The sequence below is a fragment of the Ochotona princeps genome, chromosome 4, assembly GCF_030435755.1.
Source record: "Ochotona princeps isolate mOchPri1 chromosome 4, mOchPri1.hap1, whole genome shotgun sequence".
Lineage (NCBI taxonomy): Eukaryota > Metazoa > Chordata > Mammalia > Lagomorpha > Ochotonidae > Ochotona > Ochotona princeps.
Window position 1 is genome coordinate 35,678,072 of NC_080835.1, and position 144,179 is coordinate 35,822,250.

Sequence of the window (144,179 nt, forward strand, 5' to 3'; positions counted from 1 at the left end):
CCATGCCTCATATGTAAACTCACCATGGAATTCTCTCCTTGGAGCCCACCTTTCTGAGGAGGCAAGTTTTTAAGAAACACTTAGGTTTTGTCACAACAAAAGAATGGATCCCAAAGGGGATGTTTTTTGATTTTTTTTTGTTACAAAGAGATGCAACAATTCAAAATTTTCAAAGCCTTAGACAAAGAAATTCTCCAAGGATAGATGACTTCTCTTAGAGCAACCTGCTCCAGAAGAAAACTATATTAGAATTTACCTCTGAGTTTTATTCTTCAGAAAATTCTCTAGTAGAAATGTATGAGGAGTAGCGAATAGCTTTATAGTTGAAGAGAAGTCTCTTGAATTTCTGAATTCAAATTTTGCTTCTGGCATTTTTAGGAAGATGAATTATTTCATCTTTGTGGCTCGTTAGTTTAATGGGATAATAATAATACACAATTTACAGAAATATAGAGAATAAGATAGCAGAATAGGGTGAGGACACATTGAAAATGGATGGAGAAGCATTAGTAAAGGAGAAGCAGAGAAGGCACAATCCCAGGAAGTAAGGGAGGCAGGGCAATGGCAGAGAGACACCTGAAGACCCATGGACACAGAGAAGCAGCAGAATGGTGGTGCTCTAGCAAACAAATAGCCCAGCAGTGATCGAAACTCTAACATGGCCAGGTGGGAAGGGTAGGCCACCAGAAACTCAGGAGGTGAATCCAGCCACAGAACTGTGGATACCACTGATTTTTGATCCGATCAGGAACATGATCAGAGTGGTGGAGACCTGGCAGACAGGTGTGGAAACGGTATATTTCACAGTCCAGATCCCCAACCAGAGCCACTTTTGGTGCTATTATACTTTTGTGGTGAAAGTTATTGGTGAGGGGAAGAAAAACAATGATCTAAGCATATGCTAAGCTAGAGGAAAACTCACTTCTGGCTCAGTGCATTGCACCAATCTCAACAGGAAAACAATACCAACTCAGTCTATCACAGGTTCCACCCAAAATACATCCAGGTTGCCTCCAGGTCTAACTGCACACAGGTTCCAGCAGGAAGAGGGAAAAAAAATCCAAGAAGTAGATATGACTAACAGCCCTCTAATCGAGTGGTGCCCATTACACAGAATTTTTCTTTCTTTTTCTTGCTGGAACCTGCTGGCAATTAGGTCCAGCAGTAACACAGATGTATTTGGGCTGGAAACTGTAGGATACTGGGTCAGTATTATTTTCCTGGTAGGACCAGTGCAACGCATTGAACCAGAAGTGAGTTCTTTACTGGATAAACATGTGCAGTTCATTGTTCTTTTTCTTAGTCCAACAGTCTGCCTCGGTACACAAAATGATGCCTAACTGGCCCTGGTGGGGGGTCTAGGCTGTGAAATCTACTCTTTTCCTGCACCCAACTTCTTGGACTCTAATTCTGCTTCTTCTCTAGTAGGGTTAAGCAATAATCAGAATGAGCATTTGTGTTGTTGGGTTTACCTCCTGTGTTCCTGGTGAACTCCCATTCCTACCTGGCAACTGGTGGAGTTTCAATTCCTGCTGGATTATCTGATCAACACAGCACGACTCTACTGTCTCTCCTGCTTCTCCATGCCCATGTGTCTCCAGATGTTCCTCTGCAATTGGCCTGTCTTCTACTTCCTGGGATTGTGACCTCTCTGCTTCACCTAAACTCATCCTTTTGAGTCTGTTTAAACTTGTCCTCAATTCCACAATCTTGAAAATCCTACCATTTTTTTCTATGAAACCAGTATCACCTTAATATCGAAGTCAAGTGAATTCACAACAGAAAAAGGGAACTACTGACCGATATCCCTAATAAACCTAGTCACAAAATCCTCCACAATATACTTGCCAGTAGAAACCAATAATACATCTGACAGATCATTCACTCAGACTAAGTGGGATTTATCCCTGGTATGTAGGGATAATTAACATGTACAAATAAAGAAATCAACAAAAAGAATAGAAACAATATGAACATCTTAATAGATGCAGAGAAGGCATTTGATAAAATCCAACAGAAAGATAATCGTAGAAGGAACATTCTGCAATATAATTGAAGTAATTTATGAAAAGCCCACTGCCAGCATCAAACTGAATGGGGAAAGACAGGAATCTTTTCCACTCAGATATGAAACTAGACAAGGATGTCCACTCTCACCACAGCAATTCAGCATAGCATTGGAAGCCCTCAATAGAAGTATCAGGCAAGAAAAATTAAAAAGAACTCAAATTGGAAACAAAGAATTAAAACCATCTCTGTTTGCAGATAGCGTGGCTAAATACATAGAATAACCAGAAGATTCCATGAAGAGACTATCGGGACTTACAAGAATGTTTGGCGGGATAGCAGAATACAAAATCAATGAACATAAATTATTGACATTAGTATACTCAAATAACTCCACAACTTAGAAAGAAATTGTAAGAACAGTCCTTGTTAAAATAGCAGAAAAGACTCTTAAATACCTTGAAATAAATAAAACCAAAGTTGCAGAAAGCCTCTATGATGGAAAATACAAAACACTGAAAAAACAAAAGACATTAAAACATGGAGAAATTCACCATGTTCCTAGATTGGCAGTATTAATATCAGTAGAATGTTTGCAAAATTCGTTGTGATCCCAGTCAAAATACCAACAGCATTCTTCTCAGAAATAGAAAAGATGATACAAAAAGCTCATTTGAAAACACAAAAAAAACATGAATAGTCAAAACTATCCTGATCAGTAAAAATCAAGCTGGAAGAATCACAATTTCAAACCTTAAGACTGTCGGGCATTGGTCATCAGAACACTTGATACTAGAACAGAAATAGAGATCAATGAAACAGAATATAAACCCCAGAAGGGAGCCCACACATGTACAGTCAACTGATCTTCAACAAGGGAACTAGAAATAATCCAGGGAAAGTCTAGTCTCCTCAACAAATGCTGTTGGACAACTGGATGTAAGAAGCAAGAACCCCACCTGTCACCTTAAATAAAAATCAAATGAATCGAAATGGATCAAGGGCCTAAATCTGCTCCCCAAAACTATCAAACTATTAGAGGAAAACATAGGAAATACTCTGCAAGATATAGGCATCAATAAAGATTTAGAAAATATACCATAAAAATGGGCAGGCAAAGTAAAAAAAAAAAAAAAAAAAAAGAAAGAAAATTGAACTACATGAAACTAAGAAGCTTGTACAGCAAATAAAATGACCAACAAAGTGAAGAGTATCCAACAGAATGGGAGAAAATCTTGGCACAAGACACAATTGACAGGGCATCAATATCCAGCATCTGCAAAGAGCTTCAGCAACTCAGTGACAGCAAAACAAACAACATTGTGAAGAAAAAGGCAATGGAAGTGTACAGACATTTTTCAAAAGAATCAATTCAAATGGTTAATAGACATATAAAAAATGCTCAGGCTTCCTAGCTATCAGGGAAATGCAAATACAAAACACATTGAAGATCCACCTAACTCCAGTAAGATTGTCCTGCATTTGGAAATCCACTGACAACACCTGCTGGCATGAATGTGGGGGAAAAGGTAATTTCTTTCATTGTTGGTGGGACTGTGGATTAGCCCAGACACAATGGAAGTCAGTCTGGAGAGTGCTAAGAAAACTGAAAATTGATCTACCATATGACCCAGAAATCCTGCTTCTGGGAATATAGCGAAAGGAAGTGAAATCTGCAAAAGAAAATGTGACCTGCAACCCTGTATTTTAGCAGCACAAGCCAAATGGTGTAGATATGAAAACAACTCAGACCTCCTTTGAAAGAGGGATGGATAAACTCTGGTCCATTTACTTCATAGAATACCATTCAAATCATTAAAATGATGAAATTTTACCATTTGCAACAAAATGGTCTGAACTAGAGAACAATATGCACAGTGGAATAAGCCAATTACAAAAGGACAAATATCCTATGTTCTCTCTGATATAAGGCAACCTTCATGAAAAATACAAATTTAGTACATGTAAAAGTGTATATACATATATTTTCATTGATGAACTATACAATGGAGGCTAGCATACCAGGATATAGGGATACTTTGCAGTATGCATCTCTACTCCCCCTCCCCCCAAAAGAGAGGACTCTCAATGAAGCTGTTGAGTATCCCTTGACAATAGGATACTAGATATTCTACCACTGCCTATATCTACAATGCCATGATACACTTAAACAGCCACATGTTGAATTTGTGACTGATGCTGAATGATTTTATTATTGTAATAATTGGTTGAAAATACTGAGGGAGGAGATCAATAGGAGGGAGGAAGAAGAGAAGGATGGGGGAATTCCTATATGTATAAAACCACATCATGGAAAACTTAAAGTAAAATGTTTAACATAAACATTAATATAATTTTATGAATTATAAAAATACAAAATGGACTACTGTTAATGAGATACCAATGAATAGTAATTATTTCCTTCAGTTAGGCAAGAATTATTGTTACTCTTAAGAAATGCTAATGTTTGGGGCAATTATTGTGACATAGTTTGTTAACTGGTTTCCTCTGATTCTGGCATCCCATCTGAGTGTGAGGTGGTGTACCAGTTGCTCCACTGCCAATCCAGCATCCAAATGATGATATGGGAAAAGTTATGGAGGATGGCCCAGGTGTTCAGACATCTTGCACATACATAGGAGGATTTCTGGATCCTGACTCTAATATGTCCCAGTGCTGGCTATATAATCCTCTGGGCCATGAACTAGCAGTTGGGATATTCTTTCTCTTTTCTCTTCTGTAATTCCTTCAAAATAAATAAATCTCTAAACAAGAAATTTTGATAAATAAAGGCATAATAGAGATATGTGTTCTGATAAGATGAGGGATATAACAAATGTCACTAAGTTGCCATCCATTGTCTCTTTCTTACCTGAGGCTTACCTGAAGTTTAAATATAAGATTTCCATAAAGAGCAATGCCATTTGGTCTCAATAATCACATCTCTCCACCTTTGTGGATTTTTTTCTGTATGCAGCTAGAGCAGTTGAGAAATTATCTTTCTTAATACCGACCCTCATTTAATGACAGGTGAATATGGGTAAATAAATCCATAATCTTGTTAATCTCTTGTAGTGATAGTTGTTATATTTTTTCTTTAATAGTCCCCCAGAGGGCTTCTCATAGGACTGACCTGCAGTTTTCCGTAATGATGACCTACTGATGAATATATGTTTTATTTCCTATCTAATTTTGGCTTTAGAGATGAGATGCAGTAAATCATCTACATCATTTGCACAGCTTCTGTAACTTGCTTCAGAGCTGATACTTTCCCACATTCAGCTTGCAAAGCTAATGGGCAAGTAGGCAGTGGTACAGATCCTGTTTTTATAATAGCAAGGAGGAAATGGTGCTGTGATCAGGTCAAACATCTAGTTATGCTCTTCAAATTCACTTCTTGTTTTTGCCCCTTGTGAGTCCAAGCCTGCCACCTGTGAAACTGAATTGAGAAACCATGGAATATCTATGCTGATATTTCACAGAGCCTGGGAAGAGAGCTTATGTGGAGGCACAACAAGCCTGGGGACTTTCAGCCAGTAAAATCTAAAGTCGAGTAGAGCAGACAGGGGAGAGAGCTCTTTCTTCCAAGCGGTGTTATTCTTTTTAAACAAATGTAATAGAAAATCACTTGCAATGAAATATCAGCAGTCTTTCATTGTTCCTACATACAATGTTGATTTTGCCAAAATGTCTTGAACTGCATCTGACACAGGCTTGAACATCACACACCAGTGGCCCGTCTCGCAGGTCGCAGTTATTTCCACTAGTAGATGGGGCCATTATATCTCTGCAACAGAAAAAGGGGAGGACTGAAGCTGTCCAAGACTAAATCTAGTTAGCCAGGTTTTACTGAAATTCACATGAAACTGCTGTTTATTTTGTATCTATTTAAGTTATAAATATAGAAATGTTTATAAAATTTACTTCTTCTAGATCATCAACAAGTGGAGATCAAGATGAGCACACTGTTACAAAAATTTTTTATCTTAGTTTCTAGAATGAGTTGACTTGGGATCTTGACTGTGTAAAAATGAGATTATGTACTACTTTTGATTTTACACATTTTTTAAAAATTCATTTTATTGGAAAGGCAGAGTTACATAGAGGAGAGACACAGAAAGATCTTTTATCCACTAGTTTACTCCCCATGTGGCCTCAACAGCCAGAGGTGAAACCATCTGAAATCAGGAGCAAGGAGCCAGGAGCTTCTTTCAGGTCTCCAACACGGGTGCAACATCCAGGACTTTCAATCATCCTCCACTGCTTTCCTATGCCAAAACCAGGAAGTTGTATTGGAAGTAAGAGATGTGGGGCTGGCTCCGGGGATGAACAAGGCAAGGCTGGACAAAAGTCAAAGCACACGTCTCATAATATTCGACAAGTAAAATAGGAAAAGCACAGTTCCACAGGAGTATTAGCTAAAAGCAGCAATTACAACCCAAAGTGAGCATTTCATGCCACTACACATTTTTGTATTCTGTATTAGTTGTCACATACATAGCAAAGAAGAAAATTTATTTATCCTTTTCAGATTGCATATTTTGCTAAGAACAATGGTGTTCACTTTTTAAAAACACATGACTTCATTTTTTATCTGCCTTTCAAATTAAAAAAAATTCTTAAGAAAGACTGAATGTTTGACAACTAGTTCAGCCTGCTATATTAATAGAGGTAAAGAAAGTATTTGATAAAATATATCAGTTCATGCTAAAAAATTTAAGCAAGTTGGATATAAAAGGAACATTTTTTAACACAATGGGAACAATATATGGCCTTGTAAGCCAATATCTCTTTCTTCACTTTTAGGAACTCCTAAGATATATATTTTTGGCCATTTAATATCTTTTTATAAAAAACCTATTCACAATTTTTCTAAAATTTTTGTCTATTTCTAAGGTTTTGTATTCTCACTGAAATATTCTTTCTTCTGTCTTATTCAGTCTGTTGTTGAGACTTTCCATTCTATATTCTATGTGACACATTAAGTGCTTCATTTGTAATATTTCAATTTGATTTCTGTTTTATATCTTAATATTAACAAAATTTTTCATCCATGACATATAGGCATATTTTTCATGATTTTGTTTCTCTACATTTCTGACTGACCACAATCATTCTTATGTCTCTGCCTTCACATTCTTTTTATTTATTTATTTTTAATACAGCAGGCTGAACGAATTGTCAAACATTCAGTCTTTCTTAATTTTTTTTTTATTAGAAAGGCAGATTTACAGAGTGAAAAGGAGAGGTAGTGAGAGGGAAAACTTCCATCAACTGGTTCACTCCTCAAATGGGTACAGTGGCTGAAGCTGGGTTGATCTAAAGCCAGGATCCAGGAGCATCTTTAGGGGTCCCCAAGTGCTTAGGCACCTTCATCTAATGTCCCGGACCATTTTCAGGGAGCTGGATTGCAAGTGGAGCAGCCAGGATTCAAATCAGTGCCCATATGTGATGCTGGCATCATAAGTAGAGGCTTAGCCTGTTATACCATGATGGCAGACCCCTTATCTTTATATTATAATATTGAACTATTATGTTCTTTTTAGGGAGTCATATTGCCTTCCTTATTTTTATTTCTCCGATTTCTGCAGTTAATTCTGGGCATTTTTCTACTTTCGTGGCTTTTACCTTTGCTCTATGTGTCTGTAGTTTGGTGGAATGACGGCTCCTGCAGTGGATCTAAAGAGGTGTGTGCAGGATGGCGACAGAGAACTCTGGTCAGTGTTCAGGGATAGTGTGATAATTCAGGATGACACTCGAGCTGGCATGATAAATCTCCACATTGTCAGCGTGGGTTGGAAGGGACAGTAAGATCACACTTGTTGGGCTTATTGCAGCCTTGCTTGCAATCTTCTAGGATGAGCAGTGTCTGATTTAGTCCACAGTGAGTACAACTCCAACCTATGCAGGTGCATAAATCCCACAAAGAATCTGTCATCAGTGCACAGGCTCCTGAAGTCTGCTTTCATCTTGTTCTCAGAAACTGGCTGCTCTCCTGGGTGTGCACACAGTGTTGACTCTGTATTTTCCATGCAACTCCACTGCATCTCTCTGCTCTCTGCATATTTACATTGCAAACTTCTTTCCAACTCTCCCCTGGAAATGAACTTCACCACTTACATTATTTTTCCTTGTACGTAGCCTCTCCTCCCTTTTATTTATAAATGCTCCTCCATCACCACCTTTATCTCTGCTCTTCTCATTTATTCCCTCCTCCTCTGCCTCTTTCTCCTCCATTCCCTTCTTCTCTTCCTTCTTTTCTCCAATTTTCTTCTAACCAGAATCTAAAGAATCTACACAAGTAAGTGATAAGTTTCTTACAGTTGTTTTAATACATGGATTCCTTTCCATCTGTCTCTTCTATTCACTGGTAAATCATTTGAAACAAATGCTAGTTATTATGCCCATAATTGTCTTATAGTCCAAATTTTAGTGTTTCCATGTTTAGTATGACCCCATGATATCTGCTTTTCCTGCAAAATGATAGGCTTAAGAGCAAGTAACTATATATTGATTTATGAATATTATAGACTTTCTATATTTTGCCTGTATTTTTCCAAGTATACACATTGATTAGAACAAGTAGTTGTGGGTTTTTTGAAACCAATATTTCACAATGATTTTTACATATACAAAACTGAAAATATTATAATGAAATGACTAGTATACCATTTCAAAAGATTTAACCATTTTAAACCATTTTAAAAGATTTTATTTGTTTTTATTGGAAAGGCAGATATACAGAGAGGAGGAGAAACAGAGAGGAAGACCTTGCATCCAATGATTCACTCCCCAAGTGGCTGCAATGGCTGCAGCTGAGCCAATCCAAAACCAGGAGCCCAGAGCCTCTTCCAGGGATCCTCCCATGCAGGTTCAGGATCCCACGGCTCTGGGCTGTCCTCGACTGCTTTCCCAGGCCACAAGCTGGTACCTGGATGGGAAGTTGGGTAGCCAGGATTAGAACTGGTGCCCATATAGGACTGCAGCTGCTAGGCTACCCCACCAGACCTTGTTAAACATAAGGACTTGTGGCATCTGCTCTTACATATGAGCTCTGATGTAAATGTCTGGTGAGCTACTTAAGATCTAGTGTGGACATTACTTCCCTTTATCTCTAATTACTTCAATGTGCATCTTTTAAGAATAAAGACATTCTTCCTATTTAAAGTTAAAATTAATGAATATCATCTGATGTTTAACCTACACATCTTTACAATTGTCCACAGAATGCTATAGTTATACTTTTTATTCTAAAATAGCTTTGGATTTACAGAAAAGTCATAAACACAGCATAGAGTTTCATACAGTTATTACTCACTTCCTGAGAATTGGCCTGTTAGAGAAATGCAGCCCAATTTTAAAAGCAGAGTTAGCATAGATACGGTACTAGCAACTAAACTACAAAACTTACTTTTCTTTCTCCACTTCCCAACAATGTCCTGCTTAAAGTCTTGGAATCAGTCCATCACCTAATATTTTGTTTATTCAGTCTCTTTACTCTCCTCCAATCTGTGTTACTTTTTCATTCTTAATTTTCAATTATTTTGACAGATGAAAAAAATGTTCCTTGATTATAAATTAGATGCCTTTTCTAGAAAGGAAATAGTTACACATTTCTAACAAGATCAAGCACACTTGTGCCCTCTGATTACTTACTGTTGGGGCACATGACATCCAGATATGCTCCTACTGGCAATGTAAACTCCACTTACCTGGCTAAGGCATTTCATGCCAAATTTCACCATTTCAACAGTATAATTTTTCCCTTGCAAACACACTAAGATCTTATTGATGGGGATTCTCTGAGTCTTGGCAAATCTCGAAATTTCCACGTTTTCCTGTTAGTGTTAACCTGTAACAATTACTAGTAAGGTTTTTGTTTTTTAGTGTTTTTGTATTTTATTTTTTCCAAATTTATTGGAGTTCTTCAATAAATTTCATTTGCTTATCCATGCAATTATTTATCCTTATCAATTTGGACTTCTGGATGTTGTTGTATTTCTCCAGTCTCACATTGTTCCAAGTTTGGCCATTTGAAATCCTTTAAATTGATGTTTCTTTGATCTGCCTCATTATTGCCTGAGCACTCTGATTTTATTCTCACAAAATGATGAGCAATCCTTTTGTGTTCTCCCTGCTGTAAACCTTCAGCCAATAGAATCAAGTATATCGCCCCCCAACCTCCCCAATTAATGGAGGCTACTTTGTAGTTCTATCAGAGTGCAATTATTTCTATGCTGTCTCAGGGAACAGAAACACATACTTATTTACAGAAACTCAAACTTCTTTCTCTCTTACCCTCTTCCCCTACCCCTCGACTTCTCCTTATCTTCCCATGCTATCTTCTTTCCTGTAATTCCACTCTGATATCAGTTTTACTTCTCTGATAGTGAGAAATATTTTCAGTGTCCAAGTTATATGTTTTTCTATTCTAAGACACATCAGTATTTTCAGAATGATGAACTTAAATCTCTGTGAGAAGCACATTTACTGTCCACAGTACAGCATACAAGCATATTTACTTCTGCATTTCATATTAGAGCACATAGTTCAAATTGTAGCATTCCAAACTTGCTTACCCTGTCTCTTCCTTACACACTTCAGGGGTAATTGTTACTCATGTTCATACAGCTATTTGAAAATTCATTTTACATTTTGGGATTCCATATGACACCCTGGATGAGTCTAATTATCTTTTATTTCATGGTTTGTGAAATATTATCATAACTATCACCATCATGGCTATCAAACAATATGTGCTTTATAGCAGAATTATTCCCCCAGTCCCCTTTCATCCTGTCTTTACTGTATCATCTTTCATCACCTGTTTGTGACAATATGATTGGCTTATATCTATCCCTCTCTTAGCAAAGAAACAGACAGATCTGGAGGTTTTTGTGTAAGTATCTTTATTTGAGGTATAGACCATTTGCATTTTGCATTTCCACATAAATATGTATATATAAAATCATCCCATACATTCTTAGATGAATTTTTCTTATTAATTCTATATACCTGCACAATACTCCATCATATAGGCATACTAATGTTTATTTCATGATTCTTCTATATGACTTTATACTGTTTCTGATATTCTGAAGTTATTTATTGTTGCAAAAATAACTTACTGCATATGTATTTTTGCTTCATTGGATGTGGATGTTTAGGGTAGATTCTTATACAAAGAATAACTAGGTAAAGAAATAAGTACATATGTAGTTTGCTTCAGGTATTGTCAAATCATCTGGTGATCTGTACAAATCATATTTCCACTAGGAATGTACCAATACCTGTTTCCATACAGTCTCATCAGAAAAATCTGTCATCACATTTAAAATTTTGTCTGCCTGATAGGTGAAAACTTTAACCTCACCATTATCTGGATTTGCATTGTTCTTATTTTAAGTTGAATACTTTTTAATAGGTTAGGTTTCAAGGTCATTTTGGTGTATTTTCCATTAATTATCTGTTTGTTTCATGTCCTATTTTTTTTAATTACATCTTTGGTCTCCTGTACCAAAGATTTTTTTTGAAGATTTACCAGCTTGAAAGAGTATAGTGTGAGAGAAGAGATAGATGCGTTATATTTAGTCAGAGTGAATTATATAATTATATTATGTAATATGCATTATATGTAAATATTTATTATAAATATAAACAGAATTGTATATATACTTACATATAAATGTGTATATATATATACACACACACACACACATATATATATAATAGAGAGAGAGAGAGAGCGAATTGTATATAGTTAGATACAGATACAAAGAGAGAATTTTCCATCATGTTAATCCCTTACAGTGGTTGGGGATGGGCCAGGTTGAAGCCAGGGTCCAGGAGCTTCATCTGAGTCTCCTAGGTGGCTGGCTTGACCTGATCTTCAGCTGTTTAACTCTTGTCATTAACAGAGAAGAAGTGGAACAGCTGGTACCGCAACTGGTGCACACGTGAGATACTTACATCACAGACAGCAGATTTCTTCAGTATGCTAAAATGTTGGCCCCGATTTTAAATGTTTTTTATAAAGTAGAAACAATGATTACCTATTTGCAAATGTTTTCCCACTGTATTATTTGTATTTTGACTTGAAGAATTATTATGTACTCAAGTCTACCAATCTGATGGCATGATTTCAAGTCATGATCATAAAATTTGTATGTTACATATGAACAGTAATTATCTTCCCCAGGGAAGAAAACATAGGTGAGTACCAATGCTCTACAAAGAAACCTGAGGTTGACATAGCAGAAACTTGTGTGCCACTACGGGTCTTTTGTCCAACGACATTACAATACATGCTACATCTCTCCCAGTGTAGATACGTGAGAAAACCCTTTCCCAGGAACCAGGCCAGTATCCCCATAATCCTAACCACCATGGACTGAGAGTTGGCACGCTCACAACTCTACAATCTGCCCCATGACCCATGGCCAATCACAGCCATCTGGGGAGTGAACTAGTGAATGAAAGATCTCTCTCGCTCTCTCTCTAATGTTGAATATCAAAGTAAATAACTAAAAGACACACAAAATGGTATCCAGTGGGTCCTGGATTTTCCTTATTCTATTCTATTCCATGTCCAATTCAACTGACCAACAGTCCAAAGTTCATCAGTGAAACTTGTTTCAGATTCACAGAAGTAGTAGCTACACAAAAATAACATCTTTTCAAAGGCTTCTTCACTAGTTTTGTTTTATAACACTTTAACACATGTATGTTCCTGTCACATCTAGTCCTACCACTCAGGTAAGCTTTTCAGAAGGGGGCAAATGATACCCTTTCTCTAATCCACCAAATAATCCTTTCAGATAATTACTTCTCAGTTCCTTTTACATGTCAAATGGCCTGCCAGTTTCATGTAACAGACTCTTGTCTCCATAATTTTCACAGCAGTTGTACCTTCAGGATTAAATCCAGTTAGATAATCTATTTCTTCCAACTTATACTTAATGTGATGTATTCACACTATCATATCTGGGCAGTCTGCACATTTCTTCCATATGGAAGCAAAATAGAAATATACAATCTAATAATTGTTCTGTTTATTTATTATAAGTTAAAATTCTCTAGCTTTTAGGCTATGGGGATTCAGTTTCAGTTAACACATGATTAGTACATTCCTACAAATTCAGAAAAATCAACTAACCATGTCCTGACATACTTCTCTAGAATGAGAGTAAATCAATACCCAAGATACCACAAAAAAGGTTTAGTTCAGGAACTGAGACATTTTATTGAATCTTATCAGTATAGTCTACTACAAACTGTCTCTAGGACTCTACGAGGGTGAAGAATATGTTTTTTAAAAAAGCAATCTTGACAATTCTGACAAAACTAGTTTTACACTTTCCAGAAAATGGGGATAGACAAAAGAGCCTGACGTGATAGCTCAGTGACTAAAATGCTCACCTTGCTTGAACCACCAGGATCCCATAGGGGTGCCGGTTCATGTCCCAGATGCTCCACTTCCCATCCAGCTCCCTGCTAGTGTCCTGAAAAAGCAGTCAAGGATGGCCCTGCACTCACATGGGAGACCTGCACCCACATGGGGGACCCAGAAGCTCCTGGCTCCTGGCTTCAGATCGGCTCAGCATTGGCTGTTGCAGCAACTTGGGGAATGAACCAGCAGACAGAAGATCTTTCTGTGTCTCCTTTTCTCTGAAAATATTTTCAAATAAAAATAAATAAGTCTTAAAGCATTTGGAACCTATTTCAGCATGATGTTTGTCTTTTTGGATCTGGTCTTCACCATTATCATCTTCCAATATGGAAGAAATAAGAGACAAAGCAAAAACTACCAACTTTTCCAGTTGTCTATACTACTGTTTCCTAATTAAAGAGTTTTGCATCCCTAAATGTGCTAAGTATGTAATTTCATGAGTTCTGTAGTGTATACATGCACATCTTAGTGTTTCTAAATAACAAAAAGCACCCAAAAACTTCTTTTAAGAGCATTCCAACTCATAAAAAGTACGCTAATATTTTACTGTAAGAAGAAATCAAGTTTGTGTCAAAGTTAATTTAAAATTAAGCATCATTTTATTCATTTAGTGATGTTTTTTAAGTTTTTATTTTTGATGATGATTGCATGGTTGATCAGTGAGGGAAGGATCGAGGATTAAGAAAAAAATGGGTGAAATCATTGTTTCCAAATTGGCTATTTCTTCTTCTTGCTTCTGGGGGAAGGGGAAAGATAAAGGAGGAAGTCACACCCAGCCTTCCAAATGTGCTAGGACCCAGAGATGGGGAACGAACATCCCAATATCAAACTAAAATCCTGATGTGGTGCATGTTCCAAGGCTTTTGCCCAAGTGGTTTGTATAGTTCTGAGATGCTTTCGATTTCACCGATCCAACGTTGATGATGCTCCCAGGCGACCCAAACCCCTCTAGATACCCTGCTCCTGGGGTTCACAAACATGGTATTCTCCTCACAGGCAGGCCCAAGGACTCAGGCCAAGCAACCTGAATCCTGCCTGACCCCAACCCCTAAGGCTCTCAAACCCAGCACTTAACTCATGGACTGGCCAAAGGGCCTAGGCCAGGTGACTCAAACCCTACTGTATCCTCTGTCACAAGAGTTCGTGAACACAACACCCTCCTTGCAGGCAAACCCAAGGACCTGAACCCAACCAGATCCCCCATTCCCCAGGATCACATACCTGGCACCCACTAACCCCAAGCTGGCCTGGCTCACCTGAACTCAACATCCACTATCATGTTGTGTAGCCTAGATCAGTCCAGCCTGATTTCGGTTTCAGCTCCTGCTGGCGGGTGCTGTAGTCTAGCCCAGCCCAACATGATCCCTGTCGTGGCCCTAATGTGAACTGGATAGTGTTGAGGTCTGACCTTCCCCCTCCTGCACCTTGTCCTGGTTCTCAGATCTGCCAGCAGATATTATGAACTGGACTAACCCGGTTTGTTCCCATATGTATGCTGATCCATATGTATGCTGTCCTGTACTATAACCTGATGGGCTGGGCTGCTCGTTGCCTCACCTGCAGAGACTGTGTCCCATGAAGGAGTTTCCAAAGCTCCTCTATTGGGTCTCCTCCCAGTGGTAACTCTCCCACACACCATGGGTCCTTGGCTCAGGTTAACTTTGTTCACTTCTTGTCCTGGCAGAAACAGTGGCCTTGCTCAACCAGCCCACATCCAATCTGTTTCTTACTGTTGGGTTTTGCAGCCCAGTCACACCTTCTCAACACCCAGACATAGCTTTTGTATTGTTCAGCAGGAGTCAAGACCTGGCACAGCCCATTCTGTACCCACCCTGCCTTGCACAAGTAACAGTGGGTGCTGGAGTCTAGTCCAGTCTGTCACTCCCCAGACCCAGTCCACACCCGCACCAAGGGAGGCTGTAGCTATGTCCAGCCCAGTCCACTGCCCCCACTCAGGCTCTCGTCCTCTCAGCAGGAGCCTCAACCCAGTTGGGACATCCTCTTAGCCTTCCAGCTAGGCCTGTTCCAATCCACAGTTCTTAGGGGTGCCAGGGGAGATTGCAGTTCCACAGGGGTAGCCCACATCCCCACCCCCCACGATTCTGCCACCAGACCGATTCTGTCATGTTCTAGCTATTGTCATGGTCTATCCTAACTTCACCCATCCCCTGTTCTGACTATCCATGGTAGACCCCAGTCTTAGCTTTAATGTGTGCCAGTGAGTGGTGTTTATTGATAGTTTATGCTAACTATCCCAGCTCAGGTCTCCATGTGCTGGTACTTTGGCCTGACCCATAAAGGCCCTCATGTTCCTCCCTCCACAAACCATTTGGTTTCAGTCTTGCTTATCTACACGGATGGTGGCCTTATCTGTGGAAGTCCCTCAGCAGTAATTCCTCACCTGGGCATGAACCCACATGTCATTACTCACCCCACCTGTGTGATCCCCCAGTCCGTTTGCAAATGCATATCCCCAAGTCCCTAGAGTGCCCTGCCAGAGTGCATTGCCAGGTGACCCGAGGGCTTCACCCAGTATCATTGGTTTCCCAGGGGGCCCTAGCAGCCACTCGACCCTGGAGGGTGAAGGTCTCTGCCTACCTAGCATGGTGGTCAGAGACTGCCCGAGCAACCACCTGACCTGGGTGGGGGATATACCGGCATGGCGGCTGGGGACCACTGAAACAGCCACCTCTCATTTAGTGATTTGAATCTTGAGGTATATTAGCACACTAATTAAGACAGCTTTTGCTATCCACCCACGTGTATCCTTTCCCTCAGGGAAAAAGAAATTTGTATAAAAAGGAACCTGTATTTTATTTTCTAAGTTGAAACTCAACCAGGGCACATAATCTCATGCAAAGGATATACCTAGTCAAAAGATTTTAGGAAGACATGAAGCTATTTCACACAAATTAAATCATACTATTCTTTTTAATATTTTCATTAATTTATATATTTTACATTTTATATCTCATTTATTTTACATTGCTGAAATAACTGACACACTCAAAGTGTTACAACAGCTGAAGACTAAAAATTTGCTCAGAAGATGAATAACGTAATAGCTATAGTGATTCATTGTAGCAAAATTCTAAGCCTAATCAATGGTACTTCTTCTTCTGCTGTTTCCTAGTAGTATTCTCCATTTTCACAATTTACTATTACCAGTATAAAGCAAATGAGATGTGTTACCGAGTAGATTCTCTTTGTGAATGGGTAGTACAAATGTTTTCACAAGCAGAGGCAATCAACAGACTTCCATGTCTACTGACAGCAACTGAGACTAGAAAATCTCATTGAAATAAAAAATTCTTTTGACACATAATGGACAGTAAACCGATATTTCTTTAGCTCTTCGCCCCCTCACCCTTATCATGGAACTTGGAGAAGAAAGGTGCTTTTTCATTATCCAGCAGCACCCAAAATTTTCTTAGCAAATTTCTCCCAAAGAATAATAATAAGGAATGAGCTCTCTTTTTTGTTTTCTCCATGTTCAATTTTTGTTTTTCGTGCTCTCCATCTTCTCTTTGTTAACTTGCTTAAAGCATTAGTTGAAAGGAGAGTGTCAAAATCAGAAGGAGTTATGATACAATGAAAATGAAACAGCATTTCATTTAACTAAGTCACTTGGTCATTCAATGCAAAAACACAGGAGTCTTCTGAAATAAACATTTTGAAGTGAATTTTGCTTATGGTGTACAAAGAAAAAGTGATGAAGGCTATGATTGAGAGAGAACTTTGAAGAGTTACAAGTTTTCTGGATTTAGCACTCAGAAAATTCTATTTCCCCTAAGATGTGAAATCTTCTCTGGAACATTTAGAGAAAGAAATAACTGAGTTTGACTGCAGAATAAAAACTTCTGTGTGGCCAATACTGACTTACACTTGGTTGTCAAGTGCTTTTAATTCAGCACTCCCATAATAACCAAAGGGTTTAATCAAATGAAAAAAAATTATCTGAATTGGTTTGGCTTCCAATCTTGGTGACTGAGCTTTCAGGAAAGTGATATCTGTATTTTATTATAACATCCATGAAACAAAGTGAAATTGTTCGCAGGAAACTGAAAGGTCAATGTCTCCAAAAGAAAACATTCATCTGTCACAAGAATTATTTGTCTTAAAAACGATTTCCTCCATTGTTTGCTTCTTCCACACACTCTAGAAGGGCAACATTTGGATGTTTTGCAAACTGCAGAGTAAAAATAAGTTAAATTTGTCTTTATTGTATAACATAGCATTATAAATAAATAAGGCTTATCTCAAATAAACTAATTTCCATACTCTTATCCATATATATTTTTATCAGCACCATGGAGTAAACAATTTGAGCTGTGTACCATGTACAACACCACAATAATGTACAGTTTGATTTGAAAAGTCAAAGATATTGTCTGGCTTGAAATGCTGACATATCTGTCTCATAGTTTTTAAAAAATCCATAATCCCTAGTTCTAAATGTGTAATAAAGATTATGCTAATGGTATAATGCTGATTTGCCATGCTTTTATTATTAAAATATCATAAAATTTTACAAGCATTAGATAATCAAATATCACTTTTAAGATAAAGCTTCTTCTTATGTGTATGATTAAAAAACAATTTTGGTTTGAGAGTGACATGTAATTTGAAACCAGAGACTCAACCACTCTATTATTGGACGTTATCACTATTGTAATAGTAATTCAGGTAGATAGATAGATAAGATAGATACATTAATACATACAGTTGTTAAGAAAAAGGACATGGCATTTATACATTTACACAAGAATAAATTTGAGAGTAATTTTTAAACACTTTTTAATGTAGCTGTAAGTCCTTCAGCTAATTCTTAATTGGTTCATACTCATTTGATATTAAATTCTATGGATTTTGATACACCAATAATTGCTCTAAAAGAAGCTTTCATTTGAAATGTTATATAACATCAAATCAACAGTCAACAATATGACTTCAAATGTGTTTGGTATAGAAAGAAGGCACCAAGTAATGCATGAAGTAATACATTAATATAAAACACTGTAAATTCATTAAAAGATTTGGTATTGCTTTAAGACAAAGTAATCACATTTATAAACAAATTAAATCTAAGATATACAAATATGTAGCTTTCAAAGAGATTTCATGATAAAAACAGGCATTTGAGATGACAAGTTATTTGAAAAATAATTCAATTTTCTAAATGAAGGTCAGTAAATTAATACATACATATTGTATTAAACTCTGTAACTTCTAAGGAAATATATTTACTTCTCTAAAATATCATTTGTTTACTTGAAGATTTAAAGTAGCCTAACACTTCAGTAACATTTTTTCCAGGTAAGATAATAAGTAGTCTTTAAACCATTGTTGACAAAATGTCATCTTTAGTACTATTTTGTCTTTTCCTGAGAAAGAAAGAGAGAGAAAGAGAGAGAGAGAGAGAGAGAGAGAGAGAGAGAGAGAGAGAGAGAGAGAAAGAAAGAAAGAAAGAAAGAAAGAAAGAAAGAAAGAAAGAAAGAAAGAAAGAAAGAAAGAAATTTCACATTTACCTGGAAGGCTATCTGGGATTCTGATGGAACTTTAACAGGACAGTTTCAGGAACAAGCCCCTGCTATGATATTTATCCAATATTCTTCAATATATGAACTCTGTCATGTCATCTGATTTTGTTTCTTTATTTTCATATTTTAAAATGGCAGGATATGAATGGCTCAGTAGGTCTCTTTGTTCCTTTTCTTTTTGTCCCAACACTTCTTTATGGGAAAGAGATGTAAAGCTACACAGGAGAAGACCATAAAAAGGTGCGGAGGACTGGAAAGTTGATGGAACAGCCCAAGTCCAGTGCTTCATTCTAACCTGCAACACTTCATGATTTCCAATATTCTGATTCCACATGAACTTTCATTAATCACTTAAATGACCTTAGAAAGTAATACCCAGGGAGGACAGTGATACTCTGCAGACATCACCAAGAAGGCCTCTAAAAAAGTATATAAAAACTTGGAGTGAAAAAAAAATAATAAAGGGCTCCTGGACTCTAGCCCTCATCCCAGGTGAAAAGCGTGAAGTGAGACAGACACCCAGTTTTTTGTTCATTTGATCAGACGATTCTCTTAGCCTGTTCTGTTTTGTTCGACTCAGTCTCGCTTTGTTTCGGAAATTCAGGATGGACTCCCAAATCTTCTCTTAATTTATTGAGCTCAAATTCATGGAGAATCTTGACAGTCATTAACTTTTCTCGCTTGATTCTATCCACAACATCTTTTGGAACATCAGGTATCATCCAGGCCAATAGAAACTTAACCAAAAACACAATATGCTAGAGACAACGTAAAAAACAAATCCAAGACACAATTAGAACTGTCAATATCAGTAATTCCTCATAAATCATTACAGTTATTAAATACTGTGCTGAACATAGAAGTTACATTGGCAAAAACAAGGGATTCTATGAAAGTTCAAAATAGTTAATAATTTGTCAAATAGTAAGGAACTACCCTATGAAGTTCCATTAGAGGGAAAGAATCCTCAAGGCATACTGATACTTTAAAACAACATAATAAACAAAGACATTATAAACAAAAGCTCAGAATGGTATAGCATTTCTACAACAATATTAGAAAGATAAAGAAAATGAAGCAATGCTTTACAAACTGTCAGAAACATCTCAATAAAGTTAACAGGAAAATTTTCCAGGAAAATCGATTTCAATCCGAATTCTATACCAAATAATTACAAATAGGTAAAAAGGCATTTTTAATACGTAATACCTCAAAATTTAATTAGCTATACTTGTTTGCTCAATTACTAAGATATATGCTTCATCAAAATAAGCTATTCAAGAAAATATGAAAAACATAAATAAAAGGACAGTATTCAACCAGGAAAGTTGTAGGAGCTTAGGATGATCAAAAATTAAAAAGGAACAATAAAATGAATAAAGATGAACAGATTTTGATACAAAGTACTAAACTGAAAGAAGTAAACTGATTGACAACGTGTGAATGCAAGCTGTAAAAGAATGGCAGGGATAGAAATTATAAAAAAGATGTGTATTCACAGTATGATACATGGCATAGAGGTGATCAATATTTATAAAGCTATAATTTATAAAGCTATAAACTCCAAAATCACTACTTATCTATAATCTCTTACTCAAAATTCTGACAAAAATATTTCAGATCTGTGGGTGAGTAAATGTTTGTAGGGTAGATGTATCAAGATGTCTATAGTGGCACTCGTTGCCAAACACTTAAATATTTCTTCAACAAAATCAATCAATTGTGGGAAGTGCGGTAACCCAAAGTGAGACTGTTTCCCCCTATTGTTTATACCAAGAAGAATGAGTTTAAGAATTGAAATGCTTGCCTTTGGAGATTAGCATGAAATTGTATCTTTTACAGCCATATGGAATTCATTTTTTAAGCTGAGTTTTTTTTTTAATGACAAGACATGCTTCCTCCAAAACAACTTGTTGAGATAGTGCTAAACTTCTCATGAGCAAATACCTACAGAAATTGGAGAGTACAGAGTAACTGCAATGAATAAGAACAGCTTACTTCCATAACTATGATGAAGGTCATCTTGGCAGCAAGGACATGCCAGAATTGTATATTGTGCAGATACTTATTTGGATGATCAGGAGGATTTCTGTAATCTCTATACCTGAAAAATTTTAAAAAAAAAGCAAAGGAAAAAAATTAGTAGTGATAGCATCAACTTGTGAGACCTAGTTACAATGAATGTGCAAACAGGTTCATATATTCAGTTTCACACACTATACAACAGAAACCCCTTAATGGAGTGGCTGATCAGCTAATCACACTACTGCACTTTTTTCTCTATACCTCTGTCTATTTTCTAAGGATACAGAATTAAATCTAAGAAAGATAAATGCACATTTATTATGATCATTCCATGTAATCACAATAACAGTACTTTAAAACAAGGGACAGTTGTTGGCAAGAATTCTTGACATGACTGACATGATTTTCGAAGGCATTACCTCTTAATTTTGGCTGTTCTACCTTTCCCAGGATGACAGTTGACCTTTACCTTGCCAAATAAAAACCATACACTGCGTAAACTCTGGAATTGATATACTTCATTCATTGGGATTTTTATTTTAAATTTCAAGAATATCCTGTATTTTAGAAGACATTAAGGTAATGGACAATTTTAAACATACCTTGATGGGCAAACTAAATATCTATACAAAGAAAATGAAACCTGCAAGTGTCGAAGTCCCGTTTACCCACAGGTATAGTGTCATTTGGGAAATCAGCTATCAGGAACACGGACAAGCTATTGTTGACATATCCTTCCAAAGCATAAGTGCCATTTGCGTAAGCATAATAGTAGACTAAACGGGGAATGATGTCCGATGTAAATGCAACAATGAAAGCCTGAAGAACAAAGCAAAAAGAAGACCATCAGCTGCCAATCTCATTTAATGGGCTTACTCGTGTATTCCAGTTATTCATGTAAAACTATTATAAATTATACTTGTGAGTCTTTAGTCTAAAACATGAAATAGTTCATTTGTATTGTGTGACCAATATTCCCAAGTTTCATATCTGCAAAGTGACTAAGTTGAGAATGGAACCTAAGTGTATTTGCCTCCAAGAATCATGCTCTTTCCAACATACTTTGTTACTCTCTCATATTCTTTATGGTTTCATTCCTTAGTCAAATACAGCTGCAACAAATTCATAAGCTAGTGCTGTGTGTATGTTGTGTGTGTATGTGTGAGAAATTGATAGAGAAGAAACAGAGATAGAAAACCATGTGCTAGTAAACTAACCACAACTCAGCACAATTAATTTCAGTATTTGAGTTAATAATAATGACCTAGTTTCATCCTTTACTAAAATTTGGTATTACAAACAGCATGCTTCCTTTATGTTAGATAAGACCATTTAAATGCAACTCACCCTAACATTTACATTTTAGAACAAATTTAAGGTAGAAACTCCAATATAATACTGTTGAAATATATTTATCTGTTTCATTGATAGTCTTCTCTTTATTCAGGAGTAGAAATGCATATTGTAATGCAATTTCATTCCTGATATGATAGCCTCCATCATATAGTTCATGTACGTGAATATATGGATATACTAGTTCAACCTATATTTATCAATTTGTTTGGTATTTTGCATGAAGGTTGCCTTACATTAGAAAGAATATATGGTATTTTTCTTTTTAGGACTAGTTAACTCTGCATGATACACTTAAATAACACAACATTAAACTTGTAACTGTAATAAAGGACTATACTACCGTGCTAATGCGGAATGGGAGGTGGGAAGGGAAAATTGAGGCTAAAGGCAGACTTTTTGAAAAGATTTATTTATTTATTATTGGAAAGGAAGATATACAGAGAGAAGGAGAGACAGAGAGAAAGATCTTCTGTCCAATGGTTCACTCCCCAAACAATCTCAATGGCTGGAGCTGAGCCAATCTGAAGCCAGGAGTCAGGAGTCAGGAGTCACCACATGGGTGCAGGATCCCAAGGCTTTGGACCATCCTTGACTGCTTTCCCAGGCCACAAGCAGGGAACTGGATGGGAAGCAGGGACGCTGGGATTAGAACTAGTGATATACGGGATACCAGTGCCTTCAAGGCAAGGACTTTAGCCATTACGCTATTGCACTGGGCCCTCGGAGGGAAAAATTGGGAAGAAGTTTTGTATATAATAGAAAATAATAATAACAATAAAAAGTTAAGATAATGTTTACTTATGTCCCTGACTTTGGGTCTATTAATGCTTTTTATCATTCACCAAAAGAACTTGGATTTTTTTTTCCAAAAAAGTGACTTCCAAATAAAATTTTAAAAATTATTACAATAAATAGGAATATTATGGTGTCATAATTTCTTCCAAGGATTTCCTTGTTTGTTTTTTAACACATCAATTATTGACTTACTTAACAATTATATTATTTTGTTTTCTAATTATTACTTATATCTTATTTGTTGCTATTTTTATATTTTGTCTTACAAATGAAAACATTTATTTTTGTGGATTTTTCTGTAATTGTAATTTTAATTAATACTAACAGATTTTCATTTTAATTTAGCTGCCTAATAATTACAAATCTGTTTCCTATTTCCTGTTAGAAGTTTACTTAGAAATGTTAAGTAGTCACATTTTCTTTTTAATTGTGAAATATCTGCTTTAATTTGTAAAGCACATTTGAAGGTTAATGTGTACTTTAAAAATTTCTATTTTGTGGAATTTAGCTTCATAAGTGATCCAAACATAAAGTTCAAGGTAAAGCAAAAAAAAAAAAAACAGATTTTAATTTTATTTTGGTACAAAGAGATTGAAATCTATATGTACATGCCATCTTTAGAAAGTTAACAGAAATTACATTTATCAAAAATTACTCAGAATTTCAGTTCATTCCATATTCCCAGGCTGGATTCACTACTAATCATTTTGTTCAATAAGTAAAAAACAGGAGGACAACAGTTTCACTGGTATAAACATGGGTTAAAAATGACAGTCGTGGCCGGGAGTAACAGCTTAGTGACTTACATCCCTGCTATGCACGCACTGGGATTCCATTTGGGCACGAGTTCTTATTCCGACTTGCTTCACCTGTCCAGCTCCATGTTTCTGGCCTGGAAAAGCAGTAGAAGACAGCCCAAAGCCTTGGGACCCTGCACCCAAATGGGAGACCTGGTAAAAGCACCTGGCTTCTGGTTTCAGATTGGCTCAGCACTGGACTTTGCAGCCACTTTTAGGAGTGAACCAGCAGATGGAAGATCTTTCTGTCTCTCCTTCTGTCTATAAATCTGCTTTCCCAAGAAAAATAAATAAATCTTAAAAAACTGTGTCATGAAACTTTAATAGCAGTGACTTCAGAATGTGTGTATTTCTAAGATTTTGCATACAATAATTTTATCTATTGCTTAGTGCTTAAATTATTTAGGAATGTTTTGTACTTCCACCATGATGAAATCAATGCAGATAAAAACTGAGTTAACTGTCATTCATAATTCCCAATTCCTAAGGAAAAAAAAGATATAAAAATTACCCAACTCTAATAGGTTCACTTACATTAGTTGCAACAGAAAGAACAGCTATTGCTTGCAGAATATCTTCCCAAACACCTATGCTGTGAGCCTTAGCAGCTACAGGTCTCCTGTACTGAGTAGTAAGTTTCCAAGCATCCACTCGGATTGCTATAATATTATTCATGAGAGCAAGAAGAGGAGCCAAAGGAAAAGAGGCCACAAATAATGTGACAAATCCAAACTGAATAACTGGAGAGAGAGAATGGGGAGAGAGACAAAGTCATGACAAACTCATCACAGTGGAGAGCAAAGGGAACACTGGGTAATTCCTGCCACTTTCTCCATTTTGGAGTGACCACACAGGTAAAGCAATTGAAACCTCTTCCCATCCAACCACTTCTGTCTCCTCAGAGAAGGCATGCTGTCGTAGCTGCCTTCTAGAAATAAAAGGAGAAACTGGACATGCACAATTAAATCTATTTCTTCCTTGCTAGTCCTTTTGATCTACTTACCTGAAAAAGAAGCCATTCTCCTTAAGTGTTGTGTTTAGGCCTTATACTGATCTAATGTTTGGCATATGCTAATCCATGTCTCACAAAACTATATATTGTTTGAGATCAGGGAAAATCCATTTGTATGATTCCAGTAGCTGGCAAGAAAGTGTGTACATACATTATATATGGGCAAAACAATATAGATGTTCTGGAATCAGGTACTTGTTAAGGTCCTGACCTTCAATGGCGTCTTGACCTGTGTCCAAATACACTTAGCTGTTTCTGCTCATTAACACATGGGGGAGGGAGGGTTACAGAAATGTCAGCTGGCTTTTCTCCTGTTTTGTTTTGTAGTTTCTAGCAATGCTTGTTAAAAGAACTCAGAGATTGGGCTCGGCAGCATGGCCTAGCGGCTAAAGTCCTCGCCTTGAAAGCCCCAGGATCCCAAATGGGCGCCGGTTCTAATTCCGGCAGCTCCACTTTCCATCCAGCTCCCTGCTTGTGGCCTGGGTAAGCAGTGGAGGACGGCCCAATGCATTGGGACACTGCACCCGCATGGGAGACCCGGAAGAGGTTCCAGGTTCCTGGCTTCGGATCGGCGTGCATCGGCCCGTTGCAGTCACTTGGGGAGTGAATCATCGGACGGAAGATCTTCCTCTCTGTCTCGCCTCCGCTGTGTATATCTGGCTGTAATAAAATGAATAAATCTTAAAAAAAAAAAAAAGAACTCAGAGATTGACAGTTAGGCGTCTCACTGAATAAGAAAAACAACATATGAATGGGTTTTCATTAATGAAAGAAATAAAACAGTGTTCACTAATCCTCTATTTCAAAATCAATTCTGGATGTTTCAGAACTTCAATATGTTTTATTTTCTCATAAGACTATTCATTGTCTTCAATGATAAAGTTTGTAGCAATTCTATTCTTCCTTACTCTGTGTGCTGAACAAACAGAATATTGAGAGACTATTTTGTGGAAACTAAATGAATTTTACACATTCAGTTTTAATATACCTACTTAAAATCTCTGTGGGAAATGGAAAATTAACTAATCTATTTGAATTTCCAATAAAATGTCAAATAATGATAACTGCTGAAATGTTTCAATATTAGAAATAGTACATGCAAAATTTCAAGAATCAGTTGACACATTGTTGAGTCTTTCTAAACAGTAATCATTTTATAAGGCCTTAATTTTGATCTTCGAATTTTAGTAATAACTCTCAATACATGTATATATAAACTTGAAGTTTCACAAAAATTTTTTGTCTTATTATCTTATAAAGCAAAGAGTATCTGATTTTGTAACCAATTACTAAACACAAAAATTTTTCTTTAATTTAGGTAGGCAAATGTATGTATTAAACTAAATAATTATTAATGCTTTTTGCTCATCTCATTAATTTTATCATGACTTTATGCACCTTGAGAGATTAAACCAAGGAAACTCTACTCCTTAGTTTTACTAAAAAGTAGAGAAAGTTGCTTATGAGGAAATATTGAGCAAATATATGAGCAACTCCCAGCATTAACTCTTCAAATTTTGACTCAAAGTTTCTTCTCTGTTAAACCACTTGAATATTTTATGTATTTCCTGTGTTAAGTTTTGGTTTCCCTTCTTCTGGGTACTTTGAGAAGTTCATGAGAGAGGATTTAAATTTTGCTAAAAGATAATTGAAACCCATGCTATGCAATGACTATCTAAAAAAGTACATAGGGAAATTATATCACAAAAAAACTGCATGAACTTTTGTTTTTCTGTGCCAAAATAATCCACTGTCATTTTTCCATTTTAAAATTTGAGAGGCAGAAATGCACTGAGAAAAAGTGAGAGAAAACAGTTGCATCCATCTATTTACTGCCTACAATACAAGGGAATAGAGAACAAGAAGGCAAAAGTCAGGACTCATGATCCCCCATGTGAGTGCAGGGCCACAGCCATTTTATCCACCATTGCTGTCTTCCCAGGTGTAAGTTAGCAACAGTAATTTCACACTACAGATTTAAAATGCTCTGAATTGTTAGGCCAGCCACCTCCTAGTGCGTGAACATTTAGGAGTACCATTGCATTATTGGCTTCAGTCATTCTGGAATGAAAGATGCACACTTATTGCATCTAAGACATTGAAAATGTTTTTCAACCTACTCTTTTAGCTATTACTGAGATAAGCAAAAAAGAAAAAAAAACACAACCATTTGCATTAATTTGAAGAAAATGTTGAGAAGTCATTAATACTTGATTTGGTTCTACAACACTCAAATTATAGGAAAAAATATTTCAAAGATTGTCACACTGGGATAAATTTTATCCTGTATTCTAATTTGTAAAACAGAGAAATTCTGAGGCAGTCACCATAGCCGTGTAACCATTTTGTCATATCCATGTATGACAAAATAGTTTTCAAAATATTTCTCCCAGATTCATCTGACTCATCTCTATGTAACCCTTTCCAATGTTAATAAAATAAATCCTTACTTTATTCTGATTTAATCAATATTTAAACACTGGTTAAAAATTACCTGTTTCTAGGTATTCATAGAATAACCCAAGATGCCCAAAACTTTCAAGGTCATGATCCTGTTCCCATCGACTGTATAGTTTTTCAGAGTTGGTGCGAGTTCTTCGTCGTCTCCACCAATTCAGTACCAAGCTGTTGAAAGGATCAAAGAAAATACATGTAATAAAGCAAAAGAGAGATAGCTAGCTTCATGCTACATCTTACATACAAATTCCAAAGGTAAATTCTACTATGTTTTAATAATTTTGTGTACATCAGTTCATCAGAATGTAGTTGTAACTCTCTCAGAGTTACCCACCCTCGTTCCCGATTCTATGGACCAATAATCAATCATTTTGTTACATTTATTCACATGTAAGGATTAACAATTAGAATGTGTTGCATCATTAATGCGGTGAAAAAATGCTGTACTCAGAGTCACTTACCTGTATGGTAGCAACACTAGGATCTCTGTAAACAATAGCATCAATAAGAGCTGACTCTGTCACTACCTACGTTAAAGTGTCATGAATAAAATGTTACTGCCTACTGCATTTATTTGTTTATTTATTTAAGATGAAATATCAGAAGCAGCTGAGGGGTCAGAAGGTGGGTGATCTATGGAGAGAATATGTTCTGTAGGGCAACTTTTCAAAATATTTCTCCCAGATTCATCTGACTCATCTCTATGTTTTGTGTCTTACAAGTCTTTGGTGTTCAATAAATGGTATGATTTCTTATTGTTACAAATGTACACTGCTATAATCATGTGATAAGCACATCACATATTGTGTAGGCATTGTTTCTGTAGTGTTGACATCATCTTCATTATCATATGTCACAATCACCTGGATTCAGAATCATTTTGGCAATTTTACTGCTTGTCAAAGAATGAACAACTGGAATCATAATGTCCAAGTTAAAGATTTCCTTGATGTCTAGTTCTTCCTGCTTACAGTGACACTGAAGATATATTTTTGCCTGTGTACGGAAGTCAGGCATCATTTATTGTTTTCCACTGGAAATGTGAAGTGCTTCAAAATCACCCCCTTGTTAATCATTATCACTGAACAGTCTTGTGCCAATGGCTGTGCTGAACACACATAACAATGTCTTCAGTTATTGTGGTTGTTAAACACACAAACACACACACACACAAACTATTGCAGTTTGATGATGTATGATTATTTTTAAATTAACTGTAAATAAATGAAATGGACATCTTTTCATTTGATTAATTGTGTCCCTTACCTATATTCCTACTGAACCACAGTCTTTTTACTTGTGGAACCTCTTAGTTACTGGAGCATTAAGCATGTAAGTGAAGGAAAGAAGCAAGGAAGGAAGGAGAAATGGAAGGAAAGAAGGAAGCAAAGAAAAAGAAGGAAGGAAGGAAGGAAAGAAAGAGAGGAAGGAAGGAAGAAAATAAATAACTAAATAAATAGTGGAAGGAAGGTAAACAACATTGTATTCTTAAAATTATATTTGTGACTCACATTGAATCTATTCTCTTTGTATTAATATCACATTAACATGAGACTTAATTTTAAAATGATTTGAGATTTTGAAAAACATAAATGGTCAGAGTCTTACGGAATAAATTATCCTGTGTTAGTACCAGAAGACGCTAAATTCTGGCACTGTCATTAGCAGATCAAGGTTTTAGGATTCCATGATTCTTTGTCTTTATACTGAGGAAGAAAAATTTTATTTTATATTAGAAATCAACTGTTATTTAAGTTTTGATCAATTCTCTTTTGATAATAGATTGTTTAATGAATGCTATGTTTTTGGATTAGAGAGGTGTCCTTTCACACACCTGAAAGCTCTCCACTATTTCATTTATTACCATTTTTATGTTTAGATGACTTGACAATAGTTTCTCAAAATATAATTTTCAGTAATTTTCAGAAATCATATGAAACATGTATTATAATCTATAGAAGATATAACATTTACAGTTTCCAGTGGAATAATCACAAGGATTGGGAATGATTAATTGTCCAACTTATCTCACTCAATAGAGATGCATATATAAAAGCATATATTAAAGATATCAAATTGTACTATATAAGCATATACAGTTATGTCAATTATAATATTTTTTAAAATTTACTAGCCATGGAATTTAATTAATTAATAAAAGGCATTATTATTGTCTTTTAAAGATTTATTTTACTTCTATTGGAAAAGAGAAGAGACAAAGAGAAAGATCTATCTGCTGGTTCACTCCCCAAGTACATGCAACAGCCAGAGCTGAGCCAATCTGAAATCATGAGTCAGTGGCTTCTTCGGGGTCTCCCACCTGGGTGTGAGTTCCCAAGGCTTTGGACTGTCCTCAACTGCTTTCTCAAGCCACAAGCAGGCAGCTGGATGGAAGTGGAGCAGCCGGGACACGAACTGGCACCCATATGGGATGCCGGCACATGCAAGGCAAAGATTTAGCCACTATGTGATTGTACTAGCCCTATGTTTAAAAATTTTTAAAGATTTATTTATTTTTTGGGCACGGTTCAGTGGCCTAGCAGCTAAAATCCTCGCCTTGAAAGCCCCGGGATCTCATATGGGTGCCGGTTCTAATCCCGGCAGCTCCACTTCCCATCCAGCTCCCTGCTTGTGGCCTGGGAAAGCAGTGGAGGACGGCCCAATGCATTGGGACACTGCACCCGCGTGGGAGACCTGGAAGAGGTTCCAGGTTCCTGGCTTCGGATCAGCGCGCATCGGCCCGTTGCGGCTCACTTGGGGAGTGAATCATCGGACGGAAGATCTTCCTCTCTGTCTCGCCTCCGCTGTGTATATCTGGCTGCAATAAAATGAATATATCTTTAAAAAAAAGATTTATTTATTTTCATTGGAAAGTCAGATTTACAGAGAGAAAGATATTAGGTCTGCTGGTTAAATGGCTAGAGCTGAGCTGATCAGAAGCAAGAAGCTTCCTCTGGGTCGCCCAAGTGACTGCAGCGTCTCAAGGCCTTGGGTCATTCTCTGCTACTTTCCTGGGCCATAACAGGAAGCTCGATGAGAAGTAGAACAGCTTGGACATGACCTGATGCCCATACTGGATCCTGGCTCATGCAAGGCCAGGATTTTAGCCAATGAGCCATCGTGCCAGGCCCAAGGCAGTAAGGCAGTATTATCTTAATGACTCCTTTACTGTGTACTAAAAAGTCAGTGTTCTTAACGGACTTAATCATTTTCCAATGAAGATACTACAATCATAAAAATAATTCTATCATCTTAGAGGAAATATCTCATGATTACTTAGACAAAAATGTGTAAGTTATACATACGGGAAAATCGCTTCTTTAATGTTTCCAAAAATTTGTCTCCCAGTCATTATGATGGTCAACTGTGTGGTCAATTCTATCAGACAGCCTGCAGGATCACACTATTAGCAAGAAAAAGGACAGCAAAAGCAAATAAAAAGAAGACATTAATGAAGACAAAAATGTGATTTTGCAACAAATAGAGACATTCCAAACCAAATGGCTAAAATTTCAAGTTTATGCTTAGAATAGACATTATGGAGATGAAAGAGATACTTACACCAGCATTTCCAAGTTGAACCATAAACCAGTCAGAATATCTGTATTAGATTCACTTCTGCACTTTACTACAAACACAGATTTCTGGCTCTCTCAATAAATTATCAGTTTTGCATCTGTGTTAGGGTTAGGGCTTGGCATGCTTTCCATGTAATCTGTATTTGCAGCCACATTTGGAAACAGCTAATTAGTCTAACTCTTCACCTCACAGTGGAACCTTTCATCTGCAAGGTAATTGTTGCTTCTTTGCAGGAGACCTTCAGTAATAAAAAAAGCAGTTCATATTTCATAGCTGACAGCAAAATTCTGGGAACTGTAACGTTTATCACGTGGCAGGCTTTATGTGTGCACAGTGTTAGTGCCAGGGCTTCTTCAGTTTTTAAAGTTTGATGTATTTATTTGAAAGCCAAAATGAACAGAGAGAAATCATCTTCTTTCTGCCGGTTCATTCTCCAAATGGCCTCAACCGCCAGAGATGGCCTGGTCTTAAGTCAGTGGTCAGGAAATTCCTCTGGGTCTCCCATGTGGGTGGCAGGGGGTCCAAGGACTTGAGTCATGTGTCCTTTGCTTTCCCAGGACCATTAGCAGAGAGATGGTCCAGAAGGGGAGCAGCTAGAATTTGAACCAGTTTCCATGTCAGATGTCAGCGTCACAGCAAGTGACTGCCTGCTACCCAACAACACAAGCCCCTAGACCTCTCTTGCAACTAGGTGGCACATCTGAGCGTGGTCTTAGGCACCCACAAAGCATTTAGTGATTACTGAATTATTGATGTCACATACCTTCCTTCTCAAAAAATCCTTACCTCTTCACTTCTCCAAGTATTGAACAAGTATATGTATTCTCCAGGATAGCCCACAAACTTTCCTTTAAAGAAAGCTACGTAGAAGCAGGAAGAGTAATAATTCACAAACTGAAACAGGAACATCTTCAAGGTCAGACTGCTCTCATATTCCTGGTAAGTTCGAGGAATTTCTGGCAATTTAAAAACACCAAGACTTAAGTACTATCCTGTTTTCCTTGAAATTTTAAAATGTTTGATTTTACTTATTTAAGAAATTTTGAGAATCAGAGAGACACGGAATGTTCCCATCTGTTGGTTCACTCCAAAAAATGCCAGGAAAGGCAAAGGCAGGACCAGGCCAGATCCAGGAGCTTATAACTCAATCCAGGTCTCCCAGGGGAAAGGCAAGAACCTAACCACACTCTTCACATGGTGCCTTCTGGGAAGTGTATTAGCAAGAAGCTGGAATCAGGACCAGAGCAAGGACTCAATCTCATGCACTCCAGTATGAGACATGGGCATCTCAGCTGACATAACTGTGAGGCCAAACACCCACTCTTCATGTACATACTACTGCTTTCTTTTTTACTTATTTTTGCTTTTTTCTTGAATTTTCTACGTCCTGGGACAAGTAAACATCTAGTCACAGTATTCTGAGATTGTACAGAAATATGCCTCACTCTGGTCAAAGCAGATTAAGGATTTGTGCTTTTTATCAAGACTTTTGGATTAATTCAACTACTGGAATGGCTTAGAAAACAGTCAATATTGGGCCTGACACAATGGCCTGGCAGCTGAAGTCCTCAACTTGAACGTGCCAGGATCCCAAATGGGCCCTGGCTCTAATCCCAGTGGCCCTACTTCCCTTCCAGCTCCCTGCTTGCAACCTGGAAAAGCATTCAAGGACGGCCTGAAGCCTTTGGACCTGCATCCACATTGAAGATCCGGAAGTGGCTTCAGGTTCCTGGCTTTGGATTGGCGCAGCTCCGGCCGTTTTGGTCACTTGGAGAGTGAATCATTGGATGGAAGATCTTCCCCTCTGTCTCTCCTCCTCTCTATAGATATCTGACTTTATAATAAAAAAATAAATCTTAAAAAAGCAGTGAGTACCCCATTCAGAGGAGTATTAAACTTCTCAGGGATTTTTCCCAGTTATAATATAGAATGCAAATCTATTTAAGTCAGAAGAAATTTGTGCAAACATCAAAACACTATATGGTATGTCTAAATATGTCAGCTCTCTTTATTCGTACTGATTTCAGTCATGTTTGTCAAGGGAAATGATTTCTAACTAAGCTGTGTTTTCCTCTTATGAATTAAATGGCCACTTCGAGTTTGAAACTAGCGTGATGCTAAATGGTGGGAGAAGTACAACCTATCTTCCATTTCTACTTATGATGGATTTTAAAGACAACAAAATATTAAATTCCAGTCACATCACACTAGATCATCATAAAGCCGGGAAGAGTAAGGTAACATTTTTTTGAGCTTACTCTCTCCCAACAGCATGAGTTAATACGCATCCACGGAAGCACCCAAAAATTAACAAATTATTCCAGGGGCACAAACAATTCCTTCATTTTGAGGAAGTTGTAGTATACTCCTACACAGTCTCTGATGTGAATTTGAGTGATTCTTCTCATTGAATAAACCTGGGACTGTTGAGGTACTTTCAAAAGCAGTTCATCTGCTGTACCTTTTTTTTTTTTTGACTGATGACAGCAGAGGAAAAAAGATATAAAATAAAATAAAAATTCTAAATAGTATATAATGGAGTCGAATCAACAACATGTCTGTTTTTGTGTTTCAGTGAGCATGACATCACTGCACAGTGTTGAAGGAGCGACATGGGCTCCTATGGTAGGATGCTCGGAGAAGAGGCTGAGCCTCGAGTTGCACAGCTCTTGTCCTTTGTCTAGGTTGCCTGTGGAAAGACCGAAAGCACTTGTGCACTAGGCTCTCCGGGATTGCATCCTTCTCTTCACCTGTGACTTCCGTTCACCATCCCACTGAACCTTAACAAGAATTTCAATATCATGACAAAATCATCCAGGTGCTTGAAGATAGCAACTGAGACAATAAAATCACTGTTTTTGAGTTTTGAATTTTTCAGGATTTCTTTTGTTCTATTTTTCTCATCATTTCTTCCGAAGTCAAATACATTTTAAGAACCATACATATGATACACAAATTATCTATGTTTAGAGAAAATTGAGGATTATACATAGAATTTAGACCAACCCACCAGAGGATGTTAAAACAAGAATACTCAAAAAAGGCCAATAGAGTAAAAATTTTCTTCTCTTTTTTGGGGGGGGCTTTCATTATAATGGCCTATATATGGCTTTTAGGGGACCCTGGAATATCAGTCTATAGGTCTACCCACACAGAATACTCCCTGGAAATGTACACACAGAAAATGAACACCCCAGAAGACGATTCAGAAAATGAAAATATAGCATGACTAGGAACCCATTTTCAGGGACATATTAGTGATTTGGCTAGCTTACCCATTTTTGTAATCCAGGCAGATATCTTTTCATAAAAGAAATTCAAGATCAAGATGACTACAAAGTTCAAGCATGATCCTGTAAGTGCTGTGGTTAACTGGGGAGTAAGGAACCTTCTGACAGGCTCCAAGGTCGCCTCGCTCTGAATAAAACTGGCAAATATACCAAACACTGACAGGCGGTACACAATTACAGCTACCATGCAGGCGACGACAAGAGTCATCTATGGAAGGGAAACAAAGAATTGGTCACCTTTGTCTCTGCATTTCCTTGAGGTATTTGTGTGTGTGTGTGTGTGTGTGTGTGTGTGTTTGTGTGTATGTGCGTATCTGAAACACACTATTTTCTTCATCTCATTGTACTAAGCTTATCAGCTCACATAGGCAAAGCAAATTAAGACATTCTCTCTTACTACAGATGACACAAAATGAAAACTAGCAAGTTAAAATGTTTTCGTTATCCTCTAGACTAAGCCTCTACAGGGATTGGCAAGTTACAGTCGGAAGGCCACATCCTATCACAGCCTCCCCTCCTCTTCTATAGATGGTCTTTAAGCTTAAATTTTATTTCTGTGTTGATAAGTGTCATAAATAAAATTTGATACAATTATTTGCCCTCTGATCATTTACAGAAAAATTAGCTGGTCAAATTTTGCTTACAATTAAACAGAATGGATGTACTTACTTTTCAAAGAAAAATTTATTTAAGGATTTAATTTTCCTTGGAATGTTGTCTTTAGTATTATTTTAAGATTAATTTATTTTTATTGGGAGGCAGATATACATAGAAAAGAGATATGTTGCTGATTCACTCCCCAAATGGCTGAAATGGCTGGAGTTGAACTGGTGCAAATGCAGGAGCCAGGATATTCTTCCAGATCTCCCATGCAGGTGCTCTACTGCTTTCCCAGGCCACAAGTAGGGAGCTGGATGGGAAGTGGAGCAGCCAGGATACAAATCGGTATTCGTATGAGATGCCAGTGCATGTAAGGCGAGCATTTAAGCCATTAGGCTATTGCACTGGACCCTGTATGTTTAGTAATTCAAGTATTTATATAGAGTCTGTATAAATTTAGTGTAGTTCCTACATTACAAAACTATACAAATAAATTTTATATAAATGTTTGGAAGGTTTTATTCTAAAAATTGAGGAATGTGAAACAAATAGGAAAGAGCAAGACACAAAAAAGCAGATTATTCATTCTGGTACCATATTAAAGCTTTCTCTCAAAAAACATCCCAAATTGATTCTTGTCTCTCTTTTTATACTATCTCATCTGTTCAATGTTTGCTAAGCAATCTTAGAAAACATGCTTCTACTAAAGCCAAGATAAGAACATTAATAGCTTTAACAAGAATTGTTCAAGATGAAAAATAAAGGAAAAATGTACTGTTTACACTAAACTATTATTTGCAACATTTAATGAATTATACTTCTCATGTTAAGACTTCAGAGGGTAACACCACCCAATTGCCACATTTAAAGCCAAGAGTGAAGAGAACACCAAGATGCAAAATTTGTGTGTTGGGCATGGCGGGGTGTAGGATAGCAGAGGACAGGAGACGCTTATAGATTAAAATCATAGAGAACTCTTACAGCTAAGTGGCATAGATAAAAATTCCTCCTAAAAGGCATGTACTAATTAAATTGTCCACCTAGTATAACAATCGTCTTTTGCATATTTCATTGAGGAGCAAATTTAATTTTATGAATTGATTATTCATTTTTGGTAGATTTTTATAGTGAAGATAAACTAAACTAATGGTCTTCCTGAAACTAACCAGAGATTACAATGAAAGTAGATTTGTTACTCTATTTTGCTTACAATTTACTAATTAATGAAGTGTTGCATGCACTTTTTTTTCTTCTTAACAGGTCTGTTCTTAATGTTTAATTATAGAAAGTCTATGTAAGTTACCATTTATTTTAGATAAGAAGTGTTATCAAGATAAAAAAAACACAAGAAAGGGTAGGACAGGGGATAGCTTAAGAGTCATTGGCTTTTGGATTTTTACATATCAATTCCATAAAATTGGTTCTTTCTATTTTAGTAAACAGATAAAACTGTTGAGGTAATCCTGTAGAACAGCTTTTTAGGAAGAGGGCAATGTTGAACAGAGAACTCACCCATAATGTCACCGTGGCTCCTGATAAAACATACCATGGTATACGACTCCATAGAGGCATGTGAGGTTCCATTTCCTGTAAGGGTAAAAACAGTCAGAGACAAACTGGACATCTGTTCTCAAAGCTGGAGCTCCAAACAGCAGTCAAAAGTCATACAGCCAAGCTGAAGGACACCCACAAGTAAGAAATTTCAGGACTCAGATTACCACACACATTATAAGAGACATAATGGACCCACATTATTTCTCCAGTTTTAGCGGATGGTTTTATAGATAAAAGCAACTACATCAAAACCTGATGGCTGCTGTTTGCAGGAGGATAATCTTAATGGCACAGCTTAATTGCCAATCAGATGAAGAACATTGCTCTACAGGATGTTAAACTGGATGTTCTCTTCATAAATTTTCTTATAGATTCATTTACTTATTTATTTGAAAGGCAGTGTGATGGAGGGCAGCCAGGGCTGGGTCAGGCCAAGGTCAGGAGTCTGCAACCCTAGCTAAGTATTTCAGATCACTTCTACTACTTTCCTAGACACAAAAAAAGGAATATAGATTGGAAATGAAGCAGCCAGGAATCCAACTGACACTCTGACATGAGATGCCAACATTGTGAGCAATGGCTTAACTCCCTGCCCGGCTTGCTTTCATGTCTTTGTATAGCTGTGTATTCCCACATAGTTCAGGAGCCTCAACTTCTCAACATTTGGGTTTTAATACCACTAATGGAAAATGAAGTTACAACAGCTGAGAATCATAACACATCAAGACACAATTTATTTACCCCAGGGAAGACTGACACACAGTAAATGAGTTGTCAGGAACAATTTGAAATCATGTAATTTTAGAGATTTTCAGGAGGACTGAATGCAAAGAGAACTCTCAAAAGAGAAAACAGAGCCTCCAAGACCTCCATAGAACTTCAGAATTGTATTGTGTATATTCATGTCTACAGATTCAACGCATGTATGTCCTCATGTCAAGGTAGGCTTGTTTGTGGATGTGTGTGTGGTGTGAGTCCCTGTAGGTGTGTTCTCTTAATGCAGAACCAAATGTGAAAATTCTGACTAAGCACCACAGAATTGTTGCAATTAGAAATAAATCTATGTATTTAAAAAGCATTAAGTTTACATGAAGTAGATGATTGACAATGAACCATTACATAATTATTTTCAAGTAGTTTCACATGTAAACATTCAACATAGGTCTATATGTTTCCTGTTAAATTTTGGAAAGCCAACTGACATTTTTTAATCTCAAAATAAGAATAAATGAATATTGTTGTTATTGTGTCAATATTTTAAAAATATATCTCATATACCACCCAAACTGTTGCTGCATTTTTTTCTGGAGATGTTTTTCTTTATTCATTAATTGTGTGTGTGTGTGTGTGTGTGGTTTTGACACAGTAGTTACAACACATCTTGGGATGTAAGGCATACTATACAGGAGTAGCAGTGTGAGCACCAGCTTTAACTCCAGTTCCACCTTCTTGGTACATTACCCTGGAATGGCTTGTATCCTGGGATGGCTTGTGCCCAGGAATGGCTTGTACCCTGGGATGGCTTGTACCCTGGGATGGCTAAGTGGTTGAGTCATTGGTATCCTTATGGTGAACCTGGATTCAGTTTCAGCTTCTTGACTTTGGCTAAAGACAGCCTGGATTACTGTGATATTTGGGGACTAAACCAGTAGATGGAAGATATTTCTCTGTTTTTCTACCTTTCAAATAAAATGCAAATATTAAATAAGAATATTTACAGTGAATTCCTAAACTATGAAAAGAATTTTAATGTCACACCAAAAATAGTGTCCTTAACAGAGCAGAGTTGTACTAAAAAACAGTGTTTGAGCCATGCTACATTTTGTTTTTTAATAGCAGTGAGTAACACAGTGATAACAGATCATGAAAAAATTGGGTCTTCATAATGTATGCCCAAGATTTGGATCTTTAAAGACAAAATCCTTTCCAATCTCATATGGTAAATTGAGGAACCAAGAAATCAAATAAATGTCTCAAAAACATATGGCCATTTTTGCAGGTAAGCATTCTGAATTCTGGATTTATCTGCCATCAGCATATAGCAAGAAATGAATTTCCTACTATAATAAATCATAAAGGATTATGTGAAGAAAATTGCATCTAATAAAATAATCACGAATCCACTATCTTAATCCAACTATTTTGATTTTGCATATTAACTTAGTATCATTTCCATGTCTATTTATTAATGTACACAGCTTGCCATATACACAGTATTAAAATTACATAGGCCATGTTACGATGTCTTCAATTTGCTTTAAAATATACTACTGGCATAAATAAGAGGGGGTATAAAAGAAACAAGTGTCCATGAACTAAAAATGATTTAGAGCTGAATAACAGATCCATTTATAGATTTCATTATACTACTCTTTGTAAGTGAAGAAATTTGTATGGTTTGTGTGTTGGGCAATATTTTCTAGGAAACTAAAATATGTATTGTCATTTAAAAGACAACCTATAGCAAGCGTCTATTAAAATAAGCTTCTCCTTTCTCTGTTTATGAATTTACCCTAGTAACCGTATTCATTTTCCTCTGTTTACACATAGCTTCAAACTCGGGTCTCAGTTGAAGCTGCTGCTGTTCCTCCTCAAAGTCCACTAAGTCCCATTGGTACTCCAGTGTGGCTTGTCGCTGTTTCCAAAACTCCAGCACTAGTGTGACTACAGCAGAGATATACACAAAGACAGACACAATCAAAAGATGGAGAATAAAAGTTAATAATATCCAAAATACTTCTTCCACTTCTCCAACTACTTTGGCTGTGTGACAGTTCATATTTTTCAGGTGGCTTTTCTGTCACTGTTAATGCTTTTAAGACAATTACCAATTACTACTGTTGGAATGATACGATATAGTTAACACTGAAATAATTCATGTGAAAATTTAAGTTCAATTCTTGGTGATTGAGGAAGGATTTTTCGTTTCAGCTTTATTTCTGTTTGATAATCTGCTTATTAAGCAATAAGAATTTTTACATGTGTCTCTCACTAAAATTACTCTAGGCATTAATTTCAATTTCACAAGGTATACTAAAGGAAAGCAAAATTCCCCAGCACAATTTGTCACTCTGTCCTCTTCCTTTCCATCCACTGCTCTTCTTTCCCCTTCATTCCTCTCTGATCTCCCTTTCATCTTTCCTTCAATCCTTATCCTTCCATATTTTCTTTTACTTTCTTCCCTCCTTCTCTTATTGCATACATAAGTTCAACTCTTAAGACAATCGCATATTTACAGAAACTACATAAAGTAGAAAGTATAGAATTTTAAAAAAAATTTGACAAAACCAACACATTCATGCAATTCAGCATCAATATCAATACCAGGACACGATTAACACCCCACAAATCTCCTGTATAATACTTCTAAGACAAACAAGTAATTAGTAGCCCAGCTTCCAATATCATAGTTTTTTTCCTGTCTGAGCTTACACAAGTGGTATCATGCAACCAGTACCTATTTGTATGAACTGTTCTCAACCAGTTTTGCACGCAATTGTTCTTATATGTACCAAAAGTTCATTTATGTTCACTACTGTATGCTATCACATTGTTTCATTAAATCATGTATTTTTTTCTCCCTTCCTTACTTGATGTACATTTAAGGGCTTTCTTTTTTTTTTTTTTTTTTCTTTTTTCAGCCACTTTGGGAGTGAACCAGTGGGCAGAAGATCTTTCTCTCCTTTTCTCTATAAATTTGTCTTTCCAACAACAAAAAAAATTAGTTGGAAGATTTCTTCTTCTCTTTTCTGGATTTGAATTTAAACTTCTCTTCAGGTCTTAACTGCCAAGCAGAAATGACAATAACACCCCTCTAATTTTGATGTTTTTTCACACGGATCAAACAATTCCTCCCTAATTTTGAAATGCACATATTTGTGTTTATTACATATTCTTTTCCATTTTATTTCGGAGACACACACACACATGCACAAATAAATGAGAGGTCTTCCTTTAGCTCATTTATTCACTCAATGCTTGCAATACTTGGGGCCAATCTAGTCTGTAACTAGAAGCTAGGAACTGAATCTAGGCTTCTCATGTAAGTAGCAGGGACCCAAATCACTGAACAATCACTTGCTGTCTTCTTGGATGTGTATTAACATAAACATGGTTGGAGTCAGAATCAGGACTTGAACCAATATGAGACAGATTGTCTCTAGTTATATTTGGAAAGGAAAAGGCCCATTTTCCTTTGAGTTTCCAAGTGTGTGTGTATAATATATATATATGTATAATATATATAATATATATGTGTGTATATATATTATATGCACATAATATGTGTGTATATATAATATATGTGTATATATATATATATATATATACATTTTGCTGAGTTATTCTTAAAAATATAGTAAAAATCTACTTTCCTTCCTGACAGAAGTAAGAATTATAAGACATTCAACTTCCCACTAAACAGAAAAACAAAGAAGTACCAGGTTCAACATTTATAAAATTAAGATGAACTCTACTTTCTACATGGGATTTTAAATAAACAGAGGTAGAATATAGAATGAGAAATAGAACCATATACGGTGGATTTAAACTAAAATACTACTTGGTAGTTCTCAATAGTTTATCTTTTTATTATAAAAAGATTTGATAATTTGAAAGAGTTACAGTCAGGAAGGGAGTGAGAGAGATGATAGAGGGGGAGAAGGAGAGAGAGAGAGAGTTGGAGAAAGCATGATGGAGAGAGATGGAAAAAGAGAGAGAAAAATCTTCCATTGCTAATTCAGTTTCCCAAATGGCCACAAAGTTCAGAACTGAGCCAGGAGCCTGGGTCTTCCATGTGACTGCAGGGGCAGAAACACTTGAGTCATTATCTTGCTGCTTTTTTTAATATATATTTTTATTAATTATTTTGCATTATGTGACAGTTTCATAGGCTCTGGGAATCCCCCCACCCCAGGATGCTGGAAAGGAAGTGGAACAACCAGGCCTCAAACAGGTACCCACAAGTGATGCCAAACATTGTGGTTAGCATTCTAGCTGTTTTTCAATCTCATTTCAGTTTATATCAATGACTCATTATCATTCATTCACCAAATATTTATGTTAGTCTTTCCTGAGTAAAGTACTTTCTGAGTTTATCCTGTGGCACTGGAAGAGAGCGGGAGTGTAACAGATTTGATGCTACAAAATTGTACCACCTCTTAAAAAACACAGCAGGTTTCTTTCAGACACATTTGTGGAATAAAGACCAAGGGTTTCTCCATCATGTGAACTCAGATTATAATAGACAAGGCAATGAACTGTGTACTTACCCCAAACTCCCATGAATATTGCAAAGAACACTGTTGACTCGTTATCAAATAAATGGGAAAACTGCAAATATAATAACAACGCCACAGACAACTTAATGATATCAAATATAGTACAAAAGGAAGCAAATTGTAAGTTTTTCCAGCATAGCTCAAGGTTCACATACCTTTGAAGCTAAACATGTTGAATTTAGTCTCCAAAAATCACATACCACGTCACAGAGAGGGCACATAATCAGCTTACCTCCAATTTCAGGGTCACAGATTTCAATGCTGCAAGAGGAACAGTGAAGCTGTTTGAAAAGGGACTTTCTTTGGTAGAATATATAAGCTTTCTCCAAGCAACAACTTATATAACCTCTTATATGGACAGCAGTTTCAATAAGGGTCAAGTCATACTTGCAGTAGTTGTTGACTCTTAACGGGCCATCATTAAAGACATTTTCAATAAAGCACATATCAATGAATTAGCAGCAGTCACACTTAAGACAAAATACTTTTTTCCCCTCCTACTTGGACAATTCAATGGTACTTACCTACTTTGGCTACCATGCATTGATAATAAACCATAAATAAAACAAGATAAGCCAACCACAGCTGCAATGAATAGCATTTCTGTGTAAAATCCAAGAAAGGCAAAATAAATTCCAATCTTTTCTCCAAAATAATGCCTGGGAAAGAAAATAAAATAGGTTCAGAAGGAGAAAGAATGTTATCATCCAGGGAGCCTCTGTTTCCTATTCAGACAGGCTCCAATGCTTTGAGAAATGTAATTTTGGTAAAATTATTAAAATCTCCTAAAATGAATTTCCACCTCATGAAACATGCGATAAGCCTTCTATGTGTATTCCATAAGCATCTGGGGTAATGGAGGAAGGAATAAAAGAAATAGCACATAGAATTTGGAGGCCACATACAAGAGTTTTATTTAAAAAATACCTTGAATATATATTAGTGTGATTGACATCTTATGAACTGCTTATTGTGTATCAGCCTTGTCTGTATTGCTATGCATCAGTAGCCTTTCTGATTCGTATTTGTGAAGCTATCTAATTGAACATTCAGCTGTAATTGTAATGGAAATGGAAAATATATTATAAAAGTCAAAAGAAAAAAATGGAAGGCTGGCCAACGAAGGGAGAGAAATATTATGATTTTAGAATTATGTCAAAGACAGGAAACCTATTCTCTTTGTTGTAAATAAGAATCTAAGATAAAAAATTTAATTTAAAAAATAGGCTGTTTAATGGAAATTTTATGTGGCAAGGCATTTGGAGTAACTCCTATATTTTTTAAAGAGTTTGAATGTTTTTAATTAAGCTACAGAATATTCTCTAATGAAACCCCTTAGCAATTAAAAGTTTAAATTCATACTTTACATAGATTTTCTTTATATTGTTTCTAAATTATATATATATAATGTACATATACACACTCATATATGTAAACGTGTTTATATTATGTGTTTAAATTTTTTTCATGATAGGGTTCCATAGGCATATGGATTCCTTTTTCCTCCAACCTCCCACCCCCACTGTTTGCCCCATATTATTACAATAGTGTTATAGTCCTTCCTCAACAGTCACATGTCCAACATTCGGCTATTTAAGTGTATCATGAAATTGTAGGTATATGCAATGGAACAGTCTAGTACCCTATTGCGAAGATATATTTAATAGCTTTAATGGGGGGTCCTCCTTTTATTTGGGAGTAGAGATGCATACTGCAATGTATCTCAACTTCCTCGTATGTTACCCTGCATTATACAATTGATCTATGAAAGTATATGTATTTACATATTTACCTGTATATTTACTAAACTTTTATTTGGCATGGAGGTTGCCTTATATCAGAAAGAACATATGTTTGTCCTTTGGGGATTGGCTTATTTCACTTGGTATAATGGACTCGAGCTGGGATCATTTGTTTGCAAGTGGTAGAATCTCATTCTTTTTAATGGCTGAATAGGATTCCATGGAGTAGATACTTGTACCACAGTTTTTTTATCTGTCTGTATTTTGATGGGCACCTGGGTTTTTTGCATGTTTTCACTCTTGCAGCTTGTGACCACATCACAATTTCCATCATCTTTCACATTTTTATCACTTACATATTCTTACAGAATTGTGGTCATAGGACAGCACTCCAGTGATTTAATTAAAATTCCCATAAAAATATATATCTTCAGCTTTGGCTTTTGCTATATTTTTAACAGGCTATATCTCCTAATTTTATTGATAGATGTAAGTTGCCCAAATCTGCAAACCTTGTCAAGATTTTTGAGAAATGCAGAATCCTCGTAGGTTCTTTCTTTTGTAGCAGTTCCTTATTTTTTCATCTGCATATATATATATATTTACTTTTTATTATTTTATTTACTTAAGGTGAATGTGTTTACAGCAGAAATTAGCAACATAATGATAAATCCTACCCTATACTCCATCCTTTTCATGTTCCCACATTCCCTCCCTCTTATTTATTTACTTATTTTAAATGTTTTACAATGACATACTTTTTTTCTAAAAAAAACTTTTAAATTTATTTTTTAATTGAAAGTCAGATTTACAGAAAGAGTGAAAGGAACAGAGAGAAGGAAATTGTTCATCCACTGGTTCACTCCCCAAATGGCCACAATGGCCAGAACTGGGCTGTTTCAAAGCCAGGAGACTAGAGCTTCTTCCAAGTCTCCTACATGAGTCTATGGGCTCAAGGACTTGGACCACACTGACAAAAATCTGGATTGAAAGTGGGACATCTGAGACTCAAAACAGAACCCATATGGGATGCTAGCACTGCAGACTTAAGCTTAATACAATATGCTACAGCCCTGATCCCAGGCATGCTTACACTGCACTTCATAATCACTCTGCATTAGGCAAAGGAAAAAAAAAAAACTTGCTACTTAAGAATATAAACAAAGACTGTAAATAACAATCAAATCTCAAAATGTCAATTTCTCCCATATAGATTACATTCTCTGTATTCTGTATAATAGTTGCAACAGATCAAAGAAAATATATGAAAAAATACAGACACCATACACAAATTTGTGTGTCATCCTTGGGCAGGAGCCATGCTAATCTCTATGTCATGCTGGTTCCATTATGTGTGCTGCCAACGTGAGGACTTCTAGAATCTAACAGCATGTAACATAATTCCAAGAATGCATTTAATATTAAATTGAAACTTCCATGAATGCTTAAAAGTAAGGCAAATTTGTTACAAGTGTTTTAAAAAGCTATAAGCTTCATTTCCCAATTAGATTTCTGAGTATATTTACAGCATGCAATATTAGCTTATTGAACCTTTTATCCTTCAGTTTCCAAGTTTTTCCTAATTAAATAAGCATCTTTCTGCTTCTATCTTGTCCTTCCATTCTTTTCATTGATAATAAGAACTTTTATGTTGTTTTATTTTGATTTCTAAGAAATTATGAACCAAAACATGCTATTATATTAACCTGTCATTCATCACTTCTCCAGAATTTATTCTTGGAATAAATGAACTTGTTTTTTTCCAGTTTTTTTAACACAAAATATACCAAATACTTCAATATAGCATAAAGGTCAGAAATACATAAAACTTTTTTATCTTGGGTAATATTCCATTCAACTTGTATACTTTCTATCGGGCAATGTGGACAGCTTTTTTTCTTTCTTCTTTGCTTTCTATAAAGACTTTTGTGTAAAAAAAAAGTGGGGTTTCTGAAACCAAGCTGAATAGTGTTTTTTTTTTTTCTTTCTTCCTTATCCTTTTCCTTTATGATTCTTTTCCCTGGCAAATACTCTCAGGTTACTTGCTACCACAATGACATAAAAATGATAAAATGCATTTAGCTTAATAATCTATGCTTTTTCTCTTTGTGTGGGATATTCTTAATTAACTTTTTACCTTGGATCCTGGAACTTACCTTTCAAGACATAGTTCAAGATTTAGAACCACAGTGCAACCCTTCAGTTACTTCTGTGTGCAATGAATTCCTGAGAGACGCATCCTGGTCTAGTCATGGCATTTCCCCCCAAAGAAGTTCTTTAAAGGACCTGGACTGTCATCTCCAGCCACTCTCAGCCATAGCATGAGAGAAGTTTGCAGTATACAAGTTCCCCACACACAAAGGAAACTGCAGGGAGTCTTGCTGACTGGCACTATCGGGTTAGGAACAGCAACACTGATCATGGTTCGGATTCAGATTTAGACCTGAAGTCCCATGTCAGCTGTGGTTTCTGGAGCAATTCTACGCACCAGGCTCTACTGGGAGATGTTCAAATTTTTAGTTTGAGTTAATTTAATTTTCTGTTCCAGATAAGGTCAAGATTTATGGCTTAATATGGAAATCCACATGTTTCACATCATTTAAGGGATTTTGCTTTATCTTTTGAATTTCCAGGCAAATTTGTTAAAAATTGGTTGGGAATGTATGGATCTGCTTCTTTTTATTATTTCACTTAGAGAGTCAGATTCACCAAAACATTACAAGAATAATTCAAAAGACTTTCACCTGTCCTTTAACTCTGGGAACATTTGGGCCCATTTGCATTTTGTCTCTCTCTATATATTTCCTATGTTTGTATGAATGTGTGTGCACATGCACACACACAAACAACATACAATACTTTTTTCTGAACTGCTTGGAAATAAATAGAATATATTGTGTTCCCCTATCCTTCAGTACTTCATTGTTTACTCTTATGACCTGAAATATTATAATTATTTAATATAAGGATAATAATTCTTTTATGAAATTGATACTTTTGTGACAATGTTTACTTTTCTATGTTTTTAGATACCTCGCTAAAATGTATATCAGTATCAATTATTTATATTAAACATTCTTTTTAAGAAAAATTTAAGTTAAAAATTCATATTTTAAGAAATAAATTCATTTTAAAGATGATGTCACTATTGAAAAGGAAAAAATAATACAAGGTGTCCATATGATTGGGTTACAATAAGAGGATGAACCTATTTTAAAAGCTGTTAAATCTATGATCTGAAAATAGCTGCACTTCTGTTTTGAGGAAAAAGGAAATCAGCAAGTGTTAACAAAAATTTACAGATAACCAGCACTGATCTAAACCATCATGTGTTTGTGTATATTCAGTTATGAAAATAACAAACTTTAGAGAATACTTATGGCACAAACATCTCTAGACAGTTAATGCTAAGTTAACATTCCTTTTAGCGAATAAGTAACTTATACAAATCAATATTGCTTTTAAAAAGAAGAACGTGGATTTGAACGCTTAGTTAAATGCCCAAATATACCCTCCCAAGCACTACTACACTATAGTATCTCTCATAGATTTGGGAAAAAACATTCTGCTCCCAAATAAGTTATAAATGAACAAACATAGAAAACCAAGAAGTAGCAAAATTCACTGGGTAAAAAAAAAACAATAGTAGTGTAAAAGAAAAAAGAATGTATTTCCATTGTGAATTAAACTCACATCATCAAGTTGAGGAACTTACCTTATCAGTTCTAAAGGTTGTTCCTTGTAAAAAACGGAAAACTGTGCCCAGTTCCGATGAAGTATGTACCTTTCATTTACAGGATTGGGAGGTTCTGATGCCTTCCAATATTGGCCCTATAAATGTTCAAGGAGATGGTTCACAAAGGGAAGAGAAAACAAACAGACAGACAAGAGTGGAAGAAAGGAACACTGCTTTTTCCATAGTTCAGGAAATAGGACAAATGTTCAGTTTCACTTTTAGCTTTAGCTTTAATTTCTGCTTATGTAAAAGAATTTTCTAAAATTTTTAGATGCTCTTACTTGAATACCTAAAAAAGTACAAGTTGAAGTTTTAGACTCTAGTTTTATTCAAGTTGTTCCTTTCACTTCATATGCCCTTTCCTTTTGACTCAAATCCAAATATGTTCACAGCTCGGAAATATCATTGTATAACTGGTTAGGATATTAGGAATATATATATATATATTTTTTTTTTCTAATATCCAAGAAAGTAAGTTGTTGATCCAAAGTCATATTACTGTTTCAGGAGGAGGTCTTTCTACTGCCCCCCATATGCTGTTACTCATATTCCAAACAAAGTTTAAATACCATAACAAACTTTAGCACTAAGAACTTGCTACTGTTTCATACATGAGTTCTTCCCCACTCCTAATGCACTGAGCAGCTTTAGGATCCTTTCAGAGCCTGACAAGCAAAGCACTACATACATAGGAGTGCTTTAACACATTCTTTCTTCACTGTTTTTGTAGACATGTGAGCTGCTGAAGACAATGTTGAATGTAAAAATCCTCATACAGTAAGCCAAAAGACTTTGCATTATCCAAATTCTAACAAATTTTCCTCCTTGGAAGCTGAGCTTACTAAATAATGAGATATAAATTTTAAGAAAATGTGGTCTACTTACATATGTTGTAAAAATGATTTTGTCAAGCAATAAGAAAAAGTCTCATACATGAACTTGTATCAAGAAGAAAAAAGTGAAATAAACACTAAACTATAGCGTTATTTATTAACTTTAAATTTCCAGTCACTACGCATGATTTTAATGAAAAGCTATTATTTTGACTATGGAAAGGTCACACCAAGAAATGAAATGATAAGAAGAGAATCTCTGTACTTAAATAAATAAAAAAAATCTTTAATTTCTTCAAAGACAAACGAGATGGTCTCTTTTGTGGAGTAAGATTGGCAAAGATATGTTGTGAAGTGTAATTAACCTACTTTTGATCTCTCCACTTTGATTAAAAGCAACTACTTAATCATAAGCCCCCCAAAGTTCTTTAACTCAGGTGAAAATTGTGTATGTGTTTTAGGGGTGGAAATAGAGGACAGAAGACAATGGTTGATTTCACTAACACTCAAGTTAAATGAACCTGAATTTAACTTCTTTTGAAAACACTCATTTAGTTTTGAAAATCTTACTCTGTTATCATAGAAAACATTTCAAAAGCAATAAACTAATCAATATTAAGTAGACCTAGTCATCTCTGTACTATCAAAAGAGGAAAGCTGAACCAATAGCTTAAGTATTTTAAGACTTTGTCTTTGAAGTTTTGTAAAGTATTGCAACAACACTACATTCCGAAATTGTGGACGGTGATTCGGCTGCCATTTGTTTCAATGAAAATGTTTTCTTTCTTCTCTATTTCTGGGAAGAGCTGTTTGAAGAGAATGAATTATCCAAAAATCCTTGTGTAGGTAAAAGAAAGAAAAGATCCAAGAAAATATCTTCAAGTGATTCAGTTACATTACTTCAACAACCAAGATTTGGTGAAATTTAACCACTAATTATCCAAATTGAAATGCTTTCCTAAAATTAGGTAGAATCTTGGATGTAAGGCAATGTTTTTAAGTTTGGCTCAAGGAGCATGTCATGAGAAATAATGCTTCTTTGATCTTATAAAGCTTGGCACTTTGTAAAATATCTCATTTTAAAGATTTATTTACTTTTATTGGAAAGTCAGATATACAAAGAGGAAGCTCTTCTATCAGCTGATTCCCTCCCCAAGTGGCCGCAGGGGCCAGAATTGAATTGATCAGAAGCCAGGGGCAAGGAGCTTTCTCCACACTGCCCGTCTTAATCATTCTTATTGTTTGAACTCTTTAGCTTGTTTTTCAATTGTACACATTTTTTTTCTAAGAAATTTGTAGTCTGGAGCTCAGATTTATTGTTATGTTCCAACATTAACAAACAGAATGTTTTACATAATGTTAAAGCCAATTAGGTATTTGGTGAATACATTTAATTTATTTCCTTTACAGATTCAGAATTTTGTGAGGAAATATCGGATCGGTACAGAGAGAAATTTACAAATAGTATGTGCTAAGGTGTCCCTTTTATGTAACTCTAACTTTCAAAGTGGTTTCTTAAGAAAAATCATGTGCAAATGTAATGTTTTTGAACAAATTCCCACTTGATGTAGATCAATGGCAAATGCCATTCTCTGTGTGTTTCAATATTGCTGATAAACTGCTCACTTCAGAAGTAAGGAGTCTTCAGAAATTTTCCCACCATGAGAGAGAATTAAGATATTTCAAATTAAAGGGGGAAGCAAAGGGATAATTCTTTCAATAAAGTAACCTACAAATGTGGGAATGGAAAATGAGTTTAATGTTTAAAATCTATACTTACATCATGGAGAGGGTAGGCAGCTAAGTAAGTGTTAGAACTTAGTAGTCTTTCAATCCCAAACCTTTTCTTCCCATCTTCCATGCCAAAAGGACACCGTGAAAGAATGTAGTATACCTACCAAGTAAATGCAAAGAAATCATACTATATTTTACAACATCACATTTTCGATTTTCATTCAATCAAAATTTTAGCAACACCCACTTTGTGGTTTACAGGGTCTGTAGTTTGGGCGAAAATGTAGAGTGCATGTTAGGCAAGAATTTTCAGATCTTTCAGCATTTGTTTCTATCAAATCATCGCCTTTTGGTGACTAGGAGTCACAAGTTTATTTGCTTCCTTTTCCTCTGGAAATCCTTTTTTTCAGAATTTCTGCAGTAGCCTGAGGTTCATTTTTAATATCACTACTAACAGTTCAGTTGGGGGAATGAGGAGTGGAATTGAACTTAGCCTGTATACTTAGTGTCTTAAATAACTTTTCAATTAATAACACTGATAATTTAGACAGATCCCTTATTTGAATTCTTGAGTGTGATTTACTAACTCAAGGTGGCCATATTGTTATAACCACTTTGTAATAATTTACAACTGTTTAATATATTTATGTATTTGAAAGCAGGCTTACAGAGAGGGAGAGAGAGAGAAAGGGAGAGAGAAGAAGGAGGAGGAGGAGAAGAAGAAAAAGAATGATCTTTTATCTGCTGACTTACACTCTCAGTGCCTGCAATGGTCAGGGCTGGCACAGGTTGAAACCAAGACAGGCACTTTGTCTGGATATCCCCACTCTGGCGGCTGTGGCCCAAGAAATTTGCCCATCTTCCACTGCTTTTCTATGTGCATTAATGAGGGAATTGGATTAGAAACTGAGCAACTTGGATTTGAACTGGTGCTCTATAGAACATGAACATGACAGGATGTGTCTCCAACACCAGCCACACTTATCAGTTTTCTTCTGGGTACCATTGGATCACTGATACCTTTTGCTTTCATATGTCTGTCAGGTCAATCTCATCTGTATTTTGTCTTCTAGCAACTTTAATACATGTTTGGTTGCTGAATCTAGCCTTTTAAATATTGATTTCCCTCTCTTATATATCATCATTTCAGGATTGCTGAGTAAGACGGATGTTTTCTTGAATCATTATTTAATCTGATCAACCATTTTAAGCAAAACAATATTCTACCTTCATAAATCGATCATAACTTCTGCAGTCAAATTTTGATAAACTGTGTGATTCAAATAATTATTTTACTTAGAATGATTTCTTTAGAAAAAGTTTACCAAAATAAGAACTCTGTGTCAACAAAGAGGAAAATTTTACTTTAGTAGATATTAAAATGTATCATAAAGCCATGGTAATAACAAGGTATAGTATTGTCAAATAAAAACAGAACTGGCCTCACTGAGGAGAGAAATCATTAAAGAAATCATTAAAAAGAAATTGTAGTACAGGACATAGTATTAGTGGGATAGAATGGGTGCTCTTACAAAGTCTGCAGACTTTTTAAAGGTCACACAAACAAGGGTGTTTGTTTTGCTTTTTAAGGAAACAGTTATTTGTTTCAAAGCACAGGAGCAGAGAAAAGACAAACTCTCTGTTTATCTGCTGGTTTACTCTGCAAATGGGCATAAAAGCCAACATCAAGCCAGGCCAAATCTTGGAGCTAGGACACTATTTTAGTCTCCCACAAGGGTGACAGGAAGCCAAGTAGTTGGACCATGATTTGCTACCTTCCCAGGCATATTAACAGGAAATAGGGCCAGAAAAAGAGCAGCTGAGACTTGAACTGCTACTTAGATATGAGAAGTCAGGTATCCAAAGTAGCAGCTTACCTCACTATGCCACAGTGCCAGCTTAATGGCTCCTTTTTTATGGAAAGGAGAGAACAAGGTTCAGGGAATATATGTATGTATGTATGTATGTATGTATGTGTACATATATATGTATGTGTACATATATGTATGTATGTATACATATATGTGTGTATGTGTACATATATATGTATGTGTGTGTGTGTACGTATGTATATAGTATCACATCTTTTGTTGGGAAAAGTAAGCACAGTCAAGGAGCAACTATTCTAAATGCCATTGCTGGCTCTGGTTGAGACTGCATCAAAGATCCTGTTGATGTTGGGAGGAGGAGAAGACAAGTTAACAAATGTGTGATTCTGGTGGACCTATGTAGACCAACAGTTCATCTAATAACGTTGAAGAATGCAAATTCGGAAGGAATGTGTCTGGCTTTTGTTACAATTAACTAATAACTAATAACAAAATAGATGGACTGTAAGGATAAGTGCAGGAAGAGATATCCCCTACTTCTCTTTTCTTAAAGGATTTACATTAGAAAAACTGTAATTATATATTTTATTTTTGTCCCATTGAGATGCATACCAATGTGCATGTATATACATATATAATAAGTATACAGTTACAAAATCCTATTTAAAATTTGTATAGGATTCTTGGCAGTTTTAAACACCAGGAAAGCTTTTCTAAATTTCTCTTGGAGTCATCTCTTCTGTAGGTAAGCATGACAAAAGCACTCCAAATCTGAGGGCGTGTGAGAACTTTGCCTGGATACCTGGCCAAAACTACTACTTGATATAGAGATATGAGAAGGTTTTTGCTTTTGTTTTGTCTTTGATAAACATAATTGATAATTGATCAAAAATATTTGATCAACAAAATAACTTATCAACAATAATTGATCAACAAAAATGAGCACTACAATCACTGAGTGCATTTAGGATGAACTGTGAGGCTAATGGTAGTATCAAATCATCAAGGCAGATACAATGGAAGGCATTGGGGGAAAATGGCTCTTTGCAATATGCTGTTTCTGAGAAGCAGAAGCATGTAGTATCCCTCTGTCCCAATACTCTGGGCTACAGAACTCAAGTAATGTTCAGTATTGTCAGTTCTGACACAAAATTTGACAAAGAAATCAAATCAGCAGAGTATTTGGCAAAGAAATCAAATCAACAGAGTATAGTCCAGAAGTAGAACTATGCATATGTACATACTAGGGTTGTGATAGGGGTGGCATGAATCTGAATGTTTGAATGTTTTCAATAATTGGTTTCTGCTGACCAACTACATATATGGAAAAACAATCGACTTCTATTTTGTACCTTGCACAAAAATTAATTCAACATAGATAGTAGTTTCTCCATGTGAAAAGCAAAATAGTATAACTTTTGTAAAGTAATACAAGAAATTAACTGTAGAACTTTGATGATACGTAAAGCAGAATATTATAATCAAAGCACAGGTTTGAGAGGGTGAATTCCGTAAAAATTAGAAACCTGCTAATCAAAATCTGTGCCAAAGGAAATGATTAAGAGATATAAAGAAGGTAAAAAGTAAGAAAAATATTTAAGTGAGTAAAATATATAATAGATAAATAACTCCCATAAAGAATATGACACGTTGCCTGAGTCCCTGGGCCTGTCTGAGCAGTGAGTGCTGGGTCTGTCAGCCCCGGGGGTTGGGGAACGTGAGCCAGTGGGGCTGGTTCACCTGGCCTGGGTCTCTGGGCCCACCTGCGAGAACTGGTCCCCCTTAGTGGAAAAGATGAAATAGTGGATGGCAGACCCTGACACACATGGGGAATAAGGCATCTCATTAAGAACAGCAGAGAGCATCTGGTACCACAGAAAAAAAAAAAAGGCAAATACCCCAGTCAAAAGATGTCAGCAAACATCTGGACATATTGAGACACTCAAATTGACTATGTCAGGCAATGGACATTGGAAGGGGTTCCTCATCCTAGGATCGGTGAGATCGACAGCATTTCAGAATTATTGGAACCACCTGGGCAGAACTCTTGGAGCATGTGCCACATTATGGACCCTGGATTGATAACAGGTGTCTGCTCCCCATCCCCAGGTGCTGGGCTGGTGGGGAGGCTAGGTGTGGCTTCTCTTCTTGTCTTTCCCCTTTCCCCAGATACAAGAACAAGAGACAGAGAGTTTGGAACATTTTTCCCTGGCCCTTGGTCCTGCCAATCCTGATCAACTGTGTAAACATGATAAAAAAAATTAAAAACAAATTAAAACAGGGGAATATGACAGCAAGTAAAGGAAAAATTTAAAGTGACAACAGAAGAGTCTTAGCAGATATTTTGCAAAATTGCATATCCATATGATCAATTAGCATATGTACATGGAGATAAATATCATTAATCAGGAAAATGCAAATTTAAACATAGCAAATATATGCAAAGAAATTTCCAAAATAATGACCAAAAGTTATATGATAGCCAAACTATCACATGCATAAATATTGATCATACTTCAGTGTGTAAGATTCAATTACTACAAACTTTTAGACCAATGGACCAATTGGATCTCTGCTGTTTAAGATAGTCCTTTTATGCTGAGAAAGAAGGGATTAGCAAGTTACAAACTGCACCAGGGCTGATGGGCAGCTAGGAATGCTTTCTCTTTTGATCTGGAATGTGGATGCAAACTTGATTTGCGGATCTAGCTATAATTATCTATGGACTACAAAGTCTGATAATTGTTACTATTGGGAAAGACGTGGAAGATCAACTTTTTAAAGATGTTGCTAATTAGCACATCTTTTTGTAAATGATAACTGTGTTATACATATGTTATATGCTTTATATGTATTATATATATACATATAATATACATAACACATATATAGAGTGTATATGCCCTTAGATTCAGAAATCTTACACATACTATCTATTTTTAAGTTTTGTTTTATTTATTTTAAAGATAAAGTTGTAAAGAGAGTGTAAGAGATGGGATAATGGGGTTGGATAGGGAGAGAGACAGAGAGAGAGAGAGAGGGAGAAACAATTTTGCATATGCTGGTTCACTCTGCAAATGGCAGTCATAGCCAGGGCCATGACTAACTGAACCTAGGAGTCAAGAATTTCTTCCAAGTCTCCCACATAGGTGCTGGGTCCCAAGCACTAAACTATTTTAAAATTTGGAAGGTGCTTCGTATCAGCTGTTTTATTTGAGTTTAATAATAATATTAACATGCCATCTTCTTTATTTTGATAAGAGTTATCAAAACTTATCAAAAGTCATAATTATGTCCTGAAACAAGTTCTCTGGTTCCTTATTATGTGCTCTTTCCCTAAAGTTGCCCTGTAGGATTTTTGCTTTTGCTTTTCAATCCTCGAAATAAATGGGCCAATATTTTTCATTCCACATTCTGGGAATTAAATTTTTTTAATACTACTCTAAGTGAATTTTTGAAGTATTTATAGAAGATATAGGGAATAGTATTAAGCTTTATTACCAGAGAGTGGAATGGAGAGGGAGATGCCTTCCATGACTTTTAGAACCCTGGTGGCTACATTAATGAACAATGGATAGAACATTTATAAGCAATACAGAATCTAAAATTCTCCTCTAAAGTCAGAGCAGTCATACTGATAGGATCTAATGCTTACTGAACACTTGGCATGTGCCAAACACAGTTTAATACTTTTAACAACTTATTTAATGCTCAGGATAATAACAAAGGAGATATTATCCCTAAACATAAAGAAATGGTCACACAAGAACCATGGTTCTTCAGAGGGTAGGTTTTGTAATGATAGGTGGTAGATTTTGGAATGGGAATCTTGAACATTCTAGAACTACAATTTGAGAGGAAATAATTATTCTAAGCTGAAAATGGTTTTAAATGAAAGAGAAGAGTTCTGAGGCTCCACACATTCTATACATGTTTAAAAAATTAAGACATTCCCATTTTATTTGAAATAATTGATACTGCTCCTACTATGCTCTGAAATCTTTAAGCTAAATCTTGAAGCTCTGTGATTATAGAATCATTGCATTAAAATAAAAAATATCCTGCTTCCTAATTAAATGCTTTCCAATTATTACATTAACCTTTTTTACCTTACTGTTAGCCATACTGTCAACCACTCATTTTTAAATAACAATTTGAAGGGTACAGATGATAATATGTTTTGGAGGCCAAGCATATGTTCTAAGTCATCCAGTACCACTAATGGCTCATATTCTAAACAGGAACACCTTGCAGAAAATGTATCATGCACACACATGTATAACAGGACACACATAATATTTGAAAAAATGTGCCCAAATGTTTCTCTACCTACAATTCTGTTTCTTGTTGAGGACGGAAAAAATGTTGATGTATCTTCAATGAGGAAGAGCTCTTGTCGATGTCTGCTGAATTGGGCAGTGAAATATTCAGGACGAGGGTACTTCACCCTTGTTGGAAGCTTCACAGCTCCAAGCATATAGCTCAATGCATTGTGCTCATTTCGGGGAATATCACTCTCCTTCACAGGCATTTTGATTCCCAATACTTCAGCGTAGGTGACTAACACCTCCCAAGGAGCATGGATCTTGACAAAGTAAGTTCTTCCATCTTCAGAGTCCTGCATTATAAAAAGAGCCAAAAGAACAGAAATCTCACTTATCTTTTTTTTTAAATTGAGCTGGTAATGGAAAAGAAAAAAAATGTGAAATCTCAAATATTTCAGGAAGTATTTTGATGCACTGAATTTTTTAAGCAAAACTTTTAGAAAACTAAATTCATATATATATATATCTATGTGTATATATATATATATATACATGTATATGTATATATATACATATACATGAGTAGATGGATCCATATTCAATAGAAACATGTGGTTCTGGGCATTCTCTTATTTTTTTAAAGTCTAGGTATGAGCTCAGAGCTATTCTAAGATTACATGTAAACTACATAAACAATCTAAGACATGTTCATCTTTCTTACCACAGTTTCTGTAAATATAGCCTACACTAAAAGCATGGCTTTTGGTTGTTAAAAAGTTCATTACATAGAACAATAATTCAATTATTTATTGTATGCTATAAAACATATATATTGGTTCAATAACAATGGAAGAGATAAGAATTGGAAATTACTGATAACAGAATTTAGCAAGTTTCACAGATAAGGTGAGAACTTGCATTTTTTTTAAGTGAAGTCTCGAAGAACCATAAAAATAAAAGGTTGAAAAATAAAAGAATTCATGAACAGAGTGATATTATTTAAATACTAGGTTATAAAGGAAAATAGCCAATTTAAGATCTCAATTTATAAGCAACCTTCTAACTTCAAAAATCATGTCTTCATTTTCAAACTATTTATGTCCATTTTTAAGATGTTCCACTCACAGTCTCATATCCAGAACTCTGATCTACTTACCTACTAAATCCATAGGCTTTATTGTACTTCATGAACATATCTGTAACCAAAAGGACTATTGTAATGTCCAGAGATGCCAAGTTTATTACACAAAGTCTCCAGGCTAAGAGAGAACATATGTTAAAAACTAAGATCCTGTCTTGCGGGCATTTGGCACAGCAACTAAGAAGCCTTTTGTATACACACAGATGACATCAGAGTATGGGGTTCAAGTGTTTGAGTCCTTGGCATTTACGTGGAAGATCTGGATCTCTTCCTCTTTATCTCTCACTTTCTCAAATACTAATTAGATTCTATTAAAAAAAAAAAAAGCCAAGACTATGTAGGCTGTACCCATATTGTAGGTCTGGGATTGAGCAGGGCAAGGGCCTCATGGGTCCTGCGCAGGCTGCATCTGTGGCATGACAGCATGTGGGTGTGGGGGTAGCATGATCGGGTAGCTGATGCTGTGGTCCCAGACACGCCACACCTGTTGCATACCCAGCCTGTCTGGCCAGTGGCTTGAGGTTGGAGTCCTGGGAGAGAGGTAAGAACAGACGGCCTTTGGCAGACTAAGTGCCTTATGGGTTCTAGATGGTCGCACATGCAGTGTATAACTGGACTAGGCCATAAATCTGATGCCAGGTCCTTGGGGACATGGGGCAGAGGGGTGGGAGGGAGGGTACTGATGGCCCAGATGTTGCAGAATCTCCTTTCTCAGGAACAAGATACTGGTGTATGTGTCCTGGTATTGGAACACACAGTTCATGTTGTGCTGCTTCCTATGTTGATCACTGTACAGGGAAGAGAGTCGAGTCCAGGTGTACACAAATGATGGTTCAGTCTACTACTATTAACGAACTGAGACCTCCTTGGATTCTACTTCAAAGACAAAAGAGTTTAGCAACTTCTTGGAGTGGTGATTACAACGTGCTGGACATAGCCACTGACTACACATTCTGTGACTTGTGAGATGGATCCATTTGATGAGGTATGGAAAGATTTACAAATTTGGGACAAGCAAGGTATAGCAACTATAGAAGATGGGCTGAGTCCACATCCTTCAGCAACCTATAGGAACAGAGGTCAGAAATCTCAGGAGGGAATGAAATAGTACAGGCAGGTAGCAAGCTTTGAGCCACAAACTGGAAGTCATACCTCCCCATCCTGTATAATATGGACTGCCTACTTGTCAACCAAATGATACTTTCCCCAGGATGTGCTCCTCCTGGGACCTGGAGGAGCCATGCAACTGTTCCCTGTCCAGCTTTATGGGAAACCAGGCCACAAGAAGGAGCAGTCTCTTTCCCCTGGTGGACCAGACAAGAAAGTAGCAGCATCTCTCCAATCTGCCCCTTTTCTACCTACTCTACCCCTAAATGTGCATGAGTGTCAGTGTGTGTGTGTGTGTGTGTGTGTGTGTGTGTGTGTGTATGTGTGTGTCCCTAACCTTTTAAATACATTCAACAATAATAAAAAAAAAAACCAGTGCATGAAGAAAAAAGGCTTTGGTATAAACAATAGTACTTACCCTTTTGTCTTCAATTTCCAATTCAAGACCAGATTTTCTGAGATTGCGTTCAAATTCTTTTCTTCTTTCCTATAGCAAAACATATAGAACTGTGTAAAGCACTTTTGTTCTACTTGTTCAGTTATATTCAGTACATAATGACTTAATTGTTCTTTGAGGCTGTCTTCCCTACATTATTTGAAAGTGGCCTCTTATATCAACTTTAACGCCATGTACTGCTTTCCATCCGTAGAATAAATTCCAATAATTATAAAAATCCAATATATCTTATAATCTGAAAAACATACAGCACAACATTTATTGGAATAAATATTGAAAAAACCCTTTTCTGAATAGCATATACTTTTTAAAATAAAAGCTTTATCAACAGATATGTCACGTTGTTATTTGGAGAAATTCAGTGTTTACAAAGATCAATACTCTTCAAATATATATTCAATGCAACATTAAGTCAAAAATCAGCATGATATTTTAGCATTGAAGGTAGAATGGTATAACATGGGGAAAAGTGAAATTACAGTACAATATTAATGCACATAACCCACACTTATGAGGTTTAAAAACAATGCACTGGGACCTGGTGCAATAGCATAGTGGTTAAGGTCCTCGCCTTGCACGTGCCGGAATCCCATATGGGCGCAAGTTCTAATCCCGGCAGCCCTGCTTCCCATCCAGCTCCCTGCTTGTGGCCTGGGAAAGCAGTGGAGGACGGCCCAAAACTTTGGGACCCTGCACCCGCATGGGAGATCTGGAAGAGCTTGTGGCTCCAGGCTTCAGATTGGCACAGCACCGGCTGTTGCGGTCACTTGGGGAGTTAACCATCAGATGGAAGATCTTCCTCTCTGGCTCTCCTCCTCTCTGTGTATCTGCCTTGCCAATAAAAATAAAAACAAATCTTAAAAAAACACAATGTACTGATGGTCAAACAATACTTCTATTTTGTGATTAAAGTATAATAAAAGTATGATTACTAGAAAATTGAAAGCCTTAATTATAATATTTTCAAACAATAGTCTTCACGGAGGTGTATCTGAAAGCCGTATTTTTTTTATAAAGTCAGAAAAAAGATTCTGAATATTGTCACCAAAGTGAGGGTAAACATTTGAAGAGACAGCTCTACTGTATAGTGAATGTTTTGCAATGTACACCTCTGCTGGGGCTGTGCACAGGAACTCACTAACATGTCATTCCAGGGACAAAACTGTAAAGAGTGTAAGACAATCACATCATCAAATAAATCAAAATTAAGAAAAGTTTAAGGACTCGACCCTGGAGCATCACATTAATAAAGAATCTGGGAGAAGAAAGATTGGGAAGCAACTAGTGAAAGGAGAAAATGTGGAACCCTACAAGGCAAGAGAGAAATAGATACATCAGAAAAGGGAGGAGTCAACTAGGTCAGATTTTTGAATAATTAGGATGAGAGCTGAGACTTGAATACTGGGTTCACACATGTAAGGTAACATAGTGGTTAAAGTAAGAGCCTAACAGGGAGAAATTTAAGAAAGAATTGGAAACAAATGAATTTCAGAGAATAAATGTGGACAGTAAGATGGTAGAGATAATCTTATCAAGAGAACACACTTATTCTTGCATTATTTTAATGTGAAAAAACTACCAGCATACCTGTTTGATGAGGAAAGAATAAACACAATTTAGGAGTAAGAGGAACCAATTATAGATTGATGGCTCTAAGCAGGTACAGAGAAAAGATATCAGGTATGAAACTGTTTTTCTGACATGTTCTTGTCATTCCCAGATCTAATAAAAGTGACTTAATTCTTTATATAAATATTGTATGAACTGTGTCACCTACACGATATACTTGCTTTTATTTTGGGTGCATGAACTCTGGGTGTGTAGCAGGCAAAAAGTGACATAAAAAACAAAAACATAAAACATTGATTCTCAGATGAACTGGCCAGTATAAAACATCTTGCATGTGTTTTTATACATTATTGATGGAGAAAATAAGCATATTCTGTGTGATTTGACAGAGACAAGACTCCTTGCAAACTGCTCATGGTTTCTTCTGGAACCTTTGCTGTGTTTCATGTGCCATTTCACTGTCATAAAGCCCCATGGGACCGACAATGTGCCGAGTCCTATGAACTTTTCTAATGAAGAGAGTCTTGGGGATTCCTAAACGGAAGAGAAACACAAAATGGTAGATGAGAGGATTTCAAAAAAAATGATTGATTGAAAATGGGAATTAAAATATATGCTTATTTTAACATAATTTTTTTTCAAAAGCATAATTTTAATAGTAAAAATTTTTCACAAACTTTTTGTCTCAAATGTTTGTATTTCAAAAACTTTTGCACAAAATAAACTTGCAGGGTTTTTTAATGTTATTTTTGGTTGTTATTTAAGAGGTAGACAGAGTGACTGAACTGGTTCAGTCTTCCAATGCCTACAGTGATCAGGAATGCATGAGGTCAACCTGGGTAGTTGGGAACTCAATCCAGATTTCCAACGTTAGGTGCTGGAAACTCAGCCACTGCACTGTGGGATACGGACATTCTAAATTGCATCTTAAGGAGTGGGCCAAATGTCCATCCTATAAACGTATTTTAATTGCATTTACCTCTAATATTCCCATTGGTCTACACCCTGAAGGTGCCTGATCTTTCCTGAAGTACCCTCACTGGACTCACAGCATCTATGGAACAGCTGACCTGAAAAGGATATAATTCATATATGATATCAGGAATGAAAAATTCTACATGCTAATAAATGGAAATGTATAGTGGTGGAAATTTATAGAATGTTTCTTCTTTTGCTTCAGCGTTCTCAGTTAAATAGAAAAGTGTAGGCACCTAACCTTGAAGATGGAGAGGAGATAACAGAGGTATGAGAAGTAATAATAAGTTGTAAAATACCTATCCAAGAAAACTGAAGCTATATGGAAGGGAAGTGTGAATGTCAGATATTACTAAGAACCCGGCTGGGGTACCCGGGCACAAATATAAGGTAAAAATCAATGATTGTATGTTTTTCTCTCTGCAAGGTTACTAGCTTGTAATAGGTTAATAGATGGGTTCAAAGTTGTTCTTTTTGCCAGTAATTCTATTGAGAAAGGAGCAAGAAATGTGATGGCATTTGTAACAGAGTGATTACAACTGCTGATCAAGACACATAAGCTGGTTTAACATAGGAAAGCAAAGAATGAGTAATAACAATGCAGTAAGATAGTTGTATCCTTCCTGGTCCTAGTAAGATTAAAAGTAGGGTATGGATCAAAAAGACATGAGGAGTTGGTTAGACAAATTTTGAGACATGGATGAAGATTATAAAGAATTGTATTTTAGCAGTAACTGTGACACATGGTATGCGAGTAAATGATGCAAATTGCAGGTTTTAAAAACAGAAAAACCAGAGCAACAAAATAATCATGCATGTATGTACTGATGTTATCAAAGAGTATAAGTGGAGTAATGATGGAAAGATTAACTATGGATCAAGAAGCAACGTTGTTGAAAAATTTAAAAAAAAAGGAATGAACAAAATAATAATAAAACTCGTTAGATTTACAGCTCAAAAATTTCAGGGACAAACAGAGAACTGAGTAAAATTAAAGGTTAAAATTGGTTTAGCAGCTTTTACCCCTTCCCCATGAAATGGTTGTGTGAAGAGAAGCAATCACCATTTAAGAGGACTGTTAGGGAAACAACCTTAAGTAAAACTCCATGTTTGAGAAGTACTTTCAAAGAGCAGACAAATGATAGCGCTGTGAAAACTTCAGGGGCTGGGTGCAGGGTTTCTAGGGAAAGCATTTAACAAAGGCGCAACACTTGGTGTGTATAGGGTCCTGTGGCAATAATACCTGCATTTTAAATTTATTCATATTTTGTATAATATTTACTTTATAAGTACATGTGTAAATATGTTTGTGCATATATGCTCACATGCGCAATCAGTTTACTTGGTATTTCACATATCACTACTCTAGACATTTGGGTATGCAATGAGCAAGAGAAAATTTCCTTGACCTCATGAACAAAATTTATGGAATCAGAAGGTAAACATTAGAAAGAACTGAACTTATGCCTTACTAGGTGGGACACAAAGATTAGTTACTCCTCACTAGGGTATTGAGGATTTCTCTGCACACCCCTCCTAAAACTGTTCTGCATCTAAACTGCTGACATATGTCTTGTTAGAGTTATAAGCCAGTCTAGGCCACCCGAAAAAAAGTCAGGTTCAACAAAATTATGCTTCAATGCTGTAAAATGCTAAATATTACAATGAAAATAGACACGAGCTGAACAGTAATCTATCGCCATTTTAAGATGTATAGAACCCGGTTGTATATAAACTAAAATTGAAATGTCAATGAAGTAGTCACAGGATGTGGTTAAGAACTTGCCTTTTTTTTTAACATGTTGGTTACTCAATACTATGTCAATTAATTCCATAACATTATAGATTGTTGCTGCTGTTATGTTGGGGCTTTTAATTGATCGGGACGATACTCTGCCTGCTCTACCTTTAGACCAGAGAAGGTCTCCCCAACAAGCCGTTGAACTTATCTGGAAATAAAATGCTGGACTCTATGTTTGGTATATGCTTGCAATGGGGGAATCTCAACTGAACTTGAACTATGGTTATGCAACAAGGTGGAGGAATCCACCATGGGGGGGGGGGGAATGTTAGGGGAGGGGTAGGGGGAATCCCAGTACCTATAAAACTGTGCCACATAATGCAATGTAATTAATAATAAAAAAAGAGGTGAACAAATAATATCATAGAAGTGATGACTGCTACAATGAAAATAAAATAAAATAAGAAATAAAATAAAACCGCTACAATGAAAATTAAAAAAGAAAATAGGAGAACTAGACTATAATACGAAGTCCATTTCAGACTGGGTAAATTCATCATACATCTTCAAAATGGTAACTACATATAAAAGACTAATATACAGAAACTTTGGAAGCCATACTTGATATCTAATTTGAACTAACATACATCAGCTTCTTGGAAGAAATAAAGCAGACCATCTTAAAAATATCTCATAAATAAAATAGGCATCACCACTCCTCAGTTGCCAATTCACTCAGTTCATTAACACTTTGAAAGTCTGACTTCTCACAACATGATTCAAAGAAAATATCCATATCAAATGATAAAATGTGCTTCTTTTTCATTATTCCTGTTTTTCTCACTTAAGCACTTACCGCTTTTAATTCTGAATCTTTCCTTACGTCATCAACATAGGAAAGTACAAAATCAATTTGTCTAATTCCATCTCGGAAGAAGATAGAATCTTTGCTTTGCTCATGTTTTTGAAACTGCAGGAGATATAAATGATATGATTATAAGTTGTATTTATACTCAAGTGTCAAGATATATAGAGTTACCGTTTTTCTCTTGAAATTTTTTTTCATTTATTTGGAAAGCAGAGTGACAAGCAGAGAGAGTGTCAGAACAGACCAAGATCTTCCAATCACTGCCATATGATTCCAACAGCCCAGGCTGCGTCAGGCCAAAGCTAAGAGCCTGGACCTCCGTCTAAGTACCTTAGGTAGGTGGAATAGGCCCAAAGTATTTGGGATGTGCTTCCACTGTGAAGTCAAATCCCACAAAGGGTTTTCAACAACAGCAATTCAGCAGGAAAGCCAGCAAACTGACTATGTACCCGTACAACAAAAATGTTGCAGTTATACCAAGTTAGAAAATAAATACATGTATATACTGATTCCAAAATGGATGTCCACAGAAACTTGCTATATTCATTAAACATACGAATTGGCACATTTAGTTATTCATAGTTACACACTATTTCAGCAGTTATAATTAATTACAGAGCAATTGGTAGAACCTCTCCAAAAATAAGCTAACAATTAATGCTGATAGCATACAAGTCTTCAATATTCTATTTCTATTTTTGAGGTATTAAAATAAAATCAATATGAAGCTAAAGATTAGAAAGCTGTCTAGTCTCACTAAAAGCAAGCAAATAAGCACCCATGCAAATTTCCATTTAATATAATGCCTTGTGTGAATCAAAATCAATTATTTTTTAGATTGAAAAGTTCTCTGTGTTAACAACTAAACTTACAAGTAAAGTTTATATGCTGCACTGCTTGTTAATTATTTACCCTTCAAAATAGCAAAAAACATTAGAGATCTTTTGAAAGAATTGCATTTGTGATGTGTTTACTTTTTCACAGTTAATATATAATATGTAATAGTTAATTCTATCAATACTCTACCTGTGGCACTTAGAATTACGGAAACAGATGATTTACTGGATGTCAGTGAGGAACTTTTCCAATTACTTTAGCTAATTTGTGAATAGGGAACTAGATGACCATAATTTTCACTACTAGTATTGCTAGTAGCTTACGAATTTCCTTTTACAGTATTCTACGCCATTTTTCAACCAAGTCAGGCCACACGAGTCTTCCATAAAAGACACTAGATGTTCATCAATCATGTATGAATAAGACAAAAAGCTCATGTTCAATTTGTGGTTTATGACCATAGTAGCTGTATTCTACATCTGTCTACATAGTTCTTATGTCTGAAAGCACCAGTTCTCACTACACAGAAGGAAATGGGAATGGAATGAAGAGACAAAGCATGAGCGCAGAGAACAAATGTCAAAATGCAATGTAACCCAAACATTATGTGTGCTTTCTGCACTCTAGCCAAAGAATGCACAATAATCTCCATTTTCTTAGAAGACTCTGGAAGAAAAAAGTCAAAATCCAAACCACTTGCATGTAACAGTTTGACTGAAAATCACTTTGGGAGAAAAAAAAAGCACATAAACTCAAAATCACTCTTTCAGGTATTATCATACTGTGTTACTCAACTCAGCAAAAATTTTGGAAGCCAACTGGGGCGAAGCAAATTTCTAATAGGAGTAGACATAATCAAAGACAAAACTAGTAGGAAAAAACAGTTGTTCTCTTGCTCAAAATCTGTGACAGCCATATTTGTATCCAGGAGTTATGTTTTAAAACAACTACTAATCACATCTGTGACATTTTAAAACTATGCCAAGAAAATAACTATGAATTTGTAGATCATTATGATTGCTTGTCTTAGGACAATTAGCAAAAACAAGTTAACTGGGCAGAAAGATGTAGCAATTCCGCTACATAGGTCATTAAAATACAGCATGTCCTATTGTCTCCACACATGACATTTGTATCTTTAATTCATGTTTTTTACCACATATATTTGTGTTAATATTTCCATATAAATAGGTTTATACCGATTTATAATGAACTAAACATCGGAGGGGCATCTCTGAGTGATGTTGTTATTTTTACGTAAATAAATCTATAGTGCTAATGGTTTGGTAAACCTCTGAATTTTTGTAAATTATGTGCACCTACATTTTTAAGAAAGAGGATAGTAGATTTCATCGTATCTAAAACAGTAAAAATTTTTATTCCAAAACCTTAATTCCCTGGGGACTAGGATTAGTGACCATCCGCATTCCCAAACCCCAAATTGTTAGTATTGATTGTGAGAAAAGTGCCTCAAGCTATTGTTGCAGTGATCCAGAGCAAAAGCAACATCACTCAGCACTGGCTTTTACCATAAGACGCCTCCTCAGGAACAAATTATATCGTGTTGCTGGCTGTGAAGTAACCAAGAAAGAGTTAGCATTTCCTGCCCAGAATTAACGCTTCCAAGAAACATACACACAAATAAACTTCAGTATGATCATTCTCCATGACTGCTTAACTGTGTTTTGATATCCAAAGCTAGAGGGTATACATTTGGCTAGGGGGAAATAGGAAAAACACTAAACAAAAAGTAAAAAAAGTAAAAAAAGCTAGAAGTCAGTCCTAAAATAATAATTTCTGTACAATCACATTAAAAAAAGAACAGTAATTTCCTATAGTGGAATAGAAGTAAAACAGCCAAAAAGAACATTTTAGGGTATTCGAAATATTCAACATCTTAATTTTGCTGCAAATTTTCAAGACCCATCTAAGTATACATTTAAAATGGTTCCATTCATTGTATTTTACCTATGAGCAATAAAGATGACTTTGTTTTCATAGTTTTTGGTTTGAGTAGCTAGAAGTATGGATTATATGTATCAGAGATGTGAACAGCTAAACTATAACAAAGCAAAAAATTTTTGTAGAAGATCAAGAATCATTTTTTAGACACATCGTACTCCATATTCTGGAACCCACTTAGGTATTTTAAGTATGAAGTTCAGGAAACATGATCTCACTGGAAAAGTTTGAGAATTAAGAGCATTTCAAGCAAATTTAAAGCCAACTTAAAATCATGAAACTCAATGGGATTATTCAGAGATAACTTAAAGATATCGAAGTCCTGAAGTAACATCGAACTAATTACATATGCTATGAAGTACTCCGCTTATATTCACGCAGCGTCAGCTCCTTTCCTATTTCCAATTACCTGCTATTGTGGAACCTGGGAAGCAGTAGCTCAAGCAGTTGTGTGCCTGTCAACAACCAGGACCAATTCCTAAACTGATTTTACAATTTCTGGTTTCATTCTGATTCAACTCCAGACACTGAAAGCATTTTGGGGAAATAACCACAGGGTACAGAACTCACCTTCTTCTTCCTCTCTTTAAATAAATACAAGCCCATTAGTAACATTCCTATTATTTGACATACCACCAATGTGCCTTTTCAATTCTCAGTTTTCATTCATTACACTCCAAGTATTACTATATTAAAAAATTGTTCCTTCAGAACTCATGGTTCTCACTCTTTTTTTTTTTTTTACTCTGAGACACTCTTTAAGTATTATTTGTTTGACATTTCCTTACTTCGTTTAATGGTCTTAGTGCCTCTTCTACACTGGAAACCAAATACTCAATGAAATCCCTTGTTCATATTTCATTTCCAATAAAATGCTAAATTATATCAATTGTTTTATATGAATACAATCATAAATACTGAGTTCTACCATAATAACAATGATATGAACCATAATTCTCTACTTTTCTCCAAAAAACAAAGTACACTCAATGAAACTTGACAGAATATACTTCATTTGGCACAGTAGATCTTTTCTATGATATCAATAGAAAATTCTTCTTGAGATTAGTTGATTCTACCAATAAGACAGGAAACAAAAAAGCAATTTAGATTAATTTGATCAGAATTTAATATCAGAATGGAAGGACATATTAAAAGGAAAACAATAGCAATAATTTGGATATGCCAAAAGGAATATAGAAGTTAATCAAAAAGTTCCCAATAATCATAGTAGGGTTATTTGCAATGTCACTGAAAAAAATTTTTTAAAAGAAGAAATAGAGGAAAAAGAAGAAACTTTTATCTGCAACAGCTTTTCTTTGTCACTTCAGCTTATGTATTTACCTTCAAGTGAATAAAGGACGAAGACACAATTTTGAACAAACAACAACACTGCTAGATTCAATGCAATAGTGTAGGGGAGGGAGGAGATTATTTATGTTTCAATAATAAATTGAGAGTGTCCCTATGAAAGTTATAAAAAGATGATTCTAAATGGAGATGGAAACCACTGGGAAGAACTGTGGCAGACTGCAAGTCTCTAATTACATATGTGCTCCAAATCCCATTTCATATATATGTGATGCTACATAAAGTGGACCCTCCAAGGATTTGGAAAGGAATCTAGCAATGTATTCTCACAGAAGAATCTTCCTGTGAAATTCTTAAGATAAAATAGTTACCTATTACTTTCCTTAAAATATGGCAAGAAAGTTGCATACAGTTTAGGTTTCTCCAAACCTTGTTCAGATGACAGTTTCCAAGAATGGAATAAATAAAAATAAAGGTAAAAAATAATAAAAGTAAATAAAACAAGTCAATAAAATTTCACTTCAGTTTGGTCAATCCTCATCACAGCAGTGTAGACTGGTTACTAAAAAAAGAATCATCACCTATGCCAAAATGGTTGTTACAGAAATATTTGTACAATGAAACTCTATGCCAGCATCTTGCCAAACACCATTTTCATACACTTCACAACTAAGAAAAAAATCAAGACCCTTATTAACTTCATGAATGGCAGTTAAATTTTATTTTTAGGAAATCACAATTCCTCACGGTTATTCTTAGACATGTACTTTCAAAGAATACTGTTAAAGAGGAAGGATATTGAACCAGGCTTCAGAAACTCAAGTTCTAGTCCAGCAAATACAGTGATAATTGTGATCAAGTGATTCGACCTTTAAAACTCGGCATTTTCTCCATTGCAAAATTGAGAATTATTAAAGTGCAAGTAAAATGCTATGCCTAATACATAATTCAGATGAATACATTTGGTGTCATTTTCCCCCTAAATAAACTGACACCACCTTACAATGTAAGTTTCCAAATACCACATATGAGGGCCTGAAAAACAAGTGAACCGAGAAAGAAACACCAGTATAGACTATAAACACATGTTCCATCTATTTCTACCCAAGAAAAAAATAGTATTGATGGTTGCTTACCATTGATTTTTCTCTGATGAGTAAAATGGTGTCTCTGCTGCTCATGCTCTGTTAACAGCACGAAGGGAAGACACAGAGCTGTTAAGTATAGGAGGGGCAGCAGGAGCATTTGTTTCAATAGTAATAACAATTAAACAAAAAACTGAACAACTTAAATTTCTCTGTAGATTTTCTATGAAGAAATACTAATACTAGGTCCCAAGGCAGCTATGAAACATCTGGAAAGGTATTCAAAAGTATGTATGCATGTAAACATGTGCACGTGTGTCTGTGTACACAGGGGTGTACTTATATGTTTGTCTCTGAGTGTATCTTTGTGTGAGTAAAGAGAGCAAGCTTGAGACAGAACCAGAATTTGTGATATAAGATTATTAAACAATGAAAATAGAAGTCAGTGATGAGATGTTATCCATAAGTACCATATTACAGAGAAATAGCAATGATGCTGGGTCTTGAAGAGGACCAAAGGGAAGGGTGGAATTAATGACTGTTTTTATGCCTTTCAACATAAAACATTTTATTATATTGGAAAATGCGCCATTAGAATTCTTCAGCACTTGTAACTCCGGGGGAAAACAAAGTACACAATTTGCACATAAATCCTCATGTGACATTTTGGTCCACACATCACAAGATAGGCTACTACAGTCACTCCAGTCACTGCTAAGTAGTCTGATGATATGATAGAATGCCATAGACAGGCAGCAGCTACCAAAAATCACCCAAAATCACATCTAGAGTGTGAATTTATTTAAACCTATTCTTGGATAAATACAAACAACATTCCATTTTCCCCAGGTAATGTTTTTTTTTTTTCCAAATAAATCAGATTGTTTTATTTTGGATTGTCTCCAGAAAGTTGTGAGCTACATAAACTTTTTTGGTTTATATATTTTTCAGTCTCATGTGTTTTATTGTGGCAACACAGAAAATGCACTTGTATAATTCCATTCATACCACATTCTCAAAATGATAAATTATTCAATAAGATTTCAAGTTAATGGAAATATAATTACAAGGTTAATAAGTTCATTTTGCAAAGACTTTTTAAAACTCACACAAACAAGACACGTATAGAAAAGTTCATGAAAAATGTTATGAAAAAACTTTGTATGTATTTCAAAAAAATTTCTGTACAAGAATACTATCTTTTAAATCTATTCTCCACATAAAGAGAGAACAAATCAATGGTTTCCAGAATTAAAGAGAAGAGTGACTTCAAGGGGATAGTCAAGGATTTCTTTTTTTTATTATTAATTATTTTGCATTATGTGACAGTTTCATAGGCTCTGGGAATCGCCCCACCCCTCCCCACGCCCCTCCCCCCTGGTGGATTCCTCCACCTTGATGCAGTATTACAGTTCAAATTCAATCAAGATTCTTTCTTTGCAAACATATACCAAGCATAAAGTCCAGCTACTTATTGTCCAGATGGGTTGAACAGTTTCTTGGGGAGACTATTTCTGGTCTGAAGTTAGCGCTGGTAGAATATCATCACAGTCAATTAAGAGTCCCAATATAACATCAACAGCAATTTGCAACATTATGGAATTGACATGGTTTTGAGTAACCAGTATGTTAAAAAACTGCAAGTTCCCCAGGTAATGTTAGGAGATACATTTTTGGACTTATTTTTTTTTTATTTCGCATGATAATTTTGTAGGTACTGGGTTATTCCTCCCCTCCTCTACTTCTGTCATCATTCTCCCCTCCCACCATAATCTCCCATATTATTACAGTAGTCTAGTTTTTAGTAACAGTTACAAGTTTAGCATTCTGCTGTTCAAGTGTATCATGACATTTGAGTTACAGGCAACGGTAGAAAATCTAGTATCAAATTGTCAAGATGTATTTGACATTTTCTTTGGGAATCCTGCTTTTATTCAGGAATAGAGATACATACTGAAAGTGTCTTGACTTCTGATATGCTAGTCTCAATTATACAGTTCATTTATGAGAATATATCTAAATACTTTTTCACCTGTATATATCTATTTGTTTTGTATTTTGCATAGAGTTTGCCTTATATCAGAGACAATATGATATTTGTCCCATTGGGAATGACTTATTTCACTGCATACAGTGGTTTCCAGTTGAGGCCGTTTTGTTACAAATGGTAGAAATCCATTTTTTTTAAAAGGTTGTGCAGCCTTCCATGGAGTAGATGTATCAGGGTTTGTGTATTCTTCCAACAGGCTTCTGGATTGTCTCCATGGCTTTTCTATTGTTGGGTTGTGCTGTGATAAATACAGGGATGTAGGTTGCTCTTTCATGTGCAGATTTCAGCTCATCTGGAGATATTCCCAGGAGTGGGATAGTTGAGCCATAAGGTAAATCAATTTTCAGTTGTTTGCGCACTCTCCATACTGACATCCACATGGCTGCACTCTCTTACATCCCTTGCAACAATGAAATAAGCTACCTTTCTCCTCCCCCACATGCTCACCAACAGGCATTAGTAGCAGACTTCTGTATGTAGGCCATTTCCCTGAGTTAGAGGGAACCTTGATGTATTTTTTATTAGAATTCCCTAATAGCTAAGGAACTTGAGCAGTTTTTCTTGTGTCTAAAAGGACAGCTTTCAAAATAACACACTGAAAGCACTATGGATACATTTTAAAAACATGAAAAGATGTGTTGATCATACACTCAATGCTACAAAAGTTATGAAGTGAGTGATAAAGAAACAGTAATTGATCTTTCTTAGGAAAAACGAAGATGTAATTTTGAACACACATCAGTTTTTGCGTTGTTGCATTCAATAGAATAATGCAGGTGAGGCTAAGGGATATTTAAATTTCAAAAATAAAAACTTGAGGTCGCTGCCAGAATGTAGCAACCTAAGCTTCGGAACTGGTACCGCATATGTGTGCCAGTTCGAGTCTCAGTTGATCCGCTGCTGATCCAACTCCCTATTAATGGCCTGGAATGGCAGAAGACTAGACTCCAATGCCTTGGGATCCTGCATGCACATGGGAGACTTGTAGGGGCTCCTGGCTTAGAATTCACTCAGTTACAACCATTGCAGCTGTTTGAGCAATAAGCCAGCAGATGGAAGATCTTTCTCTCTGCATCCTTCTCTCTGTAACTCTGAGTTAAAATAAAAATGAATGTCTTTTAAAAATCCTTAAGGAACTATTTGAAGAAATGCAAAAAAAAAGCCCACCTCATTTAAAAATCTTCACTTTTTTATCCGTATTAAATATATGTGAGGTATATATATATATACATATATATATATATATATATATATATATATATATATATATATATATATTTGTACGTTTCCATTTAGAAATAAGGTCATCATGCAATGGACGGCTTTTTCAGTTGGCATAAATCCCTCAAAGTCTATCAATGTTAAGGCAAATGATCCTGTTTTAAGACTCAATAATACTGCATCATGTGTAATATATACATATATAGTTAGGGGAGGGGTGGGGGGAATCCCAGTACCTATAAAACTGTGTCACATAGTACAATGTAATTAATAAATAAATTAAAATATATATACATAATATTTTCTTTATTCAAGCATTTTGGATGGGAATATAGATTATTTCCATACCTTTGTTCTTCTGAATAAAATCACAAGTATAGATTTTTTTTGAGCATAGAGATTTTTACAAGTTGATGATTTTATTTTCTTTGTATATGCTCAGAAGAGGAAATCCTGGGTTAAGCTATAGTTCTGCTTCTTCCCAATTTATTTTCCACAAAGACTACACAAATATGCACTGTTATCTCATCTTTTTTATCATAGCCATGATTATAGGTGAAGTGCTATTGCATAGTGGTTTTAACTTGCATTTTCCAAGGATTAATGATGTTGAGTACTTCTTCACATAACTGTTGAAATCTTTCATGCCTCAATCAGAGAAATATTTGGGTAATATTTTGCCCACGTTTCAGTTCAGTTTTTTTTCTCTGTTTTTGAGTGGTAATAAATGCATAAACTTTGGGTACTCACCTGTAATTAGTTTTATTGTTTACAACTATTTTTCCCCATCTTAGCCTACCATTTAATTGTGTTTCCTTTACAATGAAGAAGGTTTAGCTTAATTTTTACTATATATCTTCATTTTGATGGCCCGGACATTTGATATTAAAAAATCTTGACCAAATCCTATGTCTAGGAAAACTTACTGCATCAACATTTTTATAGCACCAAGTCTTGCATTTACGACTTTTCTCTATTTTGATTTTGAGTTAATTTTTGTACGTATGTGTATACAGTTTAAGGGTCCAATTTCATTCTTTTGTGTGGAAATTCAGTTTTCCCAACACCAGTTATTGTTCTCGACATCCTCTTGAGGTCTTTGTCAAAAATAAGTTAAGCATGCATGTTTGAATGTATTACTAGGTTCTCCTGATTTCTTTCTCTCTCTTTTTTTGCCCCAGACTGTGGTTTGTTGTTTTTTAGGAATTAATTGATTTAAAAGGCAGAGATGCAGAGTGAGAAAGGGAAATAGAGACAGAGAGGTCTTACAATCATTCTATTACTCTCCAAGTGGCTACAAAGTCTGGGGCTGCACCATACTGTAACCAGGAGTCAGGAGCTTCATTTGGATCTCCCAGGAGAATTCAGGGAGCCCAAGCACTTGTGCTGTGTTCTACTGTTTTTCCAGACCACTAACAGAGCATTGTATCAAAAATAGAGCGTGTGAAATATGGTGACCATATTGGATTCTAATACTGCAGCCAGCAGCTTAACCTATGTGTCACAACACAGGCCCCGTTTTAGGCTTTCAATTACTTCTGCAATCTCTTTGTTTTTAAACTGTGAAAGCTTTCCATATTTATTTCTAATTTAATTTGAAAATCATAGAGTACTTAAGTAGTAAAAAGAAATGCAATAATAGTAGACAATTTTCATATCCCTCATTCAATTAGACAAAAACAAGGAAGTCCTGAATTTGCTCTGCTTTTTAGACCATGTGCACCTAACGAGCATATACAGAAACTCTCCTCCAGAGGAGCAGGGCATACATTCCTTTCTAATACACCTGGAACATTCTGCACAATAGACCACGTATTAGATAGCAAGACAAATCTTTAATTTTTAAAAGATTTGTTCTATTTATTTTAAAAGCAGAGTCACAGAGAAAGAAATCTTGGATTTTCTGGTTCATGCCTCAAATGGCTTCAACAGTAGAGATAGGGCCAGGTCAAAGCCAGAATCCTGGAATGTCATTTGGGTCTCTTCTACAGGAGGCAGAGACCCAAGCAACTGAGGCATTGTCATTTGCCTTCCCAGTCCTATTGGTAGGGAGCTGGATAGAAAGTGCAACAGACGTAGGCCAGGCTGCTGTGTAGTAGGTACAGCTACCACCTGTAGTGCCAGCATCCTATATGGGGACCAGCTGCTCCACTTATGATCCAGCTCCTGGCTAATGTGCCTGGGAAAGCAGTGGAAGATGGACCAAGTTTTTGGGTCCCTGCACCCATTTAGGAGACCTGCAAAAGCTCCTAGTTCCTGGTTCAGATTGGCCCAGCCCTGGACACTGTAGTCATTTGGGGAGTGAACAAGTGATGGAAAATCTCTCTGTTTCTTCTTCTCACTGTAAATAAAACTGGTTCTGTGATATGTACAGAATGCTGACATCTCAGGTGGCAGTTTAACAATATTGCTACAACATCAGCCACCCCACATTAAAAAAAAAATCATAATGAATTCAAAACATTGTATCTTACCTTGTAATTTTACCACTACACTATAAAATTAGAAGTCAATAACAAAAAGAATTTTGAGAGACTCACAAATCATTAGAAATTAAAAAACGTGCTCCTGAACAATCAATAGATCAAAAAAAATCAAAAGAGAAATTAAAAACTATCTTCAATAAATGGCAAAATAAAAACAACTTATACAAACTTATGTGGCTCAGTAGGCTAGTCCTACACCTGAAAGTGCCAGCATCCCATGTGAGTATTGATTCATATCCTGCTGCTCCACTTCTGCCCCAGCTCCCTGCTTACAACTTGGGAAAGTAGTGGAGGATGGCCAAACACCTTAGACACAAGTACTCATGAAGGAGGACAAGAAGAAGCTCTTGGCTCTGAGCTTCAGGTTAGCTCAGCTCTGGCCCTTGTGGAAATCTGTGGAGAGAACCAGTGGATGGAAGCGTGGTCTATCCATCCTCCTCTCTCTGTAAACCTGACTTTCCAATAAAATAATAAATCTTTTAAAATAATGAGTACAGCCAAAGCAGTTCCATGTGGGAAGTTTATAACAATGAATGTCTATAATAAAAAGGAAGAATTATTTCATGTCAATAGCCTAACATATGCTTCAAGAAGCAAGAAAACAAAAAATTCACCCAGTTTCATCCGGGTCTCCCAGATCATTAGCAGGGACTTAGATGCCAGTGTGTAAAGGCCAGGACAAAAAGTGGTGCCCAGATGGGACGACTGGCATCACAGGCAATGGCTTTACCACAACACCAACCCCTAAACCAGTATTCTTTCTTTTGTTTAAGATGTATTTTATTTATTTATTTGAAAGGCAGAGTTACACATACAGACAAGAGAGGGAGAGAGACAGAGAGAAATCTGCCATCTGTTAGATCACTCCCACAAATGGCCATGATGGATGGAGTTGGACCCGACCAAAGGCAAGAGCCAAGAGCTAGCTGACTGGAGACTACACATATTCAGAATCTCAGTTCCAAATCTAAGAGGGGGCTATAAACACAGTTTACAAAACTTCACTTTATAAACTCCCCATAACTTTTTACTTAAGTGTGTAACATTAAATACATATCTATATCTACATCAAGATAAACAGATAGATGATAGACGGATAGATAGAGGATACCTATACACCATTTCTTCAAAAGATCTTCTGTGCTTTCTAATGCTTATAAGGGGCAAACTCCACAGTGGCACCCTCTCATTTCAAATAATGTAGGTCATAATTGAACATTGTTACAATCTTTTATGGAAATCCAGGCACACTTGAAATAAAAATATGTCACATAATAAATTTAGTATATTTATGGTGTGAACACTAAGAAATAAGCAAAAATTAATTTTTTAAAGCTAACACATATGGAAAATCCTCCATATATTGTTTAATGTTACTGCATGGAAGTTGAAATATAGAGAAGTTAACTCGTGCAAGTGTGTTGATAATTAGTATTACAAGGTACACAGACCCTTACGTCAAATTTAGTCATGAAGCCATCGCATTATTCATAACCTCTTCATCTTTATTCCCAAAGGCATCAGGTAGTATCTAACTTGGATCCCTTCTCGGCCTTTTGGATAACATCAAGTGTAGTATCTAACTTGGGTACAGGGGTCTGCAATCTTCAGAAATATATTTCTTCATATAATTTTTTTTCTCTAAACTATACTGTAAAATCATGATATGTGTGATCTTTAGTTTATGTTTCTCATCTTCTGGCTTCTCTAAATATTCTGGTCACTATACATTTAAAGGGAACTAGAACTTGTGGGACTCTCATGTCAACCAGTTTATGTAGCTAGCTTATCCATTCAACTAGTGCACCACACTTAACCTATTCTGAAAAAATTTGTTTTCCCAAGTTGAGACATTATTTGTATCTAACTGGACATCCTTGTATGTAAGAGCCGCTTACATAATACTGGACCACCTATAGCCTTAAAAAAATACTTTATTGAAAGATGATTAGAAAATCTATGCTTTGCATAAAAGCAATCTAATTGGTAGTATGTCTTGAAGACGCATATAAATAAAGTCTTTGTATGAAATAATTCTGCATCTTCACAAGTTGTAATGTCACCCTTAGTTACCTATGGGGACTGGTTCCACAACCTCCACCAAGGATACCAATACTTATGAATACCCTTATGCACAATGATGTGGGTTTTCATATAGCTTCCATCTTCCCATCTACTTTAGATAACCTCTAGATAACTTGTAATACATAAGACAATACCAGTAGGCATTATATAGTATTGCTTATAGGAAAATAACAAGAAAAATTATACACATGCACATTATGCAAAACAATATTTAGATTCTCAATTTGTTGAATCTATAGATAGGCAACTTGCAAATAAAAATGGTTGAATTTACTTAATTTTATGATTTCTTATTTCATTTAATATACTTAGTAAATTCAGTTTGGATTGCCTGAATCCTTACTTATTGAGAAAGCACTAACCATTCAGTGATACTATAATATAATAAGCTGTTTAAACTACAGCACAGTATTAAATCCAATACAATTTTATTTTTAATTAAAGCCCCACATATGAGTTTATTTGATGGACAGCTTCAAAGCATATTCAAGTTTATGTCTGGTCCTTAAAACATCTAGAAGTAGACTACATTTAACACATGCTGAATAAAAAGTTTCTTTTTTCCTTACTAAAGAATAGGTTACAGAATTTAAAACAAGGTATTACAAATAAACAATTGAAGTATGAAGACTTAATTATTCTCACAAAGCACACTTGTAACATTGCCTTGTTTGCTCTTATTTATAGAAAAATTAATACATAAATATATTTAACTTACCTCACTCATTTGTATAGAGGTATCTATTTCTCCACTCGCTATTCTCCCTACATGAAATAAGAAAAAGAAAAACATGTCACACTGGTCAATTGATCGGAATATGCAGAAAATTTTGCAGGAGATGAAAATCAGAATTGAAAAAAACTAATCCTCAAAGAAAAATGCTGGAATAAAACGTGTGTTTTTGGAGTTTAGCTATTCCAAACAGTCTCCAAAATTAGTCTCATTACAAACTTTTTATAATTTAGATGAAATGCAACAAATAATGATGTGTGGAGAATATCTGTAAGATATTAACTCTACTCTGATTGGGCCTGTTCTCATCCATACCTGCAAAAATGTCCAAACAGGGCCCGGCGGCGTGGCCTAGCGGCTAAAGTCCTCGCCTTGAACGCGCCGGGATCCCATATGGGTGCCGGTTCTAGTCCCGGCAGCTCCACTTCCCATCCAGCTCCCTGCTTGTGGCCTGGGAAAGCATTTGAGGACGGCTCAAAGCCTTGGAACCCTGCACCCGCATGGGAGACCTGGAAGAGGTTCCTGGTTCCTGGCTTCAGATCGGTGCAGCATCAGCCGTTGTGGCTCACTTGGGGAGTGAATCATTGGACGGAAGATCTTCCTCTCTGTCTCTCCTCTCTGTATATCCGACTTTGTAATGAAAATAAATAAATCTTAAAAAAAATGTCCAAACAAAAAAATCCAGTAGAAATGTTTGATGATATCTCATATCACTATATGAGTTCAAGGAAAATCTTGACTGTTTTCCTGGAATTGAACCAGACTGCTTGCAAGTCAAATAGTGCCAGAGCTCTACCACTTTGTAGGCAGAGCAAATTACTCATTCCTACCAACCTAGCCAAAATAGATTCATAATAGTTAGGTGTTTAACCATTCAGAGTAAGATGTAAAAATAAGTTTCTGCTTGTAGAAAAATGGTAACTCAGAATTCATATTCTTATCTCTAAGTGATTCCAAACTTAGGAAAATACTGAAATAATAAAAGTCAACAACTCTGCATAAAGTGTTCTTAAGGAGCCGAAACTCTAATGTAGCACACTAAGCTTCTGTCTGCAGTGACGGCATTTCATACCTATACTGGTTCAAATCCTGGCAGCTCCACTTCCACTGCAGTGCCTTAAAAACGGTCTGGGAAAGCACAGGAGGAAGGCTCAAGGTCTTGGACCCCTGCACCCATGTGGGAGACTAGGAAGAAGCTCCTGCCTCCTGGCTTTACCTAACCCCACTCCAGTCACTACAGCCATTTTGGGAGTAAATAAGCAGATGGAAGATTTCTCTGTGTGTGTCTCCTTCTCTCTCTGCAATGCCATCTTTCAAAAAAAAAAAAAAATGAACAAATCTTTGAAAAAATTTCATAAAGAAATCATCATATTGGAAATCAGATATTGCTATTACTTATAACTCATTCCAAAACAACTATAATTTTGTAATAGTTAATATATATTCTGAAAATACAGAACATAGAAATTTATCATTTGCACAGCTCTTCTGCAATGCAAAAAGACACAACTCATTTCACGAAACAATATTTAATGTATGCTAAATTAAATTAATTGTACCTGGTTCAATAGAACAGTATTCTTTTTCACAGATGATGTAAATCACTCAGCTATTCTTCCTAATCACTAAGCCCATTACATAAATGAAGTTATTTATGATTCAGGTAAACCACTGGGAGTCAGCTGGGAGTAAGGTCCAAAACCTGCCATCAAACTGCATGGTCATTATCTACTCATTTGTTAAAATAAGGCTATATGTGAAAATAGATACTGGCTTGCAAGAATAGTTACTTCATGTAATTTTTGCATTATTTTTTAAAGTAGTTGCATGATCCAGATTGATAACAAAAGACAAGATCTTAAATGATATAGTCTTTACCAATGGCAGATTTCTTTAAAATTGACTAAGAGCAGTCTTACTCTCCAGCTTCATTTTCTTGCTCTGTGAAATCCAAGCAGTTTTCCTGTGTCTCTTATACTTTCCTTCAGCCTCCTTTCTGTGGTGCCTTAACTCAGTTACTCCTTTAGAAGAAATGGTATTTATTTGCTCCCACTCACAACCTTACTTGGGTAACAATTCACATCCTTGAACTATAATCTTAAAAGTCTCTTTCTCTCTAGGAAAGCCTTTTCTCACCTATCTAACTTCTTCAAATCACCTAATACATGTCTAATTGATGCACTAATCACATTTTCAATTCTAAATGATTATGTTACTTTTGATTTATATGCTAATTTTACCCCCCAAACACTAACTTCTGAAAGATGGCACACTGTCTTATTTTTCTCCAGATAGCACAGTGATTGGCTAGTGAAAACTTCTTGACAAACATATTTTTAGGGTAAAAAATGAATGAGCAGGCCAGCAAGGAAGCTGATTCTTTTATTATTACTGACATAAATGATAAGACAAAAATATGTAGAGAACTTGCCATATGCCAGGCTCTTCATTCATGGCCTAACTGAGCTTGTTAGGGCTCCCAAGAGACAATTTGTTTTCTTCTTTCTACAGCTTAACACAATAAACACAGATTTTTGATACTCCTTATGATTTTCCAGCGATACTCCACGGAAACTCCTTAAAGCTTTGAGTGACTGCCGTATATTTCCCTGCAGAAGGGGAGAGGTCCTTATGATAGGGAGATAGAGAACTGCATGACCCAGGCAACAAGCAGTAAGATGAGTCTTTTCCTGTTAGTACCACACTTTCTGGGTTGATTGTCCTTCGTTTGCTAAGCACTACACCATCATATTTACTAAAGAAAAAGCATGGGTTGACTGATAGTTTTTTCTATGTTTGTCTGATAGGACACACTTAACTTCTATCATCATTCCATTACTCTAGATGTAGAGCAGATCACTGTGACAAAATAAAGCTAAGACGTTGGACACCACTGTATAAAACTTACCATATTAGACAAGGTTCTTTTAAAAAATGTCCTCTCTTTCTCCAAGTATCACATTAATTTGGGAGTTGTTATGGACTGGGTGTAGTTTCTCACCCAGGAGTGTACTGTGATTGATGGCTTGGCCCTCAGAATAAAATTGTAGGAAGCTGATGAAACCCATGAGAGGAGAGAGCTAGTGGGAAGGCCTTTGGTCACAGGGGACCTGAGACAGCTTTTGGTGACCACATTGACTTCCTGCGAGACGAATGTCAACATTGTTTTTAAAGGAGAATGTAGGAAGGAAGAGGAGGAGGGATGGCAGCAGGAAGGAAGTGCTTTGTGTTGTAAAGTTAAATACCTGAGTCCATCCTACACAAATCTAATTCAAAGCATGGGAAAATATTCAAAATTTATACAGAAAAAAATATAAATAGCAGACATATTCTTATTCAATCTTAAATATGTAATAGTTACTTTTTCAAAAATTCATGGCATGATTTTTCATAGAAAATAAATGTCAGAGTTTACTGTCAGGGAAGCAACCTGAATTTCAAACAAAATTTCCAATTAAAAATTTTAAAAAAATTCTTTAAACCACCATGACATTTTTCTAAGACTTTCTGGATGACAGTAGTGATGTTAACACAGTTTTTTGATATTTTAGAATGAAATATGTCGTCAATTGGCAGATCTGTTTAACTAAGTGAACTAATACTTTCCAAGAAATTAGCACATGAGGTTATAGAGCTTGAATTGGTGAAATACATAAAGTATAAGACAATTCAAGTGGTTTCGATGTAGCAGAGAATGGAAAATTCATTTTGGTGTCTTAAATTCCTCATAACATCTGCTTTTATGAACCTATGATTAGGGTTTGGTGCAGTAGCCTAGCTGCTAAAATCCTCAACTTTCAAGCTTGAGTTCTAATCCTGGAGGCCCCACCTCCCATCCAGGATCCTGCTTGTGGCCTGGGCAAGCAGTGGAAGATGGCTCAAAGCCTTGGGATGCTGCACCCACGTGGGAGACCCAGAAGAAGTCCCTGGCTCCTGGCTTTGGATCTGCTCAGCCTCAGCTGCTGCAGAGACTTGGGGAGTGAATCTAGCACATGGAAGATTTCCCTCTCTGTCTCTCCTCCTCTATATATATCTGGCTTTCCAAAATAAATAAATAATTTTTAAGAAGGTATGGTTAGTTTTTTTTTTTTTCTTTTTTTAGTGTGAAAGCCAGACATACACAGAGAAGGAGAGAACGATCTACTGTCCGCTGGAATCACTCCAGTTGCAGTGGCCGCAATAGCCAGAACTGCACCGAACTGAAGCCAGGAACCTGCAGCCTCTTCCGGGTCTCCCACACATGGGTTCAAGGTCCCAAGGCTTTGGGCCATACTCCACTACTTTCCTAGGCCACAAGCAGGGAGCTGGATGGAAAGTGGGACCATGGGGATTAGAACCAGCATTCATATGGGATCCCGGCACGTGCAAGGCAAGGACGTAATAGCCACTAGGTTACAGTGCCAGCTCTATTGTTGAATTTTAGTATAACATCAAAGAATACCTGTAATTGCTTTAAAACCCTTAAAATAATATTTGCTTTTTGAGTTATCTATCTGCAAGCAGGCAGATTTTCTTTACAGTTAACCAAAACAATATGCTATGCCAGTTTAAAAGTAATTATGAAAAGCTACTATTCCATAGGCCAGAGATTATAGACCTTTTAAAAATATTTATGTTTTTATTGCAAAGTCAGATATAAGGAGAGGAGGAAGGACAGAGAGAAAGATCTTCCGTCTGCTGATTCACTCCCCAAGTGGCTGCAGTGATCGAAGCTGAGCCAATCCAAAGCCAGGAGCCAGGAACTTCCTCCAGGTCTCCCACATAGGTACAGGGTCCCAAGGCCTTAGGCCATCCTCAATGGCTTTCCCAGGCCACAGGCAGGGAGCTGGGTGGGAAGCAGGGCTGACAGAGTTAACATCAAATTTCAGATTTAGAAGCTAAGTGACAAGCCAGACTGATCACCCGTGCCTTGATTCATTTCAGAAGATGCCATTTAATAAAATGGAAATCATTAGTGGTGGATGATTAAGACAGAAGAGGATTCCAGCTGCCCAGAAATAGCCTGTCTCCTTCTTTATTAATAGGACTCTAATAAAACATGGTTCAGGTGTGTGCTCTATAAACTAAACAAAGTGAAGCACTCCCTAGCTTTCCCTGGACAATAAGTCAAAGCTCTTAAATATCCTGTAAACGGTATAATGATCATCTCACCCTTGATCTTTGCCAAAAGGCTGAGAGTGATATATAATTCTGTCTCACAAAGATTTGCACAAGTAACAAATGAGCAAAAGCCCTTGGTCCACAAGTGATCAATAAATATCAACACTTGTTGATACTATCTCTGCCATTACTAATTCACAAAACTGGTATGAGTTCTTTGGGCTAAGATCAGTGTCAGAACAAAGTTCAAAAATTATTTTCAGTCTCAGGTTTTTCAATTGCAGTATCTGCTTTAAAAATAGTAATAGTTATTTTAAGAAAAGCATGAAGACTACTCAACTGCAGCTATGTAACCTAACTTGCCTAAGTGTGGACTTTCTCACAGAAAACAGCATATATAAAAATGCTTTTAAAAGCATAAAACATTACTCACAGCTGTTATTCAGGAATTTTTCCATTAATATTGGATAGATGTGCAACTCGAACTCCATAATGCCCTAACCAACTCTCACTGAATTTGTGAATGGTAGCCATGTCAACCTAACAGACCCCTGCACAAAGAGATAAAGAACAATATTCTAGAAAAAGGAATATTTTGTCTATAAATGTGTGATACTTGAGCATTAGCTCAGGTCGACTGCTATTGTCTTGAAGAAAATAATTATTGTTATTACAAGGAACAACCATTCACCAAATAAAAAACAGTTACATGACAGAGTCACCAAATAGCAACAAGACTAATCTAGGTTTACAAAGCATTTTATGATTCTATTTCTGCTTCCTCCTTCCTTTGATAATTTTTGCTTCACCTAAAACTAGGTGAAAAATATTTTCAAATTGCTGTCAGAAACACATGTGATGTATTACTCAAGATCATGGAAAACAGACAACATATACACTTGACAACATATACACTTTTATCACTACTCTTCCCATCACAGTTCAAATTTACTTCTTCCTTTCCCTAATATAAACATATGTTTTTCTTCATAGTAACTTTTGCTTATATTATTATTATTATCATTATTATCATTTACACATAAACCTAGATATCCTTTCTTCAGATTTTGCCAGAAACCTCCTCCTCCTCCTGGTTTGGCCTCTTACCAGCTCCAATACCGCCCTGCCTATAATCTTCTCCTCTGGACATCTAGCCAAATCATACCTCCCTCTACCACAGTCCCCCTCGGAGCCAGCAAGAACAAGCTTTGAAAACTGTAACCTTTTCTGAGAAGCAGGGTTAAGAGGATATATTTATTTCCTCACACCCTATGACCATTCAAACACACATAGGAATTATCAGTCCTCTTCCACACACACGCAGGCACACACACAAACGGTGCCACATGCCACAGGTTTAGACACACTCAGTTACAGAACATAATAATGCAATAATTGTGTATATTACCAAACCTCTGTCAAAACCGCCAAAGAAGCAGGATTTGAAGCCAACAACTCTAAGTCAACTTCTTACTATTCTTCCAGCTTCTTCTAAAATGAATGGAAGGAGCATAATCTTTCTGTGGACCAAACACCAGAGACATGAAGGTTTTGGTATCAATCCACCCTGAGAAACATCAAATATTTGCTAAAAAGGAAGGCCAGCGCAATCACTGAGAGGGCACACTGCTAAGAATACACACTCAAGCAACCACAGAACCCAAAAATAGAATTTGCATTCACAACATGATCTTCTCAGCTTACATTCTTACCGCAAGCATAAAATTAACTCTGAGTACAGTCATGTCCCATATCATGACATTTCCATCAATGATACATAACAGCAGTCTCCTAAGATTATAATGTAGTGTGTTATACAGAAGGCTATACCTCTTGGTTTGTTAAGCGCACTCTGTAATGTTCATATGACGAAAGACTAGCGATGCATTTCTCAGCACAGATTTCCATCATTAACTCATCTGTGATTTTATATGGAGGTAAACACACACGTTTCTAAACAGCAGGTAGTTTTGGTCAAACACAGTGCTTAATGTAGCTGTAACGTTGCAGACAACTTTGCATGCAGCATTGAAGCTGCCTTTTCCAATGCTAAAATCCTAAAGCTTCTTTTCCAATGTTAACTGTATCATAAATTATCTGAAGAATGAATATTTCAAATCAAATTTTCTTTACAATATTAACTAGTCAACAATTCAATTTTAGCAACACTGACATTTTACTGGTAATGATTATTTAGGTTGGTATTTAAGTGTTCTATTGTATTTTACTCTTAAAATTTCCATTTTAAAATGAGTAGAGTAGGAAAAATGATACATTGGAAGTCACTACTTATTTTATGTTCAAATGTGAAGAAAACGTGTTTCAACATTGTATTAAAACCTGAAAGCAGGGCCTCAGTGCCACAGCCTAGTGGCTAAATCCTTGCCTTGCACCCACTGGGATCCCATATGGGTGCTGGTTAATGTCCCAGTTGCTTCACTTCCCTTCCAGCTCCTTGTTTGTAGCCTGGAAAAGCAGTAAAGGATGGTCCCAAGCCTTGGGACTTTACACCTGGGAAACCCAGAAGACTCTCCTGGCTCCTGGTTTTTCATCTGCTCAGCTGTGACCAACGTGGCCACTTGGGGAGTGAACCAGTGGATGGAAGATCTTGTCTCCTTTAACCCTCTCTATATTTGACTTTCTAATAAAATAACTAATACATCTTTTAAAAAATAAAAACAATTCATTAATCTGTCAAAAAGGCAAAATATCTCAGGTTTAAAAAGTTAATTATATGTAAACAAATTGTTTAGCCATCATTTTAATCTTTAAATGTGACTTAGGAAACAAAAGAAGATACTTCAAAAGTCCATGGGAAATTGAATTAAAAGATTAGTTTATTTTGGTGCGTAAGAGTACTTGCAGAGAACATTTGATATTACACATTTCCCTTTCCATTTATCCTTCAGTGAAAAGTATGTATCTGTATGACTTACAGCTCTACCAAAGAATTACTACAAATTGCCAAGTGCTTTAAATGAATAATGAATACATTTAGACATTAGGTTACTGAAATTTTAAGATAGTAATTGTCACCAAAGGAAGAAACCACAAAAAAAAAAAGAGTTTAAAAAGGAAGCATTAAATGTGTATCTGAAGAAATTCCAGGGGCTAGCCTTATGCAGACTTTAGGCTGCTGTGTGCAAGACTTAGCAGCTTAAGTCCTGGCCAGGATCCCATATGGGCTCTGGTTCTAATCCCAGTGATCCTGCTTCCCATCCAGCTCCCTGCTTGTGGCCTGGGAAAGTAGTCAAGGATGGCCCAAAGCCATGGGAACCTGCGCATCATTGGAGACTTTGAAGAGGCTCCAGGCTCCTGGCTTTAGATCTGCTCAGCTATGGCCGTTGCGGCAACTTGTGGGGGAAGTGAATCTGGCAGACAGAAGCTCTTCCTCTCTTCATCTCCTGCTCTCTGAATATCTGACTTTCTGTATACATCTGTGTATCTGAATCCTCCTCTCTGTATATCTGACTCTTTATATCTCTTATTACAGGTGTCGAGGCAATGAACAAGCAGATGAAAGATACCTACCTTTATCTATCTATCTATCTATCTATCTATCTATCTATCTATCTATCTATATCACTCTGGCTTTCAAATAAATATTTTTAAATGAAGGAAATTCTAACTCTATGCTTTTGAAAATCACTTGGAGGTTTGCATCTTTGAACACCAAGCCTATTTCCTAATACAGCAGTCATCCAGGTTCTGGCCTAAGATTTCACTTTCCATGATTCCAGCTATCCAGAACTGTTTGTAACCTGAAAATATTACATGGAAAATTCTAGGTATAAACAATTTGAATAGCTAGTTGTTTAAACAGAAAGTGATGAAGGAGGGTGAGGAGGAAGAGGCAGAGATCTTCAGTTCACTAACTCACTCCTTAGTAGGCTACAACAGTTGGGCCTGGTCTAAGCCAAAGCCAGGAGCCCAGACCTCCATCCAGGTCTCTCATTTGCCAAGTACTTGGGCCAGATTTTGCTGCTTTCCCAGGCACGTTAGCAGGGAGCTACAGAACAAGTAGAGCAGCCAGGATTCAAATTAATGCTCCATTATGAGATGCACTATAAAGGGTTGCTTAGCTTACTATGCCACGATACTTCTGCCTGAATACCTAATTTATATATTAAATTTTAGCATAGGTATGAATTCATAGGAAAAAAGGGTGCATCAGGGTTCTATACTATTCATGAGTTTAGGCTTCCTGTAGAGGGCTTGGAATGCATATCTGGTGATTATGAAGGCACTGATAGTCATTTACTGCATCAATCATCATTAGTTTTTGATTTTACAAAAGATAGCGTGTATCAAGTCATGCCATGAAGAACAAGGAGAGAAAAACCCACAGAATAGGTCAAAGTATTTGCAAACCTATATTGGACTTGAATATAAAGAGCTGTTATAAGTCAATATTTAAAAATATTTTGAAAACAACATGTTTTATTAGATGTTTCTCTAAGTCGCAAATAATGTATGAAGATACTTAGTAAATTATTCACTGAGGAAATGCAGACGAAAGTGCCAAAGAGACACCCGTTTCTCAAGCACTAGGATGGCTATACTGAAAACAACAAATGAAACTGCTGGAAGTGCAGATCCATTGTTCACGGAAACGGAAAAGCATCTAGATACTTCGTGACTTTCTCAAAATGTGTAATAGAGTGCCGCCACATAATTGAGCAGTTTCATTTTTGATCATAATTCGAGAAAATGAAAATATATGTTGACACCAAAAATTTGCAATGTTCTCTGCAGGATCAAAAATGTGGAATAACCCAAATGCACACCATCTGATAAACGGATAAGCTGATGTATGCTCCACTGTGGAACATTAGTTGGCAACTGAAAGATGCACTAATACAAACCCCAAGTAATGAAATTTAAAAACATTAGGCTAAGAGAAGTGGCTACTATAAGCCATAATGTATGATCCTATTTATTCCAAGTGTCTAGAATCAGCCAGTCTATAGAAACAGTGACAGATTAGGAACTTGGAGCTAAGGGTAGCGGAGATAAAGAATGGCTGCCTAAGAGCTTTCCATTTGGGGAGACAAAATTGTTCCAAAATTGCTTTATGATGATTGCTGCAAAAACTCAAATATGCTGAAACATGGAACTGTACAATGTCAAAGGGTGGATCTTAGGACAGGAAGATTGTATCCCAATGACACTTCCAGCAAAGGAGGAGAGAGATGCAATGTCACATTACATTTCTCAGTGCCTTTGGAAACTGAAAAGTAAAACTACTCTGAGACCGTTTATGCCTTTAAAAAAATTTCTAGGTTTAAATCTAATATCAAATATTTCCCAGTAAAATAGAAAACCATTGAGGTGACTGAATTCCTGGGAATGGCCACACAAAACATGTGTATTTTTGGGAAAAACATGTCTACCAAAATAGATCCAACAGACTACAGGCATGAGCAAATACCTTAGCAAGCACTGGACACATGCTTGTTAACACCGCTATAGGTCCAACTGAAGCTGATCTGTAATTGTGGCAGCGATTCCAAGCGTATAACATCTTAAACTGACAGGCGTTAAGATCTACCCTCCTGGGCAGATGGCTCCATTGGCTAATCCTCCCCGTTCAAGCATTGGGATCCCATAAGTGCACGGTGTCCCAAGTGCTGCATTTCCCATCCAGTTCCCTGCTTGCGGCCTGAGAAAGCAAGGATAGCCCAAAACCTTGGGACCCTGCACCCTCGTGGGAAACCTGGAAGAATCTATGGGTTCCTGACTTTGGAGAGGCTCAGCTCTGGCCATTGCAGCCACTTGCGGAGTGAACCAGCGGGCAGAGGATCTTTCTGTCTTTCCTTCTTTGTAAATATTTCTTCCAAATCAATCAATAAATATAGATAGATCGATCGATCGATCGATAGATAGATAGATAAAATACATCTTAAAAAATCCCTCTGCCCTTCCATGAGTCACAAGCATCTCAAAGCACGAATAGTAACTTGCAGAGCCAGGCTAAAGAAGTCCAGGGCCAGTAACGTGCACGTGAGATCCCAACCCTATGATCTACTCTGTTACTTCCCTTGGAAGACCCTTCCCACCCTTTGATTGTTTCAGACGCAGCAGCATCGCAGCATATGAGCCTGGCGCGCTATTGTGCCCTCTCCAAATTGCTTAGCTCCCCCATAGTACACAAAGGAGCAAAGAAGGGGTCCAGGCGTCATAGAACGCAGGTGCCAGGTCCTCAGAAGCTGCAAAGGAAATCGTGGCAGCGAATTACGCTCGAAGCACAGGCTGGGCAAGGGGCGCCCTTCGCTGGCAAGCCAAGCGAACATCCCCAGGACTCCTCACGCAGTCCACCAACGTCCCCTCATCCCGGGGTCCCTGTGCTGCGGCTAGAGGGGTCCACGCACGCAGCCCCGCCCTCCTACCTTCCTCCAGCACCATCTCCAGGAGGTTCGGGTCTCCCATCTTGGCTAGCTCGTTCATGACACTGAGCCCAGAGAGGCACTTGGTAACTCGCCGCTGGGACAGACTGGGAGGAGCCCGATGACTGATACTGAATCTAATTTCGGGCTTCCTGAATTGCAGGACTGTCAAGCTGTCGATGCTCTCCTTGCTGGCCTTCTCCTCCGGCTTGTCTTCATCCTCCTCTCTGTCCTCCAACTTCTCCGCCTCCTCAGCCTCCTCAGCCTCCTCACCATCCTCCTCAGATTCCAAGATTGCCGGTTTCTTCAGCCAGCTGGCCTTCCTCTCCAGCCTGTACTTCCAGTTGCTCTTGGCCCTGCGCCTTACTTTCTTCTCCCGGTAGCGCTGTTTGCCTCCTTCCCAGTACGACTCCCAGTACTTGTCCCGTTGCCTAGGTTTTCTGTCCTCCCGGGTGGGCTTGTCCGGACTTTTTCTGCTCTTGCCCTCCCACTGCTGCTGCTCTCTCCGGGGCGCAGCTCCCCTCTCTCCCCGACTCCGGCCCTCTGGGGCCGCCGGGGCCGCGGGCGCCCCACTCTCGGGGACCGCCATCTCCCCGCCCTTCGGCCACACTGGCTCTTCGCCGGCCGCCTCCTCTGGGATGGCCCTGTCCGAGTTCCCCGGCCCAGCAGCCGCTGCCTCCCGGGCCATGCCGGAGCTCGACTCCTGTGGCTCCTCTGGGGCGTCCTCCCCGGGACCCGTCACTTTTCGGCTGTCTTGACCAGCAACCTCCGTTCCCAACAGGCTCGACCACTCTGACTCCTGGTCGACCCATGGCCCGGACTCTGTCTTCTCTAGGGCTTTCGCCTCCCTCTGCTCCGAAGTCTCTTCTTCCTCTTCTTCCTCAGATCCCTGGCCAGGAAAGAGCTTATCCATCGCCTTGGCCCTCTGCCCACCGGGGAGTTTCCTTCAGCGAGAACCCCACCCACTTCAAAAGTTAACTTTTTGTCGGGGAAGGAAAAGTTCCTTTCCCTTAAAGAACCCCCACGCCCTTTAAGGCTGGCACGTGGCTAGGATCTCCGAGGGCCCAGCGGTAGCTCTCCTCGGGGCCCCTTGACACTAAAAACCTACTTCCTTGTGAGGGACAAGATCTCTTCCACAGGTGAGGAAACGACACACCTGTAGCCTGATTTCGAAGTCGGCCCCTGTTACTTAAAAGCTGAAGAGTGTTCAGGAAGTTTCTATCAGCTTCACTTTGCGCATCTTCAAATGAGAACGCTACTCACCCCCCACCCCCGAAGGATACTGTGAGGAGCACTATACAGGCTTTCGTTAGAACGTGTTAACGTCTTCTGCTGCCGGTAAAGTTAAGTCCTGTTATTGCAGGTCTCCACAAACTTCCGCCTCAAGCAAGGTGCTGTCGTCTCACTCGTTCTAGACAACCTGCATAGATTCTGTGGTTTTCATGCCAGCTCCACAATACTTGGGACATGAAAAAAAAAAATACTGCCTGATGGAGGAAAACAGATGAGAGGTGATGAACCAAGTTGGGTTTGGTACATACCCGAGCCAAGAGCCTTGAGTGTGCTAAGCAGGGTGTGAGTTTGGGGTGCTGGCAAAAAGACATCGCTTGTCTTCATTGCCCTGCTTTTGTTGATTTATTTTCTATTCTACTTAACTTTTTGTAACTGAAATCAGCTTTTATAGGCGACTAAAAAGGCTTGCAGAGAAGTAGCTTGGGAAGTCATGGTTAGCAGAGGAACTGCAAGCTATTATTATTTTTTTCTTTTCTGTACAATGCTATCTCTTTCATTAAACATTTAGAAATTTACCAGTTCTGGCCAAGTGTAGGCAATTCCATGATGTAGTTTGGAATCATTTTTGAAAGGTGTGATTTCATGTTACAGCCGATATGCAGCTGATTGTATATAACTATAATAAACTGCTAACTGTAATAAAATTGTTATGCTTTCACCTCTTAATAATTATCCCTGTTTGCTGCTAATAAAAATTTTACAACATGAATGTTTTTGAATGTTCTTTCTGTATGCCAGCTATTTTACTATGTGCTGTCGATATTGTGACCAAACTCATGGGTAGCATCTTTGTTTTTCATGGAGTAACTTAAAAGTATCCTCATTCATTGTATATGATTTTCTATTTCCTGTGTCTTCATCCTACACTGTAGGTAGGTCCACATATCACTGGGCACAACTCAAATATTCTTAGTGCCAGAAAGAATTTAAGCATGATGCAGTAACTGTGCTAGCCAAGTTCATTGAAGAGGGCAGACCTGACCAGATCGGCTTGTCACTAAAGAGCTGAGAGACCAGCCTATATTCAGATGCGTTCCTACCGACATGGACATGCCCTCCTCTGGTTTCTCCTTCTCTCCTTCTCTCCTCTCTCCTGAGAAATTGGGTGGATATAAAGCTCTTGAAAAACACTTCCAGGACTTTATCATAGTCTCAGCAGATCTAATATGTCCCTTGACACTAATAACCTTTTATGCTGCCCCCTGGAGAGAGGCATAAAACCAGGATTACTGAACAAGAGCATTTATTTTAGATGTAATCTTGTGTCTGCCTTCAGGGTTTGTTTCCTCATTGATTCACACAAGAAAATTCACTTTTAAAACGTTTTGTTTTGTTTTGTTTTGGGTTTTTGTTTTTGTTTTTTACATTTTCCTTAGCCTTTCTCACTCACAAAGGTTACTGTTTACCTAACTGCCTCAACAGGAAAACACTACATGTTATTTTTGCTCAAAATTCAGTGACACATGTTAATGCTAATATTTTTTCAGCTTCTTCTTCACTTTCTTTTAAAAAGTGGAAAGCAAGTCATAGTCTTCGGCTAGCCGTTTTACTTCTCAAGGGGTATTTTCTGTGTTTGTATCATTAAAGTAGTTTATGCTACTTTCCATCCATTATGGTGGGATGGACCCGTTTTCCTCATTGTTATGTCATGCCACTTTGCACAAAATCTTCATTTCCAGAATTATGTTCTGAGTAGTGAATACTTGTCTTTCAACTAATAAGTAGATACTGATTTGTGGCCATAAAGCTGTCTTTTTATTTTCAGCCTTCTAAGTTATCTGAGCCATTTTTTGAATTATTAGAAGCGTCTGACAGCACCTTTTTTTTCTTTGTCTTTTTATGCCCTTACACTAAGCATAGGATACAGAAGTATTTAAATAATCACACACACATTTTTTAAAGTAAAAATGAAAATACTTTCGAAATTATGAACTGACAGCTTGACGTACTTGCAACTGTATAAAAGTATGAGTTTGCTACAGGAAAGGCAACTTAGGGGCATCAGTACACAGCATGTGGGAAAAGTCTGAACCATATGATAGTTAAATATATTCACTTGAACAACACCAGCAGCTGAGAGGTAAGTTTATTCTTCCTTCCTTCCTTCTTCCTCTCTCTCTCTCTCTCCCTCTCTCTATCATTCTAGTAACCCAGTATAATTCTGTGGTCTGCATCAGTTTGTCAACTTGTCTTCATATCAAACCTTTATTTCTAGGATAAGATTTGTGCCTGTATTTGCTGTTTGTTTTACTCATCAATTAGCCTGTGTGTTTTTCAAAATCACTGCATTCCACACTGTTAAATTGTACTGCTAAAGTGTGGATTTTGTACTTGGGTCATGGACCTACCTTCTGTTGTTGCCTCTGCCGCTTATTAAGGTGCGCAGCACAATATCCATGGATAGGTAACTCGGCTACTTTGAAACGCAGATCTCTTCTATGTGGATTTCACATTATATTTCTGATATCTTCTAGTCATGTCTTCAAGTTGTAAAATTCAAATAAGTCATATACATGGGCACCAGCAGCCTGGCACAGTGAGGTAAGCCATCACATGCAACCTTGGCATGCTGTATGAGCACTGGTGCCAGTCCTGGCTCCTCTATTTACAATCCAATCAATTCCCTGCCAATGCTCTTGGAAAGCATCAGAAGAAGGCCCATGTACCTGGATCTCTACCAGCCACCTGGAAGTCTCAGACGGAGTTCCAGGCCCTAACTTCAGCCTAGCTCAGCACTGGCCTTTAGTTTAGGGAGAAAGCCAGTAGACGGAAGATCTCCATCTTGCCCTCTCTCTAATACTGTGACTTTCAAATAAATGAGTGCCTTTAAAAAAAAAAAAAAAAAACTACATATATGGAAGGATTTTTGTAATCCATAAAAATGTAACAAACATCACAGTTTTATTGACAGACCAGGGTAAAATAACAGATTAATCGGCAAATAAAGTAAAATAACAGATTAATCAGCAAACAAGAAACTCTAATTGTGGTGTTGTTTGCTGTTTGAACCATTCCTTTGGTATTTGTAGGCTTTCTGACTGTATACATTCCTGTACCTTGGTTTGCAGAGAAGAAGAAGTCAAATCTGTTTATTGGCAAAGTCAATCAAACAATCCAGAGTCTAGGATCCCTGGACCTTCACAATAAACCCTAGTTTATATCTTACACTCTTTCCTCAGCTAAAAATACCTCTCTTTATAGACTGATGTCTGAAATCCCAGTTGTCATCACAAAAGCTGCATTAATACGTAGCACTCACATGGATGCTTGAGATTCATCAACGTAAATGCCTCAGACAGCTTGTCCCACTCCATGAAACAAGCAAAGTCACTGGTTCCTGGACTAATTATAGGGAACCACCTCAACAAATGTACAAAAGAGGGAAGGAATATTTTCTTGTGTGTCTTCTTGGAATTTTAAAATGTACTCCCATGATTTCAGTTTCCCTGTGTCTTTCTATGCCAGCAAAATGCAGACATTTCTAGTGAATAAATTGTTAACGCTATATTTACATGATCTAGGCCTTGTTAAGTGTCTACTATTATTTTCTACCTTTATTTCCCTGACCCACCAGAATCCAATCTGGTTGCTACTCCCCAAACACAAGTATTTTCTCATCACAGATATTTTTGCACTTGCTGTTCTCTTCCTTGTAAGAATCTTCACTCAGATGCTTGATGGTCATTTTATTTTACAGCTTTCCATACAACTATTACTTCCTTGAAAAAACTCAACTAACCCTCCGGAGGAAACTATTCTGTATCACAACATGTTTAACCTGTGTTATTTGAGTTATCACTCTCTGACATGGTATATTTGCTTGTAAATATGTATTCTATTTGTAAATACACCACATGAAGGGCAATGTTTTTTAGGTTCCCTTTACTACTAACAGGACAGGTTGGCCAAAATCTGTTAACAAATTTCCTATTATTTGAGTGTGATAAGTAGCAGACTTTTCCAAATGCTCCCTATTTCCAGCCAGCTAGTAAAGCTCTCATATTACACAGTTATAGAGGCTGATAACTTGCCAGGTGTGGAATATCCTTCTAAAAACTAATTTCCCAATTCAAAAATACTGTAAATTTTACCAAAAGAAATGAGTAGTCAGAAGAGCTGGGGACAATCATTTAGGAATGCTCACTCTCTGAACAACCGAATTACTTCCTTCTGAAGTCAGATGTTGGATCTTTGGCAAGAACCTGCAGCAAATAAGTGGTGAGCTAAGACCTCTGTTTGCCCCAGCACTATGAAATTCTTGAAGCAACACATGTTCTGTAGCATAATCACATTCTCTTGTTTAAATTGCTAATGGCTGCAATTGTTATTTTTCCTTTAGAGACACAGACTAGGGGCTCAGAGAATGAACCCATGCTCTACTTTGGCTACATCAAAAGTAACCCTCTGGAATGTAGTTCTGAATGTATACACTTGTATTTCTGTCTTACTTTATCTTCATCCTCCTCTTCTTTCCTCTTCTTCTTCTCCTCCTCTTCCTCTCCCTCCTGCTGCTCTTCCTCCTTCCTCTAATGTTACAAAAATAAATCTCCATCAAGTCATCTATACCCACTGAGTCTGCATTCTCCTTACCAATAATAGTTGGGACAAGTAGTGTGACCCAGCAGGTTAAGCAAATGCTTGAAATGGCCACATCCTATTTTGGAGTACTGATTTGGATCTAGGCACTACACTTCTAATCCAACCTTCTACTGGGCATCAGATGATGGCTCAAGTACTTGGGTCTCTATAAACTACATTTGAAACCTGACTGGAATTCCAAACTCCTGGCTTTAATTTTGCCCACCTCTGGCTAATGCAGACATTTAGATTCAACCAGCAGCTAGAAAAACTCTGTTTTCCCCTCTAACTGCATTGAATTAAACTACATTGAGTATTTGTTGGGATATGTAGTGGTGACAGGATTTTCCTGTTTAAAATACAGCAACTTTAGAGGCTGCCATTCTAGTGCAGTGGATTACACTACCACTTGTGATGCCAGCATCTGCTATTGAAATACCAGTTTGAATCCTTGATGCTGTGCTGCCTATAGAGCTCCCTGCTAAGTCACCTGGGGAGGAATCAGATAATAGTCGAGATACTTCAGCTGTGGAGACCCAGGTAGAGTTTTAGGTGACTAACATTAGCTTGGACCCAGCCCCAGCTTTTGTAGCAATTTTAGGGAGCGAATAAGTGACTAGAAAGTCACTCACTCTCTGTCTCTTCCTCCCCTACTCTTGTCACTTTGTCTTTCAAATAAATAAACAAATCTAATTTAAAAAAACTTCAGTGAAGTACAACTTTTACTGATAATTTTAAATATGTTACCAATTAATTCACCAATTACAAATGTGCAATGAAATACATTTTAGGACAGGTATACACTTATGTAATCATCATTTTATTCAGTTTTGAGAAAATTCTTTCCTATCACATGATTTTTGCCAACCCTTTCCTCATATTTCTAGGGAATGTTTCCTCAAACAATCTCTCTCTATATAAGTCTTATCTTAATCCAATCAGCATTATCATTTCTGTATTTATTTAAAATATGATTTTGTAATCGAAGAAACAAAGTGATAAAATAACTTTCCAAAACCATATTGCTGTTGAAAGACAGAACAAGAGTTTAGATCAAAAAATAAAATAAAATAACATAAAATTATTTTAAAAAAACTTTGGATGCAGGCATGGCACAATGATTTAATTGGCCAATCCTCCCCGTGAGAGTGCCAATATTCCATATGGAAATCACTTCACCTCCCTGCCGCTCCACTTTCCATCCAGTTCCCTGTTTGAGACCTCAGAAAGCAGCAGAAGTTAGCCCAAAACCTTGGAACTCTACGCCCACGTGGGAGACCAGGAGAAAGCTCCTGGCTCCTGGCTTCCGATCTGTCCAGTTACGGACATTTCAGCTATTTGGAGAGTGAACCTGTGGATGGAAAATCTTTCTCTCTGTCTTTCCTCTCTGTAAATCTGCCTTTCCTACAAAAACAAATAAATAGTAATAATTTAAAAAGGAGTTTGGATCCAGGATAGCTTACCTCCAGAGTTCATGTTCATTACGGTAATAATGCTTTTCAAGGTAGAAACAAATTAAAGTTGATTTTGAGCAATATTTTAGTAAATTTTATCTAGTCTGCAAGATGCATTGATTTTTTTTTCTTTAAAATATCTCAGTCACCAATTACAGAAGATAACCATGGAATGATTTGGGAGAAGCATCTAAGAATAATTGTTCCCTCTTTTTTTCCCACTTCTATTGTTTCACTGCAAGACTCTGTTAATTGTCTTCCTTTCATATGGATTGGGAACCATTTTTTTTCTCTGCCAAAGGTCATTTGAATATGTGTAACTTTATCCATAAATTACACAAATGTATGAATTCAAAAGTTGGCCTACTGCAAATATATTGAGTTTCAAGTCACACCTATGGTTGACTTAAAAGGTCCAGATAAAAAATTTTGCTGATTTTGTACAACACAAAGGCTACACTTTTACCACATGTGCAAGGAAAGTATAACGAAAGTATAGTCATTGTGTGGTTAATAGAATGTATTTCAAATCCTAGCATTCTCTCATTTTAACTGTGTGATATTTGTTGAATGTATGAATTTCTTCCATCCTCAGTTTATTTATCTGTAATAGCTGATAATATAATTTCTGCCTCAGATTGTCTGGTGGATTAAGTGTGATGACATGTACTTTCACTTCTCTATGGGATACTGTTTTTATTGCAATTGTTATTATTGTTGATGTTTGCTTTAGTTTAACTGGTTTTTGGAGAACCTGGAGCTCTCTCTGTTAAATGGATATTAGTTTTTGTAATCTAAAAGGCTTTATTTTTATTAGTGTATGTATCATTTAGAATGCACTCAAAACTCCTTGGACTTTAAACTGAAGTACCTGATGCAGAAGAATGTCAGTACTGTGATCAGTATTATGGCACAGGGGATTAAGCAGCGCAGGCATCTCATATGAGCTTTATTTCAAGCCCTAGTTGTTACATTTCCAATTTGGCTCCCTGCGAATGCACCTGGGAAAGTGGTGGAAGCTGGCTCAAGCAACAGTGTTCCTGCCATCTATAGGGGAGACACAGACACATCTTCTGGTTCCTGTTTCAGCCTGACCCAGTCTGACCCAGCCTGTCCCAGCCCTGTGACCATTTGGAAAATAAAGCAGCACATGAAAGATTGTTTTCTCTTTGTTCCTTTCTCTAAGTCTGCCCTTCAAATAAATAAAAAAAAAGTCAATGAAAATATTGTTTAAAGCAACTAAAGTAGGTTATAAGATCAAATAAATTCACAAATCAATTAACATTCTCCATGAAACTATATTCAGGTGATTTTTAATGCTGTGGCAATGAGATACAAGCTCCTAAGGCATGGTAGGTCACAATTACCAGATGATTTAATGCCCTTGTTTAAATATACTGCTGGATAGTTAATATCTCCTAAAATGTAAAAGAGTTTCCTGTCTTTTCTCCAAGGGTTTATGCTTTAGAGCTTGGTCTGTATGGTGGTATTACAGTGGTAGAATGTTACAAGGTATGGCCTAGTGAGAGGTGATTCGATCATCACCGGGGATTAATGTAGTAATCTTTCAGCTGGGTTCCTTGAGAGTAAGTTATAAGAAAAGCTTGACCCACTCTCCTCTCTGTGGCTTTGATTCCTCCCACAGATGTTCCCACCATGATGCCATTTTGATGAAGCTCTCACCAGAGGTTAAACAATTTTGGATGTTCACTCGCCAAACTACAGCTAAAGAAGCTTTTCCCCCTATGTTTCCTAAACAGCCTAAGGTATTGTGTTATAGCAAATTTCTCTAAATTATCAAATGATATTTCTGATCAGTATTGGGAAGATCAAGTTTAATCAATCACTGTACCCAGATTTATGACAGTTTGGCCATGGTAAGCACCACAATATCCAACTTTACTGGAATGGGAAGATTCAGGCTGAAAGCAGATGGGGAATAGAAGGACATCAGTGCGTTTGTGACCTCGTGGATGGTTTGAGTGGCCAGCTCAAAGTGACAAGTAGTGCTTCTTTTTGCTTCGCGCCAGGTAGAATTAAGTCAAATGACCACACCCATTTGCAGGAGAAACCAGAGAGTATACTCTAGAAGGTGTCCAGGAGAATAGGGAAGTAGTTTCATTCTTCAATGCCTATATGGTGAGTTGTATAAAGCTGGTAGAAAATTGTGCAGTTAAGAATAAATGACACAAATTTTGAGGCTGTCTTTTGACGACAGATGAAATGTAAAAAAAAAAAGAAAGCACATTTGGGAAAACAAAATTTGAGTAAACATCATGTTCTAGCAAGTAAAAAAACACTAAAATTTTTGTAACAACCAACTTGAAAAATAAAGTTGGGTAAAATTATATAGCTGATTTATATGGACAGAAAATACACTTACTCTTAACGGAAGAAACATTTACACATGAAGGTAAATTGAGATGAACAATGCTCTCCTCTAAACAGATATGCCTAAACCCTGAACCATGCTATCATTAATGTGATCTTATTTGGAAATATGGTATGGTTGGGGGGCTCGGCAGCGTGGCCTAGTGGCTGGGGTCCTCGCCTTGATCCCATATGGCCGCTGGTTCTAATCCCGGCAGCTCCACTTCCTCTCTGTCTCTCCTCCTCTCAGTATATCTGACTTTGTAATAAAAATAAAATAAATCTAAAAAAAAAAAAAAAAAAAAAAAACTTTAAAAATAAAAAAAAAAAAGAAATATGGTATGGTTATTTACAGATAAAACTAAATTATAGTTATAACTACATTACTCAATAGATTACATTTTGGATAAAAATGTATTTATTTGAAAGTCTTAGTTACACACACACACAGGGAGGGGGAGAGATTTTGTTCATATCGACTGGTTCACTCCTCAAATGGCTGCAACAGGCAGGGCTGGCTGGCATTAGAGGCAGCAGCTTAACCCCACTGTGCTGCAACTCTATCCCCAAGTAGTTCCTGTGTAATCCCATAGCCTTTCTTCCCACGTCTGGTGATTCTCAAACAACGTTTGTTATGTTCAAAGTTGAGTCTTTGATTTCAGCCAACATACAGGATCAGCTGTGTGATGGCCAGTCCTCCCTTGCCATATTCCAGTATATATTCAAAGCTGGACAGGAAGGAGCATCAGTATGTTTGTAATTAATAATCCTCTAGTCAAGCTGGAGGTGCTGTGTTCTGGTATTCCCAAAGGCAAAAGTAGGGATTCTAAGGCCAACCCTATTGATCTGATGAGTCAGAGTTCTAAGTGTTATTCTAGTTTTAGTGTGACTTATCACTGTTTCCCCTGCCCCAGGAAAGGAAGTTCACTCGTTTAAATATTGGTGGGAATTAAATGATGAGAAGTTTATTAGGTATAACTGTCAGTATTTGGCTTAGTTCAACCACAGGCTATGGGCTGAGAATGAAAAGGATAGAGTTCAAAGTTATATTATCCTTGTGAAAGAGGTCTCAAGAAAGTTGCCAGCATCACTGTAATCTTATTGCTTTGTATCTTCAGCGGCTAAAAGCAGAACTGATATAAGGGAAAAGATGCAAAGGTCAGCTCCTGAAAAAAACCAAGAACAGTGGTAAAGGGAAGGATTAGTGAAATAAATTGAAGGAATGTGTTCAATATCAAAAACAGAACAGGGATATGATGGGAAAATAAATATGACATGACATTATGAAATGATTGTTTTTGTCCCTCCTTATACTTATGTTGAAATTTAATCTCCATTTCAACATTATTTTAAAAATGGGACCAGCATGAGCAATAGATCATGAGAAGTCCACTCTTGGAGTGGAAAATTGTTACCAATGGTTGCAGTGTAGGGTATTAGTTCATGTCCTGGTTGCTCCACTTCTGAGGCAACTCCTTGCAAATGGCCTGGGAAAAGGATCTGAAGATGGCCAAAGTATTTGGGCCCCAGTCACCCATGTGGGAGCATTGGGTAAAGCCCCTGACTTCTGGCTTCAACAAGTCCTATCACTGGCCATTGTAGACATCTACAAAGTGAACCAGTGGACGAAAGAACTCTCTCCCTCTTTCTCTGTAACTCTTTCCAGAAAAGTAAATAATTTTAAAATACATTAATTTCTGTATAACTGTGTTTGGGGGGTTGCTTTGTATTGTGCTTCTGCTTATGATGATACCTCGATGGGCCAACCATGAGGTAAAAATGGAACAAGTGGATGTGGTGCAAAAGCTTGTGACGATTTCTGTATAAACAAAGAAGGCTTCTAAATACATTGACTTCTAAAATAAAATTATTTTACAACAATTCTTGTTTTATCAAAAGAATTTCATGACAGCAGAGTTTTTCATTACCCCACAACCAGTTTCCCCTCCTATCAACACATCTTCAGGTGGTAGGGTACACTTGCTGCAATTAGTGGACCAAAATACATATAGTATCTTCGAAATTTGTACTTATTCAGAATTCCTTACTTTTTACCAAATTGACCTGCAGTTGTTCCTTTCTCCTTAGGTTTCTGTAACTTATGACAGTTCCTCAGACATTCCCTATTTTTTAGTGACTTCAACCATTGTAAGCAATGTTATTCAGGTATTTTGTGAAAAATCATGTAACCGGGATATGACTGATGGTTTTTCCATGATCAAATTAGGGTGAGTTCTTGAGACATATTAGGCAGATTTATTTAAATTATTACCCTCAACAAGAATGTTGCTATTTATCTTGATCACTGAGCTAAGCACTGTGTGGTAGATTCTGTATTATATACTCTTTAGCTCCTTCTCATGCTGTGCTCTTTGGAGGGAAGACACAATGTATAGCTCACATTTCTGAGCCTTCTCAAAGGCAAAGACAATTATGTAAATAATCTGTTATCTTTGCTCAACCATTTTTATACCAGTGTGCTTTCATAAATATATTTGTAGATACATATTAATTTGCATAATACTTTTTGTGAAGGTTTTAAATACTGTGTATGTATGTCTCTGTGCAAGGATCTACTTTTTGTCGTTGATAACTATGTCATTTCTGTAAATTGTGTTTTGATGATCTCCTCATTTTTCTACTGAGACATTAAGAGTTTTACCTTATGGTTTTTTATGATATATGTTACATTATGTATATGTCTAAAGGTATAGATCTAGAGCTAGAAATGGAGGTGGAATAAATCAATAACAATAGAGGAGCTAGGCATGAAAGGATGGCAGTAGGAGGATGTGAGGTGATGATAAATACATATACGAGTTAGTAATGTATAGACTGTACATCACTTTTAATTTACTGAGCAACAAATTATTATTTTCTTTCTGGCTGGTTTGTGTTACAATATCCTCATGGAAACATGCTTCTTAGATTACAATAAATACGCATTTTGCTACCCTGAAGTTACCTTATTTTTTTATTTACAAAGAGACTCTTTCAAGGACATATATATTTTTATTTTAACTTTTCTTTGCTCCGTCTACTGAGATCTGTTTACGTACTCTGAAAATTTGGTGACTGTTTCCTCAGTACTTAGTGCCCTCTGGTGTTTACAAAGCACAGATACTAATTATATTTTCAACTTACAAGATTTTTTTAGCCTAAGTAAACTACATATATGAAATTGAGCAAATGGTGAATATTTTAAACTTCATTTCAAAAATAAGAATCAATGACAGCCCATTAAATATTTCAGAAGAGCTCCACAATTTAAAAAATATATATTGGATTTCCATTTGACATATACAGAATGTGAAATACCTGGAAAGCATACTTACCAGACATATATAAAATATAATATGTATTACATATAATATATATTACATATATTAATATGTGATATATACATTACAGGCTGTGAAGAGTATTTTTTTAAATGTAGTAAACAGTGTGAGAGTTACAGCAAGGAAAAGGAAGACAAAAAATAAGGAGAGTGGAGGAGTAGGCAAAGGATGTTGCTATACTGGAGGGTTTTCATTCTACCAGGTGACAAAGAGATTTACATCAATCTTCCACATCTTTGGGTGATTCCACTTTTTAAAATTTTTATTTTAAATTTTGAATTTTATGGTGCAATTCTGCAGTCTGGGATTTCCCCCCTGCCCATTCCCATCACCCCGACTGATTTTCCCCATATTGTTACAGCAGTATAGTCCTTCAAAAGGAGTTATAATTCCATTAGTCTGTTATTTAAGTATGCCATGACATTGCTGGTACAGACAATGTCAGATAGTCCATCATCCCATTGTTTATATATGTCCATCAGTTTCATTAGAAGTCCGTCTTTGATTTGGGAGTAGGGATGTATGTTGCATTGTGTCTTCACATCTGGATATGATAGTCTCTATTACTCCATCACTAAACATTCTAATTTGCATGGCAGTTTCTTTAGACAAGGGAGGACATATGGTTTTTATCTTTTTGGGATTGACTTATTTCATTGAGCATAATGTTCTCTAGTTGGGACCCTCTAGTTGCTAATGGTATAATTTATTTCCTTTTAATGGCTGATTAATATTCTATTGAGCATATGTATCACAGTTTCTTTGGCCATTCCTCTTTGCATGAACATCTAGATTGTTTCCATGTTTTTATTATTATAGATTCTGCTGCTATAAATATAGGATTACAGATCCCCTTCTCATACACAGTTTTCATTTCAGAAAATTAAAAAAAAAAAAATCAAAGCTATGCCATGCATCTTCTCAGACCATCATGGAGTGAAGTTAGAGACCAAGAAGTCAAAACACCCAGGAAGAGTTGCAAACAAATGAAGACTGAATAATATGTTACAAAATCAGCAATAGGTTAGAGAGGAAATCAATAAGAAAATTTAAAAATTGCTTGAAACAAATGAAGGCATCAACACAATCTATCAAAACTTTTGGGACACAAGACAGTGTTATGAGGAAAGTTCATCTCAATCAATGCTCAAGTTAAGGAACCATAAAAGCACTAAGTAAATGAGTTCACCTTACAATTGGAGGAACCAGAAAAAGCAATAGCAAAGCAATACCAAGTTTAGTAGGAAAAAGTAAATAATCAAAATAAAGGAGAAAATAAAACAAATAGACACCAAAAGAACTGTGCATAAAATCAATGAGTCAAAGCACTGGTTCTTGGATAAAATCAACAAAATAGACTCTCCACTAACCCAACTAATCAAAAAAGGAGAGAGAAGATATGTATCAATAGCATCTGAGATGAGAAAGGAAATATAACAATAAATATCTTGGACATACAGAGAATTATAAGGAACTACGACAAGCAACTATATGCGAACAAATCAGAAGACCAAGAAGAGACGGATAGATTTTTGAACACATACAATCCACCAAATTTGAATCAAGAAGCAATTAACAACCTATTTGGACCTATAACATGGACTGAGATTGAATCGGTAATTAAAGCCCGCCCAACCAAGAAAAGTCCGGGACCAGATGGCTTCACTGCTGAATTCTTGAAACCAAATATTTCAAGAGAAACTTAACCTAATCCTCCACAAACTTTTCCAAACAATAGAAAGAGAGGCAATTCTTCCAAACTCTTTCTGTGGAGCCAGTATCACCTTAATACCAAAGCCAGATAGAGAAACAACAGAAAAAGAGAACTACAGACCAATATCCTTGATGAACAGAGACACAAAGATCCTCAACAAAATACTAGCCAACAGGATCCAACAGCACATCAGGCAGATCATTCACCCGGACCAGGTGGGATTCATCCCAAGTATGCAGGGATAGGTCAACATTCACAAATCAATAAATGTGATACAGGACATCAGCGAATTGAAAACCAAAAGCCACATGATCATCTCAATAGATGCAGAGAAGGCATTTCATAAAATCTAATACGACATCATGCTGAAAACCCTAAGCAAGATAGGCATAGAAGGAACATTCTACAACACAATCAAAGCAATTTACTGAAAATCCCAATGCCAGTATCAGAATAAATGAGAACATATTGGATGCCTTTCCACTAAAATCTGGAACTAAACAGGGATGTCCACTGTCACCACTATACTGTTAGTACTGGCAGTCCTTGCCAGGGCTATTAGGCAAGAAAAAGGAATTAAAGTAATAAATTGGAAGCAAGGAGCTGAAATTATCTCTGTTTGCAGGCATGATTTTCTACATAGGGAAACAAAAAACTCAATCAAGAGACTATTGGAACTTATACCCTGGACTTTGGCAGGGTAACAGGATACAAAATTAATGAATACAAATGGATGGCACTAGGGTACACAAATAATTCCATGCCTGAGAAAGAAATTATAAGTATAGTTGCCTTTAAAAAACAGCAGAGAGGAATCCTAAATACCTAGGAATTAAGTAACTAAATATGTGGAAGACCTCTATGATGAAAACTATAAAACATTAAAAATAGAAATAGAAGAAGATATTGAAAAATGGAGAAACTGGATTGGCAGGATCAGCATCATCAAAATGTGCATATTGCCAAAGGTAATATACAGATTCAACACAATCCCAATCAAATCCCAACAACATTCTTCTCAGAAATAGAAAAGCAGATACAAAAGTTCATCTGAGTCTACTTTGCCAGTGACACCCTTATCCAAACAAAACATCCCATAGAATTCTATTGAGAGGTAGTCTGCTTAAATTGTAGCACAGAACCTGGAAAAGGATATGAATTACAATATAGCCCCTGCCTTTGACCACTTATCCTGTTAACTGGTGGATGATCATCGAGTCTTCCCAACTTCCTAACAAATATATTTTGACCAGCAATGGCAGCAAAAGGAAAATTCAAATTTTCCTTCCTTATTAAATAGTACTCTCAAATGCAGAAAGATATTATACATGATTTTGGATTCAAAAACTAGCAGAAATTTTATTAATGTACTTAACACCTATATAAGGATAGCTAGATACCAAGATAGTCCTTAGTTTCTAAAAATATTTTCTGTCTCCCAGGAGAGATAAAGATTAATTAAATGATTACATTGAAAAGTACAACATGATGAAAGTCACACACTTAATGGAAAAGAGATAAGTGTTATCACCAGTGTATAAGATAGGAAAGTTGATCTTGGCAGGAATGTCAGAAGTGCAGCCTAGGGAAGGTGATAAGTAGAACCCAAGGGTAAGTAAGAAATTAGATGGGTAGATAAAAGAAGTAGAAATAGTTCATGCAGAACACAGGTAAAGAAGCATCATGACATTTCAATTAATTGAAGTAAGATCAACATGGCTCAAAATCAAACAAGGGTAGAGGAGGATGGAGAAAAGCAGGAATCAAGACAACAGCGGTTTTATATCAAGGATTTTAATTTATGCCCTCAGAAAAATAGAAAGGCACTAAAGTTTTTTGAGCAACAATTTCAAGACCAGATAACTCTGCCTAGAGCATGGTGGATGTATGTAACACATTTATAGAAAATGGACTTTAAAAGGATACTTTTACTATGGTGCAGAAATTGAAATGCAAGTCTTATTTCCATTATACACATTTTTTAAATTATTTATTATTTAACTTCATTAATTACATTGTATTATGTGACACAGTTACATAGATACTTGGGTTCTCCCCACCCCTCCCCAAACCCTCCCACCATGGTGGATTCCTCCACCTTGTTGCATAACCACAGCTCAAGTTCAGTTGAGATTCCCCCATTGCAAGCGTATACCATAGAGTCCAGCATCTTATTGTCCAGTCAAGTTCAACGGCTTCTTAGGTATACCCTCTCTGGTCTGAAGACAGAGCCAGCAGAGTATCATCCCAGTCAATTGGAAGCTCCAACATACCATCAGCAAAAATTTACATCATTATGGAATTAATTGACATAGTAATGAGTAACCAATATGTTAAAAGTAAATGCGAGTTCCCAGCCACCTTCTGTGACCACCTCACCTATACTTCAATTTTAGTTTATACACAACATATAACATTCAAAACATAACATGTTATACATAACATCATATCAAATTAAGGCAAACATGTGGTATTTAACCTTTTGGGATTGGCTCATTTCCCTTAGCATTATGGTTTCCAGTTTGGCCCATTTGGCCACAAAGAACTGCATTTTGTTTTTTTTAATAGCTGAGTAGTATTCCATGGAGTAGATGAACCATAGCTTTCTTATCCAATCCTCTGCTGATGGGCATTTTGGTTGCTTCCATGTTTTTGCAATTACTGATTGTGCTGCTATGAGCATAGGAGTGCATGTTGGTTTCTCATAAAACAATTGTTCTGGATATATTCCTAGGAGTGCTATTGCTGGATCATACGGTATGTTGATTTTGAGTTGTTTGAATATTCTCCATACTGATTTCCATAGAGGCTGTACCAGCCTGCAGCCCCACCAGCAGTGGAGTAGGGATCCCTTTTCCCCGCAACCTCGCCAACAAGTGTTGTTGGTGCTTTTATTCATGTGGGCACATTTTTAATGAACTTTTGAAGACAATTTATTTTGGATTGGAATGGATGGAAAGAGGCGTAAATTCAGATACCGTGATATATCTGAGGATGCTATCACTGTGTCTGATAGACACATCATGGTGTCACAGACTGGGGTATGTCAACAGAGATACAGTAGATTTAAGAAATGCATATGGGATAAAATTGGCTAATTATGTGATGGGTTAGATATAAGGTTCATGGGGAAAGGAAATATTAAAGTTAAGCCTATGTTTCTGTCTTACTCAATTTAATGGGTTAGGCATGAGCCATCTCAACATGGTTAAACTGGATGAAAGAGGATGAATTGCGGGTGACATTTAGTTATATCATGTTTGAAAGCATTTGCAGCAAGTAGTCAAGTTGTGTATTACATAAAAACAATAATAATGGTAAAGCAAAAAATCTCTCATTTCTGCTTTATACAAGAGCATGTTCACATGTATACATGCAGCTTTCAAAGTGACTGTAGATGTGTCTATATAAGCTGTGTGAAAGCATAGAGAAATTATTTTAAGCCTCTTTCTTTCCTCCCCAACCCCAGGAAGTGCTGGCATATCAAACTCCACTGTCCCGTTAGCTGCTGTGTTTCTGTTGTCTCCCATTTCCTCTCAATTCTTGTTTAAAATTTTTCATGTGATTAGATAACTATTTTGCATTTTTCTGAATTCAAATACATTTCAAAATGCTGTTATATGCAATGAGTCTGCATGCCATGAGGCAGATTATCTAAAATATCATACAATGTTATTTCCATGGTTGCCTTTTCACTGTCTTTGGTCAGGTAACTGTGCGTGGTAAAAAGCAAAATAAAATAAAAGTGAATTATTCGATGAAAGCAGGCAGGATAACACATACTTTTTTTAAAAAAGATTTATTCATTTTATTACAGCCAGTTATACACAGAGGAGGAGAGACAGAGAGGAAGATCTTCCGTCCGATGATTCACTCCCCAAGTGATCCGTAACGGGCCGATCCGAAGCCAGGAACCTGGAACCTCTTCAGGGTCTCCCACGCGGGGAGAAGTGTCCCAATGCATTGGGCCATCCTCAACTGCTTTCCCAGGCCACAAGCAGGGAGCTGGATGGGAAGTGGAGCTGCCGGGATTAGAACCGGCACCCATATGGGATCCCGGGGCTTTCAAGGCAAGGACTTTAGCCGCTAGGCCACGCCGCCGGGCCTGATAACACATACTTTTATGGCAATTAAGTCTAATGTACTCTCTACACTGAAATCCTATCTTTTAAGTTTTTTCAGTCAGTTCATTTTTCTTTGACTCTTTTAACCTACTACTCTAAATGAAAACCTTAATTTTCTATTTCTTGCTTAAAATTTAGAAGAGGGGTCCCAATGAGATATTTGAGTAAGTTACCTGCACTGTAATGATTGAAGAAAGTTTGTGCACGCATGTACACACACATACACACACACACAACTGCGTTGACTGTGGCATTCAATGTGTAACTGAATAGGTCAGAGTTTGCTGGAGGAGGCTGCTACCAACTGGCTGCTGCTAACCCCTGCCTGCTCCGGGAGCCAGACTCCACAGAAGCCATGCTTGCTGTAGTAGCTGAGTGCTGCAGGAGCAGTTTGCTGAAAGAGCTGGGAACTAGAGAAGCATGGTAGAGGGCTGCCTAGCCTGCCCACAGAACCAAAAAGAAAACCCCATCTTTGTGCTGTCTCCCTGGGCCTTGTACTGACAGTCTCACATTGAATCAGCAGACCACACAAAAATGTCTAAAGGGCTCAGTTCCATTTTCACAGAACAGTCAATAAATTATGAATTTGGAGCTCAGAAGAAATTAATTGATAACTAGAAAAAGCTGAGAAGTACAAAAGATAGCGCCCAAATTTACAAATGAAGAGATGAGACAGGGCTAGATTGCTGAACTTCCATAGCCTTTTTCAGAGTAATAACGTAAACATTGAGCTCAGGTAGATTCAATTGGCTAGGTTTTTATTTTTTTTTTAAGATTTATTCATTTTTATTGGAAAGGCAGATATACAGAGAGGAGGAGAGACAGAGATATTCCGTCCGATGGTTCACTACCCAAGCAGCCGCAACATCTGGAGCTGCGCCAATCAGAAGCCAGGAGCCAGGAGCTCTTCTGGGTCTCTCACGTGGGTGCAGGGTCCCAAGGGTTTGGGCTGTCCTCGACTGTTTTGTTAGGCCACAAGCAGGGAGCTGGATGGGAAGCAGGACTGCCAGAATTAGAACCAGCACCCATATGGGATCCCGGCACGTTCAAGGCAAGGATTTTAACCATTATGCTATTGCGCAGGACCCTATTTTGTTTTTTAAAGTACTTTATTTTTAGTGGAGATTTCAATTATTATTTTTAAAATAAAATTATTTTATTTTTGATGGTGTTTACATAGTTAAAAGGGATGCATGTCCATGTGAACCACTGATTATGGTAGGGAGAGTTGAGGAATATAGGGCAAAGTAGATGAGACAACTGCTTCCAATCTCCTTTTTAATTCCTGTATCTGGGGAAAGTGGAAAGGAAGGGGGGAAGGTCGCTCCCAGCAACTCAGTCCCATCAGTACTCAGGAATGGGGGATGGCCACTAGATGTCAGCATCCAGGCAGTTCTGCCGTCTAGCCTGACAAGACTTGGCCCCAATCCCAGAGCTTGCCAGCTGATGCTGTAGCAAAGTCAAGCCATCCCTCACTTATTCTGACTCATGCATATACTAGTGGATACAGTTGCTTAGGCCAGCCTGACTCTCCCCCTAACCCAGTTCACATGCAGGTCAATGGGCTTTGCATCCCTGCCAAGCCTGGTCTGCCCCCAGTTCCCCTATCACTGTCACCACTGGGAGCAGTGACCCAGCAGGAAAGCCACCTCAGTCCCCCACACTGGGCTCGCCCCTCTCCCTGGTCTTGTACTGGTGTATGCTGTGGCCCAGACTTGCATGGCTTATCTCACCTCAGCATTCATTATTAGGCACTGCAGAGTGGTTTAGCCTGGTCTATCACCGGTTCCAGCTCATGCTGGTGGGTGCTGTAGCTAGCCCAGCCAAGCCATCCCCCAGTCCCAGCCCTAATGTGAACTGGCTGCTGCAACCCTGTCCAGTCCAGATTGCTATCGTAATTCCAGGTGCCGTGCTCATCAGTGAGAACTGCAGCCCCACTGGAGTATCTCCTTAGGACAAGGCCTGCTGCCCCATACAGATCTTGCACCTTTGGTGGTTGCTCTGATGGAGTCTGGCATAACCCATCACCCACCTTTGCCTTTGCCATCAGATGCTGCAGCCTGGCCTAGTCTGGCCTTACCCCAGTTTCAGTTCTCACTGGTGGGTGCTGTTGCTTAGCCATGACCAGCCTGCCCCCATCCCTGACTTTCATGTAAACTGGTAGATGTGGTAGCCTTTCTTAGCCTGGCATGGCCTGCACCCCATCTGGGCTCCTGTGCACGCTAAGTGTGCTATGGTTCAGACCAGCCCTGCCCAGTCCACCACCTCCAGAGCCAATCCAGACACCTGCTGACAAGTGAAGCAACCCTGCCAGAGCTGACTAACACCCAGCCCTGACACATGTACTCACCAGCAGGAATGATGGCCCATCAGGAGGGTGCCCCAAGTTCCTCCATCACGCCCAATCTCAGACCCAGATCTCACAGGTGCTACCAGGTGCGAGGCCCTTATCTTCCTGTATGAAGATTTTCCTTCTTAGGACATAATAGCTAATCATCATGTGTAAGAAAATTTAGAAATATATGAGCTTAGTATAAACACACTCAAATACCATTATACTATTATAGTATATATATATTTAATTACATATTAAAGTGTAACAATTACATGCAGATTATATATTATAACATATAGTACATATGTTCTATGCTATATAGTATTAAAGATACAGATCTCCATGTTTATGTGTGTTTATGTGTGTATGTGTGTATGTATTCTGTATGTATATATTCTGTATTCACCCAACAGTATGTACAAACCATGAGAAAATAAGACTTATATAACAAAGAACGTCCAGCGACATTAACTACTCAATAGTTACTTATTGAGTAAGTGTCAAAAGGCAGACTATGCCCTGCCATTGGGTTTAAGCATTGATTATTACAATGGTTTTATGAAATCCCAAAAGCAGTCTTAACTCTCACCCTGCTGGGATTTAGGCCATTCCATTTGCTGCAACTTGAGAGATACTGACTCTCCTAAGATTTGATGCCACTTCAGATCTAGGCTCATCATTCAATTGGAATTCAAAGTGGTTTTTCTCTTCATGCTTCCAGGTCCCTAGTGAGGATTTAGTTATTTCTTTCTGGAAAGCCAGACAACACTCCTGGCTTACAGGGAGTTGAAGTCAATTAAAACTCTAAGCTTTATTCAATTTGAAACGATGATAGATCAAAATTTTGCATTCTTGAAAATGGGTGTTCTTTTTTTTCTCAAATTTATGAAACAGGGCTTTACCCTGTTGCTATGGCAACTTGTTAAAAGCTTTCGCAGCACATTAGCTATCTTTCTATTGCAAACCTATGCTGGGATTTACCCTTTATGACACTTTCACTTGTTCTCACTTGTGCTTGAATACATTCTGATGAGTGTCCTTAAACAAGACTTGTTCATGGTTCAGCTCAGCTTGACTAACTCGCTTCTAAGTTTGCTTCTGTTAATAGGTCCTCAGTTCCCTTTCCTTGGCTTACTTACTTTAGGAAATAAATATCTGCTCTGCTTTTTTGAGATATAAGTCATTTTAAAATATTCCTGATGGTCTTACAATCCAGAAAATATCTTGAGGACTTGAAATCACCTGTTTAATCTGTGATTGCCAGAGAGAACATCCCCAGCTCCCAGTTTCTGTGGGAGGGTATGTGACTTCAGCAGGTGCCTTCCTCTGTGACATAAAGCTTGCTCTTATTTTGCAGACAGGAGAAAGTTAGATTTTTCATGGGCACTGGGCAGTGTGTGTGATGGGGGTTGATAAGGCCAATTAGCCAAACACAGATGGTCTTCTATACTCCTACCTCAACATTTCAAACTTTCCAACTCTTTTTCCTGGCAGAGTTGAATTTACAGATATAGGATGTGCTCTGGCACCTGTTGCTGGGACTAGCAATGGAAAGAAATCAACTTCTCTCTGCTCACTTTGTTTGGTATAATGTTCTTATTTATCTACAAATTCAGAATTCATTTGTATGCTTTGTGGATCCCAGCTAAGCTCTAGGAATGCCTACTCCTGGGCTTCATTCAGTAGTACAAAAGATCTTCAAGAATGTAATGGACACTTGTGTACAAAAAATATCCTGAACCAAATATAATTTCAACATTTAATCTCAGTCTTTTTAAGCTTTTTGAAGTACCATCATGTAAACAGCATTTTATTTTTCGGTGTCCCTCCTTGAATTTGATTTTTGCTCTTGGAATTTCTTGCTATGACATTGAAGGTATAGTCGAGTTCTTGGGGACATGGTTAATTATCATCATAATATTTGAATTGACAGTGAAAATTCAATAATACCGTTAAATGTTATGTAGTATTTATACGTACGTATCTCCATAAGGACAAATGTGATCAATTAATCTTAAGCAATTGGTTTTGAGCAGCTATTATTTATTTTTAATTGTGGAGGTGATACACAGTTTTTCTGATTCTAGCTTTACTGTAAATCCATTTGTTGAAAATTTCTAAGGGAATTTTATTCAGGAAAATTCCATTCAGATAAGATTGCTCAAGAAACAGGAACTAGATAAATCAATATTTGGTGAGTCAGTCAAATAATCAGAAGGTACTTAGCAGAGCTATTATGGAATCAACGTTTGTAAATAATAATGTTTTTCCTTAATCATTGCAAAAAGCAAATGTAAAAACATAGGAAAACAGAAACATATTTGATGTATCCAAGTTTAAGAACACAGTGACAGTTTGCAGGCTGCCTTCATGCCTGCCCGTGCTCTTCTCCTCTTTCTTTTACTTTTACAATGGCACACTTTCCATTTATAATCACAAGCTTAACCTTCCACTAAATTAAAAATTCAGCAAGTAGTAAGAGAAAAACTACTCTTCCTCACCAGCTTTCACTGTGATCAAATCTTAAAGTGTCAATCTCGCTCATATCTTTGCGGTTTTTTTGTATTTTGCATATTGGGTAACATTGTAATTCTTAATCTCAACATGTTTTCCTTCTCGTTTCACCCTTTTGGGCCTAGCGCAGAGCCTGATTAACAAAGGTATTTCATTATGTGAATAGTAGAAATTATCTTTTAAATTTGCATTTTAAATTCATACGTGGCAAAATAGGCAAAAGGATTAACTAGCATGTTTTTCTCCTAAGGACATCACAGGTCCATTGAGTCCCAGGTGGAATATGGAGGTTGCATTCTTCCCTGGTATAGTTACTATCTAGGTGTAATATTGTTATATGGTTACAAGACTGTTAATGTCTATTAAATAATTTTATGTACCAAGGACTGTCCTATGTACTTTTTATGGAGCAGAGGTTTTTAGCTTTCATAGAGATGTTATATTTTGGATACCATTACTATGCCCAGCTTTGATCATTATTTTGTCCTAATCTACGTTTAGGGACTATGTCGCATGTACTCATTCATTCCTTCCTACTTTGAACTCTGAAGAGCTGGAATGAGAAAGTCCTATATAGTATATATGAAGGCAGAGATCAAAGAATAAATGGAATGACAGGTTGTACCAAGTCAAAGGCCTATGAAATAAATCAGAAATTGAATTTAGGTGGTAAATTAGTTATAGCAAGGTCTGGAATAGGTGTTTTTTAAATCCTTCCCAGATTCTCTGGTTACCATTGCTACTTAGGCTTCATGGAAATGCCACCTACACAGCCACAAATCGAGGCAGCAGGTACATTTTGAGCTCTCTGTTGGCCTGAGAAGTGAACTAGAAATCAGAAAAACTGTTCCATGACAGCTAATAACAAAAATAATAGCTCTTTATCATCTACAGAGCACTTAATTATACTTAAGAACCGAGGGTCTGGGCTACCTGATCTCACTCCACTTGTACTACACTGTATGTGGAATATTTTTAGTACCTCTTTTAGAATCTGAAACTCTTAAGTGTATCAATGTTTTTCTCAGTGTGGCACAGTTAAATGGCTTTGTAATCAGTAAAAATCTTACTGGTTATTATATGGTGGAAAGGATTACAGGACTAGGCCCCTCACTTATCTTACACATGCCTGTGTTTATTCTCCTGCAAATCCTTTCCAAGCTGAGTGAAGAAATCAGATGATGAAGTGACCACAGTTTAGGCAAGAATTCTCAGTTGGGTAACAATGTGTGAAGTTCTTTGTGAAAGTTGAGAGGATCTGGCCCTGCGTGGTGACTTAGAGGTTAAAGTCTTTGCTTTGAACATGCTGGGATCACATATGGATTCCGGTTTTAATCCTTGCAGCCCAATTTTCCATCCAGCTCCCTGTTTGTGGTCTGGGAAAGCAGTCAAGGACAGCCCGAAGCCTTGGGACCCTGCACCTGTGTGGGAGACCCGGAAGAGCTCCTGGCTCCTGGCTTCTGATTGGCTCAGCACCGGCTGCTATGGTCACTTGAGGAGTGAATCATTGGATGGAAGATCTTCCTCTCTGTCTCTCCTCCTCTCTCTACACAGATCTGCCTTTCCAATAAAAAAAAAATGAGTAAATCTTCTTTAAAAGAAAATAATAAGAAAGTGGAGAGGATCGAACTTGATAGGGAGGTGGGGAGTGCCAAAGCTGGTTGTGTGGATACTGCTAAGCCTAGACTTTTTCAATATATTTCTAATTTTGCATCATCTCTTCTTGGTCAAAGTTCTAATTCCAGTCACTGTCAGTAGAGTGGGTCTCCGCCAGTAGAGCAATTTGTCCTCTGATGTGGGAAAGCTCTGATTATAGAGACATCCTGATACAATACTTAAGGAAAGACAAGTCAATCATAAATGCCATTAAGAGATAAAGTTGGTTTTTGACTCAAATATGTTTTAGACATGATTTTTTCCCCACAATCATGCACATCTTTACCACTGCCCTCCATTTCACCTCTACGTAAAGAGACTGAAATAATTCTGGTCCTCATCATGTCCTAACTGAAACAAGAAATTAATCAGAAATCCATGTAAAAATCTTTATACATGTATCTTCAATAGTTGCCCCTAAAAACAGATCCCAGAGAGTATTGTGTCTGCTTTCCACGTTGAAGACTCTGGTCAAACTGCTGTGGAGAACATTATAGTCCCTGTTATTGCCAATTAGAGTCTGTCAGAATTTAGAACCAGACAATTCTTGTTGTATTGAGATGTTCCACATATTGGAGAATTTTTAACAAATAATACATTAACTAAATGATATTTGGAAAATGGTTCCAAAACTATGAATAGTAATATAGCTTTTATGCAAATTTATATATGGGTGTACTATCTGAGAAGAACTTATATTTTGATTTTTAAATCAATTTAGCATGTCCTAAAAAATAAGTATGGAATTTCCTCTTCTATCCTCTTTGATTTTCTTTAAAGCATCAAACAACATCCCATGGAGTGTCTTTTGAAATATTTCACTTCTACAAAAGGAAAAGAAGGGAGATAAAGGACTAAGAGACATTGTCATTTAATGGCTTGGGTCTGCTGCTCACCCTATGAAACAAATATGTCTCACTTGGTCCTGGGGACTTTTAGAGTTTGATTTAAACATAATTATTACTTTCAATCTATTCATTCCTAATTTGGTTTGTGAGACTTACAAGATAGTGTTTGGTTAGCTGTCTTAGATCACTTAGTTACTTCGTTTGTTGCTATTAGCAGTTCATTAAGTACTTTCATCTATCTAGGTTTTGTTTTGCTAGCATTTCCTAAGAAAAGCACAAGGAATCTTTATGAAACAATACCACCAAAGGAAAAACAAAGTGTGTAAGATCACCATACACACTTTGTTTATATATATGTATATACACCTATAAAATTCTTATCTATTAATAGTAGACCCATTTACTTGTCTTTGGGTTCAATTTAAAATATATATATAAGGGAAATAAATATATATATATACACACACATATACATATATATATACACACACACATGTCAATTAAAATAACAGTTTTCTAATAGGACAATCTTTTTCCCTGAGTTTGAATTTATATTTTTTCAAGGAGAAGTTGGACCAAACACTGGTCAGTAACATAGATGTGATTTGGAACCAGAAAGGTAAACACCTACAGAGAATAGAGAGATGAGAAATCTTCCATCACTGGCTTTCTCTTCATTGCCTGGGACTGGACCAGGCCAAAGTCAAAAGCAAGGAAGTCCCTCCAGGTGTCACAACTGTGTAGTAAAGACAATCATTTACTGCTTCCCACAGCAGGTATTAACAGAGAATTGTGTCGGAAGTAAAGTAAGCAAGACTTGAAGCAAGAATTCCCTAACATGAAAGCACACATCCAAAGCAGCCAGCAAACCATCCAAATACATGCCAAATGCTCACTCCTATTTTGTTGGTTTTTAGTAGAATAACCTATTAGAAGAGCTGCTAGAGTAAGGAAAGTAAAGCATTTGGAACAAGAGAAAGGTGAGGAGGAAAAACTGAACTTGGATGGAAAAAAGTTTATTTAACTATTTCCCACAATTGAAAACCTATCCCTACTTCATCCCCCAAAAGCTTTATTTCATGCCAAATAATGAAAGTAAACTTAACATCTTTTTTATTGAGCACCAATGCCTAGATCTCTATTATCAAGAAGCCCAGATGGCTGGTTCGGGTTTCTTGGGGCATCAAATAACAGATACAATAAGCCTTTGATGTTTATCCTAACGCAGTGTAAAATAAGGTTGGAGTTTCTTAAATTCCAGCCTGTCTTGAGCAGGTTTTGATAAGATTATATGTTTTTTTTTTTTCTCCTCAAAAGATCTCAAACATTTATTTTCTTCCATTCTCAGTCATGGAGAATTTTTTCCTTACTCTATTTGACAGATAAAGATTTTTTTTTTAATACCAGTGTGTCTTTTCTCTCTTGCTGCAGCTGTAGAAATAAATTCAGAAACTAACCAGTGCCACAAGTATGTTCTTTTGTAAAAACTAGGTCTTTAGGAAGAGCAATCTTGGTGTTTTTCTCATGCTTAAAGTGATAAGAGATGTTTTGATACAAGCAGTTAAGTTCTGAATTACAGTTTTCATAGCATACACTTTCCCAGGCATGTGTTCTATTTTTATGTCAAAATAGCAAAATCCACTTAGCTTGAAATGTGTTGAAAAAATGATCAATAGAAGCCTTTGGAGAAAGTGGTACTTCTTGAACTGTGCTTCAAAGCACAAGTCCAAACCTGCAATATCTGGTAGAATCAGCAGTGAAATTGGCCAAGTGGATGACAACTATGTGCTCCCATGGGATGATGAACAACCAGCATTAAGCCAATGTGACTCAGACTGCAAGAAATACTGGCACCTGGCAAACGCCAGAGGGCGTTCTCCACCTAATGAGGGCAAATAATCCTATCCCACAGTCACTAGATGATTCGTTTCTGAGCAATCGAATGTGGACCAGAATTCCACATTTTAAATATTCAAAAAAAAATCATTAAAAAACATTAAGTGGGTATTAAACTGAATGAGCTAAGGCTTATTCTACCTTATGTAGACTTAGTAAAATTGTTATATCTTCCCACCCTTTAAAATGGAATCCCCCTTATCACACACCAATGTGATGACTCCCTTTGGGATTGGCTTTCAGTGTATGTATACGAGTATTTTTAGCATAAGTTCTAGCAGCTAAAGGACCAGCAGGGGGAACCCATACACTGTATGAGTCAGGAACAAAGCAATGGGTTGTTAAAATTCATATGTGGAATCATTTGTAAGGCAATTTTCAAGTCCAGCAACTGATTTCCAGTGATCTGGCTAGCAATTTGACTTGTGACTTAACTTAATCTTTGCTTTTACTTGTCTAATAAAATAGCTAAATCAATCACAATTTATACAATTGGGGAAAAAATGGATACAAACAAACACTTCTGTGGAACTTTGTCCAGCATATACAGCACAGCTTAAATGCTGAAAGTAGAAAGAATGTGCTCATCTTGATGTATCAATGCGTTAGTTCAATCGGGTGAGTGGATAATGCATCTTCTATTCATTTTGACACAAACTTGGCTTACATCAATCAGCATGATCAAGTTTTTATTGTGCGTAGCACAATATGTTAAATGTGAAATTTTATAGCACTGAATCATTGCCTTTAAGTATTGTTTAAGCCAGGGCTTGGCGGCGTGGCCTAGTGGCTAAGGTCCTCACCTTGATCCCATATGGCTGCTGGTTCTAATCCCGACAGCTCCACTTCCTCTCTATCTCTCCTCCTCTCAGTATATCTGACTTTGTAATGAAAATAAAATAAATCTTTTTTTTTTTAAAAAGTATTGTTTAAGCCATTTGGAGAAGATCACACACACACACACACACACACACACACACACACACACAAACACACGAGAGAGGGAGAGACAGCAAGAGAGAGTGAGAGTGAGAGAGGGAGAGAGGAAAGAGATAACTGGATTAAGATAGCCTGTCCTGCAGAAAGTCTTTAATAGGATTTCCCATATATGTCAATATTTTCTGCCCTTTATCTTTTAGTTGACATTTAGAAAATGATGTTTGCAGGCACACTGAGGAAACTTAATGATTCTGTCATACAGAAGATGAAGAGGGCTAGCACTCTGCCACAGTGGGTTAAGCTTCCTCTGGCAACACTGTCTATGTGAAGCTGGCTCAGAAGCAGAGCAGTTGGAACTCAAACCCGTGCTCTGATCCAGCTTAGCAGTACCTGGAAAGGCAGCAGAAGACCAGCCAAGCACATGGGCTCTGCCGCCCACACTGGGCTCAGAGTAGAGTTATGGGCTCCTGGGTTTAATCTGGTCCTGACTATTGTGGGCTTTTGGGGAGCAAATTAGCAGATATCAGTTCTTAATTCTAATTTTCTTTCTCACCATTCTAATTTTCAAATATACAAGTTGTTCAAAACACGAGAAGTACATTTTTGTTGTTTATAAGCCACCAGTTTATAGCAATTTAATATAGAAACTGGCATTCACCTAAAATTCTGAGAGTGATGCCTTATATCTCTGCATAAAATGAGAATCTCCCAAAAGAGGGCTCATCCTGCCGCATGGCATGATTTACCATATTTGGTCTGTTACCAGAAATGCCTGGTGGGTTCTTTCCTCAGCTTAATATAGAAATAAATAGCCAGGAACTGGTTGCAGGCAGAAGTTTATGTGTGAAGGGATCAGGTGAGTGGGGAAAGAGGAGAGAAAAGGAAAACAGCTTCTAAAAGACAGCCAGGAGGGTGGGGAGCCTCTCAAAAGGAGGGAGGGAGAGACACCAAAGGGATCTTTGGAAGGGGTTTGAGTTTTAAGCCTTTCCTGACCCTTTCTTGTTGGGTGGGAACCTACAGAAAAGATGTTCCCCATTAGTGGTCTCCTAACTGGTTAGGAAATGCATAGGCAGTGGTTGTGCCACCTACTTGAAGGAGTTGCAAAGACCTGAGCAGGCCTGATGGTCTCAGCTCATTCACTGTAGACTCACTCTATTTTGGAGGAAGATAAAGGTCAACAAGCAGGAACCATGAAAGACTAAGGCTTTGGTATTGCTGTTACGCCGGAATGAAAGCCCATTGTGCACCCTAATTCAACCTTTATTTTCCTTCTTAATTAAAAATATATATATATACACAAAGTGAACAAATTTTATTTATTTCATCATACAGATTGAGGAGCATAGTGATGTTTCCCACTCTGTCATCCCTCCCACCTCTTCTCTCACCCCATCCTTTCTTCTTTCTTTGCTAATTTTTTTACAATCACATGGGTTCAGTTCAATTCACAATCACAGGATTGGAAACATTCCATTAGGTAATAATTCAACAAAGAGTAAGGAGACAAAAACACTATTCTTCAAAAAGTACAAAGGCTTTAAAACGAATCAAATCCCCACATGTCAGTCCTGCTCATATACATTATATGCCTTTGTCCTGTATGTGTTAGTTACCACAGCTCGGGAAAGATATTACTATAGATAATATATGCTTGTACACTTCAGGCTTGGATAGGACCCTCTATAAACTAAATTAGAGATCCAGAGATGAAGAACTTCTCTTTTCCTTTTTATCAAACACAGAGCAGAACTGTGGAGTCCCACCCCCCATCTTTAATACAAGCTGCTGAAAAAACTCTGAACACGGGTTAGCTATAATTTTAGAGGATTATATGGAGCCTTTTCAGCAAAGGGAAGAATTTTATTAACTAATTTTCCTTTAGCACACACTCTCCTTTTCACTCATTTCCCAACTACTTTTTTATGTTATTATTTTGGGAAAGGAAATAGTCATTTTGCTGTAATTTTAAACATAATGTAAGCTTGAATTTTTTTTTTTTTTTTTTTTTTGGTTGGCTGGACCCAAAAAACCCTGTGTAACTTCCAAAGTGTGGGGCATGCTGAAAGAACAGTATACTATTTCAGTAGTCTTTCAAGCAAATGGTGATTGGCTATCTTGGCAATGTCATAGCTATCAGGGTAATAGATACTCATTATTTAACAATGGACACTTCTTTTTTTTTTTTTAAAGATTTTATTATTATTATTGGAAAGCCGATATACAGAGAGGAGGAGAGACAGAGAGGAAGATCTTCCGTCCGATGATTCACTCCCCAAGTGAGCCGCAACGGGCCGGTGCGCGCCGATCCGATGCCAGGAACCAGGAACCTCTTCCAGGTCTCCCACACGGGTGCAGGGTCCCAAAGCTTTGGGCCGTCCTCGACTGCTTTCCCAGGCCACAAGCAGGGAGCTGGATGGGGAGTGGAGCTGCAGGGATTAGAACCGGCGCCCATATGGGATCCCGGGGCGTTCAAGGCGAGGACTTTAGCCGCTAGGCCACGCCGCCGGGCCCGGACACTTCTTGAAACTAAATTTCAAATCCCATTTGAGCGAAATGTCTGACAGTGTCTCCTAAACCACCTTCTCTAAGAAGTCAGGATGTTTTATTTCTGGAACGGAGCTCCTCCTCCTTTGTTCCTCTCTATTGTGTACTCGGGCCACTGCCTTCGCACTTCTCTCCTAACAGAATTGTCACTGATCTCCCTCGGGCCATCAATTGGAACAGTTCCACAACCCCGTTTTGCAGCTGCTCAGCCGAAAGAGGGGGCAGTCATCACAGGAGTGACCATAAAATCAATCGCAGTGTTGATTTTTTCAAAGATTTATTTATTTTTATTGCATAGTCAGATATACAGAGAGAAGAGACAGAAAAATCCTCTGTCCGGTGATTCACTCCCCAAGTGACTGCAACGGCTGGTGCTGCGCAGATCTGAAGCTAGGAGCCAGGAGCTCTTTTGGGTCACCCATGCGGGTGCAGGATCCCAAAGCTTTTGGCCATCCTCGACTGCTTTCCCAGGCCACAAGCAGGGAGCTGAATGGGAAGCACGGTCGCTGGGATTAGAACCAGAGACCAAGTGGGATCCCAGCCTGTGCAAGGCGAGGACTTCAGCTGCTAGACCACAGAGCCGTGCCACACAGTATTGATTTTAAGTGAACAGAACATAAACAATGAGATATTTCCTGAATCAGTGATGATAACTTGGGATTTTTCAGTCCATAGTAAGAGAAAGTAGAATGAAAGTGGACTCCATCCAGCTCAGCTTCTCTGCCAGTCCCCATAATAATCTCCAACTGGGGCTCTATGTTTGTCCTCTCTGCAAAAAATTGTAAAAAGCCTGAAAGAATCTGCACAATTATTTCTGTAGTAGTAACACTACACATTAAAAAGAAAAAAAAAGTCAGAATTGGATCTTTGCTTTTAGCAATGATTTTTCCTAGTTTTTTTTGTTGTTGTTGTTGTTTTTGCAACATTTGTGATCCTTGAAAGTCAGGTGACCTGATCAAGTATTGTTGGCATTAGTTGCAGTTCTTCAGAAAGAACATTAAACAAAACAAAAGAAAAGAAAGCAAAAAACCAACTACTTATTAGTGACAAGAAAGTCGAGAAGTCCTTCACAGAAAAATGTTAATAAAGCATTAATAATTTACACGATATGCTTAACATTTTACAAATACCTTTGTTTGTCTGAATTTGTCTGATAAAGTGGGTAGACAGAAGTAAAACTAAATTCCAATGATGTTCCGAAGGTGACACAGATACTGCTTCTCTGACTACTATGAGCACCATTTGACGTTAGCACTCTCCAGTGGGTTTTGGTGATTTCCATATTATTTGGGTTATGAACAGATTCTCTGGGACAAGATTGCCTGATTTCTGGTCTAATGCTTAACCTGTGATGCTACTGTCTTGGGAAAATTATTTAATCTTATTATCTTTGCCCCAAATTTTTCAGATGTTTCATGTGTTTATGAACATTGTAGAATCTGTAGATGTTATAATTAGTACTGAATTAGGTGGTAATGTGATTTGTGTTGGGCATGCAGACTCTGGTTGAAACCGCTTGTGAAACCTGCGTTGCATGTCAGAATGCCTGCCGTTGAATCCCAACACTGCTACCAGTTCTAGCTTTCTGACAATGCATGCCCTGAGAGATGGTAAGTTGCCCAAGTGTTTGGTTTCTGTCACACATCTGGGAGAACTAGGTTGATTTCCTATCTCCCAGGTTTAGCCAAGGCAGTCACAGCTATTGTAGACCTTCAAAGCATGAATCAACAAATGGAAACTCTTCATCTTTTCACACTTTCTCTGTAATCAAGCTTTTCAGATTAATTAATTCATTAATAGCAATAAAATAACTTAATGTCTGAAATATCAAATGTTCAGTAAATGTTGGTTGTTATTATCATCAGTTCAAATTAAATATTATCAGAATCCAACTTTAATGTGGTATATCCTGGAGTTAGAAATAAGCATATAAAACACAAAATTGAGGTCTTCTCATCCTTATTTCTATGGTATTTTAACCACATTATTATTGTCATTTATACTGTTTGAAACTTCTCAATTATGTGCAGTATTATGCTAAACACAGTGGAATATTTATGAAGAAAATGACATAATCTTTGTTAGGCAGATTATTATCCAATTAGACTATAAGGATGGTATAATTATAGGATACATTTAGAGAATATTGTATTAAACTATTTGCTTACAAATGTAAACTATATGTTCAGAAATGTGTTTTTTAATTTGGACTAGGATATCTTGGAAATTTCATTGAAAATGGAGGAATCTGATAGGTATAGAAAGATCAGACTGTGTTCCGTTAGGGGACAGGCATGAAGAAAGCATAGAAAAATAAAAGATGGCAGCTTAAGAACAGAGCCTCTGCCTGCCTCTCTGGCATTCCGTGTGGGCTCTGGTTTGTTTCCAACTGCTCCACTTCCAACCCAACTGCATGTTTATAGCCAGGGAAAGGAAGGCTTAAGTCAGTGGACCCATGCATGTAGGAGACCTGGATGAAACTTCAGGCTGCTGCTTCTGAGAGGTTCAGTTCTGGCCATTTGGAGAGTGAATCAGCAGATGGGAGATCTCTTCTCTTTGTCTCTCCATCTTGTATAAGTCTGCCTTTCAAATAAAAAATAAAATAAATCTTAAAAAAATGGAATCAGACTATGACTCCATGCTTATACATGTGCAACATAAAATATAAATCTGCATGTATTATATAAATCAGCACATTGCATGCTTATAAATAAATCAATTAATAGCTTTAGAATAAGTTTAAAAAAGAGACAAGTACAATGGGATTCAGTTAGCAAAGGTTTCTAAATTAAAGTATGGAATTAATGTGACAGATACTAAGGAGTCTTTAAGAAATTGCTCAATATGGGATTAGTTGGAAGTAAATGACATTTTAGAAAGACTAATCTGGGAAAAAGCAATGAAACTCATTAGAAGTCAGTTTGCAGTAAAACAGGCTTGAGAGGATTAGCATTCACCTCTTTAGAGCAGTGGGGATTTCATGGGGAAAGGAAATGTTTTTTTTTATTAAAGTTTTTGTTATGCTCATTTAACCAGAGAAATTGAAGAATAACCATAAATTTCACAAATTGTAGATTTTTCATGTTAAAATGATTTAGACTTATCCCTAATCAACAGATGGTTATACGAAGAATAAACAAAATGTAGGCACAATTACCTATTCAGTAAAGGAGCTAAACAAAGATGTAAATGGATCTGAGTTTTATTGTGAAAAATGGAGGTGAGAACAGATCTGATTTAGAACTTATGTTTGGTTTACATGACATTTAGTATGATAGTAGATTTCATATAATACTGAATTTCCAGATACTTCGTGAAAGTTTTGTGATTCTGGTATTGCTGATTCTGAATTTCTACAGGTCCAGAATTATGTTGAATATTAGCAGCCCAATGAAACAATTTATTTTTTTATGAACTTAGTATGTCCTCTACTTTCCCCACTTCTCATATCTGATTAGACCAGTTAGGATTATAACATATACTTTCAGATATTTAATGAATTGGAATGATGATGGTGATAATGGTGTTGTTAAAAAATGAGCATTTGTAAGAGAAAAACATACATTTCTCATCTTCCTTTTCTGGATTCTTCATATATTGCTGAAATGTTTGTAATTTATAATTCTGGTTCATATTTTTAAATACCTTAAATATAGGATGTAACAACATATAATTAGTCCCATACTAATTCGTATAAATCAACATAACATTTCAACACTGTTGAAATGTTTTCTTTTGTTCATAAATATGAAGTAAGAAGCAGTAATAAGATTTGTTCCTGCAAAAAGATTTTCAGGCTACAAAAATAACAGATAATCTATTTGTCATGATACAATTATGGAAAATATTTTTAACTTAACTATAAATTAACTTATCTGACACACATTTACCAAATATTTAAGATATGAAAAATGCTAAACTAATACTTATAAAACACTTAGGATGTTTCTTGACATATAGTGAGAACTCAAGAATAATTTATTGCTTGTACTATAATTCAACACAATGATGATAGAGTGGGTGAGATATGACAAGGACAACCAAAGCGAATAATTGCAGGATTGAATGAGCAGCATACGTGAAGGACTGAGTTAATTATGTGATGCTTAGAAGACACTCTATTATCCTTAATTCTGGCTCAGATACCACCCTTCTTAGGCTCACAAATTTGATATGTAAATATTGTGTATATTGCCAATTTTCTACTGTTAACATAAAATATTTGAGTTTTTAAGAAAACAGGCTTAGCTCAAAAGTTTGAAGATTTGAAAGATCAAGATTGTATGACAAATGCATTTGTCCCTCTGTTGAGGGACTCTTAGCAGTCATCATTATAGCAGAAGTGTATGTGAGAGGAATTGCATAGTGAGACAGCAAGTTGGAAAGAGAACTTGGGTTCCAGCTTTTTCTTTCATACACCTCTGAGAACCAACCAAGGAGAACTATTTCTGTAAGTGGAAAACTACTTTAATTCTTTGTGAGGGCCAAACCTCCAAAGGCTTATTTTTCCCATTAGGTTCCATACCTTAGTGGTTCTACCACCTTCCAAAATCACAGATTCTGACATATGAACCCTTGAGGTACAGTCACATTTAAATGATAGCACTTAGTGAGGAAATTACAGGAGTTTTTAGATTCACCAAGTAAGGGATGATTTTTGGAAAGTGTTAGAGAAGAATTTTAGACACATTTTTTGGCATGATTTTCAGACTTCCAATCAATTTTTGGATGAAGTCCTTTAAAAATCATAGGAAGTTATGAATAAAAGTTGTATTTGGGAAATTGGATTTATCTCATCAATAGTTACATGTTAATATCACACCTGGCATAATTAAGTGATTTCCCAAGGTCACACAGCCAATTAGTGGCAGACCTAGGAACTCAACCCAAGTCTCCAGACGCACAAACTAAAGTTTATTCAGTTAACTGGTATTTCTTAATCACGTACATATGAAATTTTAAATTACCTATTGTGCTTTGGATATTTTTTACAAAGGGTAAGGGGATGAAAAGAAACAAAAGTCTCTATTCATATCATCAAGAAAAGTTGGCTTTGATAACTTTCTCTAAGGCACTTAACTGCTGCTGCTGCTTCTTTATTTATTTTTCTTTTTTGCCACCAGAAAAGCAAATGAAGCATAATATGCTAATCTGAGCACTGACTTGTCTTAGTCATGAAGATGAGTCATCAATACATTTGGGAATATGAAACTGAAAGACCACAACTTTTTGCGCTTTTTCTTCACAACTTAACAGAAATTAGAAATTCTGTGTAAGCTTTTACTTATTTTTCCCCCATAATAGAAAAAAATAGGCACTTATTTTGTATCTAGGGAAAAGGGGTAGATCATCTGACTTTAGCTCTTGCGGTCTGCCAAAGGAGGGGTGGGGGTAGCTGTTCTTTGACAAAGCTGGATTATTCTGCATGCTTTTTCAACGCAAAACTAGTCATAGGGTATAAGTTACAAAGAGTTAAAAGTAAAATCTATCAAGAACTCACTCGCTGTATAATCAATACCTAAGACCTAAGAGCTGCCAGGAGATATTTACTGATTTCTGCACCCAGTGTACCAATATTATCTCTTTCTTGGCACTTCTGTCCTCTACTTCTAATTCTATTGTATTTACGTATAAACTGTAAGGCTGTATCATATTTGTCTTCGTCCATTCAGACTGTCTTCCCCAAAATATCATAAACCGAGAAATTTACGAATGACAGAAATTTATTTCTCATGATTCTGAATGTTGAAATGTTCAAGATCGCAGTGTCAGCAGTGTTTATTGTCCTTGGAGGGCCCACTTTGCCATTCATTGATTGCAGTTCATAGATGACACCTTGCTTAGTGTCATAGAAGAAAGGGTGAATGAGCTCAGTTGAATTTGTTTTACTTACGGAAGCTGGTCTTACTCTAGGGGCTCTGCTCTTATGACTTCATCATTCTCCAGGCTGTACCTCTGATGGGGTTTACAGTTCAATGATTTTGCAGGAATAAAATCTACTTTATAGTATTGCTTATTTTTGTATCCAGAAACCTAACACAGAATTCATCACATCTTTTTGTTTAATAAGTACTGTGGGATAAAGGATGGAAAGGGGTTAAAAAAAAAAAAAAAGGAAAGCAGAAGCCAGGCAGGTGAAGAGGGAAGTAGGAGAAGGAAAGAATTGCATTAGAGTGGCCCAACAGCAGAACAAACTATCTTGCAGCAAAGAATCGGAACCTGGCTAAGTGATCATTTCCGAGAGTTGTTTTAGAATTGGTCATAAACTTATTTGGGCAATGAAATATGCCATGCTCAAATTCATACAGAGTTTGAGAAGTTGCATGTGCCTTTAAAATTTTAATTTGTCTAGAAATTCTATTCCAAATGTGATAGAGTTGCTTTCTCAATTGTAAGATTGCCATTTAATTGTCATAGCACAGTTCATGAAAGTTTTAGTATTGCAATCAGATGCATTTTTGACAAATGTGGCATTTTCATTCTGAAGCACGAATAGTTCCATTGGACTATTAGCTTTCCAAATACTGGAAAAAAAATGTTGATTTTTGCTAGCAAGAAAAGGACACCACATTTGATATATCTTCTTTTGATGTGTTAAATTGAAGCAAAACCTGAGCTTGACAGTCTGTAATTTACTTACATTATATTTGCCATGGAATTATCTTAAGGAGAGAGAATATTCTCTATCAGGTGACATAGCAATTTTAATAAATGCTTTCAACTCAAAGTAAGCTCTCTTAAGGTAATGTAAACTTACATCATAATTTGTTATAATAAACTGTGTCACATAATACAATGTAATTAATGAATTAAAAATAATAAATAAATTTTAAAAAAGAAAAAAATAATAATTGTAAAGGTTATGGTTGTCATGGTTGTCATGGAGAAGGGTTATGGGCAGGCACTAGCACAGCAGGTTAAGACAGCACTTGGAACACCTACATCTCATGCTGGAATGGCCAGAGTTTGAGTTTCGACCATGATCCTGAGTACAGCTTCATTCTTCTGTACACCTTAGAAGGCAGGATTGGTGGTTCATGTATTCAGTCTCTGCCCCGTATGGGAGCCCTGGATTGAGTTCCCTGCTCCTGGCCCATATGGATTTTGTGAACATTTGGGGATTAAAATCAGAGGACAAGAGCTCTTTCCATTTCCCCCTTACATTCTTCCCACTCTGTTTCTGTCTCACTGACTCTGCATATCAAATATATAAAACTTTAGAAAAGGAGGGGTTTGGGCATTATATTTAGTTGAATCTGTAGGCGTCTCTGTTATCATCTGGTAACCAACATTAGTAAATATAGAGAGGAAATCAAATGTTTATGGTTAACAGATTGAGAAATCTTGGCTAGATTGAGGAATCCAGGAAATCTCAGAGTTGATCAATTTAATTATTGCGTCATGGCATCAGTTACAAAGGCTTCTTGCCTCCCTTTGTACTTCTGGCTTGTCTGTTTTGGTTGAGATGGAACCTCTCAGTCTCCTGACAGCTGAGACTCTAAGAGTTATATATCTCTTTTTAATATTATATATATACCATATGTACATAAAGTTGTGCATATATATACATGTATGTATATATGTGTGTATATATGTGTGTGTGTGTAATTCTGGACTGTTAGATGTCTTGATTATGTCACTTGCATCAGTTCTTCAGAGTGGTGACCAATAAGACGAGGGAAGCAGGAGGCACAATTCAAACTGCCCACTTTCTGCCAAGGGAGAGATTTCACGTTAAGGCAGCTTGCTTGTTGCTAATCTGTGATGGCTTAGGGTTAAGAGTGGTGGGCACAAAGTGAAACTGGAATTCTTATTCATATCAGTGTGGCGATTGTTGATTTGGGGCTCCTCTAAGGTAATGCCAGTTACCAACTAGATTCTATAATTTAGGTAAAAGTCTTGTCGTCCACATTTAGTTGTTAATTGGTATCTCTACAGCACAAATTTTGAAGCTTCTTGTTTTTGCCACTTTTGTGGTGTCATTCCATGGGTGACATTCTTACAGTATCCTGTCTGTAAATTACTTTCACACTACTGCCCTTATACAGTGAGTCTTAAGGATGTAATGCTCCAAGGCAATTTTACATTTCATGTATTTTAAGATGACACATCACTGTTGTCTTTCCTTTCTTACCTATTCTTGAAGCATGACTGTTATCAGCACAAGGACCTTGAAAAGCGGGGTATAATTTTTACTAGATAATATTAGTTATCTCAACAGTATAATCATGACATTTTTATATATGATAGTTCAATGTGTAGCTGATAGGAATTAAATTCTGAAATATTTTCTTCACTACCCTTTTTCTGGTAGATAGAGTAATTACTACTTTACTTAAAATTGTTGGATACTAAATACATTTTGGTTTTTTATATTTACTGATTCAAAAGTTGCAGAGACAGTCTCCATTGGCTGGGTTACTCTCCAAATGCCCACACTGGCCAGCCTGGACTGGGCCCAACCCAAGAGTCAGGCATTTCATCCAGGCTAATAAGAGGGGCCATCACAGCTGCCTTCTAATTTGTACATGAGTAGAAAGCTAGAGTCATGAACAAGAGTCAGCCTTGCAGTCCAGCCCCACTGTCATAGGATGTGAATATCTTATCATGTGTATTTCCCACTAGAACTAATGCATATCCTATGAACTATGATTGAATAAAATATAATAATTAGAACTTGAAGGACATTTTGCAAAGTAATTAAAAAACACTATGAAATGTATTAAAGTTGGATGACAATATTACTTAGTATCTGCTTCTTCAGATATCTTTTTCAAGAAAATTGATACAAATCTGTCTTTAATTTCCTGGAAATTTTGTGTTTCCTCATGATTGGATCCTTAGTTGCATCGGATCTTAATGGGATAGATCATTTGCATAGTGAACCCTAAAATAAACTCACTACTTTTTTCTCTATTACTTTTGTTCTTGCTTTTGCTCTCTCTTCTCTCTTTATCTACTTTTCAAATAAGTAATAAATAAATGGTTTCTTTTAAGATGAACACATTCCGAAAGAAGCTGACCTCTCTCACTTGATTTGGTAAGTCTGGGAGTCAGAGACAAACAAAAAATGCTTATGTTCCATTCTTTCACAAACCCAGTGACAGTGATAATGTTGTATCTAAATAATTGCTAACACATAATTTTATAATATGACATGGCAGTCCATAAACCTGCAAATTGCAATTTCCATGGAGCTGGGAAACCTCCACGGACTGTTCTGAGCAGAGTTTCTCATGTGTTTCATCGTTATTTTTAAAGAAAAATATTGACAGGTGTGTCCTTATCATTCTCATTAAAACAGAAATAATCAGTTAAGCTTAATGTCCTGACCTAACCCAAACAGTAAGATTTTTGCTTTTTCCTTTGGTTTAAGGAATTACTTTTTCTGGAACAGGAAAAAGCTTACACAACTTTTGATTGCTGAGAATCCTTACATTTCTTATCTAGAAGAATAGTCAAACTATTTAATTAACATAATCAGATAGCTTACCTTCAGTCATCTTTTCATATTTAATAGCTTTGTTTTGAACTGAAGGTTTATCCTTGATGTTAGATAATTTGAAGCTTTGGAGCCAAACAGATCTGTGTTTGAATACCCTTGACCATGTTACTTAACAGATTTGACCCTCAATTTGTGAACTCTCAAATTAGTGATTAAACATTCTTCACAAGGAGAGAAAGAAAAACATATCGATAAAGTGCTTATTTTTGGCATCAGACAGATTTGTAACTTTTTGTAACTCTTAGACATGATTTTGAAAATTAGAAAATTAACAATTACACTTAGTTTGGAAACTTATCAGGTTAGGATTTCTAATTATAAGTGGACATGATATATAAAAATTATATTGCATCCAGATTAAAAATGATATAATTTTTAAAATGTTTAATAGTGCCTGGCTTTAAAAAAAAGATGTTATGCTTATTCATCACTGTCTTATTTTCAATTAGTTCACATAGCATAATTGGTGCTTTATAGCCACTTCATAAATTATTTTCTCTTAAAGTCTCCAGATCAAACCAATTAATTTTAATTCTAATTTTGTTTTTATTTTAATTTTATTTGTTTACTTTAAGACTTGCTCATTTTTATTTTAAAGGCAGAATTATACAGAGAAAGAGGGTGAGAGAGCGATATTCTGTCTGCTGGTTCACCACCCAACAGCCAGAGCTGGGCTAAACTAGAACAAGGAGCTATGAGTTTTTTCCAGGTCCCCCATGTGGGTATAGGGACCCCGGCTGTTGATTCATCCTCCACTGTTTGCTAGGCACGTAAACAGGAAGTAGGAAGTGGAACAACTGGGACTGAAACTGACATCCACGCAATATGCTGGTATTGGCTTCATCTGCTATAACACATCACTGACCCCAAGATGGTTTTTTGTTTTGTTTTGTTTGTTTTTTGGCTTTGCTTATAGGTTTACTTATTTATTTGAAAACAGAGTTACTGAGAGAAGCAGAGAGTGATGGAGGTAGGGAATGATAAAGAGAGAGAATTATCTGCTAGTTCACTTCCCAAATGGTAACTGTGGTAGGGGCTGGGCTGGGCCAAAGTCAGGATCTGGGAACTCCATCCAGTTTTCCCCATGGATGGAGGGGCCCAAAGACTTAAACTGTATTCTGATGCTTTCCCAGGTGCATTAGAAGTTAGCTTCATCATATGTGGAAAATCTGGGACTTGAACCATTACCTGTATGGGCCTCCGGTACTGCATAACTACTAGTACCACCACACTGACCCCTAATTCAGATTTTATCTTGTAAGATGTTAGATTGATTCAATTCTTCAGGTATTTTAGTTATTTTAATGATTTTTTTTCTACGTTGACTTTTTCTTTTCTGTTTCCCCCTATTTTGATTTTGGGAGATTCCAAAAGTATTTTTTTTTTTTTTACTTCTTTTTATTATCATTTTATGATACAGTTCCATAGGCCCTGGGATTTCCCTTATCCCTTCCCCAAATCCCTCTCCCCTCACTGAGTTCCCCTATATCATTACTATTACACAGTTCTCCATACACCGTCATATGTCCATCATTGCGGGCATGGACAATGGCAGAGAGTCCAGCATCCTATGTAGCTTTTCATTTAAGGGAATGCATAGTAACTGTGTAATGGAGACTATCATATCCAGCAGCCTGTAATTGAACTTCGTGGCATTGTAAATTTCTATTTTTCTTCCTATTATTGATTTTGTATTGTGACTTTTCATTTAAGGGCATGTATAGTAACTGTGTAATGGAGACTATCATATCCAGATGTGAGGATATAATGCAGTATGCATCTCTACTTCCAGACAAAGATGGACTCCCAATGAAACTGCTTACTATATCTTGACAAAAGTGTTATTTTAAAAGCATTCAAATTTGCAACTTTAGACCCTGTCTATATAACACTTTTTAGCAATTTTCTTCTATATACAAACATACAGTGCAGAAACTGACAGCGTCTGGAGACCACAGACACAGCATCAAAGAAGGGTAAAATGCGTTGCTGAACTCTTATGGTTACAGAATGAGGATGAAAGTATTGTGTTGGAGTGCAATTGTGTTGTCCCAGCACAGCCAGCAAATGACATGTTGCCCTAAGGCACCCTCTCCTCATAGAATATTATAGAACATTTATTAAATGTTACAGAACATTTGTAGGACTAGGGCATACAGATCAGAAAACATAGGCTAGAAAGATAATTTGAATGAAGATAAAAGAGAAAGACTCTATGGAGACTGTTTTTCGGCATCCTAACCAGCAGAAAAATTAAGCAAACACATGATCAAATATAGATAATGTGGATTAACATTTACTGTGATTATGAAACAGGAGAGGAATGAACAGAATATATTGGGACCAGGTATCAAGAAGGCGGTATTTTAATTTCTCAGATATGCTGAATTCTTTCCCTGACAGAAATTTATGATTGTATCCATTTCTTAATTTTAGGCTAGAACTGGGCACATCTGAAACCAAGAACTAAAACTGGGTGTCCCTCACAGACACAAGGGTCCAAGTACTTGTGTCATGCTTCAGAAGGTGCTGGCTTGGAAGTTCAACTGCAGGGACTCGGACCTATGTCCATATGAAACCTTGGGTGGTTTAACCAGAGGTACCACGTGCTGGCCCTTTCCCACTGCTTTTATTTTGCCATTAAAAGGAAGCTAGGTCAACAGTGAAGCACATAGGATAGGAATCAAAGCACATATGGGATGCCAGCATTACAAGTGTAACTGAACCTGGTGTCCCACAATGCTAATCCCTAAAGCAAAATATTTTGCAAAGATATCATTTGTTATTACTATAGAGAAAAACATCATTGCTCCTTTCATATTCTGTTTGGAAAGATCTAGCAGTACAACAAGTCTGGAATGTCATTAGGAATTTCAGTATATGGTTAAAGTAAGTTATTCCCTCATATAGCAACTTTGTTTATGGGACTGTAAATTGATAAAACACTTGTAAACAACTTATGTGTAAAGGTATTTATTACATAATTTGCAATGTCAAGAGTTGGAAACACTAAAGCTTTTAACATTTAGAGACTGGTTAGAAAAAGTATGGTATGTTTACATGAGCTGATGCATAAACATTTACTGTCATTTTATGTTTAAACAGAGAAATTTGTCAAAGATTCATTACACTGCCCCATTTTTCTACACACATGTTTAATCTATATATTTAATATAAGTACTACTTACTATATTTTAAGATAAGAAATAAAGGTTAATACAATAAAATTGCTATATATTTAATATTAATTTATATTACATTAAATGTCAAATACTGGGAAAATCTACCAAAATATCAACAGTGATTTTCCTGAGCTTTAAAGCACTGTAGGAAGTATAAATTGTTATGTTTTCCTCAAGGAGAAGATACCAATTTAAAATATAAAGTAGCAAGTATTATTTGAAAAAGAGTATGAAGGTGAAAGAGAAGACATTTTAGTAGACTAACCATACTCAGTATACTTTTCAGAATGCAAGTTATATACCTTGACTTCTGGTATGAGTCATCTGCACCTTGCACATGTTTACTTTTGCTAAAGAATAAGGAGAATTTTAGTTTTGTAGGAATAATAATTTTATCTGTTCTTCTATAATATGAGAGCAAAGAGGAGCAGGATTACAACTAAACCCTAGTCATGCCCTAGGAATTTTAGCTGGGGCAGCAATCTGACAATATCCTTCTTTACTGTGTTGCTCTCACTGCTCTCACGCTGTGTTTGAATCCAAGGTGCTATGGTGGAATATCTCTTATTTGATGCTTTTACCATTCCAGTTCACCTGCACACACTTCCTGAGATGATAAAGTTGAACGAGAAATTCTGGCTTGAAGAGCCTTCCCTTACTACATTAAGTGGACTGTTGCTGCTGTCTGTAATTATCCCCTGAGTTTGGGGTGATCAAAGCAGTGTATTATTCTGATAATTTATGCTAGAGGTCTTGTTGAAACAAGAGAATATCTTTATTATGTTAATTTTCAATTTAAATAGCATAATCACCCTTTGGCTTTGCTTCCATCCTCTTATGCAGGTCTGGATTGTTGGCTTTGCCCGACGGTGAATATTTTTAAGTTCCCGCAAGCAGCCAGAACATCAGTTAATGTAAGATCACCCTAACAGCCCGATTTAAATCTCAACACCTGACACTCTGAGTGCTTTGTAAAAGCAGAGATGATAATTTCTACCTCTAATGCAGACATAGATGTCTGATGTGTCTTTTCAGGAAAGAATTCTGCTATAAAAAGGAAAATGGAAGTAAATTAAGCTTTTTGAGCACCAGGTAAGATGTTGTATACCATCATGACATTTCAATACACTTGATGCAGAAACTTATCAATTGGGCTAATGAATTGTGCCTACATAGAAGTAGATGCTCTAAGCTCATGAAGTACTTTTGTGAGCACCTTGCATTATTGCAGCCTATTTTCCCTAAGCACCTAATCAAGAGCACTTATTTCCCACAGTTGTAGTAAGAATGGAAATATCAATAGAGAATAATTGGTTATCAGAATTTTCTCAGTGTTGAAGAGGAAATCATACAGAGACCTTAAGTTTCATCTATTCATACACTTATAAGATCTCCTCCTCTAGCAGACTGCTTCACAACTGGAAGCTCATTGTAATTAAACACCTGTAGTTATAGAAAGAAGTTTAAATAGAAATGGATATGTGAATAGCATAATGCATACATTGTTCAAACGCTTGCTATGATGTATTAGAGACTAGCAACTTTGCCTTGGGATCTAAATGCCTTAACTATTTTCACCAGAGGAAATATGTATATGCTCTTGAATTTAAATGTCCACATTTTCCATGACTGTGTTCACACACTTACCTATCAGATTTATAATTTCTCAAAGTTGCAAGTCAAACTTTAATTTCGGGACTAGATGGGCATTCTTAAATATTAAATATCTTTCATTTTTGTTCATAGGTAAGACTTTTTCCTTTAATTTCTGGGAACCTACTGTCGAAGGTCCCATTCTTAGGGATCCATAGTCTACTCTCTTATTTGCTGCTTAAAACTCAGCATTGTATGTAGTTCTATTTATTACATTGAAGATCTCAAGTGAAAAACAACGGATCCAGGGACATTCTCATTTCTTGCCTTCAACAGGTGGGGAAATACAAGATAAACAGGTTTTTCCATTTTATATTCTCCAGTGAAAAATCTATATATTAGTCTGAATGCTCCAGATTGACAAACCAAAAAATATTGTTTCCCTGTTAATTTGTTATTGCTTTTCACTTAATGTTTTCCTTGGTAGAGATATTTCTGATGGCTTCCATTCAGCTCTTCCTATTTTAATGTCCCTCTGTACACACAGCACCAATCACTGTGTATGTGCATTCCAGTTACACATTTTGAAACTGGGAAAATAATTCCAAGATAGGTTTGCGGGCTTTTTTTTCATGGTTCTTATTCAGTGAAATAAAAGCAATAGCATGCTCCTTTTCACATGATTGCATGGAGTGTAGGAAATATTAGAAAATCCAGAATATAATGGGAAGATCAGCAGGCTTGAGATTCAGAGAGTTATATTTTGAGTCTAAAACCAGTTCGTAAGTTAACCAGGAGGAGCTGGTATTGCAGAGGAAGTCCAATGGAAGCCTGCTGGCACACCAATCTGCTTTTCTCAGTCTGTTGATTTAAACAGAATTCTTAGCTGTAAAAACTATCATGGAAACACCAGAATTGTCTTTGACCAAATATCTGTATTCTGTGACCACAAGACCTGTTGTGCAACAGAGCTGAATTGAAATGTCATGAAACAAATGAACTCTCTAAGCCTTCACATTGCTGTTAGATCACAGAGAGATTTTGGGTCTCCTATAATTGGAATATTCGATGTCAGTTCCAATAGTATTATCAGTAAGCCAATAGCATATATCTCTGATTACTGCTTTTAATTTGACATCAATTTGAATATGCACATCCATCTTTTCACTGTCTGTTAAGTACTTCCACCTAGCCCCTGGTACTTGAGATCCAGTTATGTCTATTGCTTTCAGCTTTTTAAATTCAGAACATCTTTCTTATTATTGTATTCCTCTAAGTCTACTCTGAGTACCGAAATCTGCCTTCTGAATTTTCCAGTTAAAATGAACTAATACAAGAAGTGAAGAGATACACAGATATATAGAAAGATGATAGATAGAGAGAGAGAGAGAGAGAGAGAGAGAGAGAGAGAGAGAGAGCTGCTTAATTCACCAAATTCCTACAGTGTCTGGGGCAAGGCTATGTCGGAGTCACAAGCCTGGAACTCTAGGTCTTCCACATAAGAGATAGTGTCACAAGCACTTAAAATCAGTGGATGCACCCAGAATCCACATATGAGCATTAGCAGAAAGCTGCAATCCAGAGCAGAATCAGGCTTTTAATCAGGCATGGCTATATGGAATGTGGACATGCGAAGTGATTATTTGAACACAGCACTCAAAAGCTCACTCCACAGTCAGGATTTCTATGTTGCTATGCAGGAATGAAAATTTTTATTAGGAAAACATCAGTATTTGTACTTAGGTCTTTAACTGATTGGAAGAAGTCCATTGATGTTATGGAGAGTAGTCTATTTTACTTAAATTCTACTGAATAATTGTAAACACATAGGCAAATATCACAACATCGCAGCTGGTACTTGGATAAACAAATGAACACCATGACCAGGCTAATTTGACAAACAGAAGATACTGTCATACAGTTAGGAGCTCATTTTTGGTTATTTGTTTTTATCATGGAAGATTCTCTCTATAAATTTGAGGTAAAGTTGATATCATTTTACCTTCTTTCCTTGTTTGGGCATGGAAACGCACACTTTTAACAGCTTTTTCAAAAATCTACTTTCAAAAATACCCTACTTGGATTTTTTGACATGGATTCTTTGAATCAGTTTTATTAAGTTAAAATTTATATAGGACATAAGGTAAGCTTGGGTACATTTTTAAATTACATCATCCTCAAGGCCGGCATGGGAGCCTAATGGCTAAATCCCTCACTTTGTATGCCCCAGGATCCTAAACGGGTGCCAGTTCGTACCCAAAGATTTTTTTCTTTCTGTCTCTCCTTCTCTCTGTAAAAGTGACTTTACAAAACAAAACAAATAAATCTTTACAAAATAATAAATTACATCACTCTTTTTTTAAAAAAATCACCTTTAAAGGGGCAAAATAAAATCTCAATCTCATAGAATTTGCTGTGAAAATTCAGTAATATCTGAACATAAATCACCTAGGCTAATACTTGGAAACTACCAGGACCTTGATTAATGTTGCTTCCATATTTTTCATTTTACTGATGGCAGAGATGATCTCTCCTACATTTTTATCCACCTCAGCAACTTACATAGGTAAGGCACAAAGATAGTTGTGAATAAATGTCTGTGGAAAGAGCAAATAATTCAAGTGCTACAAACACAGATAGCAGAAAGCTATTAATTATAAATTCACTAATATCATATATTATTTCCTTCATATTTTACTTACCAAGTAACTTTCTCATAAATTAAGTATGCAGGAAAAGTTACCTACTAGAAAGATAAGACACAATTCACTTACTTGAGAGTTTTGACTCCTAGGGCAATAATTTTTTTATTATAAGTTAAGAGATTTGCTTTCAAGTTGTTAATCTCTAGTCAGTTTGATTAGCATCAATTAGTTCCCTAGAATGTATTCAACCTTGACTAAATGAATAGAAAATTATTTTTGACACTGAGAAGATGAGGATTGCTTTCTCAATCCCATGAGAGTTCATCAGGGACCTCATCAGTTATCTATATTTTTACTATGAATGTAGTTAACAACAGCTTAGCACTGTACTTTGTATGTTCCCTTGCTGTCAACCCTTTCTCTACCTTGAAATATCTCTCTTCATCTTTATCTGAACACTAAGTGAGTGAAATAACTTTGAAATACTGGTAGAAGTTTTCTTCCATCCTGGAGGCTCAATTGATGGGGCTATACTTGCTTGTATTCTGCTTTCTTCATTCTTTAGGTCTTTGGACCATGGCTTTACTGGTCCTACTCCTGAGATGTATTGTATAGAAGAAATAATTGCTTTTATAGCATATTGTTCGTGTCTGTGTATGTTTTCAGATCTGTTTCTTAATGCACTTTGGTGAGAAGGGATATCAGGAAATATAAAATTCTGAAATCATATTCAACCCTTATATACAGTAGTAGGCAAAGCCCCACCTGATCCCTACCATGTGCTGGAAGTATGCACAGGTTTTTGGTTATCTTCATTTCTTTAGGGTTTCTGATGGGAATCTATGTCTTGGATTTATCATTATTTCTCTGTCAACATAAACGTCTCTAATTTTCCCTTATTATTGCTGATGTCTACTGCATGAAGTCTGAAGTAAATGTTTGCTAAGCTGAAATTCCAAGGCTTTACGTGAAGCAAAGTTCTAGGTCAGTATCTTCCCGATTATCTTTGTTTTTCAATTATTCTGTTTCATTAGCTAATTTAAAATATCATACTTGAGTTATATTCTACATGATAAAAGGAATCAGAAGATTATTTTGTACATAAAATGTTTTACCTTTAACCATAATGAGATTTAGTGATTTTTATGTATACTGCTAGAAATTTCTGAACATGTAGAAAACTAAGTATTTGTATGTGTGCATATATATCTTCACACAAAGAAAATCAAGTAATTGTGCAACTATATTTTTTACTTTATAATTCAAGCATCTTTCCATATCAGTTTATACACATTTGTGTTATTAAAATATCTTGTCTTTTGAGCTCAGATTCAATTAGATGGGGTTTACTTCTCAATTTATGACATGTAATAAGCTCTGTTCTCTGTTGTATTGTCTTTTGTTTCACCCTTCATACTTGATCCATACTCCCTTTTCCTACCCAATCCATCATCCATGTCTGTGTCTCCTCTAATTTTACATGCACACATTCCTGAATATATGCGTCTTATTGGAAACCCAATGTGGTATAATTATACAATAAGTTTATGCATGTTTTTATTTTAATTTGCGTAAACCATTATTATTTGAATATTTACTGGGCTTTGTTTGAAAGGTAGATTTACAGAAAGAAGGAGAGATAAAAAGGAGAGACAGAGATCTTCAACCTTCTGATTCACTCTTGAAATGGTCACAATGGCTGGAGTTGAGTCCATCTAAAGCCAGGAGCCAGAAGGTCCATCTAGATCTCTCATGCAGGTGCAGGGGCCCAAGGTCCTTGGCCATCTTCTGCTGCTTTCCCAGGCCACAAGTGGAGAGCTATATAGGAAGTGGGGCAGATAATACTAGAACTGGTACTCAAATAGGATGCTGGTGTCTGCAGCTGGAGTATTAGCCTGTTAAGCCATGGTGCTAGTCCCTGAGTGAATATCGTTAATTTACCTTTTTAATGAATGCTTTGCTATTTTGAGAAAAAAATATTTGAAAGTCAGAGGTACTGAAAGAGAAGGAGAGACAGACACAGAGATGTTGCATCCACTGACTCACTTCACATATGACCAAATGGCCATGAATTGATGAAGCTAAAGTCATGGGTTGAGAGGTTCATCAGTGTCTCCCACATGGGTTAGCATAGGCCCCAGGTAGTCAGATTGGAAGTGAGTCAGTTTGTGCCCCGCTGCTGCATTTCTGATCCAGCTTCCTGGTAAAACCTGTGCAAGGTTGCAGCAGATGCTTCAACTATTTGGAGCACGGACAATACATAGCATGAGAATTGCCTAAAGCCAAGGATTGAAGTTAGTGCTGTGATAGCTAGTAAAGCAGCCATCTGTGATGCGGCATCTCTTAATTTGCTGCTCCTGAAAGTTATTTAGTATTCTATAGGTTGTATTTCATTAGAGAAAGGAAAAGGTGGCCTAATATTGGTTTAATTTTAATTAGTGACATTCATTTTCTCCTTCTGCCTTGAATATAATTGAGGAAATGAAAACAACAAAAATAAGAACTGCAGCTGATTCAAGGAACACAGACTTTGCCTCTCAAGCTGTAACCCAAACATCAAGAGAAGTAAGAGTCTGCTCTTTTCCTCTTGGAATTCTTTGACCACATTATAAAGAATCTAAGGTTAGAATGTCTGTGGAAAAGAAAACACATTGACCCAGATAACAGCTTGCACAAATAGAGATGTAAACAAAACTCACCTTAGACCAACTTGACTTAACTGATGATAGCAAATGCATTGTTGCCTCTAAGCAAGATGAAAAGACTTACACAACTCAGCCTGCTTCTATTTAATGACCACCAGAATTAAGAAAATAAGATAGTAACTGGTGTAAGGCTGCCGTTTTGCAGTGCTGTATAATAAAGCAATAGGTAAATGCTATAGTTCTAGTATTGTGTTTGCTATTGTTTTCCTCTGTGCAGATGTATTAAGTGTTACAAACTAACTAGGACAAGACATAGAACAGAAGAAACATTTTGTGCAAGCACAGTCATTTATCTTTGAGGCAGGAATGTCAGAATTCATAGCATTTCTCTCTATATGCACACTAATTCAATTTAAATATTAGATTATAACACAATTAAATCTTAATGTGCTTATACTTAATCCACAATATGTTTTGAACATTTCTCCAGGTTTACTCGACTCCAGTGTGTATTTCTTCAGTGCCCATTTATATTTATCTTTTTAAAAGATGTATTTATTTATTTGAAAGGCAGAGTAACAAAGAAAGAGAGAAAAAAAAAGAAGGAAAGATGGAGGGAGAGACCTTCCATCCGCTGGCTCACTCCCCAGATGGCCAAAAAGGCTAGGATTGTGCCAGACAGAAAACAGGAGCCCAGAGTTTTGGGGGACTTCCCAAGTGGGGAGTATGCATCTAAGCACGTTGGCCACCTTTCACCTTTTTCTGAGACATATTAGCAGTGAGATGAATTGGAAGTGGAGTATCCATCTGTATATGGGATGCCAGCATTGCAGGGGACAGCTTCATGTACTATGTCACAGCCAAGGCACCTTGTATTTCCTTAGATTTAGATGTCTTGTTTTGATCTAAACTTCTTTTTTAAAAAAAATATGGCCTCATTAGAATATTAACCATCTAGTTATTTGGCATTCCTGCGTCTCTTTTTATACTTTGATAAAATTCAGACCTTAATTTCATTGGGTCTCTATACTAGCTTCACATTACTACAATGAAATACCAAAGGCAGCTATCTCTATAAGATGAAAGACTAAATTATTTCACAATTTTGTAAAGTCGATGTCTGAAGTTGGACACCTGCTTGATATGACCTCTGATCAGGGGGTGAATGTCAGAAGGGCATGTGATGGGGGGAACTTACATTGTCAAACAGAAAGCAGACAGGAAGCGCGCGAGAGGGAAGTAAAGTGCAGCAACATTTCCAGGGACACTTTTCTGATAGCCTCAGGACCTTACACTAGATCTCACTTCACAAAGGTTCCCTGCTTCCCAATATCACTATCCTGAGTATAAGTCTTTAATCATGGATTTTGGGGGGCACCTAAACCATGGTGTTCCTGCATCCTACTTTCAATCTATCTATGTCTACTATGTTATAATTGCAAAACTGAGTTGTGTTAAGAGGATGAGTAGTAGAGTCAGTTTTATTTTTTCCCCCATTTGTAGAGAAATTCAGTTTCTCTGAGTGTAAGATAGAGACAAAAGAATAGTATCTATCACGATGAGGTGTTTAAGTACTAAATGAAATATTCCCAATGGTTTTAAATTGTTAGCATTTGTATTTAGAAATTTAAGTTACTATTTGTATATGATGTGATATTGAGGTAAAAATTCCTTTGTTTGCATATGGTTTGTTAAAATGTCTGTCTTTTTCTTGCTAAATGTTACTAGTAAAAATCATGTATCTTTGAGCTTATTTCTGGGTTCTCGATTTTACTCAATTGATATTTATGTCTAGTTATGATAGTAGCCATAGTCTACTTTTTACTATGGTTTTGTAACACATTCTGAAGTAGAAAAAAGTTGAGCTTTCAATTATGTTTTGTTTTGTAAATATCATTTTAGCTATTCAGTCTCCCTCAAATCTTCATATCAGTTTTTTAAAACTTTCATTTATTTATTTAGTTAGTTAGTTAGTTACTTAGTTAGTTTACATATTTGATCAGGGTGAGAAGGGTTGAGGATTAGGGGAAAGTGGGTGATGCAATTGTTTCCAAATTTTCATTTTCTTCTTTTTGTGTCTGAGGGAAAAAAGAGATAAGGGGAGAAGCTGCACCCAGCATTCCAACTGCCTCAGTACCCAGGATGGAGAAGGCCTTTCCATCCCATCTTCCCATATTATCCCAGGGTCCCTGATGTGGAGCATGTTCCAAGGTTTTGGCTTAAGTGATCTTGATGGTTTTGGAATGCTGTCATTTCACCAGTCCAAGGATGAGGAAATTCTTCCAAGGTCCTTGGCTGATACAGTTCACCTTAGAGTCTCCATTTGCCCAGATATTTGCTGTCAACACTTGCAAGGAGTAGTTGACCACATTATTCTGTCCTTCTTCTTTTGCTATGATACCAGGTGTCTTCTGCAGGCCCCACTGGAATGCCATATCTTCTGTGAGCATATGGCCATACTGTCCACTGCTCCATCTTTTCTATTAAGGAAGACCAGTTCTGACACATGTACTCTATGGTCAGTCCACTTATCCTGTGATTCTCTCCATGGTTGTACTTGTAGGCCTAGTGATTCAGTTAATGGAATCCCCATAGACAGCTCATCTGAGGTGATCCCAGACCTGATAGTTGTGAGACCTAAGCTGGACTAGTCATTGATCATAACCTAATAGTATTCACTGGCATATACTAAAGCTGGGCTGGCCTGGGATCCTAACTGACAGGGCTAGATCACAGTACCTGGCAGTGAGATTCAGAATAAGGGATGGGTAACATTAGGCTGGGCCATGACAGTAACTGGCAAGTGAGAAAACCAGGTCTGGAGGCAGATTGTGTTGAGGGCATATGGACACACCCCTGTGAACTACAATTTCATTTGATCTTATCCAAAAGGCCAAGAAGCAATGGAACTGCAATTTCCACTGGTTTGCTTAAGAGCTAGGGGTGGTGATGGGCTGAGCTAGGCATGACCATGGAACCTTCTGACACTCATGGATGCTAGAGTTGAATACAAGCCAGGATGGTCCAGGCTGCAGCACACCCAAGCATAGGGTCATAGGGCAGGTCAACCTGCAACATCTACCAGCTCATACAAAGCCTGGACAGAGGAGAAAGACTGTGCTTGGTTATAGGCTAGCACTTGATGGCACATGTGAGATTTGGATCGGGGAGTGGGCCTAGTGGGCTAGTGTGGTGAACCATAGCCCCTGATGCTGAGCATGTGATTCAAGCTTGGGTGTTTATCAGGCTGAGCAAGATAGTTCCATTCATTGAAACATGTGTGGGTTGGTTCTGGAGGGGCACAACTCAGGAAAGGTCAAACCAAACCTTAACACACTGGCATGTGCAGGAGCCAGGCTGCAGTGTTGGTGATGCTGGGTTAGGTTATCACACCTACAAGTTTGTATGAGCCAGGGATGGGAGCAGATTGCACAGGGGTGGCTTAAATATTTTTTATTGGAACGTAAATTTACAAAGACAAAGAAAGATGGAAAGATCTTCCATCCTCTGTTGGTCATTCTCAAATGGTCCCAATGGCCACTCTGAACAGATCCAAAGTCAGGCACCAGGAGTTTCTTGTGGGCCTTTCAAGTGGGTGCAGTGTCCTAAGGCTTTGTTCCATCCTCTGTTGCTTTCTCAGAACATAGGTAGAGACTGCACCGGAAGTGGAGCAACCAGGTTAAGAACCTGTGCCAAGGAAGGAAGCTGGTGCTTGCACGATTACCCAAAGATTAGCCAATGGAACCATGTGCTGGCCCTAAGAGTGAGCTTATGCATCGCTGAAAGTAGAAATGATAGGATGTTAGTGAATTTGCATTGAATATGGAGATCTACTGGGGGAGGGTTTTGCTTTTTTTTTTTTTTTTGAAAGGCAGAGAAAAAGATCTTCACCCACTGCTTCACTCCCCAAGTGGCCACAAAAGCTAGAGCTGAGCCAATCTGAAACTAGGAGCCAGGAACTTCTGGATATCCCATGTGGGTGTTGGGTCCCAAGGCTTTAGGCCATCCTC

At 36.9% G+C, this 144,179-nt stretch overlaps 1 protein-coding gene and 1 non-coding gene across 2 annotated transcripts; both read right to left on the bottom strand.

Annotated features, from left to right (window-relative positions):
- Positions 1–18,877: 18,877 nt before the first annotated feature.
- ANO5 (anoctamin 5) lies at positions 18,878–89,393 on the bottom strand. Its single transcript, XM_058662475.1, has 21 exons — positions 88,997–89,393; positions 77,493–77,539; positions 68,984–69,031; positions 63,726–63,839; positions 58,546–58,614; positions 55,948–56,232; positions 49,832–49,945; positions 47,198–47,313; positions 42,265–42,399; positions 41,896–42,001; positions 41,732–41,792; positions 38,974–39,125; positions 36,420–36,494; positions 34,293–34,515; positions 31,804–31,973; positions 30,744–30,841; positions 27,476–27,606; positions 24,504–24,709; positions 21,665–21,840; positions 20,995–21,100; positions 18,878–19,754 (listed from the first exon to the last, which is right to left on the bottom strand). The coding sequence occupies exons 1-21, from the start codon at positions 89,052–89,054 to the stop codon at positions 19,536–19,538; spliced, it is 2,709 nt and encodes a 902-aa protein (XP_058518458.1). The 5' UTR covers positions 89,055–89,393; the 3' UTR covers positions 18,878–19,535.
- Positions 44,752–44,855, bottom strand: LOC118759596 (U6 spliceosomal RNA). The gene has a single exon (XR_004996288.2). It is a non-coding gene; the product is annotated as a U6 spliceosomal RNA (small nuclear RNA).
- Positions 89,394–144,179: the final 54,786 nt, after the last annotated feature.

Bases quoted from the DNA above. Each gene is read 5' to 3' on its own strand.
- ANO5 (XM_058662475.1), bottom strand. From the start codon at position 89,054: ATGAACGAGCTAGCCAAGATGGGAGACCCGAACCTCCTGGAGATGGTG. The intron at 36,495-38,973 runs GTAAATTCATAA...TTACCCTTACAG, and splicing joins AAATGAATACGGTTACTAGG to GAAATGGAACCTCACATGCC. The intron at 31,974-34,292 runs GTAAGCTAGCCA...TTAAATTGCCAG, and splicing joins TGCCTGGATTACAAAAATGG to AAATTCCTCGAACTTACCAG.